A 102,519-nucleotide genomic window follows, 5' to 3' on the forward strand; every position below is an offset into this window, starting at 1 on the left:
TAATATTCTTGTAAAATATGTTGCACAGAGAGGGATGCATATGAGCTCTAATTGTGCCTGTGCCATGAAATCCATGGCATGGCCCTGTGTGGGACCTCTTCCTGCCCCACACCACCCGTGGCAGTCCTATGGGAGGAGGTGGCACGGGGCACAGACACACTGACTGCTGGTCAGTCCTGCTTGGCTTCCTCCCACATTCCAGGAACATTACCTGGGCAATAAAATAGATATTTAAATGCAATCTAATCTTTCAAATAATTTTAAAACAATTTGTTTTGAAATGTTTTCTGGGTGGGAGTGGAAAGTCCACGAATCTCAAGTACATGAGAAGACTTCTGTGCTTCCTGTAGCTGGCCCTCATGGTGAGGGCACTCATCGGAGGAGGTCTGTTACTGAGAAGCATGAGCTACTGAAAATATTCAAAATATTTACATTCTTTAGTGGATAGAAGTACTACTTTATCCTAATCTCCTCCCTAATTGCTCCCATCTCTAGCCATGGTGCAGCCTCACCTGGTAACCCCTGCAGCTCCGCAACACAGCACAGCAGTGGCTGTTCTGACAGTGCACAGTTACTAGATTACATCCACACTGCAAATTACATAATTTCTTATTTAATCTTCCTCCAACTTCTTATCACAAAAACTCGTTCCCTAAATCCCATATTCTTCTGCAACATAAAGACCCAGCAATACACAAAAATCCAAGAACTAGACTTGAAGAACTAGAATTAGACTTCTGAGCTTTTTACATTTATCCGTATGATCTCAAAATGTTTGATCTTTTTTTTTTTTTTTAATCCATTATTGGGCAGGTTTAACTTTGTCTGTTTCCAAGCACTGGTTTTATGCTCCAAAACATCATGAGCAAGGTCATTTCAGTGTTCTCCCAGCTTTGCCAAATTCCCCTGTTTATACAGAAAAGAAGCAAAGCTAAACAGGATATGGTAAGTGTAAAAACAGAATTTGCATGGGAGGGACAAGGACAGAGGGAAGTCTGAAACTAAAATTACTCTAACTCCCTTTTTGAAACGACGTCTCCAAGGTGACAGAAAGCCCTGTATTGTGAGGTTGCTCATTGGTCTTGAACAGTTGCCAGGGTTTTGATCTCATTTTTACTTTTGAAGACCTGAAGTTACCTCCTTCTCCTCAAAATAAAAACTTCCAACCAAACACAACAAAACAGATTTCAACCACATAGGAGCTTCTATCTTCATGAACAACAAAGAAAGCTCAGGTCCCACTGTAAAGCTGCCAGTTTTAGCAACATCTGGAACAGGACTCTACCCAGCATGTTCTAACCACACGTGCAGTTTATCAGATATGACAGCTACAGTGCCTGCTCAGATTCTGCTACATCTACAGCCCTCCTGAGCTGTGCTGCCATGAAAGCAGGGCCCTGTCTGGGCAGCAGCTGGCAGGTCAGTGCCTGCGGGCCTGGAAAGGAAAATGTTGGCAGCACACACAGACATGCACACACCCTGCCTCCACACCAACAGTGCATTTAAGCCATGCTGCTGGAGCACTACAGGTAGCACCTCACCAACCACAGCACCAAGCCTCAGAGCTTCAGCACATCAAAACTTTTAGCACCCTGAGTTTGCTTTCAAAGCCCTCTGGCACAGCACATGGTTCTTATACAATGACAAAAATGATGAGGTTCATTTTCTTCCTGCTTCCTCCTACCTACATCCTGCTCTCATAGAGATCACTCTAAAAACATGACTTGGAGCCATCCTCCCCCTCTGGTTGTCTTTAGAAATGCAGCAGTTCTCTAAACCAACACATTTTCCTTTCTGCACAGCAGCGGAGGCCCTTAGGTATTCACCCGTTCTACCCAAACAACCCCAGAGAACTATACTCCCACCTTTATCTCTTTACTCTCTACTTCACTATCCTCATTTATTAAGTCACATTTGAGTTGCTGACCACTTTTGGGATGAGTACCAGGACAGAGTTCCACAGAGGACTTATTTGCTTGAAGTAGGGTCTCCCCAGCTCTAGACCTCAGACCTGTGGGACGTTTATTTGGCACCAGATAGGCTCAGCCAGGGATCCTGCCCGGGTCCTGAGTTCTGTCACAGCAGACCAGCAGAGGCTGCGCGTCCTGCTGCCAGCTCTAGATGCAAGCTGCACTGCTGCCTGTTCCCCCAGGACTGGACAGGGTCTTCTGCACCCTACATCAGGGCAATCCATGCTGCTTCTACAGATGGCTAAAGTGTGGTTATCAGTAGTTATGACAGCCAGTTAGATAAAGTGGTTTCAATAACAATGTCAGAATGAAGACAGGCTTACAGCAACTGATCACTTTGATTCAGAGTGCACACACACGGACATGTGCTGTCACACTGGCTGTCCTGAGAAGTACAACAGCTGGAAGTGAAGGACTGCTTACCAGGAGGGACATCCTTTGCTTCTGATGCACATGAGCTCAAGACTTTCACCATTCAAAGCCACAACTGCTTAGAGAGAGACACAAATGGAATGAGAATCTGCTGCTTCCAGACACTGGGGTCTCTTACAGGACCAATTGGTTCTCAGTTTTCACCATTAAAAGGTCATCAAATTGTAGTCATTAGAGACAGGACGTTGCTGCCAGGCAAGAGAGTCAGCATCAAAGTAAATATCGACTTGTTTGTACACAAGCAGAGGCAGCAGTGACTCCAGTTGCTGCTGTGTGAGTCCTGCTTGTGCTCTGCAGGAGACTGAAATGGAACGCACCAAGCAGAGGACGCTAATGCACCATCACTTTCCCATCTGTCTACCATTTCAGATAACATAAGAGACATGAAGTCTCTTTGCTTTTGTAATGCAGGGTACTCTCCAGAAACCTCTTGACAAATTCATTGTAATTTACCAAGTCATGCCAGCATGCAGTATTTAGCAAGTTTACCAGGAAAGGCACACTAAGCATCAGATAAAAGATGAGTGATGGACTCTTACCTGGCTGATTCCACTTCAAAGCAAGCAATGCTAGGTGACTTGTCTACTGAGAAGGGCACTGAGCACAGCCTCTGTATTTCTGTATGAAAAATATCTCCCTTCTCTGTGTGGAAATAGGAGACAAGAGGGAAGCTCCAAAGGTCAGCAGGGGTAAGCCTCCCAGTAACCATGTGACCATGATAATGCAAACCTATGCATCTCAGGCACTTTCAGGATGTCTATCATGCTGCCTTGTACTCTCCCTGCTAGATCTGCACATAAAATGGATATTTTGGAAACACATTCACAAATGTTACCTGAAACAGTTTTTCTTTGCCTGCTAGCAAAGTGCATCTGGAAATGATTAGTCTCTTCTTTACCTTGCCCTAATGTCCTCAGGGAGAAATTCATCTTTTAAGACAACCTTACTGCAAAGAAAAAGTTTTCGTAAGCTTGCTAGATCCAGAAGCTATAAGACTGCCTGAGAAGAAAGTGCTGGGAGGAGAAAAGGATCCATTCTTTCAAGGTGCAAAAAAACCACAAATCACTTTCCTTACTCTACTGTTAGGTGCATAACAATGCTTCAGCTCCTATCACAACCAGGTGCTCAGTGCCACAGCCCTGTCAGTGAGTTCACATATCATTTGCTTCAAATACAGTAGATTTACCACAGCCTGTAGTGGGATGCACACATAGCTAAGCTTCAAATATGCATATAAACTGCTGCAGCAGTGACTGGCATATCTAAGGAGAAACGTTACTAGACTGTGTACAATGGATAAGCAAGGATAAGTGCTTTAACTAACTCTAGTTTTCATTCTCCACCAACCCCCATGCTTAATGTAAGAACCATTAACAGGGAAAAGAAATCTAAGGTAAGAAGAAAGCTAAGTTTAGAAGGCAGTATTGGCAAGCTACCAAAAGCACAAAGCTTGGACCCAATCTGAATACAGTTGTGTTTGTCTCAGCAAGGCTTATTTTGGGCAGTGAGGCGTGTCCTGCAGACACTGCTGCCCACACAGCAGGCTGTGGCAGCAGGAGCTCTCTGGCTGGGGTCAGTAGTGAACTTTTGAGGTGACTCTCCCCATCACCCAGGCACACGTACTTTGGTTTTCAGAGCACCAGCTGCATCCCTTCTGGATGAAGCTCAAACCAGAAGCTGCACTCCAGGAGTGCCTTTAATGCACCCCAGCTGCAGCTGGCTGGTGGGGCAAAGCAGAGTCAGCCTGCGGTGTTGTTTCACATTACAGACGCTCTCTTACTGTGCCAAATGACTTACTAATGTAAATGTAGCCACAGATTGAAGAGCATCCTGTAGCACGGTATCAGAAATAGAATTAAAGTGGTCATACCACATATAGCTTCCCAACAACCCTCAGCAGAAGTCTGCTCCAAGAGAACGTGGACATTATGCATTACCAGGCTGTTTTGACCATAACAAATGCCCTGAGGAGCTGTATCTTTTGCTAAAATTCTGTCACTGAACTTAAAATCTTTATTTGACATAAAAATTTTATTTTTTTTTGGCTATGTTGCAACTAAAGAAACAAGAAAAACCTGAGATAAACCATGTTTGATAACTCCAAATATGTCATCCTTAGCCATTTACACTTGTGCTTATATATAGGAATCCCTACCCTGTAAATATAAGGCTATAAATCACAGTTACTTCAGTGGGTTTTATGCCTCCCAAACGGAGAAGAAAGGTGTTACCTCTCTTGTTCCACTGCATGTTTGTACTGATTCCTACCAATTCATTAACCTACTAACTTGACAGAACTGAAAGAGGTGCTGGTGGTGTTTGCTGCATCGCTGTCTTCCAGGGAAGCACTGCTTTCCAGCAGAGATGCCTATGGGGAATGAGGCAGGTGGGCTGTGTGGACACCACGTGTCAGTGCTATTTCCGCAAGTTCTATAAAAGAAGGAAGAAGGAGGAAAAAAAAGAATATTCAAAGAATGATGTAAAACTTCTGTTTAAAACTGAAGTGACAAAAATGCCTGTTTTTCTTTGAAAAGCAAGAAGCTTATGTGGAAAATCAGGTGAGCAGAACTTTTCAAAGCCAGTTCTGCCCCATTTTCTTACTTTCAAGTAACAAACCGTCTTTTCCTGTCTTTCTTATTTAAAAAATAAAAATAAAACATAGAAAAAGAAGGCAACAAAAACATGAAACTGGCAGGCTGGGTAAGAGCATTCTATAGAATTGCTCGTTCAAGCAGCCACGGTGTCAGCAGTTAGCAAACGCTCCCTCTGCTGGATAGGTACCTACATAGATACTTAGAAAAATTTAAACATGTAAGATATGAGCACGATTTTATTACTGTGTTAGAGATCATGGTAACATGGCTTATTTCAACTGCCACAGAGATGCAGCATATTTACAGCCATGTAATCATGCACCAAGGTTCCTGTGAGAACATGCCACTGATTAGTCACTAATGACAAGCAAACCTCAGAGCTTGTATAAAAATCAGTGTTCCTAGCTATTACACATCATGCTTGCAAACAAGCTTTTTCTGTCAGGCACACTGACGTTATAACTACATTAAATTAACAGTTTTTGAAACATTTCAGATATATATAAGGCTCTTAGTGACACAAGATACAATTCTGTCAAATCATCAAGGCATGTCAGAAAACTGTAACAACATTGGCCCATGCTCTGCTACCCAAAAGAAAGGCTGGCAATTGCTTTTGCTCGGAGCCTGCTGCTGGGTGGTGTTGTTTGGTTGGTTTGTTTTGAGGAGAGGATTAACATCCTCTGGTAAGTCCTGAGTTTAGTTCCTCTTCCCATTACTCCCTTCCCAGAGTTACTCCACGTTAATCCATTCTTTATTTGTTTTCATATCAATCCATCCACAGGGGTGAAGAAGTTGGGAGAAACTAAGCCAAGGGATGGGAAATCAGCATTTGCTCCCCAAACAGCCAGTGCTGTTAGAAGGCAGAAAAACACAGAGCACTCATTTTGCTGCTCACAGCCTCAGCAGAGCAAAGGTGTGATTAATCTTTTGAAGCTATCAAGATGAAAGCATTCTAAAGACGAAGGGCACTTCATCTTCTAAATGAAGAGCACTGATAAAAGTATTTGATAAGGACCAAAAATGCTTATCTCCAGTCACTGAACTCACTGCATTCTTTTGTCAGTGCAGCCCCACAGGTCCCAGCTTCCCTGAAAATCCCAGATTTTTCAGAGTGCCCTGAAGAAAATAGTTCAAAGGGACCAGCAGCATAAACCCATTTCAGTCCATGGTGCCACATCCCCTTTCAAGTCCAAGTGATCTAAGCCCACACGTCTACCAAGGACACAAATTCAGCAGACCCCAATGAATATCAGGTTGTTCCCTTTGGCCTGTGGTACCCCAGGGACTTAAAAGAAGAACTAGCTCATTAGAAACTCTGTTCCTGTTTTATACCCACTATTTCTTGGTTCCTCATTATAGGACATAGAAGCTTTGGCAGAAGAATTCATTGCTACCAGAAGGTTTGTCTCAAGAATCATTTACTGGGATTCCCATGTCTCAATGGAAGCCTCCCGAGCAATCAGACTATGGCATTTCTCTCAGTAATTTTCTGTATTTTGCCAACCACTTACTGTACAGAAATGGTTTTGTTTCAATCTTCAAATTTTGACCAACCTGCAGAATGCCTAGCTGTTCTCTCTACCTCTCGTTGCATCACCTTTTAAGTCTGAACTTAGCCAGAAAACGTTGCTGGCAGGAACGGAGTTATATTCCTCACTAAGGTAACTCCCCTTTAGGGGTTTTCTAAACATATTCCACACAGAATTTTGAGAAGCCTGTTTATCTGTAACATTCTTTCAATACATTGCTCCTTTCCCACATTAAACTCACATGCAAATGTCTGTGTCAGTAGTAAAAGGGTCGTGCAAAAAAAAAGCCAGCAAGCTAAAACAGAAATGGACACAGGAGCCTCTTAAGCCTGAAAAGAAAACCCAAATTGAATCCTGCTGGTGAGTGAAAGCATTACACCTTTTCATCCAAAATCTGCCACGATTTTACAAGATTAGCAAACTGGCAAATGAGCTTCCTGTCATCAGAGAAAGAGCAACCAGACCCACACAGCTCCCATTTCCTCTCCTTCACTGATTACAGGTTCAAGATAAATTTCTCTTTGTGGAACACACTGCATTTCTCAGGATTCCATTTCAGATTTGCAGCCTGAAGCTTATCACAAAGCATTTGTAAATGAATCAGTTCTTCGATAGCGTTAGCATGCACTGAGCTGCACAGGAACAAGCAGACTAGCACGGTGATACCTCGCAGCAATCTCCCCATCAGCACTTCTCAGAGGAAGCATTGCCTGCCATGAGAGCCATTATCTGAAACAGCTGCAGTTTTATACTGACTTTAATTTTTCTTTCCCAGATCATCTTGCCTTTCTTGGAAAATCTACATTATGTAGCCACTATCATGCCAGCACCTGGAGGCAGCACAATGTGTTCACTGCAAATCAATTGCCTTTCAGCCACCAGTTTTCTACTCTGACAAATTCAGATCATAATTGTAGAGATTTTTACTGCCTTCTTTTTCCCCATTACACATAATGATCATCATCACAATTGATTCGTCATAAAAACAGTGCAAGTGATGAGTTAATAGTAGGCTGATTTTCAAAGCCAATATTCCACATGTGTAAGCAGAGGTGTATGTTCCCTGTTACTATCTCCTCTTGAAAGAGGATCCAGGACAAACTGTTCTCTAAGCAGACATTTTTAAGCAGAGCTATCAGTTAAAGTTTAGTAAGCATTCGCTCATGCATTTCCCCGATCCCATTGCACAGAGGAGGCAAATTTTCACTATTAGTTGCCCAAACCAAGCTTTGCCCATCAGCTTCCCATCCTCTTCAGCTTTTGAAACAAACTAGGAAAGCTTCTTATTGCTCATTTCTTCACACTTACCTCATTTGCTTCTTTTAAGCACTGCGTCGTTACCATTTTTATCCTGTTTTGGGAATCAGCGTCACTCCTACTCATCCAAAAGGAGTACAGAGAAGAGTCTTTCCACTGCACATGTTGGATGCACTCCTATAATCGCAAGGCTTGGTGTGACATCCTCCCTGGAACATGGACATCTTCAAGGAACCTGAACAGTGGCCGGTACCTTTGCAGCCTCACAGTTCTCTGTATCATTGATACTTCATTGGTACTTTTGATCTAGAAGCTCAACTCCAGATCTGGAGTATTATAATTTAGTTTATCACCATTTTTCCTTAGAAGCCCTGTAGGGTATCTGAATAAGACTTTACTGATCCAACAAAAATCAGTGAGCTTTCTCTCCTTTTCTCCCTCTCATGGCTACCAGTGGTGTTCTATCCAGCCCAACCCAGCTGCTTCAAACAGCCTCTTTGTACCACACGCAAATGCCCTGTTTTTCTCCTTTGAGAGGCCAGTACTGCTCACAAAGTACCATACTATCAAAGCTGGTCACAAGAAACGCAGCTCTCAATGCAAGCTTTCCGGGCTGTAGCCCCACAGACTTAACTTCCAAATGCCACTCATTCATTTGAATTTCAGAATCAGAATTCCCCTTTAGGACATTAGCCACTCCTGGGATATCTGTAGTTTGCTTTACAATTCACAGAGGATACAAAATTTATTTTGTATCAAAATTTATTTTAGACAATCACAATTACTCAGAAAAAACGCAATATTATCTCTGAGTGTAGAAAGGTCAAACCCCACGCGGCTCTGGGCTTCTATGTAGGTCCTGCCTGCTTCATGAGCAGCAATATTACAACTTCCCTAGACTAAAGCATCTCTACAAATAAAACTCATTCAGCAACAGAACCGGTTCACCCCGTGCACCTCTGCTTCAGCAGAACTTTCTCAGCCTCGATTCTGATGTCTTAAGAAGACAAATAGTTGCTTTTGCCACCTATCCTGAATAGCAATGCTGCCATGGTCATTGTTTACAACGTGTGTAAATAATACAATCAATCATTCTTCTCTCCCATTAGACACATTGGTTTTCTCCATGGAAACTGAGTATCAGATGGTGTTAGCTTCAAGACAACTAGACACCACGTGTATCGTATTATCTGAAAACAAAAGAAGTGATTAGCATGCTAACTTCTGTTCTGAGCTGCCACACAGAAAGGCAGGGCACTCAATGTGAGGACAAAAGCCTCCTTGGCCATGGCTATTGTGGGCATGCATCCCATTTCCAGACCTAGTGACACTAACCTTCATCTGTAACACGCTTTGAGCAGCACTTCAGCAGCAGACAGGCATACTGCTGTGAGTCTTGAGTTAGGCAGCCCACTGAATCCCACAACTCGTGTCAAATCCCTTAAATTTCAGCCTTCTAATGCATTCACTGCAACATCAGAACAGCAGGCATAGAAAACAGACCAGAGTGAGCATTTTCATTCAGAGACACTGAATTCAGCACCTCAGGAAAAACAAACTTCCTTTCTCTGTAAACAGAGCTCATAGAAACCATTTAATCTCAGAAAGTAGCTCATGACAACCACAACCTGAAGTGGATGATTAAGGCTGTGCATACTCACTAACCACAAGTACACTTTTCAGTACTGAGGTTAAAATAATATTTTTTAAAGTGATCTTTAAAAAATATGAATATTAAATTCACATATGCATATACAATCTGCCAAATTGAAGTGAGCTCAATACAGAAGGCAAATGTAATACATCGGTACACTGATTGCTTAACCACATAAGCCTGTATCAGTAGACAGATGTCAGTGCAAATTTCTAAGGCAGAGAAGCTTCAGCTGACAATAAACCTACAGCAGCCCTCCTTTTCCTCTCAAAGCCTGCTGTTACTTTTTTTATATACAGACCCTAAATTCCACATAGCAGCTTAGCACAAATGCAGTATGTGCTGACCTGAATTTCTGACAAGCTTCACTAGAGTTAGCACTGAAGAAAATACAATTTGACAGTAAAGGCTCTGCCACAGCTCTGACTTAATATTACGTATCTAGTTGCTATTTTCAGTTTTTGGAAGGAAACATTAAATACTTCTATTCTTTTATCAGCTTCATGTTTCACTGATACAGATCCTATAATATCACAATGATTTATCTAACATTAAACTCCACTTTTAGGTCTACACTTCAGTTTGCAGTTGTGTATTTATTACAAACAAAACCCTGAGGATTGTTGAGTCTTTAGAAATACAGCACCAAAATGCATACAGTACAGAATTCATTGCTCCTATTCAACAGGCATGCAGTGCAATATGTATATTGCAGATGTTTTCAAATGCAGTTTTATTCCAGTGACTATTTGCAGTCTTCACATAACTTTCAAAACAGCATTATTCAAACAAATCACAGTACAACACTTAAGGAATCTTTACTATATACTCCTTTATAAAAGGCTTTGACACAATGGAAAAAGCAGTCAGGAAAAGCCCACGCTACCAGGTTTCTTGATAAACAAAATACCAGTGAATCCTGTACCCATGAGCAGAAGTCTCCATCACAATGCTTTAAGACACCTCTTTAAACAAACAGGTCTACATTTTGTTTAGCAGACAAGTTTATATCACAACACTGTCCATTAAGTTTTGTGCTTTCCAAAAGGCAAGCATACTGCTGAAATAAAATTCCCTACCCAACAGGAGAGAGAAATTCGGTAAACATGTATTTGTTCTGCATTCCAACAGAATTGAAATTCTCGTTACACTAAAAACAAGTGTATTCTGCTTATACCTTCTTCCTCTTAGTCTTCTCCCCAGAGTCCAGTTTCCGTTTCTTAGCATAAGCTGGTTCATCATCTTTTTCATCATCTTTCAACAAAAGATCGAATTAATTAATAAGTCAGTAATGCCATGTTTGTGATAAATACCATCCCCATCCCCAAACAACCCACTCAGCCACATCTAATATTCTTGGACAAAAGGCACAGTAATGCTAGCTGACAACATTCTCATTTTCAGAACATGGATGATATGTGGTCAGAACAGGAACGTTTTGTAGTTTTAAGTGAGCTCAGCTAAGGAAAGGCTTTGTTACAGCAGACACTGCACAGTACCGACTCCAAAAAATCACTGTTTATATAGGTAAGATAAAAAGCTAGAAAACATGTTTTAGAAGCAGAAAGTAGCATTAAAGCCAACAGGGGAGGGTTTGGGCTGGAAATAAGGAAAAGTTTGTTCCCAGAAAGAGCGATGACATATCAGATCAGGCTGTCCAGGGAGGTGGTGGAGTCACCAACCCTAGAGATGTTTGAAAAAACATGGAGATTGTGGCACTGAGGGACACAGTGGGCATGGTGGGGATGCACTGGAAGCTGAATTAGATAATCTCACCGGTCTTTCTGCTCTTAATGTTTCTATGACCTCCTATACACCTGCGCACTACACGATATCCTGCAGGAGGGCTCCAAGCCAGCCGTGAGCCCCAGTAGCAGCAGCTGCTGCCCCATCTGCCCGTACCTGACACCGTGGACTCCTCTTCCTCAGGCAGGAATCTGGCCCTGCCGGCAGGCCGCGGCGCGTCGTCGCCGTTGTCCTCGTAGATGTTGGACCACTTGATGGCCATATCGACGGCGGGGTCCGGCGGAGGCTTCTTCTCGGGCGGGCTGTACGCCTCCGGCGGCGGAACGGCGTTCGTCTTCCACGCCTTAAACTCCTTGGGCGGCTGCGGGAGAGAGCAGAGCAGCGATCAGCCACACGTGCCGGACCACAGCAGCCGGCGGGCTGGGGCAGGGCGGGGCAAGCCCCCCGCCCGCTCTCCCCGGGCCGTACCTCCTCGGGCGCCCGCAGGACGCGGCTCTCCCAGTCGATCTGCTTATTGAGCGGGTTGTAGAGGAAGGCGGGCGGCTGGGACACCTTCCGGAAGAGCTCGTCCGGTGGCGGCAGTTTCGGCCGGCTCCCCGGGCCAACTCCCGCTGCCGCGCCGCCCCCCGCCTGCCGCTCCTCGGCCGAGGCCTCGTCGGCCTCCGAGTCGGAGCTGGAGCTGCCGTAGGCCGCGAAGTAGCCCAGCGGGTCCTCTCCCTCCGCCGCCATAGCGGCGCTGCGCCACTCGGCGCCCGCACGGAAACCGGCCCCGCGCCGAAGGTTCCGCCCGCCGCACCCGGCCTGCTTTGCGGCCGGCAAACGGCGGCTGGGAGGAACGGGTGGAAATCGCTGACCTTTGTGCGTTCGCACTTGAGTAGCAAGGGTTCAGCGCCACTAAGTTAGGGCTTTCTTTTTTTTATGGAAAGTCCATAGATTAAAAGAGAATTAGACGTGAAACCGAGACGACCTCCGTTTCTCCTTTTCACACCTGCGGGCTTCACTGGAGAGAATCGGCGTTGCTCAGCCCCGGGGCAGCAGTTGGCCTCGGGCAGGTAAAGCTCCAACACTGTGCATCCAGCCCCGAGGCACCTCTGCCAATGTCAGCTTGAGACAGCTGCCCTTGGTAAGCACCAGGTACTTCCTAGCACTCTTGCCACTATACATACTCAATTAGTTAGCAATACTAGTCGCGAACCACTGGCAAAGCACTCACGGTCTTTCTTTCACATGCATGTCCTCCCCACCCAGGGAGGACTCCAAAGGCAGTCCTACCAACGCAGGTGTTTCACGTTGTCACTCTTTCCCCCAAAGACAACTTCTCTAAAAAGAACAAAAACCTCTCGCGCGTACAAAACTAAAACCACCCATCCAGGTACTGCACCAGCTACTCCTAGAACCTACTCATTTTAATAAAGGAAAACAGGCAAATATACAAAAGAATTTATTAAAAAAGTCATAAAAATATTTCACTTTTCTTAAAAATGCCCATTATAAACATGAATAAGAAAATACATTCATTTAAAGTCCCAGGTAGGAAGCTCCATGGCAGCAGCACTCCCCACAGGGGCAGGCCCGCTGCTCACTGTGCAGTGCAGCAGGCAGCACACGCTGCATGTTCTGATGCACAGCTGCGGGACAGTTTCCACCTTGGGCTGAAGCCTTTTTTTCAGTTAAGGCCAAGCTCGCTCTCTCCCCATTTACAAGAACCCAAGAAGGGACTCAAGTCTAAGCTTCCAAGGAAGTGAAAACAAGGAGAAGGGGAAAAATTACGTTTGAGAACACAACTGGAACTCTTCAAGGGGTATACAGCAACCAAAGGGATATCAAGACATAAACTTCTATTCATCCTGAGTATGTGCAACTGCAGTTCAAGTGGAAGAAAGAGTTACACCTATCCTCAATTTCAAGTTAGAGAACAAGATTTTACTTGTATTTGGGTACTCAAATCCCAGAGTGCCATCTGTACTGAAGTTTCATTTGGAATAATTTTCACCATCTTGAAGGTCCTCAGATGTTGACAAGAGAAAACTAGGATTTTTATAACAGAAGCTCACACTTTTAGCAAATGTAAGCTATTCACATACAAAATATGGACTACAATTGAACACTGCCCTTTATTTTCAGCTACTCCCTAAACCAGAGCCAACATGAAATGAAAGTTCAGAGATTATACTGAGGTCCTGCAGAAGGCCCGACTCCAGAAAAGGAGAACTCAACTCAGGGTTATTACCTGGCTTTGGGCTTGAATGGAATTACATAGCTGTATGAAAGCCCAAAGAATTTAAAGCCTGAAATATAAAACTTATCTTTTGATATACAGAAAGTATCACTTTCAAGTGCAGCATACTGAATGCAACTACACATTTCCAAGGAAGAGTTTGTCTAGTAATTGTAATGTGGTTAGAGTGGAGTATGAGAGGAATATCACATTATATTGTTTTAAGAAATGAGAACCTTCCCATGATCAAATAGTTTAAATGCCTTCAATTCTAAATGACTCAAAATGTAAACGTGTCTGTGTTGAAGAGCAGGTACCTGAAGGGCAACACTTCCAATAATCTTTCAGTTAAGGACACTCTCCTGTTACAAGATTCCTCCACTCACCCACTGGGACAAAACACAGAAGCCTCAGTCCCTAACAGCATCATACAGTAACATTTTCTTGACAGCCAACACAATGAGTTTACAGCAGTTTACTTTCCTTTTTAAAATATTAATGAGAATTTGTATTTAAAGTGCATCCCAAATCACCAATTTCTTAATTATATACAACAATAATATGCCAAGGATTGTGGATGTATACTTTCTAGCTCAAAATCGGTGTGATACTGAGTGCCTTCCAATTTACTGGTAGGACAAAAAGTCCAAAAAATTAAGAGCCTTCTTATAAATAAGCATAGCTACAGATTTGGTCAGATCTGGTTTTGTTTTTTTTTCCTCCAAATGAAAATATTTTTTGCAAATTATACACATACATGGAAGACATACATCAATTTTGTAAATGAGTTTAAGCTTTTCTGCATGTGAGCTTAAGGTTTTAGTTCAGGAAGTTATTTTTCAATACTCAGGGCTTTTCTTAATCACACTTGCTTTTTCACTCATCACAGAAACATCAAGAAAACTACATCTGTTAGTTACCATTCTGTAACTGCAGCTTAAGTATCTGCAACTAAGCATGGTATCTTAAACATACTGGTTTAAAAACAAAGCAAACAAAAAGAAGCAGAACAACAAAGAAACAACTTTTGCTGGTGTAGTACTACAATCTTAAAAAAAAATCTTTTAAGAAAAACAAAAATTGAGCAGCTAGAGTCTCTCAATTACAGAAAAAAAGGCTCTTAAAAATATTAAATAGCACTGATTGTTTCCTCTGATTACACAAATTTAACAGTTTGAAAACATTTTTTACCCTTAAAAGACATGAAACTCAGTTTCAGTAGCCTTTGGACAAACAGACAAATGTCACTGTGGATGAAGAGAACGTGATCTTAAAGGCAAAAAGCAATTGTTGCTGGAACTAGTACATGGTTCTTGCTGTTCTGACTGGAGCTCTGGAGGGAGAGGGGGTGCACCAGGGTCTCCAGGGCCTGGAAGGGTGACTGAGAAAATCGCACTCTCAGCACTTCCCATCTCTGCAACGGGTAGATTCATTGAATGAAGAGAGACAGCAGACATAAACACAGCAGTGCTATAATCTTCTTCTGGATTGTGCATCTGAGTAGATTGTTTGTCTTTTGTTTTATCAAAAAAATTGGACTCATCAGAATATGATCTAGAAAGATTATTTGTTCCTCCATACAGTGAGGTCATACAGGTGCTGCAGCTTAGACCTGAGACAAAGAACAGAGAATAAAATCAATTATATTACTCTGCACCCTTAAAACTGTGCTCTGAGTTAGTAACGGTAACGCTGTCAAAAACCAATTGAGTGTACTTGTAACAGACTATCCTCTTCATCTTACCTGTGACGTTCCAGTACTCATGCCAAATTAGAAAACACGTGCTGGTCATCTAGTCAACCACGTGAAAGTTTTCTGTATCAGCTACCAGTTGATAAAAATGCACTGTAATTTAAGCTTCACTCTAGGAAGCCACTTCAGCCCTCAGCCCTATCTTGGGATAGAATATTCTCTGTACATTCTTCAAATTAACTTTTTTAAAGCTTCAGTTGCACCATTCTACTCCAAAGCAGACTACATTTGACAGCTGCTATACTTGAAGCCAGGCAAAAATTCAGGCCTTTCATCTGGGGAGTTAAAAATACACTTTCTTCCTTCTTATTTATTTATGGGTGTGGAAGAGGAAGTAAAGGTTTTGGTTTAGAAACTTTATACTTTCTTTTTCTGCCTTCAAATGTGAGTACATATAGCTACTTACACCTTCTACATCAACAAAACTCTGACTATATGAAGCAACAGATTAAGAGAGTCTAATTTTAAGTTCTGACATCGAAGGCAAGAATTCCCCCTCATACTATGTTTGCAGCCTTATCTTGTGCTGAGATGCGAAGTTTAACAAAACCAAAGCATCCTGCCACTGCAGCAAATAGCTTCAACAGAAATGAAAGATGGAAGATAACCACCTATTCTGAGTTCTGAATTAGATCCTCACAGAAAGTAAAAAATGAAGTGTGGAACAAACTTATTCATCAGAACAACACACAGTACAGTTGTTTGCTTTCTCCTATTTGCTATTTATTATGTGTTCAGATAATAAAATGGTAAAGCTAGCAATATATGTCCAGGATTTTAAACCCCAAATGACGATGTTTCCAAGTATGTTGTCCAAAAAACTACAGGAAGAAAAAAAAACCCAACAATCTGTAATAAGCAACATGCAATGAAGAAATGTGAGACTTTGTTTCATAGCTCCTCAAAAAAAACCCTTCTATACAACAGTACATTATTATGAACTTCTCACCTTTGAGAGATTCAAGTTTTTCATTTTTGACTTTCAACACTATGTCTGTTATCTTTTGTAACAGGAAGTTTTGTGTTCTTTCTCTCCTGATGGATTCAACCAAAGCATCCAGTCCCTTGGGGTTTTCTGCCAAGTAGTCCAGTAACTTCCCAGTTTTTTTCCTACTAGAAGATCGAGAAGAGATCTCTTCTGTGTCCTCTCTAGTGAGTATTTTCTTTGAACGTAGGTAATCAAAGTGTCTCTCAGCTATAATTTTGTCACATAAGTAAGGACGCATCCTTTCTAAAGCCTGAAAAACAAAGCAAACTAACATTAGTCAATTATTTAGAAGCTACACTGAAGATCTTTATGAGTATTACAAGTTAATAAAACAGTTTAAAGATGTCACCATGTTATATTGCAAAGAATTTTCTCCATGCATCTATTTAAAAAGGAAAAAAAAAGATTTTTTTTTCTTAAAGCATTCCTGACTTTTGAGTGACCTAATAAGTATTAATGCATGTCAACCAGTAGAGGCAAACACTGAAAATATTACATTAGGTCTGTGGTCATCACATTTCAGAACCGTCACTAAATAAAATGAAAAGAAATTAAACTAATAAAACACAATAGGAACCACTCATTTTGTCTATGTCATCACATTTATACACCATTTGTATCCAGGATACACAACAGTAGCACTGTCATTCTGTGTTTTCCTTATGTTGAGTAAACGCAGCCTCAGGGCAACAGCATGAATGTACTCACTGTTTAAAAGCTGCATCAGACAGACAACATAAATATCGAAGGGACAAAGGGATGAGGCTGGACTCTTCCCAGCAGTGTGTGGCAGCAGGACGAGAGGAAATGGCCACAAACTGATGCACAGGAAGTTCTACACAAACGTGCATGGGAACTTCACAGTGCAGTGATGGAGCACTGGTACAGGCTGCACAGAGAGGTGGTGGAGTTTCCTCTTGAGACATTCAAGACCCACCTGGATGCCTACCTGTGCAACCTGGGCAGGGAGCTGCTTTGGCAGAAGGCTTGAACTCAATGATCTCTAGAGGTTCCTTCCAACCCCTACAATTCTGTGATTCTGTAATTATTCGTGCACACAGGTTCTCCAGCAGATTACTGGCATCCACAATACATGCCCTTCCTTCCAGGTGTACCTACTTTGAACAGACTTACTGGTTGCTTTTTGTCTTCATGAATCTGCTTTCTCCTGGTTTAAGACTTTTATACCAAACACCTGGAGCAACCTGCAGAGCCCTGACATGTGACACCAACCCCTGGGAATTAGCACAGCTCTGATGACTGGCCAAAGCAAAATGGCATTATACCCTGCAGCATAATTTCATCTAACGAGCATCAACTAGTTGCTTAATTTCTTTCTATAAGCAGCAAAGGGAGGGGGGGGAATGCAAGTCTAGCCCTGGGAGGGAATTGCACCCACTGCCTAAGAAGCCCAGCACACAGCCAGTTGCCACTGGAAACGACAAAGCAGAGCCCTGCTCTGAGCCGTGAACTGCAGAGCCACTTTGTATCTTGGGGCACTGTAACACCTCCTACTGAGTCTCATCACTGGGATAGCATGGCTCCCCAGGAACAAGCTATCCTTCATTACCATAATCAATTACTACTCAAATACCAATCTATTTCAAAGGTAATTTATAGGTGCAATATCACTACTTTGAATTCCTCTTCGGAAGATCACGTGCCTTCTCTTATAAGGAAGAATTTATTCACACACATAGCAGAACACACAGAGACCTTCACTGACCTTGGTCATAGGGTTTGCACAACTACAAGCATCTCCAAAACCAAAATGATATTTCTCTTATTTTAATCAGTACATTAATTCAAAACAGAACTAATGCCTGTATTCGCAACTCTGATTTCTGTAACCAATCTACTACTCTATGAAGATGAGTCACAAACGATACCTTTTTACTTGAAAAACAAGCTTTCATGTTACATAATACTACAGAAGTGGCAGTTTCCCTCGCCAACAATTTTCACTGAGAATGAAATACACAGCTCAGATATCCACCAGCTGAAACTTACCAATGTGAAAAAAACATCCCCCTTCTGTCCTTCCATCAAATTTACCTCACTTAATTCAAAGAAAAAGCTATTTGAGAGCCAGAACTGGGAAAAAAAGCTCTATTCTATTAAAGCAATGTGAAAACTTTGCTTTACTAGTGCATGGACAAACAAGGAAGGTTTTTGGAGCAAACTGCCACAGCCAGACTGAATTCAATGTGAAATGAGAGCATAATGGTGTGGCTGGTGGCACGCTGCATCTGTAGCTGGCCCTGCTCTTCTTCTGAGTCTGGTAGTGAGAGGATCCAGTTCCACAACTGGATGACGACCCAATCCAGCTTCTTGTGCCATCAGAGTGCTGGTCTAACTGACTTGGTAAGAACAGAGAAGGGTAGCAGTGCTGCTTGAATCCACTTGCTCTGCAATACACCTCAAGCATACAACTGCAGCAAGCTGTGCTACAAATCCTGCCAGCAACAATGATTTTTTCCACTTCTCATACGTTTCTCATCCCTCTTCCTACCACCACAACAGATCAATCAACAAACTCTGAGGCACAAGAGTCAGTAAAATTTTCAGCTTTAGAAGTAAAACGAAGGTTGTTACTCAAAAGAAAAGTACTGTGTTTTGACTAACACCTTCCTGTGCTGTGCCTTACACTGTATGAAGTGCATCAGTTCTGAATTCCCCAACTGTCCACACAGGTTAGCAGCTTGTAAGGTACAGAAAGAGTAAACACAGCAGAACAGGAGCTTTAAAAACCTGTTGCTTTATCAATGCTTTTGCATATCCCATTGCCTTCTTCCCAGATCTCCAACATTAGATTCCATCCTTTGTAATTTCTCCTTCAGACAAATCCATCCAGGCCAGATGACCCCCTGTAAGAGAGCTTTCTGAGGTCCACTGTCACAACACACACGGGATTTCTGGTGGTACAGCTTTTCTATCTCACAACTCATTGTATAGAACAGACTCCTGCAACGACCTCAGGCAGCTGCTTTAAGTCTTCTCTGATGTGCCAAAACGGTGGGGAGCAAAAAAGTATCAAAAGCCTGGATAAGAGGGGTACAAATTTAGATATTTGTTTATTTCAGTTTTATTACAGCTGTGCACTCACAACAATTAAGCTGGGTCTGCTGTATCTGATATCATAGCTGCCCTGTTCACAATTTAATCTAGCTGAGAGCTGGACAAGCAGGTGTTTCTCTTGTTATGCTCACACATGCCTGCACTGCAAGCTCTGAGCAGTGCTGTGCTGCCTATGCAAAGACAGACCAACACCTGCCCTGGCCCATAGCTCACCACACTGAGAGCACCCAGGCAGATGTACGTGAACTACTCTGGAGCAGCCAAGTGAGCATACACTGAAAGAGCAATGAACCTCCCCAACAGGAGAGGCTCTAGAGTCAGATTTACTATATTGCATTTTGACGATAAAATTAAAGACCTCTCTTACTACACACCAGCCTTCCATCAAGTCCTCCAAATCCATCTTACAGTATGGAACTGTAAGATTAGAGGCTGAAGTGACACCGAAGGACTCCTGGGAGAAGAAACTCAGTCACTAACGCAGCTCAATTTAAATCAGTCTGTATATGTAACATGATGTATTAATAGGTCCTGTCTTCATTTTTTTCTGTTTTTGCTATAACAACCGGATGCTACCTACTGCACTACTACTCTGAGGTTCCACAGAAGCAAGTAGTAACTCGAAAAACATGCCTCACAAACTATGACAAAGCATTTAAAGGAAATGCTGTATGCATAAAGCTATTAAAAAAGATGGACCACAGCTTATTTACAGAAAACAGCATAAAATAAAGAAAATAAAACAACAAAAAAGCAAAGGAAGTTTACTTAAGAGGCCACACTCTGTTAACAAACACAGATTTAAGAAGTTGGTTCATAGGACACTGTGCGTTACAAACAAGCTCCAGGCGCTCAACAAACAAGAGGCGGACTGATCTCACTGATGTAACCAACCACTCAGTGGGGAGCACAGCCCAGCACTGCCCCGAGCGACCACACTGAGACTCGATGGGGGCTTCACTCGGGGTCCCAGCAGCGCCGTATAACCCAACAGGCTAAGAGCTTAAAAGCATCAACGTTCGGCCCGAATAACCACGCTCTACGGGAACGCCAAGACAAACATATCTGCCACCAACCGCCAGACCCCGCGAGGCCCCGCGAAGGTCCGTCCGCCCGCGCAGAACGGCACAGGGCCGCGCTCCTCGGGGCCGCCCCGCCCCGCTCCTCCCAGGCACGCGCCGGGGAACCCCGCACCGCGAGCCGCCCCCGCCCGCTCTGACGGCGCCTTCAGCTTCCCACCGCGCCGGCGCCCGGCCCGGCCCTTGCCTCCTTCTTCACGTCGGCCATCTCGTCTTCCGTCAGCGGCCGCCCGGCCGCGCCCGAACCCTCCATCGCGGAACCGCTCCGACCGCACCGCTGCGGAAACCGCCTCCGGCGCCGCTTCCGGTCCCGGGCCCCGCCCACCGGCCCACGACGAAGGCACGCGGCCGACCCGCCCACGGGCGCACGCGCAGTGAGCCGTGATGCTGCGCCGCTCGCGCGCGGGGCCGCGCTGCCTCTCGTTGCTGCCGCGCTGTTGGGCTCGACGTGTCGCAGCGTCGCAGAATCGTTGAGGGTGGAAAAGGTCTCTCAGATCATCTGGTTCAGCCTTCAGCCCATCACCTCCACGCCCCCAGCGCCACGTCGTGTCATGCTCCGGGTGCTGAATGGGGTACCTGCTTTGCACCGCTGGCTCATTAATAAGCGCATTGCATAGCAAACGTCCTCCTCAGGACACTTAGGAAACACAGGAATACTCACTGTTCTGATCACCGGAGATGGGTGTTCAAATCACAGCCCCACGTGGCTGCAAGAGCGCAGAGCACTGCAGGGCAGATTGAGCGCCTGCACTGATCCTCCCTAATCCATCGCAGCCAAACGTGTGCTTTGGGATCCTGTGGAGCTGCCAGCAAGGTGCTGTGACACTGCTCATGTGAGGCAGGCATCCCCCAGCTGCCCACTACCACGCTTGGTCATTAACTGAACGTCTTCCAGGTCCTCTTCAGGGGGAATGCTGCTGACGACCTCGCTGCCTCTGAACAATAGTTCTGATAAAATCAACTGCTGTGTATCTGGATTTAGGATATTAATTTCTCTGCTCAGTGAGAGCTGCACAGCACTTGAAGAGACAGGTTTCCGGATGCCTGCACTACGGTGGCCAGAATGGGCAAGCTGAAAGGAATTAACTGTGGGTAGAGAGTTCAAGAATAGAATAGATTTTAGCAGATTTACTGCCAATAAAATGGGAATTAAGAGCCCAGAAGCCGCAATAAGACTGCTCTCAATATGATGCTCATTTCAGGTTAGCATCAGTTCAATACTGAGAAGTGAGCCTCAACGGGGAGAAAGATAGAGCTCTTGTTTGAAGGGAGGTGAGAAGATTTCAGACACTGCATTGGTTTATCTAATTATATATGTATGCACATTTAAAAGAAATTTCCAAGTCAGAGAAGTTTCAGAAACTGCTTACAACCTAGTGCTGTTCAAATCATGCACATACAGGCCACAGCACACACTGCAATGCTGTTGGTGGGTGAGAGGAGGCCGCTGTGCTTTGCAGCACTGATTCCTCCCTTTCTGCCTGCACGGATCAGCCTCTCCTCAGGCAGCCTCACCACAGATCAGGGCCTCTCTCTGGGAACTTCATGTTCCACAGCAGATCTGTGCTAGCAAGGAGGAGGAAAGCTGCCAGGCAGAGGGAAAGACTTTGTTTCAGTCAAAGATCCGGATCAGGGGGCCCTGACAAAACTGAATGGATTTCTGGAGCTAACAACTGCAGCTTTCCAACAACAAACCCACAGCAATCAGCTTACACCTCGTAGATTTGGGGGTGATGTGAGGTAGCTGAAAATACAAGGATATCTGGAGTTCACGATGCAGGAAACTGATGCTTCTTTTTGTCAGGTTGTACTTGAAGCATTCACAAACCCAGTGCAGGAAGCCCTGACTTGCTGACGTGATATTCTGCAGCTAAATTTCTTGAAGGGCACTTCTTTTTAAATGACTGTCATATTTTGCTTTTCAAGGTTTTAATATTCTATGAGGTTGATGCTTGTTGATGTGGCAAATGGGTGTAGGATAGCTTTCGTACTATTATAAATTCTGTGTTTAGATCAGCTCTATGTCTTTACTTGTTCTCCAGCAATAGTATTTGATTCTGGTCTGTTAAAAGTCACAGCCCTAGACAAACTATACAAGTGCTATTCTTTTGCACCAGTACTATTACTTTATGGTGGATTTCTTAAAAGAGTAGAAGCAACAATTCAGGCCTTGAACAATTACAGCTCGGGTTGCCACCAGGTGGCACTGAAGGCCTACGAGCATTTAATGCCCATGGCCTCCAGGCCTGGAGTCCGGCATTATCTCTTGCTACCACTCCGGATATCGCAGCCTAAAGACATCAGAGCACAAGGGTCCATGCAGAGATTAGCCCCACCTGCATCGTTTGTAGCACACGGGAAGAAATATTTGGCCATAAAACGTGGAGCCCTCAGCCATATGACCGTTCAATAACAGTTGAAATGCAGTCAACACTCTTGACATCGTGTGGGGGAGGAAGACACAAGCACTGCCTTAAGCATTAAAACACCACTCAACCCGGGTCATTTTAACTGTTGCAACTTGCACTAAATACATGCATGGCAGAAAACAATACTGTGCTACAATAATATCTATTTAGTTATCTTGGATAATAATAACGTTCGTCACAAGCACCGTATCTAAAACACTTGGCCAATACCTCCACCTAGATTATTCTTAAATGTAAGACTAAAATAACAACCTTATAAAAGAGTCAAGTTTTCTTCTAACATGCTGAAAGGCTTTAACACTCCTGTCTATTATTTGCTTTTTCCTAGGCACGTAGCAAGCTTGCAAATAAAAAGATGGCATGAAACGGTATTAAATTAAACGCATGTGCTTGCAGTTTCAAAATAAGAGGCAACAACTACACAGCTCACAGTACAATTGACACTTTATTCCATTGTGATGGGGATATATAGTGTTGAAACTGCAGGAGTCAAAAAGAAAAAAAAAGTGCAAATCTATCTTAGAATAGATTACGGAATGTGTCGATGTTTTTGGCACAGAAAGTGGGAAACTATGTACTGCAACAAGATTTTAAGTTTAATGAAATGCAACACTTCTGTGTTCAGTAGTCATATTTGTGCACTGCAGAACAATACAACATAAAACAGTGACTAACACAATTCACATGCAGCTCTATACAAGTTACATCATACATCCAGTTAAACCTTTTCCGAAAATACATGAGGTCCAATTCTACTTTGTTCACAATCACTTAACAAATACGATTCTTTAAGCAGTCTTATCTTTTCAGTTTCCTTATTGATAAGAACAAAAATAGAGTCTTAAATAGTAAATTATTTTTAAAATGGGTCCACATGAAAGTTGATATTTTCTGTTAAAGTAATTTGGCTCAGACTTTATTAAACATAATGTTCAAGATGCTGAGTGAAACCAAAAGCTGATTTTTCCCATATTTTATCCCCAAATTACTGCAAACAAACAGAAAAAGCAGATTTGTTGTTCTGCATTTCACTGAATGCTTATTTTTATAACTCAGTGTGGTACTACCTATGACCTCTGTACCTATCACACAGAATTCACCCAAAAATCAGAGAACAGCTTCATACAGCAGCAGCTATTTAAGACCAAAAGGGAATGTATTAGCATGGAAATGATAAAAATGCTGAAATGGAAGAATTTAAGGTTATCGTATAAGTACAGTACGCATTCACATTTTCATTGCAGAGAGAGGGATCGTATTCACATTCTGTAGAAGAGAGAAACCCACATATCACAGCTCTTCCTGCACTCACAGTAAAGATAATATCAATGTAAGACCTTGAATGCATATTCTAGCTCTTTCATTTGATCTAAGCTCAAAATAAAAAAAACCAAACAACCTGATTATTATCAACTCTGATAAGTAAATTCAAACCCCACTGCTGAGCTATTAACCACAAGATCTTCTTCACTGACCTGCTATGTCACACAGCCTGACAACTGTTATCAAATGTTTCCTGTGGGCACTTCAGTGTCTCATCTCTCTCTTTTTTTTTTTTTTCTTTTTTCTTTTTTTGGTTTGGAATTTCATGTTATTATTTGTATTAATCAAGGATGATGATTTACATCCGACATCTGAGAAATGTTCTAGTGACAGGATGCACAGGATGCCCATTAAATACGTATGTGTTACAGCAGGAATGTCCTTGCAAAGAAATACTTCGTTTGGACAACAGAAAAAGTAGCAAACAGCAAGAAGAAGCATTTGGCATGATTTTAGTTCTTAGTACCATACTGCAAATGCACAAACTGAAGTGCTTTAAAGCGTTTTTGCTTTATTATAATGCTATAATAAAGAACAATGCTAAAAGCAGAGAGGTAAGAGCAATTCCACTAACCAGCTTAGGTAACTTTTGGCATCAGACTAAGATTCATTAGAACTTTAAGTTATGAGCCTATAAGACAAATGTAGACAAAGCACGTGTGACTTAGAGCACCTAAATTCTGCACCTCAAGTCAGAAAATTTATATACAATTTGAAATCATCACCAGAGGGAATTCAAATCCCTCAGCCACTCCTCTGCTCTTTCCATATACCAAAATGCAGCCTTGAAGGCAGGGAAATCTAACTAGCAACAGGTTAAAGACCAGTCTCAACTCTTCATACCATAGTGAAGCCAAGGGAAGCCACTATTTCCTATTCTGTTGCTTTCAGAGACATAAGCTATGAACAATGTCTACCATATTTTGTTCTAAAGAAGAGTCCTCCTTGTCACTCTCTAGGTATACAGCTCCTGCTGACACTCATCCTTTCAGCCCAAAGTAAAAGCAGACCCCTCAGTTTCTTCTCCCATCTGACACCTACACAAGAAGGGAAGGAATTTAAGACAGTCTATTATGGAGTGAAAAAAGGAGGCAGAAAAAGACAACTGAAGTAGGAGAACTAAGGCAGCAGGAGGAAAAGTCGCTTTGAGGTTAAAAGTAAAAGCATTCATCATGCCACAAACTAGAAACTGTAATCTGAGAGTCAGGAGAAAAAACACAACAGAAAGTTTGAGGCATAAATGGAATGGTGATCCCACAGTCCAGTGCTGGCACAGGACAGCTCCCACTCCTGGGTGAGACAATGGAGGAACCAAGGTAGAGGGATGGGGATGAGGTGTAACCAGGCGCAGGAATATAGACAGGGCAGGTGGGGGGGCCTGTACGGGCTTCATATGACAGATCCCACAGATACAGATGTTTTTAAGGGCAAAGCTTGCCTTTAGATGGTCTCAGTTAAATCTGCAGGGTTACTTTTTGGCACAAAATCTCTGCTGAGTATCAAGTAATTTTAAAATACAAGATGCGTTATCAGATACTTAAAAAGCTCTGAGAGAAGGAGGGAAAGATTTCCCACTGCAACGTTTACAACTTTTAAGGCTGACCACGTGGGTCAGGCTGAAATGATGGTGCAAGGGAATGGAGGAGTCAAAGGGGAAACCTCAGGAGAATCCTTTGGGACAACACACAGACATAAAACCATTTTATTTGCTTGTCACTGTCCTCTCTCTTGTGATGTCTCATCACTGCAATATGCAGAGAATATGACACGTATCCTGGTGGCTGCCAGAATGTTTGCTCCACAATACTGCTAGGTGAGGTGAGAGATGCACTGTGGAGTACCTACGGATATACGTACTTGTGTTTCCTCCCTTATGACTGTGTGAAAAAGCATGCAGGTTTCTAAAGAATACTGAAGTGTGCACTTGGTTAGTACTATTTGCTGTGCTACAGACTGACTTCCCCACTCACTTCTGACTGTACCTTAACTCCATGCCACAAGTGGTTAAGGAAAGATGGGGGAGGTGCCTAGGAAGTTGATAACATGCTGTTGGTCAGCCTCTGGAGAGTTCCCACTGCTGCCTCTGTTTGGGAATTTCTCCATCCATAGTTTACAAATGATTTAACAAGAAGCATGTGAACACAATGGGGTATGCTCCACTTTATTGTGGTGAAAAAAAGTATGACTCAGTGGGTAAATATGTTGTGGAATTTGCTACAAAAAATATATTTGTGTTAACTGAATACCACAGTAAATATTCATGCAATTAAAAATTAAGATGGTCATTGTTCCAAGGAAAACCACCCCAAGGGCAAATTGCACATGCCAGCCTTTCAGGAAAAAACAGCTTCCCTTACTCATGAGCATAATCCAGGAATAACTGTCCTTCAACTCATTCTATTACCCTTTCCTTTTGAATTTTGGTAGTATGTGGCCTCCAAAATAGGAGAAAACAACAGAAAAGAGGGACTAATAATAAAAAGAGTAAACAAAGAATAATACTTCAAGAAGCCCACCATTTGTTTTATTATTTTATAGTTTTAACTTTACTGAAAGCATCTGAGTTTTTCATTTTTATGATCCAAGTGTTCCCTAGGATCTGGCTGTCAGAGAAAACTCCTCTGTTCTCACCAAAGTGAAAGACAGGATTAGCAGCAAAACATGACCTGAACTTGCAGGAATTGTCCTGTGATTTCTTTTTATGCCATCCAAGTTTTTCAGGCAGACACTGCCTTCGAATGCTCCTGTCAGAGGAGGCTTTTCCCAGAGTTGCTACCTTGCATCTGAAACTGACAATGCCCAGCAGCAGCAACATGATACGGCTGAGACAGTGAGTGCATTCTACTGCCCACTGTCCCAGCTTCTCTACCACAGAAGATATCAAGTTCATGAGTCCCCTGAACTTTCTTCAGCCCCCACTGACACCTTGCATCACTGAAAGTGAAAAGAAACAGGGGTGAAAGACTAAGGGAAAAAAAAGGCGTAGATTGAGGAAGAGAAATAGAAAAGACAGGAGAAGGGAACAGTGCAAAGACAACAGAGGTGCTGATGAAGTGTTGATAATTAGTTGGTCTGAATAAAAATTTCACTCAGGTAAGTTAGATCACTAAGCATTATAATTTCCTTCTGCCAGCCCACGGGACTAACACACTTCAGAGTTATATGCCCCTCAATGAAAGCATACATCCACCTTAAATACCATCTGCAAGGACAGATAATAAAAACACACAAAGCAAAAAATTTGTAAACAAGGGTTAGTAGCACAGTGGTACAGTAGATTGTCAATAAAAACAATAAACGTGTGGATACAGATTCATCTACCTTGTGTGTAACATTATTGCCAGTTACAAGGGAGGGACTCTGTAAACTCATAATTCTGAAGTTTTGTTAATAAGCACAGAGCAACAGGTGAGTGCCCCATCTACTTTCTCCAGTTCTGTGTTGGCTATTGGGATCAGCATGTGGTCCTTCAGTTTTTCAAAAACCTGTTTAGGAAAGGAAATGGCACAGAAATCATTACGTTTTCATCTCCTTAGTTTCCCTTTTCCCTAAGTATTTAGAGTAGGCATGGATTAATCAGTGGGTGCTACACTTCTTAGTATAATTCAGGCTAACATTTACAGTATATGTGACCATCTAAATACAGCTCTCAGAGGGTCACAAACGTAAATATTGCAGAAAGGAAACTGTTACTGCTTTGTTGGGCAGAAGCACCAGGGGCAAAGGAGTCAAACAAAATCAGTGGAGAAACACACAGAGCCCAGACCTCCCACCTTTTGATAGCTTTTGCCATCTGCTTCTGCCATTTTCCATAGCAGGATGTAACTCTAACTCTTTCTGGAAAGCAGTGAATTTCAGTTCCCATCCACTTCCTGGTGAGGCTCGGATGCTGGCAGCCTCCCAGCCACGCCCAGCGTACCCCTCACCTTTGCACTCTCTGGGTACTCCTCAGGAGCTCTGTGTAGCAGGACGTGCCCTTTGCTGGGAATGTTTAAGTAGATGCAGTTTGCAGCGGCGTCGTCCGGCACCGTCAGCTTGTCATAGCGATGGTCGCTCATCTGTTGCATGGTCTGCAGGGAGACACAAAGCACAGCCATTGACCAAACACTGTAGTGGGCCCAAATAAATGCAAGAATAGAGCCTTCAAAAAAGCACTAGGTATGACTGCCAAGTCAGCCAAGAGCCATTTTGCTATGCAGTAAGTAAGGAGATCTCCTTTTATCTCTGGCTTCAAGGAAGAATCTACTAACCCTACCCAAGAACAGCAGTAGAAAACCTGTCAAACGGTTCCTGCAAGTGGCAGGATTAAGCAGGGTGCCCGATGGACAGCCAGTGGGGTCTTTTCCTTAAGTAATGCACACAGAGTATGCAAACCTCCTGCTCACAATGACAGAACCTAGAGGTGCTCAGCCACCTTTGAAAAAAGCAGTCATCATTCAGTACTCATCAAATGAGTGTGAATTAGCACAAACAGGACAAGAATGGTTCCCAGCTTGGATACCAGCCCAATCTTAATTCTTTTCAATGACCTCCGTTTTGCTTTCCAAGCAGTTACTCTTTCACCAAGCACCTGTGCTGGAGAATGAGATGACATGTCCAAGTTAATCCTCGTTCCCAAGGGGACAACACAATAACCTTGTCAGAACAGCAGAGCTGGTGGATTTCCGAAGGTTGGTTTATAAATATAGGGCTCATACACAAATTTGAGACAGAAACTTTCAGCACATGAGAAGCCTGAGATCCCAAGTTTTGGATTAGGCTCAACTTTTTAGTAAAGATGGAAAAAGTCTGAAGAGAAGAAGCCAGACTCCCCACTGTACCATTCCAGCTTTACACCAGCTTCTCTGACAGAAACCTAGGACAAAGCAGAAGGGAACAAAGCCCAGAGCTTTGGCTCTGCCCAGAGCCTGAGCAAACTCAAGTGTTTCAGTTTCTCTCCTAGCTCTCCTAAGTTCCCATACACATTGCAAAGACACAAACAGAAATAAAAGCCTTTTTTTCAGCTTAAAAGTACTCACATTGACATTGTGTTAAAAATAAACTACTAGTCTGTAAACAAAATTCTTCAAGGGAATTTACCCTTCTCAGTGAATCCCCACAGATTTATACCACATAGCAGACTTTGATCCATGGCATAGTTAAATTTATCTTCAAATCATCATTAGAGTCATTTGTATTACTACTCATTCATAAGAAATACACTATGGAACTTAATTATAACAGCTACATCTAAAACATATTGTGAAGTACAAGACAGCGCAAACATGCATACTGCTACAGTAATTCCTTTCTAGGTCTGGATGCATTTTTCATGTCACAGTCTGAGTCATCCACATCCCATGGAAAACATGAAACTGGTAATGAAGAATGCCAGGCATTCTTGAGGAAGCGTTATCATTTCTTGTTCTTTCTTAAATTATGAAACTCTCCTCAGTTCCCAAGGTCGCATCCACCTCCATAATAGGTTAAAGAGCTTTGCTGAGGAACAATCCTTGCATCTTTACTTCACCGGATGTGTTTTCAATACTGTACTCAGCGTGACTGACTTTCCTGTTTATGCGTTTGCTTCCGTTACATTGCCATGATGCATTTGTTCAAGCTCTCCTCCATGCTGCAGGCATCCAGCAGCAGGTGACATGCTGGCAGAGTTGCTGCTGCTCTCTCTGGTAACAGCCTGCAGACTCATCCTCTGCCCACAGCCTCCTTCTTCTTCCTGACATAATGTTTAAGTCTGGATTAAAGAATTGTTATTACTAAACCTGCACTGAATTATATGCAGCAGTAGAAGAAAAGCCACAGCTTGGATTTCACTCAGCTCCCAGAAAGTTGTGCTTTCTCCGGTCCTTGTTGGTAAAACAAACTCCTGTACTACAGGGTTTCTGCAGAAACAACTCACTCATCAGAACTGTACTGACTCACTGTGTAACATATTCATAAGAAATTACAAATGCATTCTCAAATGGAAGGGTATGGACACATCTCCCATTCATTTCCTTCCATAAAATGCTTCAGTTAGGAATACTCACAGCAAATAGAAATGAAGACTAAATGCAAGGCCCTAGCTGTGCTGCAGGAAACACAAACCAGCCTCAGGAAGCAGAGCAGATGATGGCAAGAGCATGTAAGAAAGATTGCTTTCAAGACTAAAAAGCTCAAAAATGGTGGCTGAATTAATTTAGAAACAAGCAAAGAGAAAAAACGAGTGAGAAAATGAGACAGAGAATTGTGAGCTTAAGTTCACAGCTGCAGCAGCAGGGATGGGACCTGTTTGCTACAGTATTGCTGTAAGAAAGCAGAACTGGCATTCTGACAACACAAAATTGCTCTCTCTTCCTCACCTTTTAAGATGAGAAGAAAATCCCATTTGCAAGCTTTCATCTCTGTTTTAACTGCATCTGTGTGTTGAATAAAATTTCAAAAACCAATTTGTTGAGAGTGCACACAGGCAATAAACCCCAGACCTGTGCCACAAAGAGTCCATGAACAAAGCAGAAATGTGCTGAAATGATGCAACCAGGCTCAGTGCTCTAGCGTATTTCTACAGCACAAAGTCACTCAGCACATACACTTGGCCAGACAGGACTCCAGGGCAGAGAAAGAGATAAAAGCAAAGTTCTTATTTTATTTTTTATCAGCTACTCCCACAAAATATGCATTTTTGGGAAATGAGCAGTTCACAAAGCCTGTAGCCCTTGCACAGTGCATCTGTGGAAGGCTGGCTTTCTGCCCACACGCACTGTATGACCAGCTATGTTAACAGTCAGGCATTTCCCGCATGCCTAGTTTTCTGGGAATTTTCTTCAGCCCGGAGAGGGTAATTTTCACTGCACATTCTCTCAGCCCTTAGTCATGCTTTCCTTATGTTGAAGTCATTCGCATAGCCTAAAATGCCTTTCCTATACGTTTTTTTTACAGTGTGTCCTCAGACAACTGAGGTAATGGATAAGCTAAATAATCCTAAATATGAAGCAGCATTATGCATGAAGGAAAAATGTGTATGTGTTCAGGGCCTATTATCTCAGCAGAGCTGAGATGACCACATGCACTTTTAAGGCAGGCCAGGCCCTGTCACATGCTCTGCCCCTTCGCTGCCATCCAGGGCCTGCTTGGGTGTAGGAAGCAGCAATCCCTCACATCTGCACCCCACAAGCAAAGCCCAACAAACAGCAACTGCTCTTCTTTCCAATCCAACAGCAAACCCTGTGCCATAATTCCTGGTTTTATAGGCATCTCACATCCCTTTGTAGCTGTCTCTTTTCCAGGTGACAGACACAGCTTATTTATCTCTTTATCCAAGCTGTTATGGGTACTTGTTCACCTATTGCCCTTCTCTCAGCCTTTCCAGTTCTGCTCTTTCTTTGAATGAAGGGACTGCGCACGCAAAGGGCATGTGGCAGCCAACACACAAACACACCACAGCTATACTTAGTGGCATAATGATGTTCTCCACGTGTCTCTCAGCTCAGCTGACAATCCCAATGAGCCCAGCATCTTATTTCTGTGGTAAGCATCAGTCAGGGGACATTATTTCATATGTGAAGTTCACTTTGTCATTCCCCCAGCCTGTGCTGCACATCACTTCACATTTATCTACACTGACTTTCATTCGCTGCTTTATTGCCCTTTCTCTCCTTCAGTTCCTCAAGTTTGCCTCTTCACATTTGAAGAAATCATCAACACTGGAAAAGAAAAGCGGCACTTGAAGGCTGAAGAGGGGCGTGGGACCGGAGAGCAGCATGGCCTCACCGGCAGTGACAAATACATACTTAAAGGGATTGCCTTGCCTTGTTAAGAAAAACACCAATAACCTAATACAGCAGGTGCTATTCTATAAATACACTTTTGAGTCTGGAACTTCCAAAAGACTCAATTCTCCAGCCTGTTTGCAAACTGAGCAACACTGACACTCAATTACACAGAAGAAATTCATTACAACATCCAACCTTAATTAAAATAACCCACAAGGAGTTGCCTTATAAAGCAGCAGGCCATGCAGTACCCCGTGAAGACCTGTGTCCTCTGGGACACCCTACACCCTTCACTTGCGAAGTAATGGAAAGTCAGAAGGAGGTGAAAGTATGCAATGTCTCATAGGACCTGACCCAGAGTGAGCAATTATGAGCTAAAGGAAAGTGTTCGGAATCTTATACATTGACTAATTTTCCTATCTATAAGGCTGAGAACAGCAAATGACGTATCTTTTTTTATATATATATTAAGAAGCAGGTTGTCAGTTGTTCTCTGGATTTCGCTCCCTTCTTTGCTGCAGCATTACATCGATGACTGCACTCATCTGCACTTTCTGCTAATTCCCTACCTGAAGTCATCCTCTTTGGATTATTAATATTAGCAATCATTTCCACAGCAACCCTTTGTGATATCGTAAATAGAGGATGATGACTTCATGAAGGGAATAAGCAGAGGTACACATGATGAATTCTTAAGAAATAAGAGACAATGTGCTTGTGCTAACTTCTGCGTTACTAGAAAAGAAAGCCCCTGTACAGACAATAGCAAAAGCAGCATTGGACGATCCTTTCTGTCCCATCCAGGGGTATATTGTAAGCACGTGGGATATATGATGCTTTCCCCTCGCTGCCCATTCCATAGGTGCTTCTGTGGCTGAGCCAGGAAGTCACAGCTCACATGCAAGCACCACATCCCTGCTGCAGTGCAGGCTAACAGCTTAAAGCTGGCACACTGCAGGGACTGGGGTTAGCCAAGACACAGTGAAAACAAAAGACATTTAATCACGGGAAGGGGACTACTGTGCCAACACTGTAACAACTTCCTGCACCTAAGTCTTTAAAAGCCCAGCTCTGGATACAGACCAAGGCACTAGATACCCAAAAGAGACTTCCTTCTCCTTTATACTTACAATGCAGTTTTGGTAGGCCTCCGTCAAAACAGAGGGGACAGGATGGCCTGGCCACAGACAAGTTCCTAAATTGAAAGTAGTGCCCATCAGCACCATCCAAGTCCTCAATCACCAGGGAAAGCAGAGGGGACCTGTGCTCTGTGCCAGCCAACAGGACTATCTGAGGAACACAAACACAGCCTTTCCAGTTCACAGCAGATGCTGGGTAACCGCTCCCAATGCAATCCTATAAGTCACCTTTGCTGCTGAACTCTCCCCTGATTGACTGGCTCTCACCTTCCTGCCATCCAGGCCAGAACCTGGGTTGTGCCCCACTGTGGGCAGCAGGGCACCAAGCCATGCCAGCAGCACTGTGCCCACTGCCCAGCCCCTCCAGCACCACAAGACTGGAACCCAGAGGTGACACTTCTGGAAAGCTCTTGGCCCCATTGAGTATACGGAACCCTCCCCCAGGCTTTATCTGCCCAACAGCCATGGCAAGCACTCAGCTACAGAATTACAGATGGGGTTAACTGCAAGAAGGAATTAAATGCACTCTGTGCATAGCAGAGGGAAGCTAAAGTTTCAGATGTGGAAGCAAGGCAGGCCACGGTACTTTCTGTAGTTAATTTGCTTCTCTCTTTTACCAAGTTTCCTCGAGTGCTGCTTTTTAGCTGCAGCCCAAATAAATATTCCATACTTGCCAGAGCCTGAAGAGCATTTCATGGTTCGAACGTCACTTGTGATTTACTGCCTGCTCCTAGCATGTGCTCTATAATCCTAAACTCTGCGCACACATTTTATAGTTCACTGGCAGTGCTCTCTGTTACACACACAGCACTAAGCTCACGATAAACTGCACTCGGCAATACCTGAGCACCAGATGTTATTTATTCTTTCATTTTTAAGGAATTGTATGGATACATGAGTTGCAACGGCAAGAACAATCAAGAAAAACTGCTGCCTTTTGAACAAAAAAAATGTATTTTAAATATGTTATTTGGCACAACAGCTCACTTGTTGGCCACCAGAACAAACTGCAGGACAAAACCAACATAACTATCACAGGTGCTCAAAAGCAGCTCAATTGCCTTTCGTGCTCAATAGCATTTCCAGCTATCACTCAATCTACCAGCCAAAGGCCAGGCAGCAGCTGTTAATTCTCAGTATCAGCACCTTATAGAGATCCTATTGCAGTCTTATTTCCACAAGGCTGCAAGACACTGATTGCTCACTGTAATATTTTTTCATCAGAGGCAGCTGAAGAAATACAAAAATCACTTAGGTCAAAAAGCCAGAATCCAACCATTGGACAAAGCTGCGATGCATAGCAGTACCACTGCTAGCATTTCTGAGGGAAACCTATTACTTGCATGTTTTCAAACAATTCCTCTGTGAACTCCAGCTTGCAGTGTGAGCAAATGTGATCCCGTGCAGACATGAACATGCTGCTCAGTCTCTGATGCACAGAAATACACTGAAAACTGGTATAATTGATATATTCTTTAAATATCAGACTATTAGATTATTTTGTTAATGAGCACATCCTCTTCAGTGCTTTCCACTGTACCTTGATTAATGGTGGTATCTACTTGACAGCTAGTTATCAGCATCATTTCATCAGTTTATCCAAAAAATATTTTTGGCCACAACAGCTACATTTATACACTGCAACACAATTAGCCGAGCTGTGCAAAGAGCCTTAATCAGAATGATGAGTTCTCAGATTAGTGCTGGCTCAGGTTCAAATTGCAGCTCTGAGCAACCAGTACTGTACTTGAATTTTGCTCATGTTTATAAACACTCTATACAAGAGTAGGGTTGTCTGGATATCTGCAAACTCCATCAGGCTGCTACTCACAAGGCATTTTGAGCCTGAGCCTGAATATCTGGGATAGTGCATATTTCACAGGGAAAGATGCAGGGCACTTTCCACCCCAGACTAAATCAATCTCACAGCATCAGGAACATCAGACCCTTTCAACCAAAGCCATTTGTCATAAATTCCTCAGGGCAAAGCAGAGGCTGGAAACGTACTCCCAGAGCTTCATGCAGTGTTTTCTAATGAGACAGTAACTTCCACAGCACATTCAAGTGAACAAACAGACTTGCAGCCACTCTGAGCTACACAGAAAATCACAGGACTGTCCTTTTGTTTTCTCCTGTTTGAGAGGAGGCTCCCTACACTCACGATCATTGCTCATCAGAGCAATCAGGCTGCCATACTATTCCCTCATTGCTGCCAGGCTGCAAATCTAAGGCAGACAGGATCGCACTTTCGTCTCCTCCATAATTCAAGCAGCATTCAGCAGGGGAGATCCTGAGTAGATTTGAAACATTGGTTTTATCTCAGCAGGGCGCTAAGGCATTTTAAATCTTCAACTGTCACAAGAGAGAGAAGGAAAAACAAACAACAAATCTCTGCTGAGCTCCAATGGAGTAAATGATGCTGTTGGGAAATGTAAAGACCTAGGATTATGCCCACGAAGAGAATGTATACAAACCAGTAAGTAAATACGTAAGAAAAAATCTCTGCATGGCAATAAAACAAGAAGGTTTTCAGGCTGCCATCTTGCAGACAATTATGGATGTATTAAAGAAATAAGTATCACTAGCTTGCAGAAGCCAAGGAGGTATACGTACCACACGTGCAGGATGGGTTCCAAAGCTCTTAAGGATGAAGTGATGCTCATATGAGAACTACATGTAATTTCCACAGTAAATGTTCTGTGTGGCACAGATTCAGAATGGTAGCTTTGGGCACCAATGGCAGTGCTGTTCTTTAAAATAAGTTATGCGTTATAATTAGAGCAAGAGACATAAGTCAGGTTGCATAAGGTTCCTTTCAACTGTGAGGATTATGGAGGGCTTTCTCACATGAGCTAAGCAGATCTACTTCAAACCCCCCCCCCCAAGTACAGCTGATTTTGTCCATACATTAGTGATGACACTGCATCACTGAGGCTTCTGCAAAACTGAAGAATAACGCATGTATTCATGTTCTTATTTAGTGGTGAAGTAATCAGTGTAATCACAAGCTGAAAATGAGGGACTTGCTGTCATCTCCAATAAATAAATTTTGGTTAAACCCATGAACCCATGACAGTAGTAGCACAGCGCTGACCTCCTGTACAGTGTGTTACTGGTTAGCAAGTCTTCCAGCAAAGAGACTCAGACTCACAACCCCACTTTGAATTCTTCAGAGACTCGAGTGAAGGGCAGGGCTTGGGCGGTCAGCTCTCCTCACTTTTTGCTGGAGCCATGCTGCTATGACAGCCTGACGAGATCCAACAGGAAAAAGCAAACTGAAAGGACCTTGACTCTGCAGCCACCTGGTGGAGGGATGGGGAGATCTGGCCTCCAACCCCTGTGGCCGCAGCCAGTGAAAAATGCCCACGTGGGCGGTCTGTACAACAGGGATCATGCCCCCCTTCCTCCTTCCTGCCAAACCTTTTACATCTTTTCTGGCAATTTCAAAAGCCACACGTTCTCACAGCAACATCTGACATAAACACGGAAACAAGGAGTTGTTTGCATTGTGAGGGACCATGGGCTCTAGCTTCCACCAGAGCAGGTGGCTCCAGCATCTACTACTGCTCTGGTGATACCTTCTTCCTCCCTCCTATCAACAAACTGTCACTTTCATTCATCAGAAATGTAAATAACACCCACATACTCCATTTTATAAACATGTACATAGCTTGAGATATTAATATCACTGTTCTCACCTGACATAAACATTCTCTCTGGCTTGTACATATAAGGTATACACTGATTTCCTCTTTCACTGATCTACATGTATTTAGAATTCCTGCATTCTTGAGCAGAAATTAAAAACTAAGCAACCAAAGTTTGTCGTTTAAAGAAATTTTTTGTATGTTCTTTACCTTGAGGGCTTTCTGTGCAGCTTCACTTGACCCTATAGCAATCAGGTTTGGTCCAGCCATGCTGCAAAAACTCTTCAGATGCAAAGAATCATGAACAGGGACTGTGGAGACAGCATAATCCTGTATGGGAGCAGAAAATGGGTGCTATAAATATTTTTAAGCTGTACTATTTCCTTTATTACATTGAGACATTCCATAATTAATTGCACTCCAAATTAATGATAGCAATGTATCCCAAAGCACAGTGTCAACTGCTTATGTATGTTATACCCCTCTGGATCAGCCTTCCTTGTCTTGTGTACTGGAATAAAAACTAGAACACGTTTCAAATAATACTATTATTGCAGCTGTAAAGAAATACGTTACAACATGCAATTAAACTGTATGTTCATAAAAACTCTCTAGGGACCAGCATTAAGAGTAGTGAGCTGACAGATGAGAACATTAAGAACATGTCCGTATTCTTTCAGCCTCCCACTACCAAATTACTTTTATGCAATGATTCTGCATTTCAGATCCAACTTCAGCATACTATATTAGAGGATGATCAAACTTTTTCATTTTGTTATTAATTTCTACTTTTTTCTTTTTTTTTTTTAAAGAAACAGTAAGAAAAGCATTCACAGGTATGACAAGTGTCTTGGCCAGTATAGTTTTTCACTCGGCTCAGCAGAGGATGGCTTACACTTCCTGTAGCACAACCTACAAACCTTAAATGTGTCAGCCAGAATTTCTGCCCCACGTTGATTTGTCCGTTTGGAAAGGCCTACAAAAAATTCTCTGCCTAGAATGAAAAAACGAAAATGAAACAATTACAGATTTTTTTTTATTTTTTTAGCAGCTCCAGTCAAACAAACTGATTTCAAAACCAGACCAACTTCAGAGATAATCTGAAGCAACCATTAATGGATATAATTTCCTATCTTTCTCTTCTTAAGCTGAACAATAAAGTTCAGTTCAGAAGTATGCAACTTGCAATCCCAAACTGATAACGTCAAGCAGTAATCTTCTTCTTCCACACAACACACTCTGCCGGAAACATAAATAGCTTCCCCTCCTAAAGCCCCACAGTGCTCATGGAGTCAGGCAGGAGAACAGCTGGGCTGGATTAGCACAGCGCTGACCGACCGCTTCCCCGCCCTCTGAGGTCTCCTCTGGCCTCCAGGCAGCTCTGCAGGCACTCTTAGGCTCCAAGGGTGGAGGATCTGCACCACATTAAGAAGGCCTTCCTCCTCAGCCTGCCACTCCTGGGACCCTCCCTGTCCCCCCGTGACCTAAGACAAGCGGCCAGGCTGCTGTGATGCTGATCAGAATGAACAGGCTCATTCGGTGCAGGTGGGAGCAAGCTGATGTGAGAAAATGCCTAATGGGTTTAATGACACAAAAAACACTGTCAGTATCTTCAGCCTTGAAGTCAACCATGCATAAGAGTTGTCTAGCACATGACATCTGGCAGGCAACTCCGACGCTTTCTCCATAAATGAAAAGGCATTTTCTGTATTTGATTCACTGAACCAGTAACAACTGCCTGCATCAAGCTTCACAATTCCTGAAAATGAGTCTGTGTGAGCATAGCTGCTTGTACTAAGAAATATGAAACAACTGCAGGCGGCTTACTACTGAAAGCATGTTTCTTATTGGCAATTTACAAGCTAAAACAAAATTTGTATGCACAGTACCATTCTTTGTACTGTGTGTACTGAAGCTTCATTTATTCAAGCATTAGACAGGACATTGAGGGTTGCACTGAAAACTAATCCTCTCCTACCTACGTGACATTTACAAACAACTGATTTAACAAGCCACATGAACAACACTTTATTATGCAGACAACAGATAACATGCTGTCTTCTAGGCAGACAGAATATTTAAACAGCAAATTTACTACACTGTACCTGTAAATAAGACGTCTCCACCATCCAAGGTTGCATTTTCATCCACCATCTCTACCATGTTGAGGTTAAGACTTTCTAGTACTCTCTTCATGGCTTCAACCTGTTCAAGAAAATGTTGTTTAGAGCACACTTGCTTGAATAATTGGAAAACTTAAAATAACCTACATGAAAAATGTATATTTTATAAAAAGCAAAGTTCTTTAACAAACCAATAGCCAGCATGACACCACAGCCCCTTGTCCTTCACCCACCACAGCTCCCAGAACTCCTGAATGCGGTACCAAGCAGCCAGGGTCAGGCCATCACCTTTGCACAGGAACCGCATCCAGGGGGGAGAGAGGATGGGTCCAAAACTTTTGTTAACTCCAGTTCTCCCACATAGCAACCCTCTTTCTTGCAAATGTCTGTCCCTTGGATCTGAGCAGGAAAGAGTGCTGCCAGAGGAGTGATGTTCTCTCCTTCTGTCATACTCAGGCACAAGGCACAGCTCTGTCAGACACAGAAGCAAAAGCTCTACCCAAGGTCTCCTTTCAGTCAGTGGAAGAAACTGAGGCCAGTAAATATTCATTTTCTTTATAGTTTTCCAGCTCTACCAAGTGCCAGCTCCCTCTTCATCTTGGAGCTACCACACCAGAGAACTGCAAGACATTTCATTTCTGTGTGCTCTTTGTGTGTATGTCACTTCCGCGTGTTGTCTGTGCAGCTGTTCGCTGCTTTGCAAGCTGCTGTCAGGAGGTAATGGATATACCAGGGGCTTCATCTCATCTCAGATTTAATTTTTTCTCTGGAGCTGCTTCTTTACCCCATTTGCACTTCCCAGTTGCTCTATAGGCAAAGCCCAGGACAGCTCGAGGTTGAGCAGGATGAAGGCAGGACCAAGAGTTACGCTGGAGGCAGAACCACATACGTTCTCTGATGCCACCAAGATTTCTTTTGCTGATAACAGAAGACCATAGGAGAAAGCTCCCAGCAGCTGCCAAGCCAGAGGCTGCCCCAGCCCCTGCCCACTGCCTGCATGTGGCCTACAACAGCCTCCCCAGCACCTGGAGGATCCAGCAGGCAATTCAGCCTCCTGCCACAGACCAGCACTGTGCTTTGCCCTGTAGAACAAGCGACCGTGTGCCTTGACTGTTCCCAGCTACCAACACAAAGGAAAAACTGCTTCATTCTCTCCACCACCCATTACTATAGGTGGTCGTGGAGTTATATGCAACTGCATCCATCTCTGCCAGACCTCAAGCCATCTGTCTGAGGCACCCACAGACCAGAGCATTGCAACAGTGTGAAACACTCGTGCTGCCCTGAGAATGGACCTGAATGCAGTCAGCAGCACCTGAGCAGAGGTACGTGCTGACAGGGGGAGGAAGCAGCAAGAGAATGGGAAGGTGGGTGCAGGCAGCAGGGCTGGAGTGCATCCCCAGGTGAGTGCTGCACATAAAAGTGCCTGCAGCTCCCTAGGCATGCAGCATTCAGCCTCGTGCCATTAGCAGCTCTTCCCCTGGAGAGCCAATAGTGCAAAGCACCCAGCAGATGAGGATAACGGAAAATAAACGCTGACTCTGGGTTTGTTGTTTCAGCCATATGTTTTAATTACCAGATGCTGATTACAATTTAACCACCAGGCTACGTCAGAGATGCCTTGAATTGTTTCCTTATTTCATTTGCAGAAGTTGACGCAGCTGCAGCATGGACATTAAGGAAAGCTATACCACATCTAAAAGTTGTCCAGAATCACAGAAAACTGGTTTAATTTGCTCTGTAATTGTTCCAGGTTTTGAAGATATACATATATAAGACGCTCAAGATGATTTTTCCCAACAGTTGAGCTCATTTTAACTTCTGAAACCACATTTAAATTAAAAAAATGACTGTCATATAAATAGTTGGATCTTTTTCCACCATGGGTGTTAATGGATTCATGTCTATGGCTCCACGTTTTGCAGAGCTTTAAAGCAACCAGTAGAAATGCTGAGAGATTTAATTGGAAAGTAATGTTCACACGGCTGGTGACACATGCTAGGCATATCTTTCAATATCCGCAGCTTGTGTAAAATAAGAAGTCTCAAGTTACCGTGTTTTTCTTTTTTTTCTTTCTATGGGCAACACCAGGATCTTCATTCAGTAGAAGCAGAAATGAAAAAAAGAAGCACAAAGAAGACTGGAAGGAATAGCTGACATTATTAGAAGGACTTCCAGGATAAGAGAAATTGTAAATACAGAATTCTAAAAAAACAAAAGCAAAACTGAACAGCATACGGCTGAATCGCCTGCACAGGGAGAGCACAAACTTGCATCATCCTTACCATGACGTTTTTAGAGCAATACTACAGCCCTGAGTAGATTTTCCAGGGTAGCAAGTTCAAGGTAAATGTTTGCCACTAAAGACATATGATGATGTTGGATACTAAGCATACTGCATCACTGACTGACTGGGTTGGTAGCTACTGAAGTCCACACAAGTTGCTTGAGCTTATATCTTGTTACTGCAAAAGGGAAGCGAGAGCTTTTCTCCATCCTTGAGCCTTCATGAAAGCACTCCCAAACCAGGAAGGATTGTGTCACTTTCAACACAGCTCCTACCCAGAGAAAACACAAGATGCCATCTGTGGCTAATGAGGGACAAGTGATTGGTACCCTCAAGTAAAAAGTTAAAAATAGGGAAGCAGGGAAGAGGTTTGTTCTCTCCTCTTTGCATTTCATTCTCCCAGAACAAGTGATACCAGTTTTTACAAAGCACGGACCCTTAAGGTATATCGCTGAGATTTTATAAGGAAAGAAAGTTGAAGTCACAGAGCTAGCTTTGATTTTGAACTGACAACTACCTCTTGCTTTTTTTTTTCCCAGGAGAGAAGTGAAAGAGGCAGATGGACAAAGACCTCTGTGAAGCCACACTACCCAGGAGACAGTAATAACATACATTCAGTACAGAAATGAACTAACTACAAGCATATTCACAATGAGGAAGACTTCACATTTACTTTTTTTCAAAGCAGCCAAAAAGAAAAGTCACCTTCCCTTACTCTATCTCCTTTATTTGAAAAATAAAACCCCAGGTAGTCAGAGTTGTAGCACACAAAGAAAACACTCATCTGTATCGTTTAAGATTTCTGTATCATATTATCTCAGGTCAGCTTAAGGTTTGTAACACAATATTGGGTTTTATTGTAAATGTACCCATTAGTACATCAGTTGAGTGTTAAAGCTTGTATGCTTTGTGTGGTGATATTTTTTCTAATAGGCACATTCCTAATGTGAGACGGGATGTGTCTAATCCATAACAAAGCTGATGGAGAGACAATGGACTTCAGCCAGCTCAGTTCTGTTTCAAGGAAAGAGGACAATAACTGTATTTGACATTTATAAGAATCTAATTTCCTCATGCTTTACAAATGGAGCTCATTACCCTCCAGACTGCTGGTTCCACCAATTACTGTAACTGATGTGCCAGGATTTTTCCTTCTCTATATTAGTATTTGATGCACTCTAAATGAAGGTTGTTTCCTTAATTATTTACTGGTATTCTGTGCACTAACAACATTATGAGATTCATGCAACTGACAATAAGATGGAAACAGTCATTTCAAAGGACAGAGGAAACAAGGAAATGACTTTGCAATAGATGCTTGAACCCAGTGCCGAGCTACAAAGCATGGGCTCACCCAAACAAGAGCATCCCAGTGGGAAAACTCCCTGGTTAGCACCTGGGCTGGGTGCTGGCTTCCCCAAGGCTCCAAGATGCCACTGAGTGTAGGGGCACAGCTGGATCTGGGCAGAAGCTGTGCACAGTACAAAGTATTCCTTAATGTCTGCAATTACCCATCTGCCTTTGCCTCCAAGCCTCTGAGTTTCCAGCAAAAGGGGGAAGATGTCTACAGATCTGTTTCAAATGAGAAAATGAGAAAACGCAGAGAGATTCAGAGAGCTGCAGATCATCCAGTGAACCAGATATTAAATTAGGTTTCTAAAATAGCAGAGTTCACAGCTTTAAGTGCTAGCATCTTGGCTCTCTGGAGACCACAGCCCTCACTAAAAGGCCTCACAGCCCAAGAAACGTTTCTGCACTATCTCCTGAAATTTTACATCCATCACCAATTTCTCCGGCGTAGCAAATCATACTTATTGGGTTTCAGCCTCCACTTCGTTGTCTTTAAACCTATCATTTATAGTCATGCAGAGTAAACGTCAGACTCAATATACAGAAAAGTTAGATTGTGATATCTCTGAGGTGACTATTTCTGGAGCCATTAGTTCTGAGTTCACAAAGAGCCACTGTCAATATATAATGCATTTTTCACAAGTTTTTGAGTGAGGAATAAAAACAGAGATGGACAAATCCGTGTCCAGGAAAGGGTAGACTTCGGCTTTTCAAAACCAAATACCAGTATTGGTCACAATCCAGAACCTCACGTGTCTACATCTGGGAGGTGAGGGAAGTCTGTCTCCTGATAAGCACTGTCATTCTGGGCTTGCAGAGGCTTCAAAGAAAATAAAGCAGCACTGTAATAGTTTTAGTAATAGTTTTAAGGGTTTTTGAAAAGAAAAACCCACTACTGGTTGTTTTCTCACTTTAAGTAGGTGAGATACACACCCTAGTGTATAGTGATTTCAGAAATCAGCAGGATGCGAGTTATGAAAGAGTTTACACCTCCTGCTTCCAGCTTTGGTCCCTTCTCTGTTGACACCAGAAACAGCCCTGGCTTTTGGGATGTCAGCTGGGAAGCAGTGGAACAAGACGATGCTCCAGTGCTGTTCCTCCACGCAGATCAACCATAAAAGCACTATGTGCGGGGCAAGTAATGTCAGCACAGTCCCAGTGAGCAGGCCCCAGCACAGTCTGGTAAGAATACCCTGTACCTGACATTACCACCTGTACCAGCTGAAGAACTGCAGTTTGCTTTGACAAGTGATTCAGGGATCTCCTAGAAAGAGTCCAGTGGAGGGTAATGAAGATGATAAAGGCTGAGAGACCGAGGTATATGTTCAGCCTAGAGAAGACTGAGAGGGGATCTGATCAATGTTTACAAATATCTGAAGTGCAGGAGGCAATGGGATGAAGTCAGACTGTTTTCAGTGGTGTGTAGTGAAAGGACAAGGAGAATGGACAAAAAACAGAAATTTATGTGGAACTTCCTATAATGTGGAAGAACTTCTTTACAGTTGCAGTGACACAGCACTGGAGCAGACTGCCCAGAGAGGCTGTGGAGTCTCCTTCTTTGGAGCTATCCAAGACTCATCTGGACATCTACCTGTGCAACTGTAGGGAACCTGCATTAGAGTGGAGTTGGACTCTATGATCTCTAGAGAACCCTTCCAACACTTGCAATTCTGATTCCCTTTTCCACCCTTCCTCTTTTAGGAAGGCAGGGCAGAGGGGGGGGAAAGACCTGCAAGCTACTCAGCAGCATGTAATGGGATGACATAGGGTAGCTGATCCTGAAGCATCCCTATGGATTCCATCCAAGCATCACATTGACAGCTGTTGGGCAGCACAGCTGGAGAGCTCCAGCCTGGCACATCTCAGAAGGTCCTGTGGCCTTCTCCACCTACAGGTGCCCCATCTACCTACACATACACTCACATACACCAGTGCAGCAGGCATCTCTAATCTCATCCCAGTCTGTAACAAAGGAACTGCAACAGGATGACTTGATAGCAAAAAACAAATCATATGGATATCTATCATGAGTGATGTTACAGGATTTCAAATCTTTATTTACAAAAATACACTTGGGACCTGCTTGTCTTAAGCATTTTTTCCTGATAGTATTGAAAATAGATTTATATAGATGTAAAATGTAATTGAAATGACCAAAAATAATCCAGCAAATTTCTACAGACACCAGATGAAACACGCTGTGGAAGAGCTCTACCCTTGACCACTGTTACTCCATTAATCTGCAGCACCTTCAGTGTAGTTACATTTGTACACACAAATGTAAACTACATTTACAAAAAAGTAAAAAACACAACTAAACTGGATGTCCTTGATGTCCTGCTTTCACAGCTAAGCAGATTTGAAGCGCATGAGAAAACACTACACAGCTCATCAGCAGTAAAGTATACCCGTCTCTGCATTTTGAAATGTAGGGACACCATTTCCCACAAGGCAGGAGCCAGCAAGCTGCTTACTTGCTAGAAAAAGGCTGAAATTTCAACCCACAGCAAGTAAAACAATTTCAATCAGAAGTAAATTGTTAACAGTGAAAGAAGAACGCTTAAGAAGATGGAGATTTAAAGTTGCTAGAAAAAAAAAAGGCTCACTAAGATCTAACAGGCATAAAATTAGGTTAGTGGAAAAGTTTAAGCAGCATGAATTCACTGTCACAGAAAAACAGCAAAGATTTTGCTGGATAAAGATGATGACATGAAATTTAAGTCGCACGCTGGCATGCTGAGAAAGTAACGTTCTAAATACTTTCTGCTTACAATTACAAAATGATCAATTGTTATAGGCTGCACAGAGAAATATCCTCCACTCTGCCTGGACACGCACAGTGGGCCAAGAATGCACCTGGATAAGCCAAGCATTCATTATCTTCCAGACACTCAATATCCCATAATACCCACAGCGGCTGCCAGCTCCTTGTCCACTGTTGACCACACGCCATGTGCCCCATTTCACAGCTGAAGAGTATTTAAAATTCATGAAGCCTGTTGAAAGCTCAACTGTCACATTCTGCTCATTCCACAGTGTATGGGAAAACCAAGCAGAAGGGACATTTCAGCTGGGGCTATTATGGCTCTTGAATAACCAATATTCTATTAAATTGCTAATAAACCCACTTGAAGATAAGTTGATCACAATCAAACCATACAGTAGCATTCCTTTCCTTTAACGCCGAGTTGTCAGGTTTCACTCTGTACTGTACTACTGTTTCTGTGCCGTTTGTTCACGACTTGACACCGAGCATTCACGACGCTTACTTTGTCCCAGACCATCTAAATGCCCTATTCTAAGGAGGCTGAAAGATCTTTGGCAAGGATAATACTCAGCTTATTTTAAGGTAGGGAGCTCTTTTTAAAGGAAAATCTACACTGAAGAAGTAAAAAATAATTACATCTCAACCAAGATTTTTTTTTTTTTGTGTAACCTCTTGAAGGGGTGCTCACAGTTTGAATGCAGCAGGAAATACCACTGGGGCTCACTGCAGAGAAGCAGCCTCTGGGGCTCCCATGCACCCCGTCAGCTCAGGTCTCGTCTGCATTTTCATTTCAGCAATTCATTTCCTCCCATCTTCACTGAATCATAATTTTATCAAAGAAAATAAATATAAAGGACTTCTTCTAAAGACCCTCTAGGAGAGTTTATTTTGCATTAAAACAGATTTTGCTGAGATTCATCACAGTTAATTGCCAAGACACCGGCAAGCCCGCTACTGCCTTCTGATCTTGCTGTGTGAATATTGTTTTGCCAAGAGGACTCCAGATAGTGTAAATCCAAACATTGAAAAGCATATCCACCTCCTCCTGGGAAGAGGATTTAGAAGTTACCATTTGTATTAGGTAACGGTGCTCTGATGAGAAGCAGCTCCTACCCAGCTCTGGACCAGCAGAGCCATGTGGTAGCTGTTCCCATCCAGCTCTGAGCTATCCTGCAATCTAAGAATTTCAGCTGTATGAATGGCAGAGGACTGTCACCAGGAAGATCTGTCCTACTTTGTTTGTCAGTTGGGGAGCTGCAGACAACACCCAGCAGTCACTACGAGGTCCATGCCGCCACATGCCGAGGATGGGCAGTGAGGAGAAGCAGAATCCCAGAAGCCAGCCCAGTTGGAGGAGCAGCAACCATCATCACAGGCAAAGAGAACGTTTTTGTTCACCTCACATTCACTCAGTAACTCTTTTCACTGAGAAAAATCCCTTGTTGTTTTATAAAAAGGCCGCAAGCAGAGGTTATACTAACACAGAGCTTTCCCCCCCCCCCCAATACAAAGTTTCTTTCACACTTTTAGAGAAGTTGACTTGACAATCTTATTTTAGCAATGCTAATACATCTTGCAAGTGTGCCCTGAAGCGTTTAGACAAACGTAACAACTGCAGAAAATGCAAGTTCTGACCACGGTCCTCCTCCCAGCTAGTTCCAGTAAGGTCCTGCTGACTAGAAAGAAAAGCAACATCTGAGTAGGAATACAAAAACTTGCTGATTCTCATAAAATGAAATCAAATCCTTGAAGGCATACCAACCAGTCAGAGCAGTCAAAATTAATACATCTCAGTACCAATAAGCAAATCAGAAATCGTCTATTAAACAAATTGGCCATCAAAGCACGAGCAGTGACAGTTCAACCTGAAAATAACCTCTAGCGGTCTTATACAATACTGACAAGCTTTAGTAAATTCTTCAGCTTTAGAGGAAAATCTGCAGCAAACATAAGTGATTAGGCATCTCCAGCTGCTCTTCCTTGAGCTCAGACTGACAAAGGCAGAGTACCTCATACGTGCTGCTCTTACACAGGCCGCCCATCAGAGGCTTACCGTGACTGAGAGCGTGAGAATAGAGCAGCAAGCACTGAAACAAAAAGCATGTAATAAAACCCAGTAGTCAGTACATTCCCTCTGTAACTGCATGTTTTTACGAGGTAGGAACACTCTCACCCCTATATCTCCTCAGGGCTCCCCAAAGACACTGTCAACCTTGGCCACTACCGCTGTCGCCATAATCCACTCCCACAGTCAGTGGTGAACTGCACATACAGGCAACAAAACATTCAGAATGGTGGATTGATCCATAACAGATCTCTACATACTTGAGAAAGGGAACTTGTCATCTGACTTTCCACACATACCTGAATGCAGGACCCAAACCTTGGGCAGGTGGCAGAGGATGAAACCCTAACCCTACTGAGGTCAGAATCCCCTCAAGATGCACCTTTGTATTTTGTACAGTAACTGCAAAAATGTCAGTATCAGTGATCCTGCAAGGAAGCCACTTTCAGGGCATGAGCAGGCACTCCCTTCCCCACCAAACAAGCTCTTACCTACTTCCCCACAGCCTGAGATACATGTTATTTAGCACTGTTAAAGAATATGTTCAACTGAAAGGGCAGGGAAATCAGGAAGGGGGTTGTTACATTTTTGAAAGGAATACATTTCTTTGACACATCTGCAACCAAGTTACTACTATCCTACTGAATAAACATCTTTGCTTTGTTCAAAGAGAAAATACAAACGGATTTCAAACAAAGGAAAACCACCATGTTTGCTTTAAAAGTACAGAGACAGAAAGAAAAAGAAGACAACAGCTATTTAAAGGGTAACTTTTAAAAGATTCTTAATAAGAGCTTTTTTAGATATGCTTTATATGAGACTTCTGATCCAGTCATACTTCTTCAGAGAGAGAAAATTACAACACAGCCAAACTGTATAGGGCTAACTGAATGTGACGACCCACGCTTCCTAATCACACCTCCTGTGCCTGAGTCTCACCACATCCACACTGGCACGCTTTGCAGAGTGGCTGTGATACTGCCAATGAGTTGGGCGCCAACACACCTCAGCTCTGGGGACACATCCCCTGCTCAGGGCTGTGTCATGAGACTTCATGGAGCCCACTGCCCTCAGCACAACTGAGAAGAGGTGGAACAAAACAACAGCCAGGAGGCAACGATGCAGGAGATGGTGTCACTGCTTCAGCCGGCCTGCCTGATGGCTTTTCCTTTCCCCCTGCAGCACTACATAACCTTGCCGATATGCATAAATAAAGGGAAAAACTGAGATTTATAAAATCATAACAAAATGGAAACAATTAGCTCACCAGCTGCTATCAAACCCGCCTGAGGTGTGGCAGTAACCTAACAGCTTGTAACAGCAGTGCTCCCAGACAACAGCAGCGCCAGGGCCCACACATACCTGCAGGACCCAGCACAAATAAAAAGCAAGCTTCCTGCTAGAGCAGGGTAATTCATGGAAAAGTTAAATGAAAACTATTCCATGCATTTTTGCCACTGCAGAGATAAACAGCATGTTTCCTTGGTGGCTGGTTTTGGTTTCAACTACAGGGCTAGGATTGACTGTTGCTTCAGGGGAGGATGCCACCAACGGCAGCTGAGCCCGGGAAAACATTCTGGCCTGGAAGAAGGGAAACAATGTCTGTACAACAGGGCAAGCAACTGGAGACTGCTGGCGGTGGCTGGCATAAAGATGACTGCACATGACTGAAGCATCAAGTCCCTAGTACAGCTGCTGCCAGGATCCTGAAGAAAATGAAGAAGCCCTGAAACTTTTTCATTACGTACAACCAAGAAAGGCAAAGAGCTCAAGAGCTCTACATTCATTCCTCACTGCCACTGGGTTACTTTAAGGAAGAACCAGGGAGAAGCATATGTCACACAGCAAAGGTTTTAGATTCTTCAGTATGAGGGTCCTGAATCTGCTGCTGCTGCAACTCCACATCACACATTTATGGATCCAAGCATTAAGCCGCATAGTGCAAACTTGGAAAAATAATGATGGCTATGTTCTTTCTAGATGCTAGAGTATTGTTTAAGACCCATCTCTACCTACTGCTGAATGCTTTTGATGCACTACCAGTGGTAAGTGCTTGAGGGAAAAGGTAGGAAGCCTGCTTTCTTTTCCTTTTGGTTGGTGAAAAGAGCTTTAAGAGTAGTTACACAACAGTGAAGAGAAAAGGCTGCAGAAATGCATGTAGTCTGAAGGGTCAGAGCAGGAAGATTACAATCTTCTCTTTAGCCTGTTTATCTTGTGCTACAACAGCTTATCAAGTTAAAAAGGTGAAGGCAGCAAACAAGTCTGCATCACGCACCAGATGTTTTCAATACTCACTTCAGCCTAGGGGGACAAACACAGCTTCTCCATCAGAGACCGCTCATTGCAGCGACCAGGAAGATGGTGCTCCTGAAAAACCTAATGCACATTTTGCAGGTACTGACTTATGAAGGCATATTATTTTGTTCAGAATACAGATAATACTTTATGCTCTTGCAGTTGTGCATAAAGTGGTGAAGCTAAATTCACCAAACAAGTGACAGATTTCATAGACCAGAAAGGTGTCCCTAATAAACAAAATCAGTTACATAAAGAAGACATGGGATTGGTAATTTTCACAAGCATTATTTTCTCAAAGCTTAAATTGTTATATATCAGATCATTAAGCAGCAAATCTGCAAGCTAGAAATTACTGGTGCCCAGGAGCAGTTCTAGAAAAATGTCACTAAACGTCCAGAAATGCTGCATTCACATGTCAGAAAGAACACTGCAGAACTATAGAATGGTTTAGGCTGGAAGAGATCTTAAAGATTACATGGTTCCAAGCCCTGCCCTGGGCAGGGATACCTCCCACTAGCTCAGGCTGCCTACAGCCTCATCCCTGAGCGACTCCAGGGGGGAATCCGCAGCTTCTCTGGGACATGCCAGTGCCTCACCATGCTCACAGTGAAGAATTTTGCCCTAATGTTTTATTTAAAACTCCCCTCTTTAATGTAAAAACATTACCCTTTATCCTATCACTACATTCGCTGATAAAGGCTCCCTTTCCAGGTTTCTTTTAAAAAGCAAATATATAACATAGATAATTATAGTTAGTGTAGAAAATACAGATAGTTATATAGTTAGTGTAGAAAAGAAATTAAAGTTGGATACGAAAGCCAAAATAACTGTATGTGATGTTTTTTAGTGCAACATATCAGAAACCAAAGGAAATTGTAAAAGCAAAAGGAGCTAGCGAAAGTCTCTGGACAACAGAATCAAGATACAGAAGGACAATTTTTTCTCCTTTGTTTCTTTGTCTGAGGAACAACAGAAACAGCATCAGTGATGCTAACACATAACTAGCTGGAAAGGGTGAAATTTTCAATCTTCACTACAATAAAGAACAAAAGACATACTTTTGCTCTGTACTTAAGAAAAAACCACTTACACATTCAGACTGCATCATGGATAGCATCTTCCATTCCAGATGTAGCACAGAGAAGAGACCTTCAGCTGCATGGGCAAGGGAGTACCGCATGGGATTGTGGGAACCCAGCCAGCTCTGCACCTGCCATGCCACAGCTGCATGCCGGGACTGTCTCTTTGCATGGACAGTGGCCAGCCAATGCCAGGGGCTCACACAGCAACCACAGGCAAGAGGACATCACTTCCAAAACCTTGCTTAGGGCAGGATTCTCAGGGCTCAATCTATTCCACTGATCAGCAGCAGAAATAAAAGAGGGTTTTGATGGCACTTGCAAAGCCCTACACAAGGAACAGAAATTCAGTAACAAGGTTTGGCAAATTACAGTATCTATAGGAGGAATGTAAATGAATAGCAGTGGTTGGTGTTCTTACTTTGAGAAGGAAGGTGATTCAGTGTTGAGGTAACTCATAGCAGGCAGCCCAGCCTGTGAGGGATTCTGGGCCAGGGGCTGAAGCCGGGATCCTGCCGTGCAGCAGGAGCAGCCAACCCGCAGCCGGATGGCTCCTCTGCCTGTTCAGCAAGCAGAAGGGAGAGAGCAGCCCAGGGAGGAACCAAGGTGTTCCTTCATTCACAGCAAAGGATGGTGCCAGTGACGTGATTTTAGAACAGATGAGTCTGAGCATCCCAATTTCTTACACATTCACACACACATAGACGTATGCTCAGAGAAATCAATGAAGTGCTAGATTTAGTTCTAAGGGGATCGATTTTCTCTCTGCAGACAGTAGGGCTCTCTGAGGTTACATGGCCCAGGAAAGTTGCTTACAGTTATGTGACACACCACTTACCTGGCTCTTCTATTGGTGCCCAGGAACACTGCACAGTGTGACCTGGAAGCAGGAGGAGCAGCTGAATGCAGAGTTCACTCCAGAGGGGTGGGGGTAAGGCAGCTTGGGAAACAGTGATGCATTGTCATTCCATTACTGAAAGTTACACTTTGTGAAATAGCATTAGATCATTTTAAGAGGTTTATATAAGGACATCAAAAAACAAGCCCTTTTGCAAAACTATTTTTTTTAAACGTCTCCTTATTTTCACTCTGCATCAAGATGTGAAAACTCAACATGCAGCAAACCCAGCGCTCTCAGACAGAGGAGGCCAACCTCAGCCCGAGTTAAATCTTCCAGCTGCTCCCATCTCCTTCCCTTCTCTCCATCAGACAGGCTCATAGAGCTGCCTTAATTACTTGTTTCGGAAGGATGTGACATGTTCCAATTTAATACATTTAGCTCTTCTTAGAGCAAATGTAGAATTAAGCCTCAGTATGCACTTGACAGATCTCTTAGCAACTAGCGTGCAATCGGCCAACAATGGATGATTCACAGTTTTAGCAGGAGTGCGCAGAACTGCCTGCCAAAAATCTGAATAAACGCACATTGCTAGACACTATGGTAAAATGTACCCTGATCTCTTTTAAACTATTATATCATAGAGGAAAGTTAAATGGCACACATTCCAGCAGCACGTCGCAGTCTGGAAATACAATTGAACTGTAACATCTTGATTTTATGATAACTGATACTTTTCTGTGGTTAATTTTCGCTTAATTAGAATAATGGTACCTTTCAGAGAACCACTAAAGTCCATCTGTTCATGTAAATAGGAACTGCCATTTCCGTTCCCATTGCTCTGAGATGGGAGGAAGAGAGCCTGGAGGACACCAATTGGGTCACTTACTCCAGGTCCTGCTGATGAAAAGCTGTGCTTACTCCCAGCCCACTGCAGGGACAGCTGTCCTCTCACCTCCCTAAAGGGTTGTGCAGCCCCTTGGGAGCAGAGTGAGGTAGACAGGGTTATCCTAAGGCACAGCCATGTTTGCTTCACTACCTGTAAAAGCGTGCTGAGGATCAGGCCCACTTCCCAGTGAGGACTGCTGCTGCTACAGTGGCAAGGCTGTTAGGATTTCTACAGCCAAATTTCTGTCTTTGCTGTCCAGATTCACTCTACGCTTTATACCTTGCTTTGGGACAGATTTCTTCATGCACTCCATATGGGCATTGTAATACACAAGAACAGACTCAAAATTCTTTACAAAATTCTATCAAGAGCAAACAAAACAGGGGCTGTTCTGTTGGGATTACTTTCACGTCATGAGAACACCAAGGATACAATACATCACAGCCTTCCCTTTCCTTCTCTAGCCACAATCACCAAGTGCAGAAAACATCTGCACCTCCCTTCTCCCTCACATGCCCACAGACCCAGGACAGCTGGGCCAGGTACCAGCCCTTAGCTCGGTCCGGGTGTGATGGTCTCTCCCGACAGGCTCTGGCTGCAGCCCAGCAGCCTGCTCACACCCACCCAGGGCCCTCACGCTGCAGGCAGCTGCCTCCAGCAGCCCTCTTCCAGGTAAAGCAGATGTGCTTGGCGAAACAAGCAGCTTTCTTTGGCACAGGAGAGCAGAGCACCCCAGCCGGTTGGCAGGACTCACCTCTAGAAGGAGGGCTGTGGTCAGGGGAAGGAATGTGAGCACACTGCTCCATGCTGCCTTAACACTGGGATAGCCACGGGCTTCCACCTTTGAGGTGGACAGCCCTGCAGAGCAAAGCAAAGGCAGCAAGGGGGTGCAGTTAGGGAGGTGCATTAAGTGCAGAATTGCCACAGCTGAGTTTCTGTAAATGCACAAGGATGAAAATCAGGCAGATTGAAGAGAGGAGCAGGTACAGAAGAGAAGGTGTTTATACATTTAGTACTTTGTATCAAAGTTTCCCACTGACTCTGAGGGAGACTGCACTCAATAGACAAACCAGAGCCCAGGAGGTTTTTCCATCTGCCTCCACAGGGTTGAAAAGAACGTGAGCAGTGGGGCTGCAGAGGGCCAGGCACTACAGCCAGGGGAGACAGCGTGTGACCTGTGCCAGCACTGCCATGCTCTGCTGGCTCTACAGCACACTGCTGTACCTAGAAAGCAAGCACTGATTTTGCACATGAGCAGGTGACCCTCTGCAGGATGGGAGACAGAGGGATGTAATTTTTCATCCCAGCAGGGCTGCTGCTCAGGGAGCTACAATGAAGTACGTTGTTGACATGAGACCCCATGTTGTAGGAGGCAGCAGAGCAGGTCCAGTGCACTCCTCTCTGACCATGCAAAGACAGTGGGTGACAGGGCTGTGAACCCACACCTTCCCCCAGCTTTTCTACAGCTGTCAGAGTGCTCCAAGGCCAGGACTGAGCTTGGATTTTTGTGTGTTGTGATAATCAGCTGGGGATCAGAAAATCCTTCGAAAAATCTAACGTCCTGGCAACTCTGCAAGGCTTCTGAAAAAATAACAGTTTAACATCTGGAACAAAAACACTCCAAGGAAGTCCAAGAGCAACAGAGTGCAGAACATTTTCCCCCCACAGCAATTGCTGTACAGCACTTCCTTGTCCCCAGCTCTCTGAAACTGGAATATTTGCAGCAAGATGCTGAAACATTTCATTGGAAGCTATGCAGGAAGGTGGAAAGATAAAGAGCTATTCATGTACTTGAACATTTTTTTAATTTTCTGAGCTTTGTTTATTTTTCTTCCTGTCCCATGAATTTCCTCAGCCATTTAATGCATCTTAATCTTCATCAATATTTAACTCTGCAGCGGGAATACTACATACCTTATGCTTTCCCATTTAACTTGAGGGGGGGAGATGGTCTATGAGAAGAAAAACAGCCAGTTCTAAAGGAAACTGCTTTTCCTTTTTCCACAAGATGTCCTGGAATGGAGTCAGGGAGAAGGATGAAAGAGAAAGGTAGGCAGCAAACGCACAGCACTGCTCAGAGCTCACTGATGTTGTGATTTAGGGTAATCTCCTTCCTGCCTCCGGGGCCCACATTGCAACCTGGCTACACCAAAACTGGAAATATTTCTTGGGGATGAACTCAGCCCTCAGCAGAAATTACCAAGCAAGAGCTGTTCCCTGTAATAATAATAATAATAACAACAACAGTAATAATAATAATAATAATAAATGCAGCATCATTCTCAATGAGCTAGTAACCTTAATATATTACTATAAATTACTTATACAATTTATAAAGTGTATAGACATATACATGCACATGAAATGCTTTCCTTTCAACTGAGGATATGCATGTTCAGCAAAGCTTTGCAACCTAAGGGAAATCCCATCATCCCATCAATGTCAGTATTTCCTGCAACAGCAACTTCACACTGCCAGCAGCAGGCAGGTCTGTTCAAAGCCTCCCTGAGCAGGGCAGGACTGTTAGAGCCCTGCGTTAGCAGAGGTGCTCTGCAGGATGTAGTACTGCACCCGAGGTACCAGCAGCAGGTGAGCGACAGCAACAGGACTCATTCACTGCAGCAGCACTGAAGGCAGCATGGAGTTCTTTGAGCATTTGTATCTACCAGAGGTTCTAAGATCCTGAGGCCCCTGAAGAAGTCCTGCAAGTCTTCAGCTCAGTCAGAGACACCAGACAGAACTGCTCTATACCTTGAACAACAGGAGTCAAGTTAGATCTGAAATATTTTCCAGTGCATTTCCTGGAGGATTTATAGCATGAATCTCAGTACAATAAGCTTTTCTATAAAGGGAACTTAGACTGTAGAGTACCTGGGATTATTTCTAAGGAATGCTGCTAGCATGACAGGACAGCAGGATCAGGCCTTGCAGTGCTTCCAGCTGTGAGTGCACCCAGATGCAAACAATGCCATACAGTGCCTGCAGTGCAGCTCCGGCCACCTTCACATCAAAGGCAGAGCCAGACAAACCCACCCAACATTTCTCATGTTCCAGCATACCCCAAAAACGTGGAAAGGAGAAAGGAGCTTTAACAGAGTTGCCAGTGGAGGGCTCAGACTGCAGGACCAAGATTTAATTATGTCCCTCTTTCTGTTCACAGCAGAAATCTAGCGTGGCATCAACAAATACTGGTTACATAGACAACAGCTTTCGAGCACTCTCACCGAAGTTCCCAACTCCTCCCTCCCACTGCATGGCACAGGGCTTCATTTTGAGCACACATCCCTATCTGAAGCTGAGTCACAGCTGAGAGCCAAGACCACGCAAAGCATATCTCAGTCATAGGAAACCAAGCAAGAGACAGTTCATGCTGGAGAAGGACCCGCACTCACCGCTGCATTGCTCTGCATACAGAAAACTCTGTGACATTATATTCCATAAGAGCTAAGCAAAAGTTCCTTAATGTAGTCTAATAGAAGTGTTCACTCCGGATCCAAAATATAGCTGCCTCATTTTAGTCCCCCTGGGTTTCTGAGAGTTTCCTCTAGCCCTGGACTACCTGGTACCTATTGTCACAGCTTGGTGCCCTCCATCCTTTTACAGAACCTGGACACCCTGTGAAAGATGAGGTAAGACCAGCACTACCACTTCAGAGCAAAAGCATCACTTCTTGGACCTCAGCTGCAGACACAGACCTGCCCTGCCCACCCAGACAGCCCATTCTAGTCCTCTCATTTTCCCCCCCCCATATCAAATTGGAATCCTGCCTGCCGCATATTCATCCTATCTGCTGTAGCTGAGTTCCCTCTTTTGGCAGCTGGCTGCCCATAGGATAAGCTGAGTTCCCTCTTTTGGCAGCTGGCTGCCCATAGGATATCTCTGCATTTTCACTGTTGGACTACATAGAACGTAATGAATCTTTAATTAAATGGGCTTGATAACTAAAGTCATTCAAATTAGACTTCATCAGCAAGACAAAACCCCAGCTGTCTTTCCTAAAGGAATAAAGAAGCACAGTTTAAAATACCTGGAATCTAATTTTAGCATGGCAGAACAAGTTAGCAAAATGAATCTGTGAGGTAAGCAGGGAATAGCTGAAAGAAAAAAAAAACTTTAAGATCTTAAAGAACTGGTCAAGTTTTAATCAATGCAGCTTTTACAGAGACTCCATCATAGATGAGTTGATTCAAACAATCCAACAGGCTCAGTGCAGCCAGCAGCAAAGTTGCAGTTGGTTCCACAGAGGTTATCACTGTACATTCAGTGTACTAAAGGAAAAAGGTGCTAGAGCCTTAGAAAAGCAGCTCCAGGAAGCTCACTGTAGCTCCATGGAAATGGAGTAAATAAAGCATGCATCATCAGCGCATCCTCAACATGCTTCTCATCTCTTATGGATGAGAGCAATACCAGGAGCTTCTTTTGTTTAATCTGCAAGAAAAATTGCACTTGGTGCTGAATGACTCTTCACACTGACTTCAGTGGGAATAAACTACCCCAGATTTCAGGAGGAAAAAAAAAGCACTAACAGAAAGTTAATGAGGTTCAAACCGAGTTATGAATGGACCAAAGAAAATCTCTCCCAAAGCTACTTCCTGCCCTGCTGTGACAGAATGCATGCCTTTTAAGGCCTCCTCCTCTCCCCCTTCTCTTCTTTGAGCAAGGCATTATTGTACCCCAAGACTTTCCCCATTTTTCCAATTAGTTTCCATTATGTCCTTCTCCTTTAATGCTCCCCACTGTTACAGCTCCATCAGGAGCAATAATGCTGAAAACGGCAGCACAGGCTGGATACATTTTTCAAAACTGTCTTGAAACACAACCAAGGTGAAGTAAATCTGCTGGACAGGGGTTAATGCTCAGCTCCCTGCCTCCAGCACGAATATCTCAGCTTCTGCCCAGGCAGCTCTGCACAAGACAAAATGGAAAGTTTTAGAGCAGAGTCTAGCTCAGGTTAAGGAAAAATTCCTGACGTGCAAGTTTAGAAAAGGGTGCTTTGAACCAGGGGGCTGGGTTCGGCCCCCACCAAATCATGGGGAGACCTCAGGGCAGAGCAGGGCCAGCCCAGCTCAAGCATAGGGAGCTTCCCCGACATCCTCCTCCACTGGAAGAAGGATATGATGCAAGTTTGCACTGTGTATTCATTCTATTGTTTTTATGTTCAATATAAGAAAAAGCAACCACCTTCCCTCATGTACACACACTTCACTGTCTAGTTATCATTTTACTCATCTTCAGAAATTTCTCCCAGATACATCCTCACCTCACCATTTTGCACTAGGAACAAGCACCAGACCAGCCTCCGAGCTGCCTGGCAATCTCATGAGACAGGCTCTCACAAGAATTTCCTGCTTCTGGTTCAGCCAGACATACTGCAACAACACACGGTATTTTGGCACTCCCATTCCTCCTTCAGGCCAAGACCGAGGAATGCAAGTAAAGAAAACTTTTAATTTTTAGAATTTTAAAATAACTCAGCTCTTCTCTCCACTGCAGTGGGTGTCTAGGTGGCTTCCACTGAGATAAGTTGAATTGGAAGCTACTGTACAGGAAATTTGTTTTCCAGATTACAGCTTGGTCAGACACCACCACAACAGGAGATCAGGTCACTTTACAGACAAGTGCTACAGAAAGAACAAACAACTCCGATCCTCCCAGCACAATGAAATGTGTTTCCGTGAGCCCTATATTACATCCAGTAAGCATCAAGATGTACCAAGATGAGCTAGTTGGTGAGAACTGTGTAGGAGCATCAAGCAAGACCTAGAGAACTTTCATGCACATTCCTAAAGTGCAAATCATGAGGGACTAAAGAAGCCAGTTTCCACATTTTCCAGTGTCTCTGAATCACAGCGCAAGCCTGCACTGCACTTGGACAAGGATGTTTCTGTGCAACTAATGGCTCAGTAAATACTTCAAATACTTGCAGACTGTTACAGCCCACATCTGGACCTCAGGGAGCATCTTTCTAAACATCACTGCTAGGTCAGTACAGTTCCCACCAATTTACCAGCTTTAGAAAAAGCCTTGCTGGAAATGCAGAACTCAGAACACGTTCCTGACAGCATCTGTACATCTCCTCTCAGCACATAAGGCATCACTTTCAGGACAGCCTAAGTACATGCCTATGCTTCCAGCAAGAAAAAAAAAGGCCATGCTGGGTATTGGAGGAGCTGCCTTTGTGAAGGGCACTCCCAGCATACCAGCAGCTCAAGTTTTAGGGACTGGTGAGGAAACTGCAGCCAAAATTTCTTAGTACAAGCTCCTATAGCTAGGCTGGTCTTCTAAATCATGCTTAGGCTCAGAAGCAAAGGGTCCTACCTTTCTGAGGAGCTGTGCCTGGACTTCCCATTCTGGGCTTTGGCTGGGGGTTGCAGGATGCTTTCCACGGCACTAACAGTTATTCAGACATGTTAAAACACTTTAAAAAACCATGCTGTTGATCTCATCTATGAATTATCACCTACGCTGCTGCCTGCACAGGGATGAGGGTAATGCCTGGCAGCAGATAGCTTGTGAGATGAGCTCTCCCTCTGAAGGAAACCTGGGGTTTACAGCAGCAGCTCCCTCACCTTCAGACTCTGGCATAACTCCCCAAAAGCTACATGACTGCATCCATCCTCTGCTAGGTACAAAGGGACAAGCCTACAGGAAATCTGATTACTATAGCAGGCAACACACATAGGAGACACATCAGGTGCTTTATGCATCAACAACAGAGATGGGCTTTCCCATCCCTGGAGAGACATACAGAAAGTAAAACACAAAGACTAAGCGTTCTTTAAAGGTATGAGCTACACATGGATTTCGCTTATCCATAAAACTCATTGCAGGATACATTAAATATTACTACACATTATTTAATATTACTATGGATGCGAGTTCCATTCTGTTAATAACCACACTTACAAGCACTGCCTGCTACAGTTTAAAATCTCCTAGTCAACATCTAAGGCTAAGAAACACTTTCAAGCTAAAACCATGTCATTTTGACAAATGCTACATTACATCAGACTTTCCACTACAGAAAAACTCTGATTATGAGATCAGCTTAGAGAGGAAAAAGTAAGCAGACAAAGCAAGAAAGAGTTGAAGCATTTTAAGCTGAGGGGAGAGATTACAGGCTCTGTGTTAAGCATTGGCACCTTGCAGGATTGAGCCCTCCCTACTTATATACATATGCCATGGAACAAGACACAGGTCTTAATTTTACATTTTTTAAATGCTCCTTGAATGTTAACAACACATACAGACAAGCAGTTGGGTTTGTTACCAGTACAGTAACTCACATGTGATGGTGAGGGTGAGTTTGTTCTCAGGAATGCAAAACAGGGCACTATTTTTGGACAAGGACTTTGTATTTACACAATCTCAATGAGACCGAACGCGCTGTTTTATTAACAGCTCTTTGTTTAAATTCCATTCCTGAGCAATACTGACCCATTTCTTAAGATGTTCTGCAAGTACTGATGCCCACTAGAAGGACTGGCAAACCTCTAGGAGCTCCCATTAAGCTTCTGGTTGGGTGCAGCAATCTTGCAAAGATGGTAAGGAAATGCAGCAAAGTAGAAACTAGGTTAAAATCAGAAGCCTGGTGCAGGATTACAAGCAGTGCCTTTAGTCCTTCAAAAGCAAGCATGGTTGGAGCACTCAAAAACCGCACAAAAGCTTTCTGCCATTTCTCATGTCTGCTGACAACTGTGCCAAGGCTTCCTTGAGTGTGGAAAAATGAGAAAGATCAAAGCATGTTTAGGAGATAACACAAGCCATAACAAGAAAGAGCAAGCCCAGGCAAGGAGAGGACACGCTCACCTGAGGTGGAAGCTGTTTACGGCTAGTGGAGCAGGACAGTCACAGAAGCACTTTCTCCACTGGCACCACAAACATGCTCTTAGAGCCCAGATAGGAGCACTGCTCTTTGTATCTTCCCTGGCATTTACTTTTGCTCCTCTTCAGTCATCCTGCATGACTATGAAACAGTGCCCTGGCAATCTGGGCTGAAGGGAAAGTGCAGCTCCAGCTACTGGGTCAGGCAAGCCTACTGGGAGCGTGACTGCAGCCAAAACAATCAACACCAAAGCAGAAGGAGATGCAGCTTGAGCCCTCCCTGCCCAGCAGGGCCACATTACAAGCCACCAGGCCCCAGGCTCATGCAGCATATGTTTCAGAAGCCTGTTATCAAGGTCATGAGTTCACACCAGGTTTTCAAGGTACAAGGTCATGAGTTCACACCAGACGCACTACTGGGAGGAGCTTTTGGACACATGGCCATAGACAAATGCTTACCACCCATTGCCAGCCACGTTAGTTCCAGTCCTGCTTCTGTAAAAAAACATTTGTAAAAAACACAGTTGGCAGTGGGGACACTGCGATGTACACCAAGGTCTGCTGTTTGAAAGGGCTTTCAGGACACTTGTGGCCTTGTCTCAGATGGATGCTACTCCTGGCAGTGTGCTACTGAAAATACCTGCTGTGTGCAGAATAAAAGACCACCAACTCTGTTTTGCAGATTTTTAGCGATTTGATCAGATGTGAAGCAGGGGTGTAAGGGCAGAAAAGAAGAGCACCTCTTCAAAAAGGCTCCTTGTACTCCAAAAAAACCCAAACAACTGTTTTATACAACCAGTACTGGTATTTTCAGGCTCAGGCTATATCAGACTACCGAGGAAAGCCTGCCCATAATCTCCAGTTAATAGTGGCAGATTATCAATAGCCATCAGCTTCCCCACAACAATGCTGACCTCCGGGGCCATGAGAGACCGCCCTCCCCACAACACCTTTCTGCCAAACCTCCTCAAGGACACTCTTTTCCACAGCACTAAGCCTGGCTCTCAATATATCAAACCTCTGTATGCCAAGTATTCATCACTAGGCCTTTCTAAGAATCGTTTTGCAAAGCTTGGATGGCAATATGTTTTCACAGCTGATGTGGAAAAGCTAAAAAACAACATTTCCCAACGAGAAATCTGTGTTACAAAGTGTGCTCTGTTTCTTAGGGTTAATCTAACTTGCTAGGGGGAGAAAAAAATCCTTTCAGACTGTTGACATAAAATATCTCAGCTTTTCTTAAAAAAATGGAGCCATTCCACTTTCTAGTTTACATGCTAGGATGGATACTAGGATGGATATATGGAAGCAAAGAAGACAAAAATTAACATCTGACCTCAGAGCATCCGTTCGTGGTGCTACAATGGCCCACTTTATGCCACCTGACACCTTAATTAAGCCTGAATGAAGGTTCCTACTTCTCAGCAGGGCAGAAATACTGGCAAGACGTTCACAACAGAGAAGTGCCTCCCCAAGCACAGCTCTTGGACCACTCAAGACCTTCAGGATCACAGTGAGTGACTCATTATGAGGCTACTAAAGAGCTATCAGTATTACAGCTTATTCATAATACATCAGCCGCTTAAGTGGGTCACAGAGACTTGGTAAGTAAGTAAGTAGCCTGACTCCAGAAGCAGTCAGTGTTGGCAGCTTAAGGAAAGAATAACAAAGAGAAGTATAGACTGATTTTGTCTTCAGTATAATTTTGCCTTGCTTATTGTAAGAGGCAGCATACAAATTTCCAAAGCCAGATATTGCATCTGGATCAAAGTGCTGAACAGCTATTAAAGGATCTCTTTTGTTAACTTGCACTCAGCTGCACTTTTGGACCCCACAACATCCTGGCAATGAACCTGACAGCTCAGTTGTGCATTGCATGACAAAGTACTTCCTTCTGCTCAAATCTGCTGCCTGGGTATTTCTCTAGATGTCATCAAGTTCTGTACTATCATTCCTGATTCATTTTTGCTGTACCATTTGCAATATAGAGTTATTTTATTTCACCCCTCCTCTTGCCTAAAATGCTTTTCTGGACAAAGGCATTCATATAATTAGTCTTACTTCACACAACCCTGTACTGCAGCAAGATCTTCTTGCCCACCTGTACACCTTCTGCTTATGCTGTGTTTCCAAGATAGGCAACTAGAACTTCAAACAGCTTTTCAGGTCCCAGGTGAATAATTAATCTTAAATCCATTAAAAAAAAAAGCCTTTCAGTAATACTGCATATATATATAGTTAAAAAAAAAACTTAGGACATTCCTTTTTAGGTGAGCACTGCCAAACAGTGCCCTGCAGTCATAGAAATCTAGAAAAAAAAATAGTTATCCAATTCATGTCTTTCTCCATCAGTACCTTCACACACTTTGTATTAGCTCTCAACAGCACTGCTTACTTCAGCTCTAACTACCACAGTTTGTGAGTACAGGCACTAATATTCCCATTAGAGACTTTTAATGAGCAAAGAACTAGCATTAAATCTCAGGGAAGCCTAGTGGCTAGCAATAGCCACAGCACTGTCTCTGAGTGCAGTCATTACTGGAAGAACGTGATATGCATACCTGAGAGACATCATCCTTACCATTCCAAGCACAGAGATCTCACACATTCAGACAACTGGGTAGGTGAAACACTCCAAATTGAATTGTCTGGAAAATGATCTGTAGGACTAGTAAAATGTCTATCACCTTTACAAAAAAGCATAGTTTGGAATTTATTGCTAAACATTTAAAGTACTCTTAAAAAACAGTTTGCTATTTCTGAACAGATCAAAGCCTAGCTCCATCTCTAAACCACTGACTTATCCAGTTAGCTGAACACATGGGTTTGTGTGGAGATGACCACTTCCATAGCTGCTGGACTGCAATACAAAGGACGTCAATCAATCACGTGGCAGTGCAGAAAAGGAGGTATATGCAGGACTCCTGGCCAGAGCGATCACCCTGTAGGGCACAGGATGAAAAAGACAGCTCTCACATTACACTTCTTTCTAGAGAAGAAAAGACAAATCCAGAAAAATATCACAACACTGCTAATAGCATCCAATTAAGTGGCAGGTCTTGTTTCAGCCTGCTATGGTGCCCAGATGGGGCTGAGCTGAGAAAGAGGATTTGATCTTGCCAGAGAACTTCAGCTGGCATTCAGAGACAGATGAGGTGAGCCAGCTCCTTTACTATTAACATATGTAACCTTTCCAAAAACAAATTATCACAATTATTTTTTAAGACAGTGCCAAGCTCTGACTTTCTACTGAAGTGAAAATGAATTCTGCCAGTCTCAAACTATTCTTGATGTATGTTTGTTTTTGCTGTTGACTCAAAGTAACAAAAGTAACAGAGCAGCTAACTTGTTTGTGATTGGTCACCTCGGATGAATGCAAGACCTGAGTCAGCTACATCTCAGCCATAGGACACTTCATTTGTTTTGGTTTTTTTTAAAGGAAATACACTACTACTACAAAAGAAGTAGCAAGAAAAGATCTCATCTGGCTCTGTGGGCTCATCACTCATCCTCACCCCAGAAACGAGGCTGATCAGTGCATACTGCTGGACAGATCACACACCAATAAAGTGAAGCTTTCTTACAGCATACACCTTGACTGAATAGAGACACACCTCTGTACATAAATACAATGTTTAACCAATTAATGATCAGAAGTTGTCAGCCATAGTAATCACTCTCTTAATAGAAGCACACACTGCAAGCACTAAAACATGCAAGTCTTCCAAAAGCAATGACTGCTACATAGAAATCACTGTGCACTGGGATAACTTCTGGGCAGTGAAGACTCTTGCTTTGTACAGGTGACTTGTTTCAGGTTAGATATCCAAAAATCCCGTCTGCATTTCTGATTCAGCACTACTTACCAGGAGACTTATGACAAAGACAAGAAATCCTCTGAAAACTGAACAACACAGAAGCACAGACAACATGTCTTTAAACTAATTTGTACCACTGAACTCACTGAATACTCCACCTGAGTGGAATAACAAGTGCAAGCTTGCTACATGGCCACATCTCGCAGCACCTTCAGTGGATCCACACTGTGTTTGTGGCAAAGACTGAGTACCAGATCAACTGTCCAGAATCAGTCCAAAAGAAAGAAAAAAGCAAGGGAACAGTAATAATATTAGCAGAAATTAAGATGTAGATGTAGTTATTTTTAACAGTCATTGTTTAGACCAGCCATTCTTGCTGGTGCACTGCATGCCCTAGGGAACTCACCAAGCAGGACAACTGGAAGAACAGAGCTGTTTGTTTTTAAAAGGGCAGCCAGATTTATTACTCCCAAAATCCCACTAGACCAAATCAGAGTTCCTTACCTTTGCTACATGGATGCTTCTACGTCAGGAAGATGTCTTACAATTAGCCAAAAGATTTTCAAACTCCATCAAAATGACAGGCAACTACCTGAGGTGTCAGCCAGGCACTCCACACATTATCAGCAAATTGGAACTGAATTTGCAAGGGGCAGAGGCAGAGGGGGAGAAGGAGATCTGTGCTCCTTCCTGCACATGTGCTCTGGAACAGTGCTTTTGGGACAGACTGGGAAGCTCAGCCAGGGACTTCACTTTCCATACCATGGCATGTCAGCAGACAGCAGCAGAGCCCCTGTGCAGCAGCTCCTCCACACACTCCACCACTCTCAGAAGGCACTGGCAGATCCTCCCATGAGGAGGAGAGCACTGCAGCTTCCACATGAACTCCTTCTTTTGTAGGATGTACAGGGGTGCTGCAGGGCTGCAGGAGCAGGGGTGCAGAGTAGGACTGAAAAACCCATCAAGCAGCTTACACTGGGGATAACACAAACCTGCCTTTAGACCCCCAGAGCAAAACTCCAGTGGTGCTGTGGTTAAACTATTTTTTTATGATGCTTTAAGTGAGGTGGCTGCCAAAGAGAAAGATTTAGCTGCCGTTTGACAGTCTGGTCAGAATTCTCTTGGGGGAAGCAGCGAAGTAGCTCCAAGCCATCTGTCTAAGTCAGAACAGCAGAAAAGGTGCTTTTCATTCTTCTAAGGAAATGCTTAAGGTTACTTGGAACCTTTAAGCACTTGCATTTGCACTGAACCATGAGCTCACCAAAGACTATTTATCACAGCTAGAAAAGCAATGATTAAGAAAGGTAAAAAAGCTGACATCAGGCTTGCAAAGTAATAATAAGTGTCCAGAGGAGATTAAAAACAGGCACTTAAAGGCCAGATTATTTTGAATCTTGTGGTCAGCACTTCAGATATTGCTGAGATGTAGCAATTTAATAACGAAGTCTAAATGCTGCCTCTGTTAGAAGAGCATGAAAGTCAAGTTGCTCCTGGACCATCCTGTGAGATTGTTTTACAGTTCTATAGATAGAAACCAATTATAATGACTACAGTCCAGTTATATTGATTTGACTAGAAGCTGCTTCCTAATAATTTAATTAAATCTGTGATCACAGTAGCAAAATTGTAAATGAAAGCATGTAGTTCTTGGCATGGTCCATTTGCCCTAAATGTCAGCCCTGTTAATGTAGGGTTAGAGCTACATCAGTAATGAACTTTGTGACCAAAGCAGAACCCCCGCAAACCATAAGGCAGCACTCTGATTGCAAAGCAGATGGAAGGGCAGGGCCACAGAGACAATTCAACCTGCTTTTGAAGCAGATTGATTACAGGGGCTAAAATATTCCTTCCACACATCTACTGATACTTCGATTATATAGGCCCCTGACACTGGTCTATCAGATACCACCAATGTTTTTTTTCCAGCTTGCCTTGAGTACAGCTAAAGAGTAGATTTTAATACTGATTAGAGACAAAGCTTCTTTACTGTTTACTTTTCAATTAATGCATATGCTAACACCAAGACACTGACGTGAAAGCTTATAAAACATACTGAAGAAAGCACTGATATAGATTCTGATTAAAGCCACTTGGTTGCCTTCCATGCACCATGATGAGCAGCAACAAGCTGCTTTCCCTCAGCACCAGATCCAGCACACCCATCCAGGTGACATACACTTAGAGGAAGATCATTACACTTGATTCTACTGATTACATATTTTCAACATTCTCTGTGCACTCTCTCTACAAAAGAGAGCTAAAACCTAGGTATCCAGCAAAGTCATCTAATCCTACATGTAACTGCGACTTCTTTATTTGTTTTCAGTACAACTGAAAATAGCAGCAACAACCAAAGATAGTACCTTGTACATTTTCACTCTGGTTCTGAAGTTAGAATGAGAACATAGTGAAAAGAAGAGGCCAAGAGACCACATGCAAAATGGAAAAGATACCAAAGCAAAAACAGTCTGAAGAGAAGGGTGCTTAACACAATTCCTAATTTACTTTTGGCATCTTTCCCATAAGGCTTCTGATTATGTTCACTCTCCAACTGATTTAAGCACCAAGCAATGACAGAGAGGTACCCCTGAGGTTCATGCCAAACTTTCCAGGCAGAACACCAAAGTGTAACATCACAGGTGAGGTGCAATAAAAGCATGCAAAGGGGTCAGAACAAATGAACAAGACCTCCAAGTACATGTTATGATAGTTTACAGTACTCTGAATTATTTGAGGTGGTATTTATTTTATTTTGTTTACCTCCTGCCTCTCTAGTGATCAGAAAGTGCTAACCCTCAATGGAAATGAGACAGGCTTTTGCCAGTTGTGCAGAGAAATGCTGCTTTAAAAGATTAGTCAGCAGATACAGGTTCTTGTGCACTGGCATGTACTATAAAATAAAAATCCCACAGCCTAATTAAGTTCAGGAGCTAGCAGAGCCTTGAATCTGTTTCTCCTGAGCTAAGCTTTTCTATTAACAATTATTCTACAGAACCATATATGTTTACAGAGGAAACAGAAGAGACACCTATCATTTAGTAACAGCAATATAACCTTACCTGTCTGACTGATATACTACTCCTTACTCTGCCTTCTTTTTCTACCTGGCTGCTTCTCTGAAGGCTTTTTGTTTTCTCAGAGGACTCAGCCACCTGGCCTGAGAACCCTTCCTTCCAGAACCAGTACTAGAGCTCCAAGACCAAAGCCCTGCCACTCAGCAAGCAGATGTGGGGAGAAGATCCCAGAGATGCTCAAGGGGCAACCAGGAGGCTCTTCCAATGCTTGCTGAGGTGATGGAACTTGAGAAATATATTCTGTTGATACTCATATCCCAACCTCCCTCCTCCTATGCTGCAGCAATGCTGCTTCTCAGGTTGTCCCCAGGAGGCTTTCTGGGGAAGAAAAGAGGCTCTTGGGTCAGCATTTCCTTTCTTGACCACCAATAGAGGAATTGCTTACTATGATCACTTCTGCAGTAGCTACTCTTCTTTCCCTACACAGCAGTTGAAAAGAAGCCACATTACTGGGGGTCTGTTTTGCTGAGCTTTTGGATTTCCATCTGCCTGCATAAGCGCTGAAATGGTGCAAGTGCTGTTTGTGCTATCCCAAGCACATTAAGATAACTTAGGCAGTAAGCACGATGTACTGATCAGGGCTCATCTCCACATCTAACTCTGGTGTGTTCAGAATGTGACAAGAAGAACTTATACCAGTGAAACAAACAATTGAGAAAAGACTGCCAGGACAAAAGGTGCTGGAACCTGATCACAATGTTTTCATTAGAGTTACTCAACTTGAACATCAAGCGAGTTGGTGAATGCACACAGCTAAATAAAACACTAACTTAACCAAATTAGCCATTCATCTTTGGCTTACTTTAAGAGCTTTTACCTTTTTACTAAATCCCAAGCTTCCCAGAAACTATGAATTTTAAAATAAGTTCAAAAGTTGACAGCACAGAAACACAGTGTCGTGAAATAAGCCTCTGCTTCTTGCAAACAAATTGTTAAATGCATGACCGATTTTTCTACTTCCCTAAAAAAAGAAAAATACATACTGGGCTGTTTCCCAGTACTCACTGAACATGACCAAATTGAATTCAACTCTTTTTTCTACCCTACAATAACTTGGAGCAAGAACAAACAGCATCAGTGACCGTTTGATTTTTTTCCAAGCAGACAACCAGTAAAGAATCCAACAGTGCTGGAGGAGTAACCTATAGTATATCTGTAAAGCATGGAAGCTCAGTCAGTGCTATGAAAGACTGATGCAGAAATTTTCCTGCTACATACAGCATTACAGTAATTTGATGACAAGCCTTCTTAATAAGGAGTCTAGCCAGTGAAAGAACATGCTGCAGTGGTTCTTAAATATTGCATTATGATTTCTGGAAACTTGAAATGGGGGAGGATGGAGACAAAGCAGCTCAGTTCACGCACCTGGCAGGCAGCTTATCAAGAAGCACTACACACCTGAAGCAGAACTGCTCCAGCTGCTGCCAGGCTGCTGTCATCGGGATGCACCTTGAATGTCCCCACATCCTTCATCTTCCACTGTTCTGACGAAGCTACAGAGCCTAACCTACCACATGTCTCTTGGCAAGCTGCCTAGACACAAGCCCTTCTAGTAAGATGCCATAGGAGCAGTAGGTAACCTGCAGCCCATGGAAGTAAAAGAAGGGACAAGCAAGCCCTGCCTGGCTGCAGCACAAGCAGGAACAGCTCTCCCACACGATGGAAGGTTCAGGGCTGGAACATGTGCACAGTGAACGAGTTTCACATTAACTGGGTTAAGCCAAGTGTGTGTCAACCACTCTTTTAAAGTATTCATGGGTTGTGCTTGCATTACATAAGAAGAATAAGAAACATCTCTTAGAAAAACTGGTACTGAATGTAGACTGCAACCAATGACAAGGCACTAAAGTAGCCTCATGTACACTTGCACCAGGCTGGCTAAGCTAACTAGGCTGGGAGTGAAGTCCTCCGGAAGTAACATTGTGAAACAGATTTCTCTAAGTTGCACCCTTGTGATTCTTCAGCAGTGGCTCAAGCAGACCAGGTCAGGAAAGGGAGCTAAGGAGGTTTCTAGTCCAACCTCCTCTCAAAGTGGGGCTATCTATAACAGACCACACTCCTCTGGACTTTATCCAGTCAGGTGTTGAAAGCATCCATAAATGATAGTAGAGCAGCTTTTCCAGGCCCTCATTTCAATACTTGTCTGTCCACACTGTAAAAAAGCCTTCTTACTACCCCATTAAACCATGATGCTTCAGGGTATACCCACTGTCTCATCATCCCACCACATATGATGGAACACCCTGCTTCTGCTCTAATCTTGATAACCTGGACATGTATGAGGGCTTGACTTTAAGCCCCCTAAGCCACCTCTTCTCCAGGTGAAGCAGGCTCAGGGCTGAAGCACAGTCTGAGGGCAGATTTCCATTGAGTGTACTCCTTTTGGTTGACCTCTTCCCTATACTAAGAGTAGGAATCAAGACTGGACACTGCACATCAATGCTAACAAGTGCTGAGTAGAGAGGTAATCACTTCCCTCAGTGTGCTGGTTCTGTTCATTGGTACAGCTCAGGATGCTGTAGGCCTTCTCTATGATAGGGGCACATGCTGCAGGCTCATGGGCAGCAGACCGAACATGAGACCCACTGCTATGCAGAGCTGTCCTCAACACACATCTGCCAGGCCTTCCCTCAGCAGGAGGGCAGCCACAGACGTACATGGAGTGCTGCTGCCTGCCTTTTTCTTCCCCTCTCCCTGCAAAGCACTGCTGTAGTGGTGCTCCCTGGAGAGTAAACTGTTATAAATAATTAAGTTACACGTTCAGACAAGCACCGCACTGCATTGTTAGTTTTAAGAGGATGTTTGTTCAGTTTTTTATTTATTTATTTTACGCATAGAAAGCTCATGGGAGTGATTGCCCCATCATTCAAGGAAACTAATAAGGTTCAAATTATGCTTCAGAGCTTTTTCTCTTATCTTGATTTATGACTGTGCCTGGACAAGTCATCCATGGAAAGAAGTAAATCTGTTCTGCTGTTTCTACTATAAATCTACCATGTTGAAGTTTTGTTCCACAACACATCTGAACTGCTACTTCATGAAAGTAGTTAGCATTATCAATAAGGAGCCTCATCTCAGCCCCAGCAGGCACAGACCAAGCAAAACCAAACAAACTAAAAACAACCACCAACAGTCAAGAACATAAGCAGAATAGATTTTCTATTATTCCCAAACTGACAATAAACTGCGTAATTCAATGATAAATTGTTACCATGTGCATCCCCTCCAGCACAATTCTTTTTAGTTTTTTTTATTGTGGATGCTGAAGGAACAACATCTAATTATGATTTAAAAGATATAACATCTAAAATTACACAGTAAAGATCAGATCATGATTTTTTTTTTGTTAATTTCCTTAAGAGAGGGAAAAAAACCCACAAACTATTTTACAGCACCAATAATTACAATAAGCCAAATAAATCAGACGCACAGCATAGCATGTTGCTGTTAACCCTCAGGAGACAGCTAATGCCACCAGGCACTCACATGCAGTGATGCTTCACTTGAGGGCCCTACAGCCGTCTCCCTCTCTCAGGCATCACCAGCTCTCCCCCACTACTCCTGCAGCCTTGAGTTGTCTTCGTCCACTACCCTCTGGTGAATCAGAACAGCCAGTAACATTGAAGGGAGGAGAAAACAACTTGATTCCCTGTATAAAGGGTACCCTACATTTTCTTGCTTTATTTTATTTCCTTACACCACCTCAAATGATACAGCGAACAGTTACAGCCACTAGCCCATTCAGCTCAGTTGCCCTGTCTTGTCTCTTTGCATTCTCTGTGTTGGAAGAGCATGATATCTTGAAGTGGACAAAGAAACGCTGCTTCTTGCATTCTGCTGGTGCTCTGTTTGCACGTGTCCCACCTCCTACCTGTGCCACCAGCTGCACAACATAAGCCAAGACCTCTTACCGCTCAACTGCGTCTTGCCTCTCAAACATACCCAGACAGAGCCAGCACAATTTCAGACACTTCTGTGTTAGTACAGCGCACAGTCAATAATGGAGACATTTCTCCTGAATGCCTTCAAAACACACACCACTGACTCATGGCAAAGGACCTACATAAGCCCTCTTGGGCCTTGACAGCTCCTGGAAGCAGGATGTGGCACACATACTTGGCTCTGGTGCTGCTCCCTTGAAGAGCGTCCAGGTGTGCTTGCAGCAGAATGTACATATGTATGCACAGGGAAGAGCACACATGTAAGAGCTGTGCAGTACCTCAGACATGCTGAGGGACAAAATTCAGGTGAACTTTATTACTATAATTAAGAGATCACATCAAAGACTCAGAGCCATCCAGACCATTACACGCTGCACTGTGACCCAAGGAAGCCTTCCTTCAGCCCCAGGTATGCGTGTGGCTGAGTATCACGAGGCCCCAAAAGCAGCACCCCAGGGACAAGCACGGGAACAAATAGGGTCACCCCAAAACGTGCCAGCGGGGAGGCAAACAGCCAGCACAGCAGTCCCACAGCCCAGATGTGGATGAGCTGTTTGACTTTCTACTCCATTTCGCAAGGAAGCGGACGGGTGGCACTCGGCTGCCCGCAGGACCAGCTCACGGGTAGGCTGAACGCGTGGAGCGTCCCGCGGACACCCGAGCCGGGCCGAGCAGCCGCACCCACACAGCACCCGGGGCCCGCGCAGGGGAGCGGGCCGCCGGGGCACGGAGCAGGCGAGGCCCTCCGGCACCTGTAGCACGGCCGCAGCCCAGAGAAGATGGGTTCGGGGCCAACACTTCGCGGCGACCCACGCGAAGGACGCGGCTCCGCCGCCGGGAGCTCACGCGGCCGCTCAAGGCCGAGATGAGTCATTGCTCGCGGCGGGGCAGCGCGGCGCTGACCACGGCCGCGCTCCGGTCACCTGTGCGGGCCGGAGCCTCGCGGGAGCGGCGGGGCCGGGAGGAGCCTCGCGGTGCCGCCTCAGAGCGGACGGGCGGTCCCGGCCGCGCCCCAGCAGGGCTCGGGCACCCTCACCGCGACCGCACCGTACCTCCTTCCTGCGACTGGGCGCGCCCGGGCGGGTGAGAAGCGCCGTCTCCTCGCAGACTACGGCCGCGTCCTCCACGAAGACGCAGTCGGGAAGGCTCTCGTCCGCCGGCAGCTCCAGCACCTGCAGCCCCAACTTGCCCCGCAGCACGCCCACGTACAGCTGGTGCTCCCGCTCCGCGCGAGCGAAGTCCACCTCGGGGCCCGCCGTGCTGCGCAGCGCCTGCCGGCACAACGACTCGGGCAGCGCCCGCACCACGGCGTGCGTGCAGCGCCCGAAGGCGGCAGGGCCGCCGCCCAACCCGGCCATGCTGCGCGAGGGCGCGGGAAGCTCGGAGCGACACAACTCCGCGCCGCTGCCGCCACCGCCAGCCCCGGCAGCTGATAAAGCGCCGCCCGCGGCCCGGCCGCGCCCCATTGGCTCCCCACCAGGCACATTTCCATGGGGCCGCCGCCAAGCGCGCTCCCATTGGCTGGCGGAGGCGGCCGGGCCGAGCCATTGGCCGCCCCCTGCGGGGCGCCGCTTACCTGGGCGGAGGGCGGTGGCGCCGCGATCCTCGCAGCTCTGAGCGGCCGCGCCCGGATGCGCTCGGTCGAAGCTGAAGGTCGGTTCCGGGCTCTCGGCCCCGGGCGGAGCGCTGGGGCTGTCCGTAGGGTTCCGGTGCGGTAGCTTTGGGGTACCGCGTGCCCGGCCCCGGCGTCACCGCACCGACGAGTGGGCGTCGATTTTCGGAGGCGTTGCGTGCCCGGGACTCGCTGGGGCCGGGAGGTGAAGGCAGCGGGCTGTGGGCAGCAGCACGCCGGACGTACGCCGTATGCCGTATGCCGTATGCACCCGGGGCTGTCCTCCCGCTGTAAGTCCCGGCCTCAGATCTCTAACCGCTGTGCTGCTTTCTCCAGCCGACGCTGTGGGCACCTCCCGGCACGTGTGAGAGAACTCCAGCTGTCTCCACAGCAGGACGCGGTCATTCTGGTTATCAGCCTGAAGGCCACAACATTTTTTTCTTTACTATACCGGTCAGAGGAAAAGTCCCATCTAACTTTGATTCAAAGAGTTCTAGGAGTTATTTGGGAGTAAGGTTATTTCTGTAACATTATCTCCCAGTCTACCTGCACAATGATTTTCAGAACTGTGTAATCACATCCACAAAATTCAGACACCTGCATCTCCCTCCCAGTGCTTCTGCACCTGAGCCCAGCGCAGTGTGGCACAGCCACCAAGCCCACAGTGTCAGCCCACCACAACTGGCTCCCCTGGGGCTAGTGGTTTGTCCCTAACTGCACATGGAAGACCTCCCACAAAGAAAAGCACTTCCAAATGCACAGCCAATTCCAAATGACTCTGTTCGCTTCTACGTGACTGTTTGTGGAGAGGGCTTGTCACATTCTTTCATTTAAGGTACTGATGTTTCCACCTCTGCAAGGTGAAGTAGCTAGTAGGGACACTAGCATCTTGTTCCAACTCTGCGCTGGGGACTGAGACAATGGGGATTTTTCCATCTCTTCCCCTATACAAAACCCTTACCTCCTCCCAGGTGATTTTTCCCATGCTTCTGCCTGACCCACGGCTGCCCTGGATGAGGGCAGCCCTCACCTGGCCCACAACACTGACTTCCCATGGAAGCAACTTCGGCTTTGCACCAGACCTCACTTCACAAGAGACATCCCCAGCACCAGCTCCATGGTGACAACACTGCTGCCTTCCCAAGTGCCACAGAGGTCTCTCCTCACCAGAGCAGATGGGAAGAGAGGAATATGGGCTTTCTGTCCAGCTGTTTTTACTGGTCATGGAGGGGAAGTTCAGAGAAGGCTGCCCACACACTGCTCCATGCTCTCCTTTGGTGCTCAGAAAAGGCCAGGTAAGCTGCCTTGGCCGTGCTTCTGTGGACGCAGGCACGTGTTCAGAGTTTGGGTATATAATTAATGAATAACATGAAGGAAATATCAAAGTGTGTTTCTAAAATGGCAGCTGACTTGTTGTTCATTTGCATTTCTCACACGTTCTCCATATGCCCCGTAACGTCTGCCTTTATGTAATGTGCTGAGGCACAGTTGTTTGAATAAGAGTGATTCACTGAATAATGTGCAAATATTATTCTCTTTAAACAAATGAGCAGGCAATTGAGCTGCTATCATTTTGGACACTTTAAATTCTTGAGAAACAACTACAGATGGTATTAAACAGCTCCTGGTATACAGTATTCAGTAGCTTGTGGTTCTTCCACAGCTACTAGGGCCTATTTTTACCCATTGCACATTTGGGATGTGGCCATTGGCAATCTTTGGTTTGTTTTTTGTTTGCATGACTTTTAAGCAGAAGAAAAACTGCTACTTACTTCAATTTAAAAACTTGCTAAGGTACCTCCTTGAGAAAGAGCTGAAAATTGTTGTTCTTGCAGCCATTCAGTTGGAAAGTTCTATACAGTACATATTTTTGACTTTCATAAATACTTCGTGAATTTATATGCCCCGACAAGTTTTAAATCTTTCTGAGATTACAGGAATATGCCATGCAGTCACCTCATGCATATATCAGGTGTCACAGCCTCAGGTTGTGCCAGTGGAGGTTTAGGTGGGATATTGGAAAGAAGGTCCTCACAGAGAGGTGGTCAGGCCTTGGTATGGCCTGTGGAGGAGATGGGGAACCTGCTTCCATGGAGGTACTGAAGAGCAGGGTGGATATGGCATTTAGAGACACAACTTAGCGGTGGACTTGTAGTGTTTAGTTGAGAGTTGGACCTAATGATCTTGAAGGTCTTTCCCAACCTAAATGATTCTGCACTTCAGTGATAGGACAGTGTGGTTTGCACTGGAGGCACCACCACTGACTGGGTCTGGTGGCCCAAGGGAGCTGGCCAAGAACCAGCTCTGGCATCTCCTGCACACCATGCCGTGGGAAACAGGGCCACAGGAAGGGGAATCGCTGTATGGACAGAGGCATGCAAGGAACATTATGTATATTAGAAATACATAGCGTTATCTATTTAGAGCAAGGTTGCAGAAATAATTACTACAGCAAAAAATCTTGTCTAGTTCCACAGATTTACAAAAAGGTGCAGTGTACATACAAATGAAGATCTGTTTGCTGATTGTGATTGTTCTATTATTTCTGTTGAATTGAAAGGCATCATTAGCAATCTAGGGACAGATGCAGCCAGAGGAAAATTGTATTTATAATAAGATTAACAAAATATCAGTTTGCTCACAAGTTAGCATTGCATAATGAAACAGGCTCAGAGAGTCTTGCAAGAGTTATGTTAAAATTCATCATATGCAATAATACAAAATGGCTCAACTTGAGTCATCTACGTAGTATTTATTGTCTACCTTGCTATATATCCAGCATACTCCCAGTAACTTTCTCCTGCTGGAGCAACTACTGTAACAGAGCACAGCTGCCTCCCAGCAAGAAAAAAGCTGTGTCACTGTCTGAAGTTCATGTAAAATGATGGAAATGGTTCTCATATCAGAAGATATAATGCAGAGCACTGAAGCGGTATCATCGAAAACTGTATGTAGAAAAACACTTTATACAGAAAATGCAGAAAAGAATGCAAATCTTTTTATTTATTTATTTTTTTGACTGACACTTCACAGAGTTGTCTACTGGCAGTAACAGTGACAAGAAAATTGCTTTGCAAAATGCATTTGTGGAGGCAAATGTGAATAGTGCATTCACTTTCAGGAGAATGCAACAGACATTGAAAAAGAATATATGGCTTAGAAGGTGTGACAGAAAAGTCATCAATAAACAGAACAAAATTCATCCATTTGACAAAATCACCAACAGCGTATTGATATGCTTTTTTCACAGTCATGACTTGAGAACAGTCTGCAGTGTTGTACAAAGCTGTTGCAAAGACCCAAGGAACGATTTGTCTTCTTTATCCACCAGGTTGAGACTTAGCTTATTACAAGAATAAGCAGAGAAAACATCCCAACAGAGATGTTTAGAAAGAAAGATTGCCGGGAACAATGGACAGCCTCCACATTGGGTGGAATTAAGTTAAAAAAGTTAAAAAACTGTCTGTCAGGAGCAGAGAGCTGGAGCTGGGGAAGGAGGACTGATGAGAGAAGGTTTTTTCCAGTCCTGTGGTTCTACAATTGTTATACTGGAAATAACTGATCATTTTAGTGAAATCAGCTCTGTAATGATGATTCTGAAGTCCCATAATGTCTAACAAATGCACAGGCCCCTGGTACAATGCTAGGTGAATGGTCACAGCTGGCTAGTGTTGTTGAAAAGTCTAAAGGGCAGTGACAACAGGATTTAGATCACTGATGAGCACAAAGGTGTAACGCTCAGCCAATTGCTAGGGCATGCTACAAGGCTTTCACCTCGAACATCACTTCCTATTGCTTGCAGATGCAGGAACAGCACCTCTGACCCTAAAGCCTTACTGAACATGTCGCACACCATATGGAAACACTTGCCTGAAACTTGAGGCATTGAAAACCACAGGCAAGAAGGCTGCCAAGTACCTGGTGGTTCTCACTGTGGTGGCTGAATCTGTACCAGGCAGAAGAGACACCGAGTTAAAGCAGCAGAAGTTTAAGAGATTCTTCACCTCAAAACAAGACTGAGCAAGTACTTCACAACCAAATGCCATTATAACAGAAGGAGACACTTGGCAGGAAAGGCTCCTGTTGTGATCAGCGGGTATTTCATTCTGATAGTAAAGGTACAGGATTGAGTCTCACTCACAGCCATATAAGAGAAAACCTTATTTTAATCCTGCTTTAGATACATGAGAAGTGACTCAAAGAGGTTCTCACCTAGGTACTTGGCAGTAATGTTCAATTTCTGCAATTCAATATGAAATAATATTGTGACTCTATTGAACAGTATTTTTACTAAATAAATGGTTAATTCACTTAGGGGAGGTGAAGATCAGCAACAGACAGACAACATGTCACCTCACTTAACTTTACCCTGGTGTATGAAGCACGGACAGGCTCCAGAGTACTTTACATTTCCCAAATGCTGGACAGCCTTAGCTCACCATGCAGCAGGCTGCTCTTGGGTGACCAGTCCTTTCTGGCTGGTGTAAATCAGCATTGCATCTGACAGAACACACAGAAATCCTTTTGGGGATCAGTATTTTCCTTTGCCTGAGCTGAACCCGAGCTATCTCACAGAGTTCTAATAAGGGTCAGATAATTCTATACATAGCTGGTCCACAGCATTTGTTTTGTCTGATATGGAATAATGAACTGGGCCTCAGCTGGCATTTTGTGTACTCCAGAAAAGGAGGAATTTCCCTGAGCTGACAGCTAAGCAGCTGTTGGGAGACAATGCTGTCAAAGGGTGATTCTTTAAAAGTCAGCTTTGGCAGCATTGTTGCCATGACTTATGGCACCAGGGAGCCTGAGCAAAACTCAGAGGCTCAGGGCATTCTTGGCATTTATAATCTTCCCACATGTTTTGTTACAATAGATTGCACTGCTACCAATAGGATCAGCTTTTGGATTTACTTGACTGAGCAAAAAGATCATTCGAGAGAGAGCTGCAGAAATCTGATGATTCCTCTGCTGTGCTCATGTCTCCTCACCTGCACCATGCCTTCTGTGCCCCGCTGCCTTTCTTTCTCTGGAGGGGAAGAATCTCAATTAAACAAACAAACAAACAAACACAAAAAAAAACAGCCCGGGTTAGGTAATTCTGACAATCGGGACTAAAAAGTGAAACTTGTAATTAGGGGGAATTTATGCTGAATTACATTACCTGACATCCCTCATAGAGAAAAGAACAGCACCATTTGTTTCCCTGAAGGATACTCTTCCCAGCAACACACCACAAACACTACGCCAGCCATGAAAGAAAGAGGAGACAGGATAAGTGCTTTGTAATTTGCTCTTATTGTGACTGCCCTGGGAAAATCATCCAGTAAGGCTTTTTCCTGGTACTGGACAGCATTTTTAATTAAGTATGCTGTTTTATCAACTTGGCAAGGAAATACCAGTGCCACCAGTACAAACAGGGATGGCCCATGCAATTTGCACCTATGCATCTGTTTTTCAATGGGTCTCAAGAATATGAAACTGGCTGCTGCGAGGTGGTGCAGAGGAACTGCCCAAGCAGTGCTGCAAGTGCCTCTGTGGGCAGAGAAGGGCACTAAGACACTGAAGATGTGGGAGGGAGGGACTCTTCGGTAAGCCACAACTCCTGAAACAAGGAAGCACTGATATGGCAAAGATGATGTTTGTGCTGTGTTTTCTTTTCTCCAGTCCTCCACAAAAAATATACCTTTTAGCTCTAAAAAAGTAAGAGAATAAAAATGCTGACTGATGTAGGTTAATATTTTGTCAAGGGCCCAAACCCTTCACAAAATGGATTGAGTTGCTTTTTAATGTTTATCCCAAGCCTCCATTTCCCTCTTCCAAGGGGCCAGCTGACCAGCTAGCAGCACCCTGCAGGTGTGTCAAGCTGTCCTTTCCTTTCATTGCCTGAAAAGCCCTCATGACCTCAGCAGTGAGATACAGTGACATTTGGCTGTAGCATTTCTTGCTTTTCTTAGTTTGCATTTTCCATTCCTTCCAGTGGCCAGCTTCCTGAGAACAAATTTTCAGCCTTTCTTATTACTCAAGCATTTTTTTTTACCTTGGCTTGCAAATGCTGGGTGCATATTTGGTGTTAATTTGGTCAATAACCTGCAAATGCAACTAAGAAACTGTATATTCACATGAAAACAGTGACCTGGAGTCAGCTTCTTTATCCTCAGAAAGAAAATATGGAGATATAAATATACACACATACACATATAGGTTATATATAGCTGTACGTACTCACACAAGTCAACAACTTTGTGGTTTCTCTTACATGCTTACAAAGGGCAAGCAGGTCTTCTGCCAGCTACTTTGGCACTAAGATCAGTGTTAGAGAAAGGTTAATACATCACAGATTGAACTACGAAAGTAAAAGATTACCAATGTATGTATTACTTTCTTTTTTTTTTAAGAGTTTATTAATATGCTGTCCTACGTGTTGGAGTTAAGCAATAAAACATGAAAAGATGCAATGATTAGCTTCAGTATTGATGTATCCAGGCTTGGGGCAATAACTATTGCTGTAATCCATCACAGAACAGACATAAAAGAATCTTTTCTTCTTCAAAGGGAAATATTCAATAGCTCTTTGCCCCTCCATACCAGAGAAACACATAGTTGGTAGATAGTAAACAAGGGAACAACACTGGTTGGAAGGCTTAATGAGATACTGGGTGATCAGCTTGTAAATTATGCCATTCCTCACCACTTAATGGGAAGGTTTGTGGATACTTCTAACTCACCAACTGAAAAAGAATGGAGAAATGGAACAAGGTGCAGCTCAGAAGGAACTTAACTACTCCTTGCCAGTTTTTCCTGACAAGCAGTGCCACTGCACACAACTGGGTCTGGAGGCAGCACGTGGATCATTTCAGCAGACAAACTGACAGAGCAGCAGGAGTTGAGGCAGCCTTGACACCACCTAACATCTGATTCGGAGGAAATGCTGAGCTGAAGCATATACTAAATTTCAAGATCTGCTTTCCAAATGTCAGTAACTGTACTGAAACTCATCTCAGTGAATTTAGCAGTAGGAACATTTCTCCCTATGCACAGCACTTGAATAGATGCAATCTGCTCATTTGTTCTGCTGAGTAAACTTAGTAGCATCAACGACTTTCTCATATGACTCTTCACTTCCCTCTTCATAGCACTTACACACTTGCAGGACAGCACAAAACTCAGTAGAGATTCCTGAAAAGTATGTCAGACCTCTTGTCTACTGAGAAAAGGTCACTATTAGTTCCTCCTTGCTGGAAACGAACCTCCCAGTGCATCCCTACATGCTGGTTGTAAATCTGCAGAGTGTGAGCCTGGAGCCCACAGGCACCTGCACAGCCTTTGCAGCAGGGCTCTTGGTTGACTGACTCCTATCTTGTACAGATCCATGGGGCTACCCCACCCATTTGAATATCTCTGTGCCTCTTACTGACCTTCAAGGAGACGGTTTTACAGGGTCTAAACAATCCTGCTGATCAGCATAATTCAAACTGAAAATTTGCATCTCATTCCAAACACAAACAGAATGTCACAAACAGGTGAAACAAACAGAATTGCTGCTGTTAAAAGATGAGAACAAATCAACCAGCAACCTTCTTTTGATAATGCAAATCTTCCTATCCTTTCCCTTAGTGGAAATTCTAACAAAACTACAGCTACTCTGGTTTAGTCCTATGGAAGTCACACATCTACTCAGACCCATGGGCCTATGCCTAGTGACTGCTGTGTGCTGCAAATATTCCATCCTGTTGCTCACACTTCTGCCTCATCTGTCAGTATTTCCGAATCTCTATCTTTTTACATTTGACAGCAATTTAATATTTTACAGAAATCCAAGCTATGCAATTTTAGGCAGGCATATAAACATTGCCAGCCTCATTATTTGAAAAGGAGGAACGCTGTCTTAAGATAGCTTGCTGCAAGAAATCAGTTCATGTACTGAGTATGCCAATAGCTTTACTGGCCCAATCCATTCAGCTCTGTTCGAGAAGTTTGTGAAATGGAGAGGACCGGTTATGCCTTTCATAACATAACTGCAAAGGCAAAATCAGCACTGAAAGCAGATAGGTCCTGTATTGATTTCTCTGAAAGCAGTGACAGAAAAGCATACTTCATCTATTTTGCCAGTTCTGCTCCTGACTGCTATAATTAATACAGACTGGTGCTGCAAAATGCTCATGTTCAAGATCAGAGAAGCAATACCATATGGTAATGAACACAATAAATGAGAACTGAAGAAATTTCATCATGCATCTAACTAAAAATAAAAATAAAAATAAAAATAAAAATAAAATAAAATAAAATAAAATAAAATAAAATAAAATAAAATAAAATATTATGGTCACAGTTTCCCAGGATATGCAGACCTGAAGTGTAATTATCTGCTCACTTTAACAGATAAATTAATGGGGGAACAAAACTTTGTAAAGCAATTTTAAACAACTTCAAATAGCAGAGAGAAAGGCAATCTTTTTTTTTTTTTTTTTTAACAAGAAGAAGACATAGTTTTTAAAATTAACCAAATATTTCAGGCATTTACTCTTCTGGGTTCTCTTCTTTCAAGACCTGACTGTCAAAGTCCTGGGGAAGCACCTCAGTGAAAGCAGTGCCCGAAGTAGGACACTCCACACTGTGAGCCATTTCTCTGTGTCTCACTAGGAACAGCAAAGATGACAAGACAGTGTCATGTGAGAAGTATTTTGTTACAAACAGTAGAATGACTTTGTATATGAAATGAGACTATAATCCAACACCGAATAACAAAGGAGATATCAATAGCTGTTGTATTTTAACAGCTGTCTGAGGTACCAGATTACTTTTGCTGTGCATGCTGTCATCTCCTGATTAGAAAGGGAGATATATATACATGAAAGTAAAGCAGCAGTGACATCATGATTTAAAAATAATAGAACAAGATGAAATTCAAGATCTAACTAACCAACTGAAAATGCAGCATTTTCTCATTTTAAAATTGGCAAGTATGGACCTAAAGCTTGCCTTTTTTATTTTTTTCTTTAATCTCCACTGTCCTGTCCATATTTAAATTTGCTTTTCACTATAGACTATTCTAATGGGATTCGTTCTTAGAGACAAACGGATATAAGATACTGTGTCCAAAAGGGCCTGTTGCAATTTGGAAGACGCTCTCTTTCCCTACTGTGTCAAATTAAAGCATTCCTAGATGAAGACAAACAGAATGGTGAGATGGTACTAATCAATGCCTGTACTACCCAAGTTAAGCATTTCTTTCCTGGGAAGTCAGAAAAGAGCTTTACATTAGGTATGACTCCTTTTAGGTGACTACTTTTCAGACATTACTCAAACACCACTTCCATTTTAATTTATTTCATCTTCTAACTTTGGCACACTTCCTTGATGCTTTCATATCTGGAGGCTGATTCCACCTTATCGCTGCTGTCAGTGCAGAGTTGTTCCAGTAAAGTCACTCCAGATGAAAATGTGGGAAAAAGAAAACCGATGCCAGATGGGTTCATGTTTCTTTCCATTTGGTGTAAAAAGAATTTTGCTAGAATTGGGTACATCCAACAACCTTTACTACTGACCATGATTTTATACAGTTATTACTGTATGCTGCACAATTCTCCTGGGGAACTATGTGATGGATTTTCCTGTAAATTGTATCTGCTAAGTATGTAGCATTGTACTCATTATCAGTTCCTCAACAGAAGGAAATTCATTATTCTAACCTTTATTTTTTAATTTCAGAGAGCCATACACACACTTACTCTGCATCTATCTCCATTACGTGTACCATATTGGATTAGCTGTCTAAAGCTGTCTGCACATAACAATGCTATTTGCATACTGCATTGTAAATGACAGCAAGTATTTATTTTTGATAGCTTTGCAAAGGTAATCCCACCTCCTACTCTCTTCTCTATCTTTTCCCGCAACATTCCCCCAGTTTATTTTCCAAATTAAGAAATTTCATTTTGTGCCTTGCATATGAGCTCTCATTTCTCATGTTTCACTTTCAACATCACGACCAGCACCAGCTGTGCTACTCTGTAACAACAACAACAACAAAAAACCTGTCAACTATAGGACAAAAAGGTGGCATTTAGGCCATGGCCCATGAAATTTGGAAGTCACCTACAGAAGAGATCAAGTTGACCGTGGACATTAGTGTCTTCAGTATGAAATACAAAATCCACTTTGATCCAATCCTCTGCTCAGAAACACCACATTTATAAACAAACATGCATCATATAAAATAAACACTGCCTTGCTCCTGCTCTCAAGAGAGAGGAGGATATTTCTGTGCCCATTTTATTTTTGGGAAGCAACTGAACACTGCTGCAATGAGAGGCTACACAGAAGGATCTAGAGACATAGAAATTCACCCAAAGTAACAACACATAGTGCCCTGACAGTGCAATAAACAAGCCGGTTTTTATAGCTAACTCCTCGCGATTCTGGCCACATATTCAGCTGAAGCCCCACCTGAAATCTGCAGATGAAAGCAGTGCTAGCTTGCACACAGCAGCAACACAGAATGGAGATACGTATCAGGCTGATGAGCACTAAGAAGTAAATTGTGTGCCCAGATGGAAATCAATAGCTCTCTTCATTCCCTGGCAAGCTGCGGAGCTTGGGATGGCAATTAAAGCTTACCCAGCTGCCAAGTGTCCTAATTACACACACAAGAAATCTCACATTTCTCCTTCTACCTGGAGCATCCCTTGCACCACATTCATTAAGCTCATAACAATCAGGCCTGCTGATGTCGCCAGCACTGCTGTATTTTTTTTTTTTTTAATAATGTGATTTCTTGGCTACACCTGGCTCTATGCATGGCCCATTCACCACACAAGATTCTTACAGGCCCTTGGGGAATTCTCTTCCCTCTCCCACTACATTTTCACTGCTTTTCACCTCCCACTGAATTTTGCAGCCCGCCCACTATCCTTGCCAGGTCAGCCTCTATACAGATCTGCTCTCTTGCCTGCTCGTTTCTCAGTCACTTGTTTCCTTTATTGCACCAGGTCGCCCAGGATTGGCTCTGGCCATTGTCCCCTGCTCAATCTCTGCACCATGAGCTGCAGCACAACAGAATTTACAGACAGAGTGAGGAGCAGTACAGACTGTAATGGGGATAAAATAGCTCACCAGCAGTCAGCCATGTGAGAAGCAGGTTATTAGCCCCTTCACTGCTGAGAGCATCCAAAAATGGGCCAGGAGCTGCTTCATTCTGACACTGAGGACCAGCCTGATCCTCTTGAATATCCTCTGTCCTTCATGTGTTTTGTCATTGCACTTTCATAGGGCCTTTGTTTGCTGAGGAGGGTTTGGATTCTAACAGGAAAGAGCAGATTCTACTTTTCCTATAAGGCACCAAACAAAAGAAATTTCTTTATAATCTCTTTAATTTTCCTGGCACATTTTTGGTGCTTTATAAGTAACAGCAACTAATGGGCAGCTGAACTTGAGTAGTGCAAAGAGGTTCCAGGAACATCTCCTAATTGTCCTTGACCAAAATGCATTTATTTTTTCCAGAAGCTTTCAATAATTCAGATCTGAAACTAATGCAATTAGTGAAGCTGTGCAAAGCTCACTGAAAAGCCACTAAAAGCTCAGGACTCCTATTTTATTGCGAAGATTATCACTTTATTATGAATTAAGTGGGAGCACCCATTAAAGACCCACGGAGCCAAGAGCAAGGGCTCTAAAAGCTCTAAAGGTAAAAGAGCACCCCACTTAGCCCGGCGGCTCAAGACCACAATGCTCAAGACATCATGCTGTATGAATCACCTTGTGCTTGTACAGAACAGTTCAGTTATTGTTATTAATCCACAGGATTAGCTGAGCAGGGTTCAACTATGTTCACCAAAGAAGAAATAAGCTAGGGAGAAAAGAAAGAGTGGGAGGGAGCCAGCCATTCCCCTTGAGCTATTCCAAATGACGTAAGAACATCTGAGGAGAGGGACAGTTAAGAGTATTATGAACATTAAAGAGTATTAACTTGGTTATGCCTTTTTTTTGGTCCTTTTAATAGCACTTGTGTTCTCATTTATCCTCAGCCTCTGCTGCATGGCTGTGGAAGGGCAGCAAGGCCTCCGAGGCAGGTACAAAGGAATCTGCACTGCCAGACAAGCACAAGGGTGCTTTCAAACATGAAAATTGTCTCCGTTGTCAGGGATAATAAATACTGAACAGCCAGTACTGGTCTTCATGAAAAAACAGTTGAAAATCTCACTTCATCTAGATGTATTTTAATTTGAAAAGAAATATTATATTCAGCCTCCTTTAATACAAATAATTAAAATGCACATAAACTGTTGCAAATAATGCTTGAATGGAATTGTCCTTGAAGGAGAAAAAGACCATCTGTCCTTCATCAGCCAGGCACAAAAGGATGCCTGGCTATTTCCCAGAAGCTGCCAGTCACTGCTAGGTGTGGGATCATCTATCACAACAGGCAGCGTGCCGTCCCCCACACTGGTGAATGCAGTGTGATTTGCAGCACCCATGAACACGGTTTGTAATTATATTTGATAAGGCCGTAGGACATAAATTACATAGTTGTTACACTGGGTTGCTGCCACAAATTCTTGTCTGGTGTTAGATCCTGCAGGCTTTCAGTGGGGATAAGGAGGAAGAGGAGAAAAAGACATCTGAACTTCTATAGAGATTTTTTTTTTCACCCTAAAACTCCTTTTAAAAATACTGTATGTTGAGAGCTTTTATTATATTCTTGTTATTGTTTTGCTGTAAATAGTATAACCATTTCAACTGGGAGACAGCAAGAGAGAAAAAAAAATAACTACTTATTTGTTAGGTTCAGGCCTTCAATATCTGTCTAGGTGCGGCACAGCAAGACCAGTTCTTCTAATTGCAATGCTTTGTAAGCACAGCTATAAGGAAATACTCTAGTCTGGAAACCAGCTTCACAAACCCAATTCCTTATAGCCTGCTATTGACACTGGGTGCAAGAAATGGTCATACTCACTGACTCTGATGACATGTGCTCTCCAGGACAAGCAGCAGGAAAGAACCTCCTGCAGAGAACTTAGTGCTGGAGTCGGAAGGAACAGACCATACTCACAGCACAAAAGTACAGACTGTGTGGTTTCCCAGGGTGGACTGTCACTGAGGAATTGCAGCCTGAAAATGCTGCCCTGCAAGGCCGTCTTCACATGCTGATCCCAGTGAAACACTGGAAGATTGAGGATTAGCAACTATTTAATTCATTTTGGCCTGGAAAGAATTTAAGAAGAATGAAAAGCTTGAATCAAAACTTGAGTAAGCCTGAAGCAATCCTGACATGTTTGCGAACTAAATTCCCTCCCAACACTTTTCTATTATTTTAGTTCTTGGATCATCATTCTTTGCATGCTGGGACCAACAATGCCTTTTATTGTAGCCTGCCCCATTTTCATCTTGCACACAAAGGGAAAACTCCCTTGGTGAATGCCATGGGCAAATACTGCTTTCTCAAAAAGTTACATGGCAGAAGCATGTTCCATCTTTTGTTTGCATACTGTAATCTTCAGCCTCACTGAGTGCAGGATGAGTCATTCATAAATACGGTCTTTAGACTTTAAAGGTCAGCTATGCTTTTTATAACAAAAACCTGTTACACAAAATCATCCTGGCAAACCCAAACATCAACCTGAATTAACATATCACAAACCAACTACCTTGATAAACACTCCACCCAGAGAATGCTACCCTAATCTATAACAAACCACACTAAAACAGGAAAAAGTGAAAAAAAAAGCCTTGGAAAGGCCTATAGGAAAACCTGGGCTATTTTTTTCACATCTGTTGCTCAGTGCCAGAGCTTATAGTCTGATGAGGATGTGTAGACCATTGAAACAAGAGGCTTAGGAAAGATGTAGCAACATCCAGTGCACCTCATGGACAGGATCAGCACAGAACCAGGAAGCCTAGCACTGAAATGACAGCAGCCAGCTGTAAGTAAGAGGGTAACAGGAGACAGAGAAAAAGAAAAAGCAGTCTGCCAAGCATAATGAGAAGTTTAAACTCCTCCAGGGGTTTATAATATTTAAATGTAAATGAGCTTACTTGCCCCAGCCCAGAATCAAAAATTGCATTATTTTCTGTTGAGTGTCCATGACTTCTGAGCATCCAGGTGCTCAGTGTGCTGTCTGACAAGGAGCCTGTACACACGGTGCCTGCGTATGTATACGATTGCCTCATATTAAACCAATAGGTATCTGTTCCAAAAGGAGTAGTGCCTTCACAGCTGGGTTTTGTGCACACTGGCTTAGATGCAGCCTCCACCATCCCTATTGCCCCACAGACTACCACAGGGATCTGTTTCCCACTGAGCTTCCTGCCAGCATGGCAGGAGCAGCCCTTGGTCTGCTGCTGGGTGATGTGGTGTGCTCCCAGAGGACAGGCTATACCCTCACCTTCCCTTGAAGCCCCTTCTTATTGTCCCATCCCCGCCAGCAGTGCCACTGCCCTCCTTCCACGTGAAGATGCAGTGAGACAGAACCTCCACCTCCTTTATCTCCTTGCCTCTTCTGTCCTCCCCAGAAATGTCAAGTACTAATTCTTTCTCTACAACCTTAATGAGATGTTCAGGCTCACCTGGCCTTGACTCAGCCACCCCTGACAGTCCTAAAATTTTACTTGTGGAGTCATTCAACACTGGGATCCCTGAAAAAACTGAGTTCTTTATGCTCTGCTGTCAAGTTTGGGCTTCTCAAAGTGATCCCAAAACCGGCAGAAGACACCCTAGGGCTGTCTGGCTTCAGGATCCATGTTTTTGCCACCTGCAGACCTGCCCCTTGCTCTTCCTTTGCCAGTCTAGCCCTTGTCCCATCAGGCTCTATTACTGCACTTACATACGCACTCCTACTGCTCCTCTCAGGCTTTCCCAGGGTGATGTTTACTCTTCCTTCTGCCATCTCTCCATCAGAAAATGATTTTTTTCTAAGTATGCTCAGCTTACTGAATCTTTTCTTTTAAATCCCTCACCAAGCTCACTCTCACCAGACAGCTCACAATGCAAACAAAGTAACAGCCGATTATTTGCAACAGCTTCTCAAGAAGTTATGTCACATCCTGATAGAACTTCACCTTTCTCTCATGCTCTTGCAGCCTGGACTGGGCTGGTGAGGGATCCAAGGAGGAGAAGGCCGCTGCCTACAGCTGCTTTGCTACCCCACTGTGCAATAACCCATCCAGAACAGCACCCAGACCTTCATACAGCTGTCCTCCCCAGGTCTGCTGGAACTCACTCGAATTTGGATTGTTAACACCCCTGGATAGGAAACAAGGGTTGTCAGCACTGGGAGAATTCCCCTTGAAGCACCCAACAGATTTCTGGACAGCCAGGAGAAGCCCATTGCTCTTTCCAAATAGTATGAAGCTGAACAGAACTTACAGTATTTGTTTCTACTAGTTGATAAATGTTGACTCACGCGGATTAGGAACTGCACCATTCTTATGCCCAGTTTATTCTACACCGTGATTAGTAATGAGTAACTTAAAAATCCAGAGCAAAAGGTTTCACATGAACGCCTGTAGACAGAAAAAGAAATAAGAAATGGCATATTTTTTTAAATATTTGTGCCACTGGATTGCTATCACATAGATACTGAAATGCCTCATGCCAATCTCTACATCCCAAAATGTACCATGGCTATTTTTGTGGCTTCTGCATTTAAGAGCTGGTTAAAGTTTGCTTTTGTAACCTCTGCATGTTATAAAAATAAGTCTATCCCTAGCGAAATACGTATTTAATTTGTACCTAACATTGCTTTGGAAACTGGTTTATTTTATATAGGAGAGTGCAAAGGCTTACAGCTGACATTTTCCTAAGGTTCAGCTTGTACTACAATGAGCTAAGATCTACTTTAGCTTGCTTATAAGGATTTCTGTTGTTAAGTGGCAACAGTACAAATTTTATTTATGATTAATGTCTTTAAAAACAGAAAGTATCAGAGATAGCAACTCTAGAGTCTGCTTTCCACTTTCCACAGTAGGAAAGAGCTGTGCCGGTGATGTCTGAGCATACACACTACCATGAAAATGAAAACTAGGGAAAGGATGAGCGCCAGCAGTAGGGAAGGGAGTGAGATGGGGTGAAGGGAGCGCTTCAGGCCCACCCCAGTCACACCATGGGCAGCTCTGGGTAGAGTGATTGTAAGACATGCACTACCTGCTAATGAGGAAAGAGCATCCCAACCAGGCAAAAATGAGTGAAAACAGGTAGCAACAACTGGATATATATAACATTTATAAAAGTGTGCTGTACAGGTACTGACACCATTCATAGACCCTATAAAAGCAACCTGCCCCTGACTAGGAATTCCTGAGAAGGAACAGGCATACCTCCATACTTTAATCCAAGTCAGAAGAACTCTGATTTGGGAACTCAACTAGTTGCACATGCATTTATCCTCAAGCTCAAGGTGAAATCCCATGAAAGGCTTAAAGCCTTGAAGGATATCCTGCCCTGTGAAGGAAGCTTCCCTCAACCCATCAGTGCCCATCTGTCTGAACACTGTTTGGGTTGGAAGGATTCACCTTTCTCAGAAGTATCTGATGAATGAAGGCAAGTGATAAGATGGAACAGAAATCTTATACTGGTTGGCAATTCTTATAGTGTGCAAAGCAAGTGTGGTAGCCCAGGGATGTGTCATTCCTCACAGAGGAAAACTGAGCTTAGGGAGTGTGGGTCACTTTCCTGCTGTGATGCCATGCTGTCGGGTATGGGCACACCCCAGGGTGTAAATCAAGGGAGACTTCACCAGGAAGAACTTACAAGGAAGGGGAGGATAAAATAACAGGCTGAAGAAAAAATATGGGACAGGGTGGGGCAGTATGGGTGTTTCAGATGCCAGTTAGAGGATTAGGGATGTGTACCTTCTCAAATGTTAATATCTCTGCAAGAATCTGACCTGAAAGGCAGAGTTCAGTCTTACACTAATGCATTTTCTGTATATTGAATTGCATTTAAGGAGAAGTAAAATCCATTTCTGCAACTGAGCTGGGGTCTTCAGTGTTTGGGCAGACCTCCTGGTGGCCATCCCACTGCTCAGCATGCACAAGTACAGGAGGGGATTTTTACACTTTTTAAAGTCAGATGTCAAAAGGACACCTTTCTTTCCCCAAAATGGAAGACTCCTTGTGCTGGAATAAAAGAATTGAAAAACTGCTGAAACAAGAGACTAATAGTTAATCCTGCCCAAAGGGTAGATCTAAATTCTCCCTGGAGAGGCTACTGCATGTGGGATTACATGTAGTGGTTAACCAAATATTCAAGGGACATCAGTAATTACCATAACATCCCACCACTTACTCTGTCAAATGCACAATTTATGCAACAAGCCCACAACTTCAGAAGGAATTTGTTTACTTTAAAAATAGTTGGAAATACATTTCCAACCCACAGTTTTTCCCCCAGTACCTTCCTGTCCCCACCTCAAAAATGCCAGGAAGGCTCAGAGGTGTTTTGGACAAGCACCTTTCTGGGTAAACTTTCTCTCAGAGCCATGGCTTGCAGGGCACATGGCTGCTTTACTTCCCACTCATGCGGCAGAAGAAGTGAGGCTGCTCCTCTCCAGGTCACTCTGTCCCACCCCAGCAACCACCTCAGGGACAGCCATTGGTTCCAACACCACATCAGAGCACTGGAGAGGGTGGCTGAATAGAGGCTGACCTTTACATTCCATTTCCTAAATGCTAAGATTTATCAAAAATGCACCTCTGTAAATACAAGGATGGCAAGAAGTTAAGGGTGAGTACTGTAGGCTGAGATGTACAGGGATGAAGGGCAAGTTCACACTGCTCTCGGCTGCACTGCTTCTGCTTCAAAGCCAGCTGTAGCTGTGACCCCAGTGAGCATCCCCTCCATCACTGCTGCAGGCCAGAATGAGTCAGGACCCTAAAATTATGGCAGCCCCACTCCAGACCTGCTGTTTGATCTCCGGTCCTAATGTGCTGAGCAGCCAGCCCAGCAGCCTGCCTGGGCTTGTCTTAGCCCTGTCATTTCAGGGACGTGTCAAACTTAATCCAGAGCTTGCTTTTTAAACCTGATATACCCATGTTTTGGCTAGTTGCTCCTCTCTCACCTACACCCTGGGAGCATCGGATGCCATGAGGGACAGGGGATCAGGGACTGCCTCCCGCTGCCACCCCTTCCCACAGCTTTGCTTCACGCCCTGTGGCTTGCAGCTGAGACTGCCTTCACATAGGCTCACTGCTGAGCTTTACAAGATTATTATTAAAAAAATCATCTTGCAAAGATCCCAGAACTGAAAGCTACACTTTGTTCATATTTTTCTTCCCTTAGCTGCATGCGTGCCAAAGGGCTATCGTCTTCCTTTCCGGCTGAAATAGAAATTCAGTAACGCATACTTTGGGAGCTCTGTCACTGAAGTAATCATTTAATAGTGACAAATAAGTCAGTGAATAAAACAAACAGATGGAAAATGGTCATCCCCATCCATGGACACCTGCTCTGAGATGCAGTCTGTGATGATCTATATGCACTTCAGAGACAAAATGACTTTACCACATGTTCGACAGTATCTGCTCAGATCTTGGAACAAGTTACAGGGAAGACATAATTGGTACCAAAAATGGCATAAAATCAGCAGTCTAAAATGTACCTAGTTGTAGCTTCGAAAATAACAGATTATCTCATTCACAAAAAAGCTCATGAATTCTGAAACAAAATAAAGATAAAAATATTGTTTAAGGAAAACCAGCACAATCCATCCCCAGGCTGAATCATACACCATAGCTTCACCATTTGAAGCTACACCAGAAGCTTTGAAGGCTTTTCTACACATGGTTTGCTGAACCTGACTTTAATCAAGAGTCTGAGTTTAGAAAACCAACAGGCTCAGCACCTCCAAAATGCAGACAAACCTGACTGTGTGCTAAGCAGGGCTTTAGGAGCATGTGTTAAACCAGTAACAGCTCCCACAAGAGTATAGTTTACAGCAAAAAAGAATAATCTTTGGAAGAAGACATCACGTGTGTTCCCTGAGATAAATTAACTTCGATTGCCCTTAAAAAATTTTTTTTTTTGAGAAGTAGGAAAATGATGCAAGATAGAGTATTCTTAAGTAATAACAGTGTGGCATTACACTATGAAGTCACTATCTCACAAAGCTTCAGCCTTCCCAGGACAAAGTATTTAAAACTGGAATTGCTTGTCTGTCTTTGTAGGAAGACCAGATTTAGGTTGCCACAAACTGAAAATATATACAATTCTCTTTCTCTCCTCTAACCCTCCTCCAACCCTACCTTGGGTTTAATGGGAAACAGAGCTAGTTCTAAATATACATACAGTACCTTGTCCTTCTGAGTACACATAAGTATGCCAGAATAGCCCACTAGAATAGCCTCTTCCTCCTCCTCCTCAAAAAAAAAAAAAAGAGAGAAAAATAAAGGAAGAAAAAAAGAAAAGAACAACGATGTAGATGACATAATATGACAATTAACTTGTTAAGACATGAATACTTCTGCAATAACAGAATAGAATGTGAATTGAGCAGTGAAACCTTACTTTCCGACAACATGCCTGGGAATCTTAATACTAAGAAAGAAACAGAAGGAGATATAAACATGTCGGGAGAGAATTGAAAGCAAATGGGCTGAATTTTGGTGGCAATCATAAAATAAGTGTAAGCACACAGAATATGTATAAAAGCCTTATTCCATGCTTTAACATCAATTATAAACCATCATTCCAAAAATAACTTTCCCAGCAAGAAAAAAAACAACACCATATCCACAGGAAGAACAGAAGACTGTTATATAAAGGGAATCAAGGTCAAAAAAGAAGGTCCATGAACAGTGATCTATTCACAAATTCTGAATTACTTCACCTCTTTCATGGAAAAATACAGGGCAAGTGTAGGCTTTCTTGCTTCATGTGGTTACAACTAAAAATACATCTTCTGCTGACCCGCAGATATTTACTGATGCCAGGCAGATTAAAGGGACATTCTTGCAAGCCTCTCCCTCCTTCTTCTGATAACAGGTATATGTCTATGACACTTGGCCAGAGTGTGGTCCAAAAATGACTCTGGGAGTCTTACAAGCAACAGTGGCTATTTTTACAATCCACTTGCCTAGATCTGTGGGATTTTCCCCATTAGATAATTGCTATTTTAAGATGAACTTGTCAGCCAACATGAGCCAAGAAGATGAGAACAAAACTTTGTACTGTTTGTATCACCATCTTGAGTCACTAATTGGTAATGCTGTAAAACAACTGATTTTAGGCATCTGAGAGATGTAAGCAACCTTTGGACAGAACAGCATCATGAGCAGGCTCCCTTGTCCAAGTGGAAAAGAGTTCTGTGCACTTAGGATGCTGCCCACTACTATTTGGCAGGGAAAACTAATGAACTCAATATCAGGATTCAGACAACATTGCTTCAAACCCATGGCAGCACTGCAGGTCACCAGGAGCACTGTGGGACAGGAGGGGCTCTCAGGGCATATAGGTGCTGCTCCCAGCAAGGTGATGGGGGAATGGAGATTCCAAACCAGCATCCCTGCTGCTGGTAGTGATTACTGCAGCCTTGAGCAATGCAGATTGTGAAAGAGTTTAGCTGTATGGGAAAAAAAAATTAATATTTTTCTTCCTCCATAGAAAGGAATGGATTCAGCATGTGCCAGACTTGCGTTTTTTTGGAGGCTTTTTTTTTTGACAGCTCACAGCCCATTGTTTATAAAATGGCACCCTGAGTCTTCTGTCTCCTATTTTCTTTGACTGAAATACTTTTATTTGACGAGTATGATGGCAAACAAACAAATAAATAAACCAGCACTTCTGTGGAAACAAAGTTTACGATTTCCCACACAGATTAGACATTGAATTTCCTAATGAATTAAAACACTTGCATACAGTTCTGCTCTTCTGTACTCTCGAGGAACTGAGAGCCTCAGACCACAGCACACTTCAGTATGACGAATGATTACAAACAGCTTATGATCAGCGATCACCTCAACATTCTTTTTTCCCCCTTCTGAGAGAGATGCTACATATCCATTTTCGTTTGGCTTCTGAACTTCTTTGTTTCCCTCAACTGGAACAAATCTTCTCCAGAGGGGACACGTGCCCTCCTGCCTACCGGGCAGTTCCATGGATAAGGCACTTGATCCACAGCAGCTGTGGGAATGATACTTTGCCACAGGGCCCCATCCTGAGGCTGGGCAGGGGTCATGCCAGTGGCACACTGAACAGGAGGTGGCTTTGGCTGGTCCTTGGTGCACACCAGGATGGGATCTCCTGGGATTTGTTAATGACTTGAATAATTTAGAGCCATCCCAGCACTGCTTTTAAATCATGCTGGGGCTGCTTAACCCTCACTGCTGCACTGTTGTTGCTATTGACAGCCTCCTCTGCTGAGCTCCATCCAGGGCTCTCACCTTTCCCCAGTTCAGCTCTCTCCAGAGAAATGGTTTTAATTTTTACCTTCAAACGGCGGAAGTAAACAAGAAATTCCAAGTGCGGTTTGCGACAGCCGAGAGTAGAGCACTGCGAGCCCCTGCCAAGGAGAGGCAGTTACCTAACACTGCGCCGCTGCTGCAGCACTGCTTCCTTCACCTCCACCCATCCCCATTTGCCAAAAATAAAAGCGAAAAAAAAAAACCAAACCCTAAAATCCTGACATGAACCGTCCAACCTATCATGCGGGGGGTCAGATGTCTGAAGCCCTTCTAGGCTAATAGCTCTGCTGTGGAGGAGTACTGACTTGATGCACCAAAGGGTTCAAGTATTTATGAGCATCGTGGAAGGAGGCCAAGCAACATGCAGAGGGTGACAGGGCAAAGACAAGATGCACATTTAAAAAAATAAAATAAAAAAACATGATTTTGAACTTAAGTTTCTTTATACACTTTTCTTCATGTTTAGAGAAGATCATTGTTTACACAATGTATGGGGTGTACAGCCTTTCTGTTTTGTTTGTTTTTTCAAGTAAGCTGCAGTTGTAAATAAGACCTCTGATGACTAAAACGGAGACAGATCAACGTGTAAGGCTTTTCCAAGCTGTTTGTGAACATCTGAGAAAGGCTACTTCACTTTTTCCTCTGTACAAGCAAGTTTCCTCTGCCTCTGTGTACAGCAACAGAGGGGAGAAAAACACAGGGAAGATGCTGGAAAATGTGATAGTAAAACAACCAGCACTCACAGGTGGGCTCCAATGAAGTTAATCCCTCCCTAATTGTTATATTTTTAATGGACCAGACTTCACAGAGAAGCACTGCCTTCCTTCCTGAGCAAGAAGGAGTCCGCTTACAGGGAAGGAAGAGGACAGCTAGGGAGGGAGTGCGTCAGGACTGAGCTGGCATTTTATCCCTGTCCCTCCCAGCTCTACCGACTCATTCCAGTCACCGTCTGACGCCCGTCTATTGCCCTGCTCGCACTCAGTGCCTGTGCCCCAGGACACCCCTGTCCCTGAGGACCCCACGCACATGGATGCAGGTGGCACCGCCAAGGAGTAGCTCAGTTTCCAGCTAAGATCACTTGAACATCAGTTAGAGCAATGTATTTGGAATGCTCTGCATCATGGTACCAGCACACTGCCTGGGCACAAACCCCTGTGGGATCCAACGCATGGCCGCAGCCTGCACTGACCGAGGGCTGCCAGGATTGGGCCATGTCCTCACAGCCAGGCTGCAGGGCCCAGCTAACCCACAGCAATGCCGAGAAACAAGGGCTATTCAGTGGCTTTAAAAGGAGAAATTATTTTGCTGCCAGACCATCCCTGGCTTCCAGCACTCCCCACACCATCCTGCCCAGCACCTCTCTGCCTTGTCCTCCCTGAGGGGGATGTGAGCAACAAGCTGGAACAGCTCTGCTATAATGCCATGTTTTCATACTCAGTACAATTTCTGGCACAAATAAATAAATAAAAGGAGATCTGGGTGGATTGGGCAGCAGAGGAGCTGGGTGGCACACAGAGGGCACCTTCCTGGTTTCTGATTGTCCAAAGTGAATGCTTGGAAGCCCTGGTAGGGCAGTGAGCAACTTTTGTGTTTCATGAGTGTCACCGCTGACAATTTTGTGAGGCGCCAGGTTTTGTGGTGGGGTTTTCTCATGCCTCAAGAGTGCAGGAGCTGTGGGAGGCACCTCTATAGCAGGGCCTCAGTGCCTCTCCCACTCAGGGTCCTCAGCAGCCAGGACAAGCTGTGCTCGGGCAGCAGGCTCTGGCTGAAATGGATCTGATGCACTCAAAATCTATAGGGGAAACTAGCAAGCCAAAGTGACATTAAAAACACTATTTAATGAGAAAACATTCAATGCAGGTATATTTTGCATATATATTATTATATATACCTCTCAGTGAGAGCTACCATGTTGTACTGGCAAGGAAATACACGCGAACTTTTCTGACCTGCATGTGAGTCAAGTGCCACAGATGGGCTATGCCTGTCATAAACTTCATGCACATCTTCTGTGAGTTTTCCACATAGACAGAGGGCAAGAGCACATGGAACACATCAATAATAAGAAATGAGAGGCTGCTCAGTCTCCTGATGTCCTTTTCAACCTGAGTTATCCACTGATCAACTACTGTCCCTGTGCCCCGGTTTCCCAAGTGTAACATGCAATGGAATACACAGATAGCATTTCCTGCTCACAACAGTTTCCAGAGAACGTGTGCACTGAGACTGTCCAGGACCAGTGAGTGGAGAGGTTTAAATATAACTACCTGCTAAAGACAATTAAGAGTATTCCCATCACGTGAACAAGTGCAAAATCAGCTAGGAACAAGCTGTATGTGGAATAGGAATTCACCATGCTGAGAATTCAAGGATAGGTGCTGGTCTGGGCGTAGCTTTATGGCACTGGGTGTGACCTGATGGAGCACATCCCCTGCTGCACCAGGAACCAGGACCCCTATCCACATTCACAGCTTCATCCATGCATCCAGCACCTTCTCTCCTTGCATGACAATCTGCTTCTCAAAACATTTACCTTCCTAAAACTAACATGAAAATGAGAGCAGGAGAAACATAGCTTCAAATTGCTGTTTAAATAGCACCAAGTTACTAAAAAGCATAAAAAAGGAAAAAAAATTAAAAGTCATGCTGTAGATGAAAGTTTCTGGAGCAGATGAGACTGACAAGCAGCAAAAGTCTTCCAGATATGCTCAGAGAAAGTTGGCTGCCATTTCCATCAACAGCAGAATGTCACTCAGTATCTGGAGCAGAACACCTCTGCACTGGAAATCAGCTTTCAGATGGGAGAGGTCATTCTGCCATCCATCCTTGTCTGTGCCACAGTGACAGTGCTGCTAACAATTTATTTTGTTCATTTAGGAGACATCTACTTATCTCAATTATTTAACAATGTGTAAAATTACAAACATATTCAACTACAATATGTTCCTCTTGCGTAAACCTCTCCTCTTGGCCACATACATAATGAAAACCCTGTTGAGTCAGTAATAAAATCCAGAAAGCTTTCAAGTCTCAGAACTGAATGTTCAAATTTTGTAGCTCACTTCCTTTTCTAACCAGACAGCAGGGCTGCCAAGAGAATTTCTGGGCGTTCAGCCCCTTTGGATATACATACACATACACACACACACACATATATATATAGCACTTTACCAGAGCTGGAAGAGAGCAGGCACTAATTGTTTTTAAGCCAGTTATGAACAAATGCATTTTAAAAAGAAGTCAGAATACTACTTGTTTTCATCCAATGGAACATGCAACTCAGACCTGGACAGGGAAAATGATCAGCTCCAGCTCTGTCAATAAATAAATATTTGTGTTTCATTCCAGCAGAGGAAAAAATGCAGTACGGATTTTAGGAACCAACCTCAAAAATCCATGTGTTGAAATACCACTGTTCTTTATGCGAAGGGGACAGCTGCCCTTGCAAATGCCAAATTTGCACAAATAACTGCACTACACGCATGTAAAGGTTGAGCCCAATATCTAGCATACTGCATTTTTTGGAGGTTAAGCCTCATTACTGCAAAGAGGAGAGCATCCTCATCCTGCACCAAAGCCAAACTGTAATGAGTAAACTTGGCTCATCAAAACTAGGAAGAGTTCAATAGCTAAATATGAGAGCTTTAAGATCATATTACACAGCACACTTGTGGTTCCTGCTGAAAGTCTACATAGCCTCTAAATCTTTTGCACTATTTATAACAACAACCACCACAACTACATTTATTTCCCCTCAGAAGCACTGTCTGTTTTTGCATTCATGCTGCAAGCAGCATATTAAAAAGGGGACAAAATAGGTTTAACATCTGTCAATGCAATACAAGAGCAGGCAGCAGCCACGTGAAGGGAAGGACAGACATTCAAAGTTTCATATGGCATGGAAATGCAAAACTAAGTTCAAGTCTGAGAGTTTTCCCACACTTCAGCTAAGTACATTACCAATAGCCACTGTTGCACCGCTTGCCATGATCATACGGGAGCGTGATAACACACGGCACAGTGCAGCCCACCTCAATGCACACTGACTCTGCAGCTAAGGATGTATGTGCATATACTGGCGTGTGCCAGAAAAGAACAACTGAATGGTCTTAAACGGCTGTGAGATTGGCAAATAGGCAAACAAACATAGACTGAGGAATTAGACCCCATGGCTCTTCAACTGACAACAGACGTGAGGTCGCCCTAACCTATCCACACACCCAAATGGAAGATCTGTGCACTGCTTTCATGATCAAATCTTTCCACTACCAGTGGAGAGTGAGTCAGAATAGGACACAGATACTGTTTACTAAAAAGCTCTTGGAACTAGAGAGAGGAAAAGGGAAATACATAGGAGAGGCTAAGGACCAGTTCCAAAAAACAAGACAAGAAAAATAAAGCAGGGACAATCTGTGAGAGTGAGAACAGAGGTGGAGACAGAAATACTGAAATGAGTGCAGAAGGGGGGACATGAGCTTGATTAACCCAGACAGAAAGCTGGGGGAATGAGGAACCTGACCTGGGACACAAGGAGGGTGGGAATAAGAAGAGTAGGGGTACGAGAGATGCCAGTTCCTCAGGTTGTATGCGGTTGATGTGCATGTGTCCCTTTTTTTTTTTTTAATTAAATGCATAGCCAAGATGACCCCAGTACCATCAGGACAAGAGCAGCACTGTTGGGACTCATAGCTTGCACTGGCAGAGAGTTTAAGACAGAGTAGCCTGTGAGCAGGGAGAACTGCTGAGATCAGTTAGCCAGAATGATGGGGTTGGAGACCCACCACCCCCAGCATGCCACACCTCCCATAGTGGGTCTTCATCATAAACACTGTGGTTGCTCCACACCTATGAATAAGCATTCACAGTGCCCGTACTCATAGCCCAGGCACCCAAGTGTGTCCTGGTCTTCAGCACACCCTGATGACATCCCTGTGAATCAGGAAAGAATATTTATCTCCTCCCTTTGCAGATGGGGTATTCAGCAGAGATAAACAACTGCCCAGGACCACAGGGGCACACTGTGCAAACCCAGAGCTTGAACCCACCTCTCCCAAGTCCACAGCCAGAATTGCAACTGTTATTGAGAACCAAGAAAATTCCAAAAATGCAAATGAGCCATCTTGAAAGTTTTATAAGTGAAACTCCTGCTGTAGGCATGAATGGAGGAAGCACAGGCTCCAGCAGGCAAATTCTTTGCCACCCCATCTCCTGAGTCCCAGAAATCCTGTTGATCTGGGCTAATAAATTTGCCCAAGCCCTAGACATTCTCTTGGCCCTCATCCCAAGTTCACATAAGAAGCTATTTCATAGGCAAGGTTCTTATTTACAGTTACTCAACTCCCATAATATTTTATCTGAGGTGGCATTTTTAACACTCCCCTCCCCAATACTAGAAGAACTGTCTCTTTCTTTGCTTTATAGATTTGTAACTAAACTAGTTAAAATCCCATAAATACCATGATGTTTCTGTGCTCCACATTCAGACAGGAGGCTGGCTGAGGAAAAAGTACATTACCATGAAAATGATGGTGACATCCAGACTGAAGCTGACCATTCATTTTTTAAGTCTACTGTTGTTATGCCAGGAGCTGACTGTGTATCTGCTGTGTAGGCTCCTAAACTTGTGATACTCGGCCACTGGTGCCCTGCTGTAAAGTCTGGAGTCACAAGTTCTAACTCACGGTGCAACCTGGCAAATGTGCTGTTTCCACCCCTTGCGGATCTGGGGTAGATTCTTTGTTTTCCTGTTGACTCGTGTGCCACTCTAACAGCAAAAGAGGAGGTTATAAAATGGAATGGGGCACTGGGGAACAGCCACAGTGGAGCAGGGTGCCTCAGGCCAGGGCTGCTCAGGAATCAATGGATCTCAGTATGGGTCCAGGATTGCTGTTTTTATTGAATTGGAGCTCACAACTAACGCACAATAAAGAGGTGCAAGTGGGCCATACTGAAATGTGGTCTCAGACTCAGTCTGCAAAGAAAGAGCTGCATTATTCCACCACTTCCCCTGGACGTGCAGCAGCCTGCAGTGCTGTAGCCTTAACACCAGCATTCTGCACAGGACTCCTGCTCATGGCACTCAGCTTTGTGCTTTTCACAGTGCACCATCATGGTCTGTAGAAGCTCCAGGTGCACAGTACAGTCAGTCAGCCACCGATGAGCACAATCCATTTCAAGCAGCCATTCACTGGGCCTTCCTGCCCCTAATCTTCCCTGCTCTGGATTATAAAAGCAGCTAGTTTCTTCCCTGGCTGTGGTTCCTTCAGGCTATCACACTCAAGAGTCTCTGCACTGCCCTCCATGCATCATCTACTCTCTACTGCTGTTGCTGCTTCTCCTGGTCTGAACTCCAAATGTGGCAGCAAACCTCCATGTTTGCTCTGCTCACATTTGGGTTATTCCCTGCCCTTGCTGCCCACTGGGTAGCTGCCTATCCCTCCTTACAAGGGCTTTCTCAGCCTCACCTCCTTGTTAGAGCTGGTGCCAGGAAAAACACTGAGCCGCCCCTGGCCAGGCACCCCAACCCCTTTTAAAAGTCATCTTAATCTTCTTTGACAAGAGTTAAAAACTGGCCAGCTGCTTAACAAGGCCATCAAAATAAACTGGCTTCATAGCCCAAGATAACTGCAGAGGAAATGAGAGAAATAGAGCCACAGCTACCCATTTCTTGGGAGCTCTCCAGAAACTCACATGTCAGCTGTTAAAGTTAATTAACGTGTGCTAATTAATTAATGCCATTATCTTTGATCAGACAAAACAGATTTAATGTCAGTATAACTGAGACCAGAAGCTCATGCTCAGGTAAGACCCCAGTCAAGATTTACAAAACCCCTCTGGACTGGGACTGTATTCCTTACCACCCTGGTCAGCAACTCACATGTGTGTTAGGAACTCACAGCCCACCAAACACATGCATTTTGGTTTCCCTGCAGCATCTGTTCTTCTCTCCTTCAAGAACACAATCCCTGGCAAAGTTCTGATTCCTGGGTTTGGTTCTGAGCCGCAGCTCCCACCCTGCAGCAAACCAAAGGCACCTTGTATGCACATGCATGCACACCCACCTCCAGCAGTACAGGGGCACATCTCCGGAGTGCTTCTTCCTCATCACCCAGTGTCCCTCCACCAGGAGCATTTCAATGCCAACTCTGTTCTCTTTCAGCCAGAACTCCATCCTGACCATCTCCCTCACCAGCCAGGTAAGCGAGGGAAACCTTCTTACCCCACATCCTCACTGACCACAATCTCATCCTCTATTTTTGAAATATTTAAGGCCTGAAATGTAGAATTTGGGGTTTTACACTAGCTAATATTAATAGAAACATTCTCAGGATTTTTTCCCCCAATGTAAATTGAACGCTTTTTTTTTTTTTTTTAAACATCCCCCTGTGGTGCTTGCAGCCAAACACTGCAGCATTGTGCCAGCACGGGGAGCTCACTATAAACAGATCTGTCTAACTTCTCTGTCAGGCCCCGTGAGCTCAGCATGAACCAAGAAAAGTAAACGCGTACGTTAAATATTTACTGTTTACAGTGCGTGCTATCTAAAAGTGTTCTTAGCAGCACAAGTAAGGCACACATTTAATCACTGATTTTTATTTTGACATGGTGCTGTTAAAATGCACAGGTACATCCTGAAAGCCCACTCCTTCCAACCAGAGACTCTCCTCTCGCAGCTGCTGATGAACATCATTCTGTTATTACATGCTCCTCACATTAAAGTCCTATGCTGTCTGCCAGTTTTCCCAAATAATCTCATTAAAACTTGGGTCTGTGGGCATTTTCAGAATCAGACCTCAATTAGGCAGCAAGATAAGACAGCAATAAGTATGTAGGTCACAAAATGAGGTAGAGTACAAAATGGTGCAGAAGAGAACAGGAGATGCATAGACACGTTAGAGAGGAAACAGTGGAGGGCCCCAGAAACAATTCAAGGGATGGAACACCTTCCCTGGAAGGACAGGCTGAGAGCAGGGGCTGTTTAGCTCCAAGAAGAGAAGGCTCCAGGGAGACCTGAGAGCAGCCTTTCAGAATCTAAAGAGGGGCTCTAAGAAAGAAGGGAACAGATTCTTTATAAGGGTAAGTTGTGACACGACAAAGGGAAATGTTTTTTAACTGAAAGAGGGATGATTTAGATTGGACATAAGGAAGTATTTACAATAAGGGTGGTGAGGCACTGGCACAGGTTACCCAGAGAAATGGTGGATGGCCCATCCCTGGAGCCATTCAAGGTGAGGCTGGACAGGACTCTGAGCACCTGATGGAGCTGTAGGCATCCCTCTTCAGTGCAAGGGTGTCAGACAAGATGACATTTAGGGGTCCCTTCCAAATCAAACAATTCTATGAAAAACAACAATGAGCAAACAACCCCAAAAATAAATAGCTGCCTGTCAGCACTATTTTAATACAATTTTTTAAGTGAATAACATAATAGCTAGCTTTTAGTGTTTGCTCCACGCAAAAGGGTTTCTGCTTTCATCTCAACATTGGCATTCAGGGTCATAATTTCTGTACAACAACAGGAAAAGAAATGTTAACGCAATCGTAAAAAAGTCTCCACACCAAAGTAGTCTGCTG

General features: G+C 43.7%; 3 protein-coding genes across 3 annotated transcripts; all 3 read right to left on the minus strand.

The window, feature by feature from the left end:
* Positions 1 to 9,468: 9,468 nt before the first annotated feature.
* CUNH1orf52 (chromosome unknown C1orf52 homolog) lies at positions 9,469 to 11,940 on the minus strand. Its single transcript, XM_065741080.1, has 3 exons — positions 11,654 to 11,940; positions 11,342 to 11,546; positions 9,469 to 10,693 (listed from the first exon to the last, which is right to left on the minus strand). Exons 1-3 carry the CDS (start codon positions 11,912 to 11,914, stop codon positions 10,611 to 10,613), a joined length of 549 nt encoding a protein of 182 aa, XP_065597152.1. The 5' UTR covers positions 11,915 to 11,940; the 3' UTR covers positions 9,469 to 10,610.
* Positions 11,941 to 14,106: 2,166 nt separating this feature from the next.
* BCL10 (BCL10 immune signaling adaptor) lies at positions 14,107 to 20,591 on the minus strand. Its single transcript, XM_065741104.1, has 3 exons — positions 20,489 to 20,591; positions 16,106 to 16,394; positions 14,107 to 15,015 (listed from the first exon to the last, which is right to left on the minus strand). Exons 1-3 carry the CDS (start codon positions 20,552 to 20,554, stop codon positions 14,648 to 14,650), a joined length of 723 nt encoding a protein of 240 aa, XP_065597176.1. The 5' UTR covers positions 20,555 to 20,591; the 3' UTR covers positions 14,107 to 14,647.
* Positions 20,592 to 27,170: 6,579 nt separating this feature from the next.
* DDAH1 (dimethylarginine dimethylaminohydrolase 1) lies at positions 27,171 to 72,346 on the minus strand. The gene is made up of 6 exons (XM_065741126.1): positions 71,993 to 72,346; positions 38,693 to 38,792; positions 37,508 to 37,581; positions 36,798 to 36,917; positions 27,980 to 28,123; positions 27,171 to 27,538 (listed from the first exon to the last, which is right to left on the minus strand). Exons 1-6 carry the CDS (start codon positions 72,296 to 72,298, stop codon positions 27,422 to 27,424), a joined length of 861 nt encoding a protein of 286 aa, XP_065597198.1. The 5' UTR covers positions 72,299 to 72,346; the 3' UTR covers positions 27,171 to 27,421.
* Positions 72,347 to 102,519: the final 30,173 nt, after the last annotated feature.

This window comes from Cyrtonyx montezumae, unplaced genomic scaffold (genome assembly GCF_038088225.1).
Source record: "Cyrtonyx montezumae isolate F1298 unplaced genomic scaffold, pur_monq_1.0 scaffold_1, whole genome shotgun sequence".
Lineage (NCBI taxonomy): Eukaryota > Metazoa > Chordata > Aves > Galliformes > Odontophoridae > Cyrtonyx > Cyrtonyx montezumae.

What these genes read in the sequence shown, in the direction of transcription:
- CUNH1orf52 (XM_065741080.1), bottom strand. Translation starts at nt 11,914, where the DNA reads ATGGCGGCGGAGGGAGAGGACCCGCTGGGCTACTTCGCGGCCTACGGC. An exon ending in TCCTGCGGGCGCCCGAGGAG is followed by an intron (nt 11,547 to 11,653) that starts GTACGGCCCGGG and finishes TCTCTCCCGCAG; the next exon opens with CCGCCCAAGGAGTTTAAGGC. An exon ending in AGAGGAGTCCACGGTGTCAG is followed by an intron (nt 10,694 to 11,341) that starts GTACGGGCAGAT and finishes TTTTGTTGAAAG; the next exon opens with ATGATGAAAAAGATGATGAA.
- BCL10 (XM_065741104.1), bottom strand. Translation starts at nt 20,554, where the DNA reads ATGGAGGGTTCGGGCGCGGCCGGGCGGCCGCTGACGGAAGACGAGATG. An exon ending in TGGCCGACGTGAAGAAGGAG is followed by an intron (nt 16,395 to 20,488) that starts GCAAGGGCCGGG and finishes TTTGTTTTTCAG; the next exon opens with GCTTTAGAAAGGATGCGTCC. An exon ending in AAAACTTGAATCTCTCAAAG is followed by an intron (nt 15,016 to 16,105) that starts GTGAGAAGTTCA and finishes TCTTTGTCTCAG; the next exon opens with GTCTAAGCTGCAGCACCTGT.
- DDAH1 (XM_065741126.1), bottom strand. Translation starts at nt 72,298, where the DNA reads ATGGCCGGGTTGGGCGGCGGCCCTGCCGCCTTCGGGCGCTGCACGCAC. An exon ending in TTCTGGCTGACACATTTAAG is followed by an intron (nt 36,918 to 37,507) that starts GTTTGTAGGTTG and finishes GCTCCCATACAG; the next exon opens with GATTATGCTGTCTCCACAGT. An exon ending in AGTACCCAGAGAGTGCAAAG is followed by an intron (nt 27,539 to 27,979) that starts GTGAGGGGTACG and finishes TTTCCTAAACAG; the next exon opens with GTTTTTGAAAAACTGAAGGA.